The 144,179-nt window shown below is 47.4% G+C and overlaps 1 pseudogene; it reads right to left on the bottom strand.

Annotated features, from left to right (window-relative positions):
• Positions 1 to 35,431: 35,431 nt before the first annotated feature.
• Positions 35,432 to 133,582, bottom strand: LOC142575027 (uncharacterized; annotated as a pseudogene).
• Between the last annotated feature and the right edge of the window lie 10,597 nt (positions 133,583 to 144,179).

The raw sequence follows: 144,179 nt of genomic DNA, 5'->3' as shown, positions 1-144,179 counted from the left end.
AGGTATATCTTTTTTAATCAGGAATCCTACTCCTAGTTCTCGTCTCTCCGCTAAGCCACGGTAGCACAGGACGTGCCCGCTCTTTAGCAATTTATATGCTTCTTTTGTCCTCCTAACCTCACTGAGCCATATTATAGCCCATTAGTACCCGCTAATTCCTACAATAGCACCGCTAGACTCGCCTCACTAGATAACATTCGAGCGTTAAACGTTGCCCGGTGCAGATTCCAATGGCGGCCCGTCCGGACCCAGAGAAGCTTGTGTTGGTATCCAATTATGACCGATGGCAATATCATCCAATTTGTAACACACCACGGATACCTCGCCGTTTTCACTGACCGCGGTGTTTCATCGTCGACAAATATGGGTTCAAGTTAAAGAAAAGTTAACTGGGATTGCTCAAGTTTTTCGGTTTCTGGCCCGGTATGGAAGTGGGGTCCATGTGAGCGTTCGCTACTCCGGTTGTATCAGGCTCCCTACGTTGGCTACATTCGGTATAACCTGCCACTTTTATCAATTATGAGCCGGTCATGTTTGCGTACGCTGGAAAGTGCCCAGGCACAGATGCTGAAAACATGTCTCGGTGTTCCACGTTGCATCTCAACCTACGGAACAATTGAGGAGGCTCGCGTCACCCCCTTTCCTGTCTATCTACGATGCGAACCTCTCCGAGTATTCCTTCGACTGCTGTGCCGTCATGGACACTGCCCCTTATCGACACTTCCCGACATACGCCCGGACTCCACTTTTTCAAGAGCCATGAAATGCCGAGAATCTGCCATACCATCATACTTTGCCCCTGCTGAGCTTCCACGTATACCCCCACGGGTAATGTCCAAAATACGGGTACGTCTATCTATTCCCGGAATTTCCCGTCGGCCTCAGACATTTAACGTCTGGTCAGACGCTTGGTCAGACCCCTTGGTCAGACGCTCAATCGAGTTTCAAGGCCATCCAGGCGTTACTGAAGTTTTGAAAAAGTACGGACCTGGACTGTAGGCTTTGAGCACGCCAAATTGCTTGACATATGTGTTACATCCTCCTTCTATCGCCATCGTCACCCATCATGCGCCTCTTATTTCCCTCTTCTCCGTTCCCCAACGCCGAGTAGCTGGCTAGAGGAATATACCTCCGGCCGACCTCTCTGCATATCGTATCATTAAACGTCTCTCTCTCTCTAATATATACATACGTCAGCCGATAGTCTGCTGCATTCTCTATTGTCTGCTTTGTTGCTATTGCTAGGGCTTGCAGCACACCAATATCATCGCCTCAATCATCGCCAGAATCATCAGTCATCGCCCCGATGACTGAGAGACTGGATTGTGCTTGTGCTCTCCGACACCACAGCAATAAGAACAATACGACTTTGACAGGGCAGACACAAGCAGCGGGGACACAAAACCTCGCACATGTAACAATAAAGGATCCTATAGCATTTAATGCTACTAAGCAGATTATATCGCCGATAGTCTGCTGCATTCTCTATTGTCTGCTATTGTTGCATTTGCTAGGCCTGGCCGCACACCAGAATCATCGCCTAGTTTTCCCGATGACTGACTGACACGCTGGATTCTGCTTGCGCGCTCACTGACACCAGAGCAGTAAGAACGAGATGATATTGACAGGGCAGACACAAGCAGGGAGTGACAAGAAATCACACACGTGTAACAAAGAACACTATTATAAGCTTTAATACTAATAAGCAGACTAAATCGCCGATAGCCTGCCGGGTTCCCTATTGTCTATTATTGTTGCATTTGCTAGGCGTGGCTGCACACCAGAATCATCGCCTCATTCGCCCGATGCCTGACAGTCTGGATTGTTCCTGCGCGCTCTACTGACACCGCAGCTATAAGAAGAAGACGCCTTTGCAACGGAAGACACAAGAAGCGAGTGAAACGAAACCATAGGCGTGTAACAAAGAAGACTGCTATAAGCTTTAGTACTACTAACCGGATTATATCACCCATAGCTCGCCGGGTTCCCTATTGTGTCGTATTGATGCAATTCCCGATTCAAACACCCTTGCGACGAAAGCCACCTTATTGCAGATAAACTAAATTTTCTTCATGTTAACATAGGTTAACATGAAGCTATGTGTGATATAATCCGGTTAGTAGTACTAAAGCTTATGGCAGTCTTCTTTGTTACACGCCTATGGTTAACATGGTTTTGCTATAAGCTTTAGTACTACTAACCGGATTATATCACCCATAGCTTGCCGGGTTCCCTATTGTGTCGTATTGATGCTATTCCCGATTCAAACACCCTTCCGAGGAAAGCCACCTTATTGAAGAAAAACTAAATTTTCTTCATGTTAACATAGGTTAACATGAAGCTATGGGTGATATAATCCGGTTAGTAGTACTAAAGCTTATAGCAGTCTTCTTTGTTACACGCCTATGGTTAACATGGTTTTGCTTGACACCAGAATCATCGTCTGATTTGCCCCATCACTGACAGACTGGATTATGTCTGCGCACTCACCGATACGACAACTGTAAGAAGAACATGCCTTTGCCCCGGAAGGCACACGCAGCGAGTGACACGAAACCATCCGCATGTAACAAAGAAAACTGGTATAAGCTTTAATACTACTAAGCTGATTATATCGCCGATGGCCTGCCGGATTCCGTATTGTCTTCTATTGTTGCGATTGCTAGGCCTTGCTGCACACCAGAATCATCACCTCATTTGCCCGATGACTGAGCGACTCGATTGTGCTTGTGAGCTCGCAGAAACCGCGGCAATAAGAAGATGACATTGACAGGGCAGATGCAAGGCAGCGAATGACACGAAGCCAGACGCGTGACACATAAGAAGACTGGTTTAAGCTTTAATACTACTAAGCAGATTATATCGCCGATAGCCTGTCGGATTCGCTATTGTCTGCTATTGTTGCCATTGCTAGGCCTTGCTGCACACCAGAATCATCGCCTCATTTGCCCGATGGTTGACAGAACGGATTGTGCTTGTGCGCTCGCCCACACCGCAGCAATAAGAACCAGATAATTTTCACAGGGCAGACACAAGCCACGATTGACAGAAAACCATATTCATGTAACAAGGACCGCTCCTATAAACTTTAATACTACGAAGCAGATTATATCGCCGATAGTCTGCTGGATTCTCTTTTGTTTGCGATTGTTGCTATTGGTAGGCCTGGCTGCACACGAGAATCATCGCTGTATTTGCCCAATGACTGACAGACCGGATTGTGCTTGTGCGCCCGCTGAACCCACAGCAATAAGAACAATATATCATTGAAAAGGTAGACACAAGCACCGAGTGACACGAAACGATACGCGTGTAACAAAGAACACGGCTACAAGCTTTAATACTACAAAGCAGCTTATATCACCGATAGTCTGCTGGAGTCCGTATTGTCTGCTATTTTCGCTATTGCTAGGCCTTGATGCACACCAGAAACATCGCCTCATCTGCCTGATACCCGCCGTGGTTGCTCAGTGGCTATGGTGTTGGGCTGCTGAACACGAAGTCGGGGGATCGAATCCCGGCCACGGCGGCCGCATTTCGATGGGGGCGAAATGCGAAAACACCCGTGTACTTAGATTTAGGTGCACGTTAAAGAACCCCAGGTGGTCGAAATTTCCGGAGTCCTCCACTACGGTGTGTCTCATAATCAGAAAGTGGTTTTGGCCCGTGAAATCCCACAATTTAATTTTATCATTTGCCTGATGACATACAGACACAGACGGATTGTGTTTGTGCGCTCGCCGAAACCGGAGCAACAAAAAAGAAAGATGCCTTTGACAGGGCAGACACAGGTAGTGAGTGACACGAAACCATACGCGTGTAGTAAAGAACACTGCTATAAGTTCAATGCTACTAAGCAGATTAGATCGCCGATAGCCTGCCGGATTCCCTATTGTTGCATTTGCTAGGCCTGGCTGCAAACCAGAATCATCGCCTCATTTGCTCGATGCCTGACAGCCGGATTGTGTTTGTGCGCTCGCCGACACCGCAGCAATAAGAACCAGATGATTTTCACAGGGCAGATACAATGATAAAGCGACACGAAAACATACAAGAGTAAGAAAGAACAATGCCACAAGCTTTAATACTACTAAGCAGATTATATCGCTGATAGATGCCCGCTTTCCTATTGTGTGCTATTGTTGCTATTGCGAGGACTTGCTGCACACCAGTATCATCGCCTCATATGGCTGATGACTGACACTGACTTGTGCCTGCGCGCTCACCAACACCGCAGTTATAAGAAGAAGGCGCCTTTGCCACGGAAGACACAATCAGCGAGCGAGGTGAAACAATCCGCGTGTAACAAAGAAAACTTCCATAAGTTTTAATACTGCTAAGCAGATTATATCGCGGATGGCCTGCTGGATTCCGTATTAGCTGGTATTATTGCTATTGCTAGGCCTTGCTGCACACCAGAATCATCGCCTCATTTGTCCGATGACTCAGAGACTGGATTGTGCCTGCGCGCTCAACGACACCGCCGCTGTAAGAAAAAGAGGCCTTTGCCACGGAATACACAAGCAGCGAATGACACGAAACCATACGCGGCTATCAAAGACCACTGCTATAAGTGTTAATACTACTAAGCAGATTATATCGCTGATTGTCTTTGCCTGCTTTATTCCCTATTTTCTGCTTTCGTTGATATTGTTAGGCCTTGCTGCACACCATAATCATCGCCTTATTTGCCCGATGACTAACAGACTGGATTGTGTCTGCGCGCTCACCGACACCGCAACTATAAAAAAAAGACGCCTTTGCCACGGAAGACACAAGCAGCGAGTGACACGAAACCATACGCGTGTAACAAAGAGCACTGCATGCTACAAGCTTGAATGCTACTAAGCAGACTATATCGCCGATAGTCTACCGTATTCTCTATCGTCTGTTATTGTTGCTATTCCTAGGCTTTGCTGCACAGCAGAGTTGTAGCCTCATTTGTCCGTTGACTGGCAGACTGGATTGTGCCTGCGCGCGCACCGACACCGCCGCTATAAGACGCCTTTGCCACGGAAGACACACGCAGTGAGTGACACGATACCATACGCGTGTAATAAAGAACACTGCTACGAGGTTTAATACTACTATGCAGATTATATCGCCGATAGCATGCCGGATTACCTATTGTCTGCTTTTGTTGATATTGCTAGGCATTGCTGCACACATGAATCATCGCCTCATTTGTCCGATGACTGAGACTGTATTGTGCTTGTGCGCTCGCCCACACCGCAGCAATAAGCATAAGATGACATTGACAGGGCAGACAGAAGAGCACCGAGTGACACGAAACTATATCCGTGTAACAAAGAACACTGCTACAACTTGAATACTACTGACTAGATTATATCGCCGATAGTCTGCTGGAGTCCTTATTTTTCTGCTATTGTTGCTATTGCTAGGCCTTGCTGCACACCAGAAGCATCGCCTCATTTGCCCGTTGACTGACGGACCTGATTGCGCTTGTGCGCTCGTCGACATTGCAGCTATAAGAAGACGCATTTGCCACGGAAGACACAAGGAGCGAGTTTCAAGAAACTATTCGCGTGTAACCAAGAACACTGCTAAAGACAATAATACTACCAAGCAGATTATATCGGCGATAGTCTGCCTTATTCCCTATTATTTGCTATTATTGGTACTTCTCCCAGACTGATCCCTCAGGACCTAAATAAAGTTCTTCATACCATAGGCCTGGCTGCATACCAGATTGATCGCCTCAGTTGCCACATCACCAAGAGACCGAATTTTGCCTGCACGCTCGTCGACACCGAAGTTATTCCTTATGAAAATGAACAGTTAGTTTCTGTAGAGAACGTTATGTGTTCCTAATGTGACATGAGACATTCATAAGAAATGCATCTTCTAATGCCTTTTGGCATCCCAAATACATCAGAGACTCTAATGGCAACGCACCTTATGATTTCTGATGAGAGGACTATACAGCTTTTTTTTGTTATTGCTAATGCCAAAGTGCGTCATATATGAATGTGTACGATGACAAGTGAAAAATTATTCGTAACGCGATAACATTAAATGGCTCATGAGGCGGCACATCCGGCTCTTTCGGCGTGACACACGATGTACAAAGAGGTCACAGACTCTCAACCTTTCATGGGAGTCGAACCCACTACATATGGTGGTAATTAAAGCTACGAACATACGGCCTTTGCTCTTGATTAAGGCACAGTTAATTAAGATACAGTTATTAAAAGCACTGGAACACACGACCTTTGGTGGGAGGCGAGCCCACGACCTTTGATGTCAATGAAGGCAATGCTAATTAATACACAGTTATTTAAGATATAGTTAATTAATGCACACGAACCAACCACCCTAAGTGGTAGTCGAACCCTTGATCTTTGGTGTTAATGGAGGCAATGTTAATAATTGCGCAGTTAATTATTATGTAACTAATTAGAGCACCTGCACCCACGACCATTGGTGTTAATGAAGGCCATGGTAATTAAGGCATTCGTACCCATGCCTCACAATAAAGGCGATGCAAATAAGTCACAGGTAATTAGAATATAGTAATTAAAGCACTCGAACCCATGACCACGGTTGGGAATCGAACCCACAACCTCTGTTCTGAAGACGATGTTAATTAAGGCACATTTATTATATATGTAACTAAAGCACTCGCACTGATGATCGTGTGTGGGAGTCGTGCCCACGAGCTTTGGTGTTAATGAAGTTGATGTTAATGTAGAGGTAAATAAGATCTAGTTAATTAAGGCACTCGGACCCATGACTATTGATGGGAGTCGAACCAATGGCCATTCGTGTTAATGAAGACGATGTTACCTAAAGTACCGTAAACTAAGATATACGTAATTGAGGTAAAGTTAATTGACATACAGTTAAATAAACCACTCGAACCACGACATTGAGTGGGCGTCGAACCTACGAACTTTGGTGTTAATGAAGGCAATGTTATTGCATTCATAGTTAAGTAACATATAGTTAATTAAGGCACTCGGACCCATGACTATTGGTGGGAGTCAAACCCATGACCATTGGTGCAAATGAAGACGGTGTTAATTAAGGGGCCATTAATTAGGATTAATTATTTAAGGCACTCGGACCTTTGGTGGGAATCAAACCCTTGGCCTTTGGTGGGAGTAGTTAAGATTCATCGTTGATGGCAGACTAAGAGACAAAAATGAAGAAAACGATATAACACAGCGTGAGCTCCGAGTACTCCAGAAACGATTCCGATTTATTAGGGCTAGGCACAAAACAGCGACGTCATTTTCTTGTCGTTTTAAAAAGCGCTGTGAGTTCGTATTACCCCGTTATCATTTTTGGTAAATAATGCAAACCTATAGCATATGCCTTGTTCGACGTAGTTTGGTTTCTCGGCTGTGTTACTTGTCTTTTAGTGGCAACCGACAATTTTGTGGATTGACTTGATGATGACAAAGAAAACTGCGCGTAAGCGGCAGCGTCTATTTGCTGGAACGCACTGTAGTACATGTTTGCAAGCACATGGTACGCCAGCGCACATTGCTGGCACACCCCATAGGACAAATGCACGCTGCCGAGACATGTGGTTTTTTTTCTTATGTATCTTCGTGGGTCGCACGATCAACGAGAGGTGCCTTCTGCAACCCCCGCACATTTAACACACAGGGGATGACATACGGACGACAGGGATGCAAGCTACACCACACGGGCAGATTTGACGCTTTCCGTCTGACACTGTTGCAACGGGCACTGAAACATCGCAGACTGCAATTATGTCCCTCGCAGATCGCGTCAAAGATGTCTGAGGCTATAGGTTTGATGTTAAAAACAGCAGGAAGTTATTTAAAATGAAGTGATCGCGCAGGTAGCACGGGGAGGAGCGAAATGCGTAATTCACGGGCTTTAAGAGAGGTGACCGAAGTGCAAGTCGTAGCAATAACGAAATCGTTGCCGACATAGCCCGTGGCCATGGTTGCAGCAGCATGGCATGTAATCTGGATGGACATGTCAGGTATGCATAAAGTGTACGTGTTCACAAAAGTAGGATCTCAGCGTCATTAGTGGTTAAGTATATCAACATATTACTTAATGCAGCTTTGATAAATAGGCTAAATATTTATGCAGCTTTATTCCACTTTCTGCTTATTTATGTTTGTAGACATTATACACACATTATTTTGTTCTGTATAAAACTACACCTCATATTTCCTGACTTGGAAAGCATATTTAGCACCAGCAAACAAGGACAGAAGGGAGACGACACCAGAATGCCCATTGTGGTGTCGTCGCCTTTCTATCTTTGTTTGCTGGCGCTCAATGTGCTTTCCAAGTCAGTTTGCCAAAACACCCAACAAATGGCAATGTCCTGACGTTTAGTATTTTTCTCGCATCAATTGCTTGCCTGCATGTTTGATTTTATTTTTGCCTATTACACAGTACATTTCTTCTTTATTTTGATTTTATTTGTTTCGAACTGTTTACTATGCTGTAGCATAGATTTCCATTTTTTCCGTTCTGCTTATGCCACACATGTGCAGTTTTTGTCCATGTAAGAATTTGAAGTCTAATGTACCATATATGTCACAGGTCTCAGCACGCCGTGTGCATACCATTGTTTAACATTGATACTTACAATTATTTCTGTCTTGTTCTCAGAATAACTGCCACTGGCAAATACACATTTGATGAGGTTGAATTTCATGAAATGAAATAGTAAATTCATTGTGCTGCAGTTACCTAAGTAGTGAGGTGTTTTCTGGTAAGCTTCCTGTGTTTTCTCTCACTTTCTTCATATTCATTTCTTTGCAAGCTGCCCCCCTTCATGCTGGTAGTAGGCATTGTAGCAGTTGTGAGTGTGTCCACTGCAGCAATGTCACAGCTAGTTTGCACACACTACAGGATGCCAACAGATACCCATCAGTGCTTTTCTGCATTTCTGAGAACCAGTCGTGTCCAATCGGTGAAACTTGTAGTGACCATTTGAATTTGCCGGCGAGTTCATGTAACTTTTCAGGACAAAATTTGCGCAGCGAGGGAAAGGAGGCCGTACAACATGACCTCGGCTAACAAATGACTGTTTAAGTTGATGGAAGGATTAACAAAAAGCACTGGATGTGCACTTGTGTTGTGCACAAGTTAAATTCAGAGGGAAGGCAGAAGTTGTAATACAAAGGCATAAAATCACGATAAACGGTGTTTGCATAAAAAGTAAGTAAATAGGCACAGACTGATTTCTATGCCTTGTAACCTAGAAAGGATGCCTTTCTTCTTGCGTTCATAATGGGGGCTGGCTGACACCTATTGTTATTTATGTCGTGTGCCTGACTGATTACTCTTACCAATTTTCAACCAGGGGTGAAAACAGATAATCAATCCTAATCTGGCCTAAAGCCCCATTGCGGAGATGTGCGGCCAAGTTGGACGAGCATACTGGTCTTTTGAGTGAAATATGGTGATCCCATAGGTACTACATATTTAGGCACCAGCCAGGCTGCCATATGTAGATTTGACCACATGTGAAAGGAATACAATACACTGCCAGGTTCATATTCCAATGCCGGACAGGCCGCCATTGGAATATGAACCTGTCAACGTTTAACGCTAGAACACTGTCTAGTGAGGCGAGTCTAGCAATGCTACTGGAGGAATTAGAGGGCAGTAAATGGGATATAATAGGGCTCAGTGAAGTTAGAAGGCCAAAAGAAGCATATACAGCGCTAAAAAGCGGGCACGTCCTGTGCTACCGGGGCTTAGCGGAGAGACGAGAACTATGAGTCGGATTCCTGATTAATAAGGATATAGCTCGTAACATACAGGAATTCAGGGTGGCAGGTCTTGTTGTGAAACTTAATAAGAGGTACAAACTGATGGCTGTACAGGTCTGCGCCCCTACATCGAGTCATGATTTCCAGGAAGTCGAAAGCTTCTATGAAGACGTGGAATCGGCGATGGGTAGAGTGAAAACAAAATACACTATACTGATGGGCGACTTCAATGCCAAGGTAGGAGAGAAGCAGGCTGGAGACAAGGCAGTGGGGGAATATGGCATAGGTGCTAGAAAGAGCAGGGGGGAGTTATTAGTAGAGATTGCGGAACAGAATAATATGCGGATAATGAATACCTTCTTCCGCAAGCGGGATAGCCGAAAGTGGACGTGGAGGAGTCCAGACAGCGAGACTAGAAATGAAATAGACTACATACTCTGCGCTAACCCTGGCATCGTACAAGATGTGGACGTGCTCAGCAAGGTGCGCTGCAGTAACCATAGGATGGTATGAACTCGAATTAGCCTAGACCTGAGGAGGGAACGGAAGAAACTGGTACATAAGAAGCCGATCAATGAGTTAGCGCTAAGAGGGAAAATAGAGGAATTCCAGATCGAGCTACAGAAGAGGTATTCGGCTTTCACTCAGGAGGAGGACCTTAGTGTTGAAGCAATGAACGACAATCTTGTGCGCATCATTAAGGGGTGTGCAAGAGAAGTCGGGGGTAACTTGTTAGACAGGATACCAGTAAGCTATCACAGGAGACGAAAGATCTGATCAAAAAACGCCAATGTATGAAAGCCTCTAACCCTACAGCTGGCATAGAACTGGCAGAACTTTCGAAGTTAATCGGCAAGCGTGAGACAGCTGACATAAGGAAGTATAATATGGACAGAATTGAATAGGCTCTCAGGAACGGAGGAAGCGTAAAAGCAGTCAAGAAGAAACTAGGAGTTCGCAAGAATCAGATGTATGCGTTATGAGACCAAAGCCGGCAATATTATTACTAATATGGATTAGATAATTCAAGTGGCTGAGGAGTTCTATAGAGGTTTATACAGTACCAGTGGCACCCGCGACGATAATGGAAGAGAGAATAGTCTAGAGGAATTCGAAATCCCACTGGTAACGCCGGAAAAGTAAAGAAAGCCTTTGGAGCTATGCAAAGGGGGAAGGCATCTGGGGAAGATCAGGTAACAGAAAATTTGTTGAAGGATGGTGGGCAGATTGTTCTGGAGAAAATGGCCACCCTGTATACGCCATGCATCATGACCTCGAGCGCACCGGAATCTTGAAAGAACGCTAACATAATCCTAATCCACAAGAAAGGGGACGCAAAAGACTTGAAAAATTAGGGACCGATCAGCTTACTGTCAGTTGCCTACAAACTACTTACTAAGGTAATCGCAAATAGAATCAGGACACCTTAGACTTCTGACAAGCAACGGACCAGGCAGGATTTCGTAAAGGCTACTCAACAATAGACCATATTCACACTATTAATCAGGTGATAGAGAAATGTGATGAATATAACCAACCCTTATATATAGCTTTCGTTGATTACGAGAAAGCGTTAGATTCTGACGAAACCTCAGCAATTATGGAGGCATTACGGAATCAGGGTGTAGACGAGCCGTATGTAAAAATAATGAAAGATATATATAGCGGCTCCACAGCCAGCGTAGTCCTCCATAAAGAAAGCAACAAAATCCCAATAAAGAAAGGCGTCAGGCAGGGAGATACAATCCCTCCAATGCTATTTACAGCGTGCTTACAGGAGGTATTCAGAGACATGGATCGGGAAGGATTGGGGATAAAAATTAATGGAGAATACCTTTGTAACTTGCGATTCGCTGGTGATATTGCCTTGCTTAGTAACTCAGGGGACCAATTGCAATTCATGCTCACTGACCTGGAGAGGCAAAGCAGAAGGGTGGGTTTGAAAATTAATCTGCATAAAACCGATGCAGAAAAGTAATGGTTAACAGTCTCGGAAGAGAACAGCAGTTTACGATAGGTAGCGAGGCACTGGAAGTGGTAAGGGAATACATATACTTAGGGCAGGTAGTGACCGCGGATCGGGATCATGAGACTGAAATAACCAGAAGAATAAGAATTGGATGGGGTGCGTTTGGCAGGCGTTCTCAAATCATAAAAAGCAGGTTGCCATTATCCCTCAAGAGAAAAGTGTATAACAGCTGTGTCTTACCAGTACTCACGTATGGGGCAGAAACCTGGAGGCTTACCAAAAGGGTTCTGCTGAAATTGACGATGAAGCAACCAGCTATGGAAAGAAGAATGATGGGTGTAACGTTAAGAGATAAGAAAAGAGCAGATTGCGTGAGGGAACAAACGCGGGTAAATGACATCTTAGTTGAAATCAAGAAAAAGAAATGGGCATGGGCAGGACATGTAATGAGGAGGGAAGGTAACCGATGGTCATTAAGGGTTACGGACTGGATCCCAAGGGAAGGGAAGCGTAGCAGCGGGCGGCAGAAAGTTAGGTGGGCGGATCACATTGAGCCGTTTACAGGGACAACATGGCCACAATTAGTACATGACCGGGGTAGTTGGAGAGGTATGGGAGAGGCCTTTGCCCTGCAGTGGGCTTAACCAGGCTGATGATCATGATGATGATGATGAGGATAAACTACTGGGAGTAAGTTAATGGGCCTATAATTTTTCATTTCTTTGAGGTCTCCGTTTTTGAGTATTAGTATAATGTTTGCAGTCTTCCAGTTTTCTGGGACCTTCGCAGAAGATACACTTCGTATAAGGAGTCGCCACTTTTCTAAGCATAATGTCTCCTCCATCTTTGATGAAATCGACTTTTATTCCATCTTCTCTCGCCGCTCTTCCTCCTTTCATTTCTTGCAAGACCCTTCTGACCTCATCGCTAGATATAGGAGGGGTTTTTGTATCCTCTTCATTACTGTTTCCAATTGAGGTATCCTGACTCCTCTGGGTACTGTACAGGTCCGTATAGAATGCTTAGACTGCTTTAACTATATCTTCGAGATTGCTGATGATATTACCCTAGTTATATTTTAGTGCATGCATCTTGGTTTTTCCTACGCCAAGTTGCTTTCTCACTGTTTTCAGGCTGCGTCCATTTTTTACAGCTTCTTTTTATTTATTTATTTATTTATTTATTTATTTATTTATTTATTTATTTATTTATTTATTTATTCATTTATACACATAGCTCAAGGGTCCAACTGGAGTATTGCGCGAGTGGGGTAAGAGAAGCAACATGTAGCGAAAACAGAACATAGCTAAGAATAAATCAAACAATTGAAAAAAAGACGCCTTTTACCATGAAGCAAACGAAGAACTCAAATAACACTGTGGGACAATCGGAAACGTGCAGGGCTCATCGAAATCCTGGCAAAGAACTGCGGAGGACGCATGTGTACCTTTAAACTGCTTGCAAGGAGCGGAAATGACGTCAGTTAAGTCACATGGTACAAATGAAACAACGTGTGCGCATAACTACGGAATCATTTTTTAAAAGTTTCTCTAAATGATTCCAGATTATTCATTTCAACAATGTGGCTCGGAACACTGTTCCAAGCTGCTATTGCCAGAGGCAATGCGTAATTGGTAAATGCATTTGTGCGGCCGAACACACATGTGAAACTATGTGCGTTATATAAGCGGCGAGATGTGCGAAATGGGGCGAGAAAGGGGTAGTGTATATGTGTGTTGACGTTGAGTGATTTTGTGCAGTAAGCAAAGCAGAGCTATTGTCCTTCTAGATTCAAGAGAGGGGAGTTATAGTGATTTCTTTGTAGCAGTAACGCTCGAATGCCAACTGTAATGTTTCGAGATTAAACGTGCGGCCCGGTTTTGACAAAATTCGAGAGAATTTATTAAATGTTTCTGATGTGGGGTGCTGATGGCGGAAGCGAATTCGAGCTGAGGACGAACAAAGGTTTTGCGCACTATTTCATGAGTAGCTGAAGGGGTTTCACGTAGGTTTAGTTTTAGGTAACCAAGTGTGCTAGATGCTTTTACTATAACATGTTTTATATGCGCCTTCCATGCTAAGTTTGTTGTAGTAATGGATACCGAGATCTTTGTACAAGGGGGTGACAGTGACAGCACTCTTATTAAGCGATTAAGTGTAAGAGAGTTAGTTTTCTTTCGGCTGATAGTCATTATTTTGCATTTTTCTGTACTTAGTGATATTTTCCATAGCGTGCACCTGTTTGTAATTTTATTTAGATCTTTTTGAAGAGCGATGTGGTCGTCGGGTGTCTTAATTTGGCAATAAACTACGCAATCGTCAGCAAATAATATGGTTGCTGATGTTATGTTGGATGGCAAATCATTTATGTAGGTGAGAAACAACAGCGGACCCAGCACACTACCTTGAGGTTCACCAGATGACTCATCGGCCAAGGAAGATGAATGATTGTCAGTAAACGTCAACTGTTTACGGGATGTTAGGAAGTTCCTTACCCATGATATTGTAACGCTCTCTAATGTAATGATGATAATTTGGCAATCAATTTAGAGTGGGGAACGCGATCGAACGCTTTGGCAAAGTCAATAAAGATACTATCAATCTGGAAACCATTGTCTATGTATATGAATAGGTAGATAGTGAATTCGATTAGTTGAGTCTCAGAGGAAAGTCCTTTCCTAAAATCGTGTTGATCTGGATAGAAGAAATTGCTAGCTTCTAAGTGCTGCACAATATTAAATGCTATGACATGCTCTAGTAATTTACATGGAATGCTTGCTAATGATATGGGTCGGTACCAGTCTCAGGTTATTCCTTATTCGAATTCAGTCTTTCTCACGTTATTGCTTCGAATATCACTTATTTTCGCCTTGTTGATCACTTCTCACAGTTCCGCGAATACTGTCTTATCTCTTGAGTTGGACACTTTCATTTTTTGTCGTTTATTTATTAGGTCCTTTGTTACTTGGGAGAGCTTGCCTACTGGTTGACTTGGTGCCTTGCCTCTCACTTCAATTGCTGCCTCTGATGCCAACCTAGTTAAGGTTTCATTGATTAACTCTATGGCACCATCATCTATTTGTTGTAAGGCTGCATATTTGTTTGCAAGTACCAGCCTGAGGAGGGAAGATAACTGATGGTCATTAAAGGTTATGGACTGGATTACAAAAGAAGGGAAGCGTAGCAGGGGGCGGGAGAAAGTTACAGTAAAACTTCATTTGGGCCTAGTTCCTATATAATTCTGAACTTAACGTTACAGCGCAAACACCCAAGACGATCCAGAAAACTAAAGGCACGACACAGACTGGCGCTGACTAACAACTCCTTTTTCCCCTTCGTCGTCGATGCATATATATACCTAGGCCACACAACCACGCAGGCGCAGAGAATACATTACTGACATCTGCCAACTTATCGCATACGCAAACGTAGCAATTCAAATTCTGATGGGTGCAGGGACAAAGATGTACCACTGATGCAATTATTGCCTTGTTTTTTAATGTGGTAGGCCTCTAAGGCAAGCCGCGCATGCTCATTCTTGCTTTTGCCAAGAATTAGGTGGGCGGAGGAGATTAACAAATTTGTAGGGACAACATGTCCACAATTAGCACATGAATGGGGTAGTTGGAGAAGTATGGGAGATTCCTTTGCCCTGGAGTGAGCGTAGCCAGCATGATGATGATGATGGTGATGATGACCAGCCTGAATTTGTCAGCTTTTACCCTTGCTGGCTCTTGGTTGACGGGTTTCTTGTTCACCAATTTTGCTCTTTCTCTCTACAAATTTATGTGAATATTAGCCCTCACTAATCTATGATCACTGCACATTACCTATCACTTCTACATCGTGCACTATGCTGGGGTCAGCACAAAGGTTGAAGTAAATTTCATTTCTTTTTTCATCATTAGGGCCCTCCCAGGTCCATTTTCTGTTGCTACGCTTCCTGAAAAATGCGTTCATTATTTGAAGCTTATTCCTTTCTGCAAATTCTACCAGCATTTCTCCTCTAGCGTTCCTAGAATCGACGCCATAGATGCCAATTTCTTGTTCACCAGCCTGCTTCTTCCCTACTTTTGCATTGAAGTCGCCCATTACTACAGTATACTGAGTTTGCAATCTTCTCATCACTGATTGAACATCTTCATAAAGCTCATCTCCATCCTCATCATCGTGACTGGACGTTGGAGCGCTGGCTTGTACTACCTTTAATCTATACCTCTTATTAAGTTTGATTACGACTACAGCTACCATCTCATTATATCTGTAGAATTCGTCAATGTTGCCCACTATGTCCTTATTGATTAGGAGTCCTACTTAGTATTGCTTCTTATCTAGGAGAACTCTATATCAGAAGACATGTCCGTTATTCAGAAATGTAGAAGCCTCACCAGTTCTTCTAATCTCACTAAGGCCGATGATATCCCAAATATTGTATGATAGTTCCTCAAAGAGTCGTGCTAAGCTATCCTCACTCGAGAGGGTTCGCATGTTAAACACTGCAAGGGTCAGTTCCCATCGGCGGCCTGTCCTGACCCGGAGATTCTTAGCACTCTCTGCTGCGTTACAGGTCTGACCGCCGCCTTGGTCAGATGCTCCGCAGCTGCTGGAGACTAAGGGGCATGGGTTAATCTTTTGGAATCATTAGGAAGGTAGGGCCCGAATATTGCACCAAGGAGGCCAATTCCTGTTCTGGTGAGGGAGTGTCTTCGTAGAAGCTTAGTGGGCCTTCCTAATTCGGTTCACCTCAATTAGTATAGCCCCACTCACTCTCGGCATCTTTTGCCGGTGACAGGCGTCACTCCAAGCCTGCAGATGTTGTGCACTGGAGGAGGTGAATTTCAACCTCACCGTCGTAGAAACAAATTGAAATCTCCTATAGCGGGATTGGAACTTCCGACTATAGCTCAGTCAGACAATCCCATAGCCGGTGAGGTTATATTATCGCCGACAAGTACAGACCAGAGGGCCCTACGTGCCTAAAAAATTCATTGATTTTTCCGCTATATATGTCTTTAGCTGATCGCGATGGGTAACTCAACATAGAACGTTTTCCAAACGGTTATGGCCTCGTAGGTCCGGAATCGCACGTGCATAGCCGGACAAGGACAGATATACAGAGGGACAAGAGAGACACAAACGACTGGCATACTGAATAGACTTACATACACATGGACAAATAGCAGTACAGATAGATGGATCGAAGAGAAACACAGAAAAACGGAGAGACTTTCAAAAAAGACGTATAGATTGACAGACTGAAACAAAGATCGACATGACAGACAGACCTACGGACAAACAAAAAACATACATTAACGGAGACCAATAGACAGGCGGATGGTGGACAGATAGAGGGACTGACAGGCGGACAAAGCCAAATAGACGGACAGACACAAACTGACCGATGGATGAATGGATCGACCGACACAGATGGACAGACGGATAGGCAGACATACAGAGTGACATAGGAAGACTTAAAGATATAACAGACTGAAAAACACACTGATAAGACAAACAGACTGAATCCAGAATGTAAATAATGAATGATGGAATATCGATGATGGATGATAAATAAAGAATATAAATAAAGAATGAATGAATCAACCCTAAAAAACACACAGAACACTGTATGGGACGGAAATACGGACAGGCGGACCGACGAATGAAACAACAGACCACCAGACAGACAGACACGCAGAAGGACATGACAAACAAGCACAGAGACAGAGAGATGCACAACTGAACAGATGGACAAACGGACAGAAAGACAGACAGACGGAAAGACAGACGAAATGATGGTCAGACAGATATACAGACAGAACGACAACACCAACAGAACAGCCAGACTGAAGGAGAGACAGGCGGACAAGATGAACAGACACTGACAGACGGACAGGACAGGCGGATATACGGAGAGACGGAGAGAAAGACGGACAGCCTAGACATGAATATAGACGGACGGACGGACGGGCGGATAGACGGTCAGACAGGTGAGACAGAAGGACCGACACACGGACAAAGAGACGCATAAACAGATGGACAGACCGACAAACATACGGACAGAGGACCGAAACATACGGCGGACGAACATTGGTACAGACAGACAGAAAGACGGGCACAGTGCTAAAAAGATGGAAAGACGGACGGGCATAATAATACTTCATAATACTTGATAATACTAGTTATAATAATAATAATACTTAATAATACTAAGCAGATTATATTGCCTATAATCTGGTGGATTCCCTGTTGCCGCTATTGTTGCAATGCTTGGCCCTGCTGCGCACCAGAATCATCGCCTCATTTGCGCGAAGACTGAGAGTCTGGATTTTGCCGGCACACTCAGTGACACAGCCTTTCGCACGCAAGAAGACGCCTTTCGCACGCAAGACACAAACAGCGAGTGACATGAAACCATACGCATGAAACAAGGAACACTTCTATAACTACTAAGCATATTATATCGCCGATTGTCTGCATTATTCCCTATTGTCTACTAATATTTCTACTGCTAGGCTTTGCTGCAAAGCAGAATCATCGCCTCCTTTGCCAGATGACTGACAGACTGGATTGTGCCTGCGGGCACACCGACACCGCAGCTATAAAAACACTCGTTTGACAGGGCAGACACAAGCAGCCAGTTACACAAAACCATACGCATGTAATAAGGAACGCTGCTATAAGCTTTAAGACCACGAAGTAAATTTTATCGGCGATAGTCTTCTGGATTCCTTATTTTCTGTTATTGTTGCTATTGCTAGGCGTCCCTGCACACCAGAATGATCGCTCTAGTTGCACGATGACTTACAGGCTGGATTGTGCCTGCGCGCTCAAGGACACAGCAGTTACAAGAAGATGCCTATGGCACGGAAGACACAAGCAGCGAGTGACACGAAACCATACGCACGTAACAAGGCATTCTTCTATAAGCTTTAAGACTCCTAAGTAGGATATATGGCCGATAGTCTGCTGGATTGCCTATTCTCCGCTATTGTTCGTATTGCTAGGCCTTGCTGCTCAACCAGAATCATTGCTTCATTTGCCTGGTGAGTAGCAGACTGGATTATGCCGGCGCGATCAGCCACACCGCAGGTATAAGAAGAGGAAGACGCCTTTGCCACGGAAGACACAAGCATCGAGTGACATGAAACCATAGGCATGCAACAAGGAACGCTCCTATAAGCTTTATTACAACTAATACTACTATTGGTTTGATGCCGTCCTCCAGTCATCCGCTAGGGAACCATCGCGTAAAGGTCTGGTGTATACGACATACAGGTACTTACCATACCATTCCCCATAATGCTTCAGAAACGTGTTTGGGATATTGTCTAGTCCTGGTGAATGTTTAATATGAGCGTGCAAGGGCAAATTAGAAACAACAATATCAGAAATAACCTTAGATGTGCCATGAAGCAGTATAGAAAAGTTGGGATGGCAACCACTGTCCTTTATAAAAACTGACTGGAAGAATTTGTCGAAACAAAAACAAACGACAGTCTCATCATTTGCACATTTGCCGTCTATCTTCAACTCACTGGTGGAAGATAATTTAGGTGTGATTTGGGGCCAGGATCTCTCGGCAGCCGTTTTAATAAATGACGTCAGGGGCCTTCAATAATATTTTTTGTCGCAAGTCATTTTCTGTGTTAGTTATTCTGCAGTTTATCCCACAATAAATTTCAGGGTTATCTTTGTACAGGATTTCATTTTTAACCTTTTAAGCCTGCGCTGCAAGCGCAACACCTAACGGGCAATTCATGGGTTGCGGTGAAAATGTGTTTTTTTTTTTGCAAATTTAGAAAAAATATCGGTGGATACATTCGAAGATTTCTTTGAAGCAAAGAAATAAGTCATGTACATTACAAGTACTGTTCCTGAAATCATCGAAGTAGAAATCATAAATACCGAGAATATGTATTCCTGATTTGCACGACAAAAGTAGGAAATAAATGAACACTGTTTTGGCGGTCTAGGAATATGTTTGACAAGGTCAGCATGAGAGTTTTCATTCATTCATTCATTCAGAATTTATTTAAGACAACGAAAAGGTTGTCCAGGGTGACGTGGCAAAAGGCATACTTTGCCGTTTGTGACTTCACAGGTTATCCCGTTTGTGACTTCACAGGTTATCGAATTTCGGATGGCGCTACATACAAAAATTAAGTCAGAAGTCCATCGTCCTGCGCCTTCTGCTCTCCCGAAATTATTTACCATTTGCGCGCGAACGCGCACACAATATCAGACGTCGTATTATCAGTTCTGTGGGCAGAATGCAGGGGAAATATCGGCCATTCCATTTTTGGTAAAGTCCCCTGCCGGTAGTATTCTGCCAGCAGACCTTAAATGACACTGTATATTGCCGCGTCTCTTGTATGTTGACGAGAAAGGAAACGATGGGAGCTTTAGTAGGCATCGTCCTCTACATCGGCCAAGCGGAGATTAGAAGACGAAGAAGTAATCTCTAGGCTCGGCTACGAAAACAAGCTGAATTTGTTCTAGGTGTCCTCGTCTCCTATCTTCGTTGCACTGCGACAATCTAATCTTTTGAGTTTTCAAAGACCACTACAGAAGAGCTTGGAGGCTTGTAAGAAAGGCCATGTATAAAGCGAACTTTGTTGATGTATGTTTTCCAAAAGACAGCTTCAATGTTTGCGCGTCACGCATTCTACAAAAATTTGCATTGATGATGCAAACGGTATGGGCGCTCCTCCACCTCTTCCATCGCAGTCACCGCGAAATACCTGATAGATCTAAGAAACCAACTCACTATCAAATATTTCGCAGCCAAACCACCTCTCTGTGAGCATGTAAACGTCCGCACAGTGCGAGAAAAGCATGCCCTGAAGTTCTACAACTTTGTTGGCAACGCTACAACAGTTTAAGTATGGGATCTTAAATGCTGGACTGGTCTCTTCTTGGAGCAAATTTTGGTTCTTCGGGACTTCAAGTTGTTTGCTTTTTGCACCATCGAAGCAATACATATCACCATTAAGGCCTAACTTATCGAAAACCAACTGATCTTCAGCATTACACTTTTCCTGTGGTGCGCTGTCCTTTAACTTTTTGCTGACGTCACGAATCCTCCTCGTGTAGTCCTCACTGACTGAAACTTGTGAACCTTTCAATTTCGTGGATGCCTTCATTTTAAACGTCTTGTCTCCGTAGTCAAGTAAATTTAGGATGACAGAGCGATTCTTGTATGATTACCTATCTATTCGGTGGCATATTTGTGCATTCTTTATGTGACTCCTAACTTTTCCCTAAAAGAGTCCTTTATTATTTTGTCGGTAAGTTCTGCCTCTTTTTTCATTTCTACTCCTTTTATGCCGTAATAAAGTAGGTTCTTCCTACGGCTTCTATAATCCAAGTCGTCGGTTTTGCTTTATAAGTGTCGAATAGTGGCTTCAAGATTATTATTATTTGTCTTCATCAGCCCTACTTCCGTTTTTTAAGGTGTCGAGAGTTGCAAACTCGTCTCCTAAACTGCCAATCCTTTCTGTCGAACCATCTATCTTCTCATCAAAAGAACCGTGTATTGCAAGAATGTCACTGACAGGCGACGTCAGGGCATTTTGACCGTTGAAGATTTGCTGGAGAACTCCTTTTTCAGTCATACCTTGGCATGGAGTTCATTCAATATCATCACATTTTAAAAAGCAAAAGAAAAACATGCTTGAACACTCCTTACACATAGTGGGCGGGGCAGCAGCAACAGAAAGCGGTTGTCCGTACGATAGCAGTAGGCAGATAAGTAGTCACTAATCTGCGCATTGAAGCGAAGCGGATTCCTGAGCATGGTGCCTGAGATGGTGCTGCCGAGCCCACTGGTTGCAAGCGGCGATGGGAAGTTTCTTCTGTACTCGACGGTGTCCCCGTGATGTCACGTTGCCGTTAATGGTGCTACCGCAGGCGTGGTGAGAGACATCATGATAAAGTCCTTGATCAAGAAAAGATCAGCCAGTGGAGGAAGCTCGACGCCAACGTCATTTGTTTGGTACAATAGCACGCTCGGGTGAATTCCTCACCGACATACCACGGTTGTGCGGGCAGGAAGATGGTAAAAACATGCGCAATGAAGCAAAATTGGCTTTTCAGCATGGTGCCTGAGGTGCTGCTGTCAAGCCCAGTCAATGGTACTTCTTGGTCCAATGGCTGAGTGGTTAGACTGCAACTGCGCGCTCACGCACACCAAGGCTAAAAAATCTAATACAACGCAAAAAGTAGCGTCTTAATTTTTACGCACTCAGCGTGCTGGTGCAATGCAATATCGCCCTCATCGGACAAAGGAGAAATTTATTTGGTTATCAGCAAGGCTTGCTTGCAACGTTCCTGTTATTCAGTAGGCTATCGGGGATATAAGCCACATAGCAGATGCAAAGCGTACGCAGCGTTACTTGTTGCATACGTATGGCTTTGAATCAGTGGCTGCATGTGGCAGCCGTGCAAAAAGCGTCTTCGTATAGATGGGTTTGGGAGCGCTAAAGCGCAATCAAAGCTATCAATTGCGGGACAAAGAAGGCAACACTTTCAGTGCTTAGGACTGTCGGTAGGCTTTAAAATATTCAATAGGGGCAAGCACTCAGCGCAGGCAAAGACGGTAGTCTTCCGCCTTTTTATGTCAGATGGCCTAATCATCACCGAAGCCGTAGACAAATATCGCGCATGGTGCCCGTTCTCATTCGTTGTGAACAAGGCGCAAGAAGGGAGCAAGAAGGGCAAAATCACTTCTGGATAAACTTTTATTGCGCAGGTGTATACGTCTATCCTGCCATAGATTTTAAATACGTAAGCATTTCTACGCACACCCAACGAGAAAACCGTCCCTCCGTCCATATGTCCCCTAAGACGGCCGCTTTTGAGAGGGCGCCCGCAGAAGCGAGCGGATTCACCTTCATGCTTCAACGCCAACGAAGCGGCGAGAACACAGCACTCACGGAGCTCTCTGCACACGTCTCACTCTGCAACTTTCGCAGATCCGTTCCAACAAGCGGGCCCGCACGTGGCTCTTCAACTCTCAATAAGCGACGAGAATACAGTGCGGGAAGCTATCAGCAGTCAGTAGTCTTTGTCGGCATCGCAGATCGCTTTCAAGGTGCGACCGGCGGGGCGGTGTCATGCTAAGCGGCCACCCGAGTACGTTCGGTGTATGCTTCGACGACGATGGATAAGGCGCTAACTAACGATTACTGCTTATGATATTCGGAACGGCATCAGCGCACCTGGCGCCGCCGTCCGCACCCGTTCGTGTTCCAACAGCGCGGTCGTTTGTACAGGTCTGACCAAATTTCATAGCATCAATAATGACACCGCGCTGCGTAGAGATGAGCAAGTTGCAGAATGCTTACGCATGCTTAGGCAACTCCCGGAGGAGTTTCTGCGGGATTCCTTTTAATGTGCGGGCCCCATAACTCCCGCACCGCTAAAGAGAAGGCAAAACAAACCAGTACCGCATGTTCCGACACCTGATGCAGCAAGAAGAAAGCTAAATAACTACCAATGATAACAATGATGATGATAATAATAATGATGATGACTTAATGGCATCCCCCTTGATATTGAATGGTGACAAATAGTCCCCTAGCCTTCTTTATTTAATCGGATTTGCTATACATGTTTTTTTTCTAGCATTTTCGTATACACCTTCTTAATGATCTTTTTTATCTACCTAGTACCTCTAGCTAAGACTGTCAGAGATCCGGCCGTACCAGCCACTTGCCTGCTTTTTTTCCCACCAATACTCTAAAGATATCTCGCTTATCTCGACTACTGAACGGTTGCCGCTTCCGTTCATTTAAAACCGCAGCGCATCTGCAAGGTGTACGCTACCAACAGTGGGCCTCTTCGATTTTCAGAGTTCTGGCAGCCCGCTGGGAGTCAGACGGCAGCCAGCTAGTTCCGGTTCTGACAGGAAGTCACGTGGGCTGGGATTCCAAGACAACCCGAACCTGCCCGAAGTTTGCAAAATCGAACACCGGTACAGCTGGCCAAATGTAGACGTGCTACCAGCATGGCAGCGCCCGTCGAGGCCGACGCGCGCTCGGTGTAGTCGGCCCATTTATGCTTTGCCAGCTTGAAAATGTATAGTTGCATTCAGGAATACGATCACTTTCGCGCGACTCGGCGCAGGACGCGTACTCGGCCAACCTCGCCTTGCGCAGCGCAACAGATGGCCTCCGACTAGGCGGATGACAAGACGCGAAATCGTGATTGTATACTCGAAAGCGATAGCTGGAGGATCCCTGCTTGCAGCGATCACGTCGACCACCGGCGACATTGATGAGTTGGCGTTGTGTCATCACAAGACATGAAAAAGCAGGTTATCGGGTACATCTCATACGCATAAAATTTCGCGCCGACCTGCTTGGGCTTCGATTTCAGAAAGTTTGTTGTGGCTGATGGTGCTTCTCATTTAAGGAGCTGGGGACGCGGCTGGCGCGTGAAAATGCACGTCGCCCCAGACCAGCGAAACGTTTCACACGAAAAACAACATTGGTCGCAATCATGAGAGCAATAATTAAGCCAATGTACGTGTGTCTATATGTACAGAGTGCAATTAGTGTATTCTTAGATCAACGGCCTGCAGTTCGAACACATATCGGTTTCGAGCTGCCACCTAAGCATACGACGGAGAGACGGAGCGAACACGGGCTCACTGCAAAGCCTTCGCTAACTGCAGAGAAAGGAGAGATATACATACGCGAAATATGTGAAAAGGAACGCCACCAGAGAAAGACGAACCCAAAATGTACCGCAATGTGTGAATGAGCGTCTACAACTTGCGTGAAACACGATGCAGATAACATGCACGCATGAGAGCGCGGCGCGCTGTTCATCGCCGCGAAGGAGCAATCAGGGGACACATACACACACGCACACAAAAGCTTCAAACGGTTCACCACGGCTCGTATGACACCGCTTCGCGATGCGGAACGGAGCGTTAGCACCTAAAAAGATAACGCTAGAAGTAAGGAAATCCGAAGATGACCGTAGACAGTTGGCTGAGCGAGGTAAATTTAAGTCCTCAAGCGCTCGCGTTGCAATCCGTGAAGTCTCCGTAAAGATGGCGGCGAGCGCCCATCGCCTCATTTAGTCGTCTGCTAGCCAGAGAACTTCCAGAGAGCAGCCAGACCAAAATCGTCCTGGCAGGTTCTGGCAGCCCGTGGGTAGCTAGAACCGTCCAGCGCGAGCAAAACGAACGCCCGGCGGAAGTGCGTAGCGCGGTGGGCGTAGCAACCCGAGAAAAACGAAGACGCTCTGGCTGGCTCTGGCAGCCCGCGGGTAGCCAGAAGTGGAAAATTGAAGAAGCCGAGTTCTGACTGGCTGAATTACTTCGCATTCCAATAGGGTGCACTGGTTGGTGTCCCGATTTTCGCTGCCGAATACACATGTCACATCTCGTTCCGAATATTTGCTCCAGCCCGTTTTTGTCCTTGGGCAACCGTCACCAGCCTCAAATAGCCCAATACTTAAGTCCCTCGATACTTTGCAAACACCACCACTCTTTGAACTGTGCCGGTGCTACACGACCTCCTCGCCCCCTACTCGCCCCTTGGGCGTCACACCGCGGGAATCACTTTTGCCCCCGTTTTTCTGCACGACGATTGGTCTCCTTGTGCTTGCCCTTAAAATGCGCAGATCTTGCGTATCGCTTGTGTTTTTCTTTTTTATTGGTGCCATCTTTACCCTTAGCTCGCGGCTGGCTCCGTGCAGCGTACGTTGCACGGTGTGTTTCCTGCGATGCTGTGCTAGAGCTACGCCATACTGTAGCGAATGTAACGGTAGCAAGAAGCTTGAAGACAGTTATGCAGTCTTTATAATATCACAAGGAAAGCGTGACGGCTTGCGCAAGAATCAGCGGCTGCACAACGTTGGGTGAAAGACATGTGTTTTGACAAACAACCAACAGTGTTTGCGAGGCAAGGCGTCTTTCTTGTTGCTCCTGTCAGATCATCCCCTTATGCTTGATTTTTTACTTCCTCGGGCCGGCTCATGAGCGTTTCTGCTGCAACAATTTGTGCATTACATAAAAATGGGGGTGCCCTCAGTATGCTAAGTATTCTGCTTCACCATCTCGCACGTCGTAAACTGTTATTCAGTTGGAAATGCAACACTATAGGTTCTGCTTTCCGCTGTGAAAAGTTTTGTGCGAAGGTACAGCTTCTCGATCGCACTTTTATTGATTGTAAAGATCCACTGCCTGTTTTACTGAAAATCGAAATTGTCGCTTGTAGAGGAGCCTTCTTTCCAGCTTAAGGCTGTATCACATGCTGCGACTGCAACGATGGAAATCGGTGCTGTCGCACGCGTCGCAATGCGATTTTTCAAGGGCTCATTTCACATGATTGCGATTTCAACAGTGCGACTGGTGCGACGCCCAGGGTTGTTTACTGGCAGGTTTCGTGGCACACGCTGCATAATTCTTTATTGTAGTGAATAAAATGTTTACACTATAATATTATTGAGATCTCTTGATTAGAAGCAAATAATATGTACGTTTACTAATTTAAAAATGTTAGCTAAAAATTTGTCTTGGGGTGCGCGACGGCGGTTTCTGTAGTTCAGTGCGACATCGCGCACGTAAACAGCTGTTCGCAGGTGGTTCAGCGATTCTCTATTCTATGGTTCATCGCTGTGTGTTGTCTTATCTACCTTCTATGACCGTTTCGTTCTGCCTGCGCTACAACAATCTACAAGATGACTTATCGACAAGTTCATATAGCTACCCTCACCCTATATGCAGTATTCGGAATTCGGCTGCCACGAAGTTGTCGTGTCAGCCCAACAAGATCGTCGCGCTACCCCTGCTCGGCGTCAGCTTCTGGAGAAATGATGCGTGTATATTGCCCGTTATTGCGCATATGTGGTGCCTGCTCCTAGCCATATTCTTACGCCAAACGCAACAAGAAGCACCAGCCCGAACGCCCGCGTGTGCCCCTGAACGAAGCCTCAAACGATCTGTGTGATTACGACGTGGAATGAAAATTGTGTTGTGAAATTCAACCTTAGCGCTAGCCTGGTTCGTCCATCGCCGTGCTTGCGCTGCGAATATATATATGGGAGCCCGCTCTAAATATTTCTAAAGGCGCAAAAGCCGACGCATCAAATGTTTCGAGCAGTTACCGTCACTTTTGTAAAAACCTGTACGTTGTAACATAGCATTCTAAAAGACACGCTTCTCGCCCACTTTGTTGTCCCGTGTCTCGCGCTGGTAGTATACTCAGAACTTCTAACAAGAAGACCGTATCAATACGCGCTATTCATAATGCAGGATCGTAGGCCCACGGAAGGCGCACTTGCCGTAGAATTTTTCAGCTTTCTGCTCAGCCTCGCACGCCTCTCACGGTTAGCCTGTTTTGTGGAAATAAATAATATTATTATATTATTAATGTTATTAGATATTATAGCTTCTTCACTGTAATTTATAGCAATCATCTAGATTTCTTAAGCTAGTCATGCATTTAACCTGCATTAGATCAACATTGTCACGACATGCTTACGGGAGTCATTTCAAGCTACATTGCTCAGCCAGAGAAAGAACAAATGCAAGCCTCAATGTTTATTCCAATTTGGTATTCCTAAACAGATTATATTGGCAGAATTTTATGCCTGCTTGCATTTCCTGCAATTCAATGTTCAGAGCTGGAAAAACTTATTCCTTTTCTTGCTGTCGAAAGGCTGCTTCAATGTCGATAGCAAGCTATAATTATTCAGTTCGAAAGTGTTAAGCAATGACTATATGTCTAAGCTTATCAATGCATCTTTGTTCCACGAACACAATTAAGTTTTCTCTCTCCCTCTTATTGACAGCCATGGAATGAAGCCGTTCACTTTCATGAGTATCAGGATGCAAACATTCTGGAGTTTGTCCTGAATATTTGTCTGCATCCTATAGTGTGCATGTTTGTATCAAGTTCTCGTGTTGCAATCGCAGTGATCTAGACATATTGTTATATTGCAACAAACAAAATTATTTCACTTTGTTTTCAAATCTACAATGTGGCCATGCAGTAACGACTGTATAATTAAGCAAAAAAGAAAACTGCAGATTCAGTGTACGTGTTGGAATCTATGCGAAGGGAAGTTTTTGTCAAGTGGTTAATTAAATGCTGGTAAAGTAACTGCGATATATACAACTTGTCTTATTTTCAACAATCCAATATGTCATCTGTTGCAAGGTTTGCTTATGCACCGCATAGGTCACAACCTTAATGTCATGTAATCTTTATGCATTACACTGTTCGCAAACCATGCCGAAACGCAAACGACATTTAATGTAGATGCACGCTGTGAGACATCAACGCAGTGACTTCTGTTGAGCAAGGAATGGTGCGAGGTTTATGCAGATGAATGAATGACGTGCTTATGTACTTATTTATTTATATACCTCGCAGGCTGCAAGGTTGGAGTATTATGCAAGGGGGAATAAAAAAGATGTTACAAAAGGAAGAAGGGCACAACCATTAAGAAAAGAAACCAGCAAAAAAAGCAGTACCAATACATTGTACCAACTAGCCCAACGTGTTTTGCTGGCACAACATTATACAATACTTAACAAACAATAACAGAAAAAGTTACTGCCCATGCACCCTGTACAGACGGTAAACCAGCGAAGCTGCAATGTGTGGCCCCGGTATTTATCACTGGGTTAATTCCAATGGATTATTCAAGTCTTTCTATATTATTGGTTATGTCTGTGCTTCCTAATGAGGTTATGTACATGTTTGGCTTGGGTTTATCACATTGTTTATTTGGAATGCCACACATTACGCTTTGCAAGATCACCATCATGGAAAGTGCAATGAGTGGTTCATTGTGTTAATCCAGCGAGTCCATCAAAGTCTTTCTGAATTATGTTACGCACTTGTGTTTTTTAATGCGTTAATCATAATGTTTATGACTCAGTTATGCGCTGTAGTTAGGGAGTGACAGACCGGGGCTGCATATTTCATTTAATTAAATACAAGGACACATTTTCGAGCCTATTGGGAAGTCAGAGAGAGACTGCTGGACGCGCACTCTGCTGCTAGAGAGAAACGACGTCACTATCGGTCTAGCCAATGGCCTACCACACCTTTGCTGTGAGATAATAATGACATGATGATCTTGTCTTAGCCCCATCACCCTCTGTGTCCCTTCCATGCAATAATACGTAGATAAATGTATGTTTGAATGCATAAGCATTTCTATGTCTACCCAACAAGACATTTCTCCGTCCATCATGCAAGATGAATGCAATGGCTCACACCCCCCTAAACGATGGCTCATACCCCTACACTAGGGTTTTTGGGATCGGACTATGTGTGTTTTGCCTAGGCATATACCGCTTCACTATAAAAAGAACGAACACCTTTCTGCTAGAGACCAAGGCGTACTGACAAATGAAAGTTTATTGAACAAGCCGAGTAAATGCTGGTTGACAAGCAATAAATCAAAGTTACACAAAAAGCAGAAGCAAAAACTGATGTGTGTCCATACAGATCCCAATAGAAAGCACATCCATCTCTGAAAGTGTAACAGAGGCCATGCTGACAAGATTCTCCCAGTGCCTTTGCATCTACAGCATCCATAATTTCTCTAGGCAGCCGATCTCCACAGAATGCTAGGTTCTTCCTCTACAATGCACTTTCCACATCTGAGCGTGCATTGTAGAGGAAGAAGCTAGCATTCTGTGTTGTAGAGGTAGAACACCCGCCTCGCGTGCAAGAGGTGCGTGGTTCAAATCCCAGTGCCGCGCAATTTTCCAGGGGATTAGAAAAAAGAAATCCGCGTGTTGATAAAATTGCATAAACAGGCCTGGAGTGTGGCCTGATCCCGGTGACCAGAACCGGTAACGCGCACTCCCTCACAAGAGCAGGATTGGCCACCCTGGTGCAGTACTTGGCCACAACCTCCTATATGCACACAACAATCAAATGACCGGGGTTGTTGGAGAAGTATGGGAGAGGCCTTTCCCTGCAGTGGGCGTAACCAGGCTGATGATGATGGTGTGTGTGTGCAAGCGTGGATTTGGATGTGAAATCGGGCCCTTGGGCAGAGGTATCATTCTTCTCCTGTGCAGCTTTTGAATTCATTACCTATAGTGCAATAGAAATACGATGGACAGGAACGAAGTGAACACACAGAGCGCTTCGTTTTTGTCTGTTGTCTATCTGTTGCACTTTAGTTAATAATGAATACACACAAACTCATCTAGTTTTCAGTTATTACGTCGAGCTTATAATTATAAGCCCGCTTGTGTCCTAGAGTATCTACATGGCTATGTATCCTGTAATTTAATTTCTGGCCATGTGCTTGCAAGTCGCGTGTCAACCTCCTCATTTTCCTGACAATCTTGTGTGATGTGTAGGCCCAGGCAGTTTCTGGTGATTCCATGCAGGGTGTTGTGCAGGGTGTAAACCGCACTGCAAGTGCTGCTTTGATAGCTTTCAGTTGAGCTTTTCTAGGTATAGGATGACCTGGAATGGTACTCGCTTATATGGGGTTTAGTTTTATGTAGTGTCATACTACTGTTACACTGCTATTGCCAGATCAGTGTACTATATGTGCCTTATGTTTTCTTGCATCTTCATGATTAGCAACCTCCTCTGTGTGTTTGGCAGTTGCATATGGTCTCCTGGCCTAATTGTTTGCCCCCATATTCCACGGTATGGGCCTGTTGTGTTTCAAGTTCAGGTACTCCCGAAGTTGTGTTTCTGAAGGGAGGGGTAGTCGTCTTTGCATCTCATATGCTAGCTGGCATAGTATCTTGGGACGGGGTTCAGAGCTCTTGACACAAAGAATTTGCGCTGCAGGCTGCAACTCTACTCTGTCTAGGTGCTTGTTCGTTAGCTCTTTCTCATAGAGGTCTTCAAGCATGGTACAGTTGGAAAGACCTGTTATTACTACCCGATGCCTGTATTCAATGAGTTGTCTTTTTTGTGTGCTGCTGGTAATTCATACCGTACCATACCTTGGACACAAGCACAGCATCTGCGATTTTCTATAGTATGCACTTGTCCACCCACATTATTTCGAGATTCTTTTCACTAGGTGTGGAAGTTGCGTCCAGGCATTGCATAATTGTTTCACCCAAGTGCTGCCTCTGCCGTCATGGTCTTACACTAGCTGAGGATTTGTGGATGTTGACTTGCGGGCATATTTGACCAGCTATGTGGATCACAATGTGCAATCTGGGTAGTTCTTGATTCTAGTCTTTCTTTTTTTCCGACGTCGATATTAGCTGACTTATAAGAAAGCGAGAGGCCAGACTGGCCAAGAAAGTCTGCAGTGTTGTCGAGGGCTTGTTGCATCATTCTTGATTTCTGTATAAGATAGCTTTCCCATAGTCTGTAATACACCATAGGCTGTAGTGTTTCTTGTAGTATGCCCGTGTTGTTGGTGTGTGTGGGCCAAATGTACCACCAACTCTCACCTGGAATTTTCTGTCTTTCAGAAAGTTACTGTTTAAGTACTCAAACAGAAATGTTTTTGCTCATCGTTCCTCTTACTAGAGCAGCATGAGGTACTGCTGTCAAAAGCCTCTTCACTCTCTTCATTCTTTCATAAGCGGTATTACACATTGTCCTGCAATAAAGTTTCTGCTGCTTATGGCCCACTCATATCTGCCAGAAGGGACAACTCTTGAAAACGGTTTTCTTTGTGCTATGTGTGCGACGTAGTGTGAGCATTCATGCCTTGACATTTATACATCTGTAGAACCAGCTTCCTGACAGAGTACTTGCTATACCTGATCATGCTTATTTGTGCAGTGCTGTTGAACAATACATATTGATGCAATGTATATTTACACACTCGAATTATCACGAAAGATGGTTGTTTTACAATTCTGCCCTTTGCTTTCTATTGGTGTTAGATTTTTCATAAGCATGCCCCCCCCCCCCTATGCAATAGTATTTTGAAGTGTAAGGGTTCAATAAAAGGTTATGAACTAAATCTAAGTGCAAGAGCTTTTTTTCTGACCCATGACTCCCATCGAAATGCGACTTCCATGGCTGGCAAATCAATTCCTCGCGTTTTGTTAGCAGCAGAATGCTATAGCCACAGTGGCAGGTGAAGAAATTGAAGAACAATATTTCTGTCTATAATTTTTTTTCTTGCCTGTATGTGAGTAATGTTTGGAATAAGTTTGTCATTGCAAAAAAGCCCAGTTTGTTGTCTTTTATTGAATAAACCACATATTGTGTATACTTGAAATGCAGAAATTCGTTCTAAAATCCTCGGGTGATATATGTTCTTGCAAGTAGCATGGTAATTCATTACTTATAAAGATAGTAATCGCAGCGGATATCGTTATATGGGTTTACACACTAATATATGTGATCACAAACTTATTAGAAACTTTCTAGAAACATGTAAGGCATGAATGTTTCTGCACACTTGATCAGCTGTGAACGTGCAAGAAGTGCGTGTACTGGCTGACTTCACTGCACAGTTTTGATTTACTTTTCTTCAGCGTGTCGTTTTATACTGTTTTATCCCCACAAGAACAGGCCGTTTGCCTGCTTTTCGCATTGTTGCACGAGTTCTACATAATTGTGCAGGAGGGTACGTTGTCACTGTGCCACTATAGCAAGTGATTTACTTAATCTACTAGCTGTACAGTGAATTACCTTGCAGAGCAAGTGTTCATACAGATGCAGTAAGGATACAAAGTCCGCAACATAGTCAATGTTTATTGGTTTCTGTGCAAGAAAAAAAATTCTCCAGAGAAGAGGTGCAACTTAACGTGCATGTAATATTTTATTCAAGCCACGGATTTCATGATATCGTAGAAAATTCATCACGATAGCCTACACTTTTGCTCTGTCAAATTTAATAAGAGGCAAGTTGAGTTTTCCAGATGCATCGGGAAATTCATGCTTGAAAACCGACAAGAAAATGCAACAGAACGGTACCACGTTCAGCGCAACGTTGAAACTTTGGGTGCTTTAGTGTCTTGTCATTTGCCCTTGCCGAAGTTGAAATAATTCAAGCTGCCCCGTAAGCGCAGTTTCTGCATGCTACTGAAAAGAAAATTGTGACGACCTCGTCGTCTGCTGGGGATCGAACACCTCCTAGCACTGACAACTCGCAAAGGAGTACGAAGCAAACGTGAAAATGCACTTCATTTGCTGTGTAGCCTGTCAACAAACGCATAGCAATCGGAGAATGCAATCTGCGGTACAAGTTTTTTATTCTGCCTTCGTGTACGTACCGAATTCGACGATCCACGTCTCCGCGCATTGCACTTGTGCGAGACGCCATTTTGCAAAACAAACCGGCGAAATAGCTCCGTTGACAGCTCTCCGCGCAATTTAGACGGAAAATCGCAGCGATCGGTGCGACGGTGCGACTGTGCGACCAACCGGTTGGTCGCAGCCGAAAATCGGAGGGTCGGCACTGCGACTGCGATTTTCATCGCAAACGACGGAAATCGCACTTCCGGTGCGACAAAAATAGCATCATGTGAAACAGGGTCACTTAGATACAATTAAGGCAGGCCCTGAAAAAATATAGGCAAGTATACCGGTGTCATTGCGGGTGGTGAGCGTTCGCTTGTCTAGATTGCCTTTTTAACACGCGGCTGTTGCTTAGTGGCTATGGTGGTGGCGGCCAGACACGAGGGATTCATTTCATTCCCAGCCATGGTGGCCGTATTTTGTAGCGCGCGAAATGCGAAAATACCCGTGTAGGTAAATTTATATGCACATTAATGAACCACACGTGATCAAAATTTCCGATGGCCTCTTCCACGGTATGCCTCATATTCACATGACGAGCAAATCAAGAACAAGGTAAAAGCAGGAGCCAACGTTTCTACAAGTGGACTTGCCTTTTTCCAGATTACATATGCTTTGGTCGCCACAATATATTGTCACGTGACAGTGACGATGAAGGCAGCAAAACTTTCATTAACGAAATTTATTGGGCGAACTTGTGCCCTCAGAAGCAGGCTACACTCAACGGACGATAGCGGCGATCGAATACACTCGGCGATCGTCGAAAATCTGATGAGCGGATCGAGCACGTCAGCTTTTAAACATCAGTCGTCGAATGCCCCAAAGTAATCGCTGGGACCCACGGGCCTTCCACAAAATTCTACATTATTCGCGTCGCGCCCACATGCAATCAGATTACACAAGGTTCAGTCACAGACAGCGGATGGAACCATTGATAACATTCCAGAAACTTCCAATATATGCAGGCGCGTCCTGCGCTGTGCCATAACATTTGTTAGGCGGTGAAACGTGTCGCCCGATAAAGAACAGTACACGTGTCAATATATAGGTGGGGTTTTTCTAAAGGGGAGAGGGCCCTGCATCCCACCTATATATACTGTGGCGAGGAAAGCATATGTCGCCTTGAAGAAGCCCACATGCAGAAACGTTGGCTCCTGCTTTGACCCTGTTCTAGTTTTGCTCATCTTCTTGAATGGCCTTCTCCCGCTTTTTTCCCTCACAATCGCATGGTAGGTTCGGCACGTGCAACCCCATAAATTAGAAATAATCGCCTTTTTTAAAGCGTAAGCATTCTCTCGCGAGCACCCCAGCCCCGTCACGCGAAAAACAGAAGAATGCGTAATTCTCAAACTTATGACACTTAATCATTGTAATGTGTAAATGTAGATGATTGGTAACCTTATAAACCATAGGGAACAATTCTTACACCCAAAAATTTAATAGAAGAAGATTACCCACAGAGAGACATGCAGTTCTTTAGAATATGCATGGGGTAGCTTATAGTAGGGATGGGTCAACTTGAAATTAGGACTTCATTCAACTTTAATTTCTTTTAGGCCAACAGAAATTTGGGGGCATGCTTACGGATACTTAGACAACTCCAGCGGAGTTCCTTCATTATCTTTCCGTTCGTGCATTTGGTTTGAATTGGGCTGCAACGAACGCATGAGTGGCTGACGATTATTTTGTCACAGATACAGGAAACGTGGAAGGGTGTTTTCGTGTATGCGCACGCTTGCTCGCACTGAAATTGCACAGCCGTTCTATTCACTTTCTCATTGAACTACACAGCTACTTACACATAGCTACTTTCACACTGATACAACAAACACCTGGACGGACGATGCGCTCGCCACTAGTTCATTGTACGAAGGCGCGCTGAATATCATACCTGCAGTGCTGATGCGTGCAGAGGCAAGAAAATAAATCAAATATAGAGGGATGTGCCACAAGCAATACTAGATCAGATGCACAAAGTAAATCATATATTTAAAAAATGTGCGGATTCGCCTAAAAGTTGCTTTTACATCAGTATGCCCTGTTCACATGGCTTTAAGAAAAAAACCAACCTCCTCATCAACGCTGCCTTCAGCATTTCATAAAATTTTCTACACAACTGGAGCGTGCAACTGGTCCAAAACTATGCGTCTCCACAGAATACTGAGGCCCGTCCGCAGGAGCCAAGGAGAAAGAGTGTGCCGTGCGCAGCGCGCGCAGCAGGCGGGCTAGCAGGATTGAGCAAGAAAGCGCTGCGGGTACGTGAATGCAGCTTTTTGCGCATAAGACGAAGAAGAGGCCCAGACCCATGAGCGCAGGCACATGCGCAAGAAGGTGCATTCATGTCCTAGCAACATGCCCAAAGAGTCACCTTAGTGAGCCACGGGGAGGAGAGTGTCGCTACTTTCAAATTACCAAGGGCTTTACCCCAATACTAAATCCCTCCACCCTCTATGAAGAGGCGAAGCAAGCGAATAAGGCATGTGCTGACATCTGGCGTAGCAAGACGAAGGCTAGGAAACAGGGGGCGAGTAGCAGCGAAGATTGTGCCTGAGAGCCTGCCCGTACAGGAAGACGGGTTCCGCGAAGCTGAGAATGTGGCGAAGCGACGCAGGTACCACGGCAGTGAATTGGACAAGCACAACTGTGCGCAAGCGAAATTTCATAAGAACTTTCTGCAAAGACATTTCGGATTCAGTTGTGCGGTGTCCGACAGACTCTGGTTGGAGAAGAATTTGATGTTGATTGGTAACGTTAGACATGTCTCGAAGCGTGAACAGAAACCCCAGCTCCTGGCTTAACGAGCTGCTCGGTTTGGATACGCCGAGGGAACACTAATAGCCGCAGTGCTCATAGATTATTTGATGTCACAGGTGGTTGCTAAGAAGCCGTCAGCTGCATTTCCGTGCCTACGCAAAGAACAGAATAGTTAGTAGGTTGCGTGCGCTGGTATGGGGATGCCTGTTGTAGTGCGTACTGCCGAAGAACGACATCGGGACCGTGAGTGAGAGCGGTGAGCGGCGCGGACCAGCGAGGACCGTGCCCAGGAGGCTGCCCGCAAGTGACGGGCTCGAGGGGAGAGCTCGCAATATCGCGAAGCGATCGAATGCTTGTGTTCTTTGGTGAGAAATTTGAGCGACAGCTAGCGAAAGCGTGGCGAATACCCTCGAAACCGACTTACAGCGATGCGCGGATGGCAGTCTAGAAAACCGAGGGAGAAGGGGGCGCTCTTCCGCTAATTGTTGTATTCATATAGGAATGTATATATATATATATATATATATATATATATATATATATATATTCCGCTAATTGTTAACAGTCCCACCGCGCCTGCGTTTGTCGAAAAGGGCCGTTTATACGGCATTTCGCTGGACACCGACAGCCACAGTCACAGTGACCTACAGGGAGTCATCTTTCTTCCTCTTTTGCTTTTGCCATTTTTTGGTTTTTACAGAAACCATTTGACGGACCTTTGCGTCTTGAGTGAGTCAGATAACTTTATCTAGAAGCCTGCAATTTTGAGGCGCCGACCGGGGGCTGTCTAGATGGCGACTGGGGGCTATTGCCCCCGTACGGCTTCCGTGGCTTGCTGGATGGACCATAGTTGGTGTTGTCATTCTGAGCTCAGCAGCACGGCCGACCACCACGCCCTTAGATTTTCCTGGGAGACTGTCATTTTATGTTCATATATTTTACATATCCACAACATATGTTGAAGGGTGGCTCTAGCAGACTAGCATTGCTTGCATATATCGCTCTCGTATATCTCGGGGTAGATATTCTTTAATAGGATCGGACTTGTATAGGTTTCTGTTTGTGATCGACTCCAAGCAACCAACTCTGTTCTTAGAACGACAGAAAGCTGAGCTAGGAAGTGAGGATTCATTACGCAAAATAGAAGTGAGGCGTGCAGACAGGACACAAGAGTAGAGAAGCGGCGTTCATGTTGTCCACTTCTCTACTCTTGTGTCCTGTCTGCACGGCTCACTTCTATTTTGCATAACGACTCTGTTCTGTTTAGTACATTAACACCTCACACTAAACTATTTATTTATTTATTTTATTTATTTCCAATACTGTTAGCCCTTGCGGCCTGTTACAGGGGTTGGGGGAAAAGAATTTTCCACAAGCACGCAACACCAGTTCCGCAATAAAGAAACAATGCATTCAGCAAACACATGAGAGTTTACGCTCAAATGATTCAGTTGTGTGCGTTTCAATAAATACATCTGCGTCAAGGTTGTTCCAAACGACTATAGTTTTCACAAGAAAGGAAAATTTGAAGGCATCAACGCGCGGCACATAGGGCATTACAGCATGAGGGTGGCCTGTACGTGGGGCCACTCGTCCAGGGGGACGCAAGTATAGCCTGGAGTCCAAGTTCAATTTATTGTTATACAGCTGGCACAAGAATTTAAACCTGGCTATTTTTCTGCGCGTCGCGAGTTCGGGCAAACTGACACGAGATAACGCCGTCACAGACTGCGTCCTTTGATAAGCATTAAAGGTAAACCGTCCGGCTAGTCTTTGAATTAGTTCCAGTTTATTTATCAAGCCCATTTGGTGCGGATCCCAGACTATACATGCGTATTCCAGTGTGGGCCGTACAACTGTTTTGTACGCCTTGAGCTTTACCTCGGGTGTAGCATCTTTCAACCTTTGCCTTAGCAGACCGAGTATGCGTTGAGCAGAACCACAAATGTTTTTAATGTGTGCGTTCCAATTCAAATTGTGCGCGATTGTGACTTAAGCTTACTAACATGTTGAAGTGGGCTATAATTTATTCTGTAAGAGAAAAGCAACGGGGTTTTCTTGTTAGATACAGTCATGTAAGCTGATTTATCGAAATTAATTTTCAAGTCCCACGTAACACACCAGTCATAAATTCTTTGCAAGCATTCGTTCAACAACATTTGATCGTGGACATTCTTAACGCCACAATAAATAAGGCAATCATCCGCAAATAGACGCAGTTCAATGTTAGGATGCAAGTCATTAGCAATGTCATTTACACATAACAGAAACAAAATTGGTCCTAAAACCGAGCCCTGTGGCACACGAGATAAAACAGGTATGGAGGATGGTCTTTCGCCTGCTATTTGAACATATTGCTTTCTATTTGTAAGGTACGCATGGATCCATTTCACAATTTGCGTATTAACACCAAGTTTATACAATTTCTCAATAGGTTTTGTGTGACAGACCCAGTCAAAAGCTTTCGAAAAATCAATTGCTATAACATCAACTTGTTCGTTGTTGTTAATTTCGACGCCGAAAGCATGAGACACCTCAAAAAGCTGCGTCACTGTTGACAGACGTTGGCGAAAGCCATGCTGCTTACTGTGGAATAAGTTGTTATTTTCTAGCCGCCGTGGTTGCTCCGTGGCTATGGTGTTGGGCTGTTGAGCACGAGTTCGCGAGATCGTATCCCGGCCACGGCGGCCGCATTTCGATGGGGGCGAAATGCGAAGTACTTTGCACGATAAAGAACCCCAGGTGGTCGAAATTTCCGGAGTCCTACACTACGGCGTGCCTCATAATCAGAAAGTTGTTTTGGCACGTAAAACCCCATAATTTAATTAAGTTGTTATTTTCTATATATTCAACCAGATGTTTCGATATTATGTGTTCCAATATTTTGCACGCGGATCATGTAATAGAAATTGGCGGATAGTTTTCCGCCAATAACTTATTGCCCGCTTTAAAGATAGGTACGATGCGTGCAAGGAGCCAATCTTCTGGCACCCCTCTGATACGACATAATATTGCAAAAATTCTAGACAAAAATGCGATATCTATTCACAGTAACACCTTCAAAACGCATTGGGTATCTTATCGGGGCCACAAGATTTTTTGGTATCCAGTTTTAGAAACAGTGCTAGAATGCCTTCTCGAGGAAGTACAGTATCATTTCTGTCTTCATACAGCAACAAAACATCGCTCGCATTTATTTATTGATTTATTTATTTACAGAGTACCTACATCGCCATAAAGGCATTACGTAGGGGGGAACAAAATATAACCAGTGATACAGAAAAGCTTTTGGACAGATATACTCACAAACAGAAGCACTACAGTAGCTTTTAGAGAAAGGCATACAAGTAACGTGAAACAAGCAGGTTCCAAGATATATAACACATACATTTGTTTTACAAGAGTGCCGTCACAGCATTGAATAAAATAGTTCGTTATTTGACACATTTCCTATATCATTTGATAAACTGTTCCATTGTCTAATTGATTTGGGGAAAAAAGAGTAGTAAAAAGTGTTGTTCTGCAGTTATAGGCTGAGATCTTTTTGTTGTTATCACAGCGAGTCGATATATAATCTTGTTCCAGGAGATAGTTATAGCGATTAATACCTGTCTGATTATTATATATTTGGTGCAATAGTTTAAGCCTTAACTTCTGCCTAGGCATATGTAGTAGATCCCATCCTACAGTGGCCATCATTTCGGAAACGCTAGAGTACAGGCTGTAATTGTTGCAAACAAACCTTACTGCTTGGTTCTGTAGTTTTTCCAGTCTATTAATGAGGTAATCTTGATAGGGATCCCATATTACACAAGCATAATCAAGTATTGTTCTACCATGTAAGAAGTATAAAGTTTCTTTAACTTCGCGTGTTGCCTGTTTAAAATTTCTGTGAATAAAATGTAACATCCTACTAGCTTTTGCTATGACAGTGTCGATCTGTTTATGCCAAGTGAGTGATTCGGTAAAATAGACTCCTAAATACTTATATTCTGATTGTATGTCGATAATTGATGTTATATTATTGATGTTATATCAGTGCTGAAATTTGGATAATTTTCTAAAAAACTTACGCTACTGCACTTTTTTACATTTAAATTCATGGTCCATTTTTTACACCAGATCGTTACCTTATCTAAATCTGTTTGCAATAAATCTACGTCATCTTCAGTGGTAATGTATCTGTAAATCACACAGTCATCAGCAAATAGTTTTATGGGTGATGTAGTTAGTTCGACAATGTCATTTATGTAGATCAAAAATAACAAGGGGCCCAGTACGCTTCCCTGAGGACCGCCCGAACAAACAGTTATTGGTGAAGATGCAGCGTTGTTTAGGACAGCAGACTGGGTTCTTCCGTTTAGGTAGTTTCGTATCAAACTTTGAACGTTTTCGTTTATATGTAATGCAGCAAGCTTTACATCTAGGAGCTTATAGGACACAATATCGAAAGCTTTTTGAAAATCAATAAAAACCGCGTCTACCTGGCTATTGTTATCAATGGTTTTAGATAAGAAGTGCTGGAATTCTATTAGTTGTGTGTTGCAGGAATAACCTTTTCGGAATCCGTGCTGGGAAGGTTTTAAAAAAGCATTTGAGTCAAGGAATGCAGATATGTTACTATATAAAATGTGTTCGAATATTTTGCAACATATTGACGTTAGTGAAATCGGCCTATAGTTTTCTCTTAGTTTTCTATCGCCCGATTTAAAAACGGGTGTCACGCTTGCCGTTTTCCAATCTTGGGGAATGAGGCCTCTTTCAAGGGAAAGCTTACAAATTATCGTTAAATACGCAGAAATGATGCTATGACACTCTTTAAGGACCACTGGGGATATTCAATCAGGTCCAATTGCTTTCGTGTCATCTAAATGCCGTAATAAAGAGTCGACGCCACTAACGTCAAATTCAATGTCTGGCATCATATCGCCTTGATTGGCGTTGTTCAAAAGCGAAGTCTCCCCAGCAGGTAATAGCGAAAACACAGATTGGAAGTATTGGTTGAAGCGTTCCGCCCTCTGATAGTCCGACGTCATGGTTTTACCGTCAACAGTTAAAGATGGTATTGATATGACTTCTTTTCTATTTTGTTTTACATATTTGCATAAAGATTTTGGGTTTTCTCTCAAGTCCTTCTTTAATTTAACAATGAAGGTATCTCTGGCAGATTTAATTGTTGCGTTCAATAGCTTATTTATCTCTTGCAAGCGTTTCTGATTTGCCAGACTGGTGTCGGCAGAAAATGTTTTATACGTTAGTCTTACTTTCCTTATAAGTTTACGTATTTCTACGTTAAACCAAGGTTTTTGTTTTTTTCGTTGGCGCAGGTACGTGCATGGAACATGAATTTCGACTAGTTTAAGTATTTTGTCCCGAAATGCTGACCACAAAGTTAACGGACAGCGTGCATTTGACATATATTGGAAAGTTTGGTCCTGATAGCAGCACAGTCTCCTCTGCCGTAGCTGTACACTTTTCTTTGCGGAATTTGCGCCATCGGTACTCGCTGTACGTTCAGTTCTATGACAACTGCCCTGTGGACACAAATACCTGGGCAAACAGTAACTTTTGATATTATGTTCGGCTCATTGCAAAGTACTAAGTCTAGAATTGCATTTTCTCGCGTAGGTTCCAGTACGTACTGCTGCAATCCATTTAATCTGAACAGTTCTTCGAACTCTGTGTAAATACGGGACCTATTACCAGCCACACATCCGGCATTCCAGTTGAAGTCTAGCAAATTGAAATCCAATCCTAGAAATACGCTATTAGGCAGAAGGGATAGCATCTCAGACAGCAATCCGAATGAGTCGCTGCTGCCGGGTGGGCGGTAGAATGTCCCGTACACTACATTGTTTCCGTTAGGCAATTTCACAAGGCCTCAGACAGACTCAGAATTGTTTTCAAATAAAATTTGTGTACTTTGCAATGCATTTGATATCAAAATGAATACTCCCTCGCCATGTCCATGCCTATCTTTCCGATAGACAGTAAAACAAGGCGGAAAGATTTCTACATTAGGTATAGCCTTGTCTAACCATGATTCGGTGCCCATCACAATCTGAAGTTTAACAGTGGCTACTAAAGACATGAAGTTATCGACTTTGTTCGTTATGCTGCGACAATTTACAAGCAGGAAAGAGAGCCGTTCAGGCTGCGAGCAACGTGCTGAGTTATCCTTCGGAGGAACGGAATTCGGAGGAACGGAATTCGGAGGAACGGAATTCGGAGGAACGGAACAGAACGGGGTGCCTATTACTGCCAGGTGTAAATACAGAGTTAAACATGCTGTTAAAAGCCTGTGCGATGAAAGCTGGTTTAGTTCAGACATTTCCGTCTACCTTAATTTCATTAATGTTGCACGTAGAACGAGATAAGTAATTCCAGAATTTCTGAGGAGAGTTTTGCAAGTAATCCACCAGTGTTGTTGAAAAAAATGCCTCTTTCGCGTCTTTTAATTATTTTCTAACTTGCGTACTGAGACTGCTAGTTCTGCACATCGCCTTGGTATCCTTCTACGTGCACGATTCAGTCACCGATTCAAATGAATAATGTTTCTAGTTGCCCATGGACTGTGTTTTCCTATGCGCTTGATTTTCTTGGGCACATATTTTTCTAAACATGCGCGAACAACTGATACAAGGTATCTCCAAACCCTATTTATGTCATTATCAACCGGCATATTATCTAGAGCGCGTTCTAAGTAGTCGATGACCGACGTGTCGTCAGCCCGATTAAAATTATGCATATATACAGAGGGATTTTTTTTCTAATTGCGTGTTTCCTATACTTAAAATTGCTACTACTGTTTTATGATCCGATATGCCTTCCTCAATGTCGACACTATAATGAAATGGTCCGTTAGTCAAAAATAACAAATCCAGCGTAGATTGACTTTGCCCCTGTGTCCTCGTCGGCTCATGAACTACATGAATCAAGTTATGCTTAAGCATAATCTCGAACATTATATCAGCGCAAGGCTCTTCTACTGGCCCCGTAATTCTCGCATCTCAATCGACACCTGGTAAACTAAAATCCCCTGTTAAAATAATTCTACTTCTGGCATTCGTTATGTTATTTAAATGCTGGTCAAGCGCATACAAAAATTCAACGGGGCTTCCGGGGGCTCTACAGATAACACCAACTAGGAAAATCGTATTGCCAATAAATAGTTTGCACCACACACTTTCATGCCCATTTATGGATGGCACAGTTTCATATCTGAGTGGTTTCTTCACTAGAAGAGCCACGCCACCGCCTCGTGTTGCTCTATCATTGCTGATTTCATTGTAAGTGCTTGGAAATACCTCATCGTCCTTCACGTCACTGTGCAACCACGTTTCTGTTATGGCTATGAGCTCTGCGTCGTGAAGCGATGACAAGTATTCAAGCTGTTCTGCCTTATTCACTATGCTCCGTGCGTTAATGTTGAGTAAACTTATTTCGGGGTGCCTTGCGCGTCAGTCAACTTTTTCGGTAGCAGGTGGTCGTTCATTGCGCAGTCTCATGCGCACATCCTGCTCAAAGTCCCATGTGTAAATAATGCTATTGATGAAAAGCTTATCGTGAACAAGACCGACCTTTGCGCTATCGCGTTTATCAGTCTGAGCAGATTTCCAAAGTAGTCTTCTTTTTGCGACTGTTTCCGGCGAACAGTCGTTAGGAACACTAATTTTCGTTCCTTTGAGTTCTTTGCAGTTCCTAAAGATTGCCACCTTTTCATTGTAATCGTACAATCTAAAGGATAACAGGTCTATTGCGTGATGGTTTCTTTTGACCAAGCCTATGTATTATTTCAACTGATGAAATCGCGATGCTAAGTTTGTCGGAAAAATATTTTGTACAACTCGCTGCTCGATGTCTTCACGCGTTTCGTTTTCAGTCTCGGAAACGCCAAATACAATAACATTATCCGGTCGCGCCCGGTCTTCTAAATCAGTTGTCGCTGTTGTTGATACTGAACTGTTCGTTTAACGTCTTCCATCGTTCTTTCTAGAATTTCCACCCAAGCACATTGACTCGTAATTTTAACCAGGCTCTCTTCCAAGCTAGCAAGCCTGTTGTCCATTTGAATTTGCTGATCCAAAATTTGTTTCAGCATTTCTTCCACAGTTGGGCCAGGTTTTGTTCCCACGTCCCCGGAAAGCAAGAGCTTTAGATCTAACCACCACATGCTCAAAACTTCAAAACACTTCACAGGGAGGGGCAGCACCAATAGACATAGGCAATTTTACCGTAGTCTTGATACATGAGAGTAATAACCAACCTCTAAAACAAGCCATGCGTGGTTATGCGCCATTGCCGCTGCCTCGCTGCCGCCCCCACTGAAGGTAGCCGAGTGCAGTGTTGGCTTTATATGCCCGCTGTCCGTTGCCAATGTCACTGCTGCTTGACGATCCAATTGGCCCATCCAGGTAACGTCCACCGTTGCTGAACTGGGCTTCGCACTACTTACGATAAGCGGCAGAATCTGTAAAACAAGCCATGCGTGGTTATGCGCCATTGCCGCTTCCGTGCTGCTGCCCCCACTGAAGGTAGCCGAGTGCAGTGTTGGCTTCATATGCCTGCTGTCCGTTGCCGATGTCACTGCTGCTTGACGATCCAATTGGCCCATCCAGGTAACGTCCACCGTTGCTGAACTGGGCTTCGCACTACTTACGATAAGCGGCAGAATCCCTAAAACAAGCCATGCGTGGTTATGCGCCAATGCCGCTGCCGTGCTGCCTCCCCTGAAGGTAGCCGAGTGCATTGCTGGCTTTATATGCCCGCTGTCAGTTGCCGATGTCACTACTGCTTGACGATCCAATTAGCCCATTCAGGCGACGTCCACCATTGCTGAACTGGGCTTCGCACTGCTGACGATAAGCGGCAGAACATGTAAAACAAGCCATGCGTGGTTATGCGCCATTGCCGCTGCCGTGCTGCCCCCACTGAAGGTAGCCGAGTGCATTGCTGGCTTTATATGCCCGCTGTCCGTTGCCGATGTCACTGCTGCTTGACGATCCGATTGGCCCATTCAGGCGACGTCCACCGTTGCTGAACTGGGCTCCGCACTACTTACGATAAGCGGTAGCACCTGTAAAACAAGCCATGCGTGGTTATGCGCCAATGCCGCTGCCGTGCTGCCTCCCCTGAAGGTAGCCGAGTGCATTGCTGGCTTTATATGCCCGCTGTCAGTTGCCGATGTCGCTGCTGCTTGACGATCCAATTAGCCCATTCAGGCGACGTCCACCGTTGCTGAACTGGGCTTCGCACTGCTGACGATAAGCGGCAGAACATGTAAAACAAGCCATGCGTGGTTACGCGCCACCGCCGCTGCCGTGCTGCCGCCCCCACTGAAGGTAGCCGAGTGCAGTGCTGGCTTTATATGCCCGCGGTCGGTTGCCGATGTCACTGCTGCTTGACGATCCAATTGGCTCATACAGGTGACGTCCACCGTTGCTGAACTGGCCTCTGCACTGCTGACGATAAGCGGCAGAATCCCTAAAACAAGCCATGCGTGGTTATGCGCCACTGCCGCTGCCGTGCTGCCACCCCCACTTCATCTTGGCTCGTAATTCAAAACAACCGTTTATATTCATCGACTTGATGACTAGTCAGTTGAAACTTTACTGCTGTGTGGTTACGTTCGAACCAATGTAGACGGATGAATAGAAGAAAATGAAGACAATGATGGCAAACTCGTTTGTGTGAATTTATTTAGTCCATCCATGATAGTCTAAGCTTTTTTGGAAGCACTTGCGGAGAACGCTACAGGGACCAACATACAATAGCCAACTGTGAACCTAACTTTCTGCCGCCCCCTGCTACGCTTCCCTTCCCTTGGCATCCAGTCCGTAACCCTTAATGACCATCGGTTATCTTGCCTCCTCACAACATGTCCTGCCCATGCCCATTTCTTTTTCTTCATTTCAACTAAGATGTCATTAACTCGCGTTTGTTCCCTCACCCAATCTGCTCTTTTCTTATCCCTTAACGTTACACATATCATTCTTCTTTCCATAGCTCGTTGCGTCGTCCTCAATTTGAATAGAACCGTTTTCGTAAGCGTCCAGGTTTCTGCCCCGTAGGTGAGTACTGGTAAGACACAGCTATTATATACTTTTCTCTTGAGGGATAATGGCAACCTGCTGTTCATGATCTGAGAATGCCTGCCAAACGCACCCCAGCCCATTGTTATTCTTCTGATTATTTCCGTTTCATGATCCGGATCCGCCGTCACTACCTGCCCTAAGTAGATGTATTCCCTTACGACTTCCAGTGCCTCGCTGCCTATTGTACATTGCTGTTCTCTTCCGAGACTGTTAAGCATTACTTTAGTTTTCTGCAGATAAATTTTTAGACCCACTCTTCTGCTTTGCCTCTCCAGGTCAGTGAGCATGCATTGCAATTGGTCCCCTGAGTTCCTAAGCAAGGCAATATCATCAGCGAATCGCAAGTTACTAAGGTATCATACAAGATATCATACAAATGCCTAAAAAGGCTTTCGCGAAACGCAATATTGCTCTGCTGACAAGCCATCTTTTCAAGACCGTCAGTAGTATTGTCTAGACTCACTGAGGCCAAATGAATTATAAACGATGCGCCGCATCAGACGACATCGATCACCTTCGAATGGCCAAGATCTTTGCACTGTTGCTGCAGTGAACGACGAGCAATTTGATACTACAAAATTTGTGCGAAGTCCTCTTGGATAATATGAGTGATATAACAGTACGGCGAAGACTCAGGAAATCGGGGGCGCGAAGTCGCATCACCGCTCAGAATCCTCTTGTCACAGCAGCCAACAAAGCATCTGGCCTGAGGTTCCCTAATGAACACCGTAGCTGGAGCGAGGAGGAGTTCAAGTATGTGGATTTCTCAGATAAGTCTACATTTTCATGTCACTGGGACGAACAAAAGAGAGTGTTATGGCGTACAGAACGTACACGCATTAGTCCGCAGTATTTCCAGTATGTGGCCGGCAGTGGACGGACGTCTGCCAACGTGTGTGGGAGACGATTTCACAGGATGGCCTAGGTCTACTGGTCAGAAATGATGAGAGCTTTACTTGTGTTGCCTTCTGCACATTTATTTATTTATTTATTTATTTATTTATTTATTTATTTATTTATTCATTTATTTATTTATTTATTTCAGTACTCTCAGGGCCAGAGGCATTACAGAAAGGAGGGGCATACAAAGACGGCGGCAGTTTTCTTAAATTTGTTGACGTCGGTGATGGCAGCGATGAAGGCAGGGGGTGGTTCCAGTCATTTCCAGTTCCAGGAATAAATGAATTAATACAAATGCTAGTTTGGCACTGCGGTATTCCTACCATGAAGTTGTGGTCGGTGCGTGAAGATATGTAAGATGGAGAGAGAATATCTTTCAGAATAGGGTTGGTATCATAAATTCTTTGAAAAAGACATAAGTGAAAATATTTACGGCCAAAGGACCAACGGGAAGACCAAGTGCAGATTTCATTGCAGATACGCTTGCTGTTTGAGAATAATTTGAAACAATAAAACGGGCGACGTGGTTTTGAACAGACTCTAAAGTGGTAATTAAAGGTATCGGATTAGGATCCCAAATGGAGTGAGCATATTCTAGTTTAGATTTTATTAACGTCCTATACAGATGAAGCTTAACGGTGCTGTTAGAAGCTATGAAATGGCGCCGTAAGAATCCGCGCGTGCGGTTAGCCTCGTTAGACATGTGGTTCACGTGCATTTTCGAGGACAGATTGTGTGTTAAGTGAATACCCAGATATTTGTATGATGAGACAGATAACGGATTCTTATTAAGGGGATAGCGAGGGGTGTAATCAGGAGTACGGCTGGAAATACGAAGGTGTTTGCACTTAGTGATGTTAAGTGTCATGAGCCATTTGCTGCACCATGAAGAAATTGCGTTCAAGCCCGATCGCAAACATGCGTCATCAGAGGGATTAGTAATTGAACGATAAAGCACACAAACTTCTGTGAAAAGACTTATATGGGAGATAACGTTATCAGGAAGATCATTAATGTAAATGAAAAAGAGGAGAGGACCCAACACAGAACCTTGAGGTACGCCAGAAGTTACGGAAACAAGAGATGAGTCATAATGATTAAATGAGGCATATTGACTACGGTTGGAAAGAAAACCTTTATTCCAGCCTAATATCTGATCGTTAGTATTAACAGAACCGAGTTTAATTAGTAATAGATCATGAGAAACAGTGTCAAGCGCCTTAGCAAAGTCTAAAAACATTGCTTGAGCACTAGATAATTCCCTACTTGTACCGTACCAAAACTTCCAGGTTACACTGCGAATGCCTCGCCGATTCCCGTTGATCGCGGACTTGCAATTTTAATTCGGAAAGGAATAGTGGTGCAAGAACACAGCGTAAGCGGCACACATGCGGAAAACATGCTTGTAGAGCTCCTTCCCAATAGAACACGCAACCACAGTTTATTTCTCCTCAACGTATATAGTAATCCGGCTCACTCACGGGCTCGTTTCCTCTCTCTGTTCCGAGGGGCGCTTGCCTTGGCGGGCGCAAACCCGTTTCTGGTGGGGGGAGATTTTAACGCCCCGAACGAAGCCTGGGGCTATGGCTACACTACCGCCAAAGGTCGACGCCTGTGGCAGGACCTACATGATGCCGAATTAACTCTTATTACCGATCCCACGGCGCCAACCCGCACGGGCACCTCTACGGCACGGGACACGACACCAGACCTCACGGCGGTCCGTAACATCCCTCAAGCAATGTGGCGCAATACCTTTGAAGATCTCGGTAGTGACCACATGATCATAGAAACACGAATTCCTCAGGCGGGTACACCCCCTTTTCCTAAGCTATTCAAATGGACGGACTGGGACAAATTCCGAAAGCAGCGAGCTGAACAGAGAGGTGAGGAGAACATCGATGACATCGAGGCATGGATGGAGACGCTCAACGACGACATGAACAAGGCGACGCAGACGCTCGCACCCGAATTCCAGGTTGACAAGATCGACAGCCGACTAGCCCACCTCTGGGAAGCCAAGACGTCACTAAACGCAAGATGGAAGCAGCAAAGGCACAACCGAAAGCTTCGTAAGAAGATCGCACATATCAATCGCCAGCTGGAAGACCATTGCCGGACCTTAAGCCGCCAACAGTGGTATGACATCTGCAACGCAGTCGATGGGCAGCTCCACAATGGCAGCACGTGGCGTCTCCTTCGTCACCTCTTGGGGGAAACGCAGAGCAAGTCTGCTCAGCAAGCAAACCTGCAACGCCTTTTGCACAAGGAACAGGCTACCACGAGTGATCACCAGCTCGTGACACGCCTGCTAGCCAAGTACTTCCCTCGACGGCCCGATGTTCAACACGGGGATTACACTGGAGAGACAAATGTGACACTCGATGAAGAATTTCACGAGTCAGAGATCCGCGCAGCTCTCCACGACCTTAATGGCAAATCAGCACCTGGTCCCGACAAGGTTACGAACAAGACTCTAAGGACTTGTCTCCCGTTCACACTGCAAAAGACGTGGCACACCTTTTGGATGAGCTTCAATGGTGCGCGAAGGGTGCTGATATGCAAATTAGCGGGCATGTTCGGGGCTGTATTCAAGTGAAACTTTGGTAGTTCTCCCTGCACTGTACACAAAAGTAAGGCGAAATGGGAGTAAATCGCTTGTCCCTTAACGCATTCCCGTTTCTGGTTTTTATTATACTACGTACCAGTCGGGTTAAAAATTTACTCCCCTGTTGACCGTGTTTTTGCAGGTAAAAACGTGAGTATTCAGTCCTTCGGCGTGGAGGTTGTTGGGGAGGATAGTCGCAATGCTTTTTTTACTTCCTTCACAAAGTTTTTGCAGCTATTCCAGAGAGCTATTCCTGGCGGTTATGGCGCCAAGTTCCGTGTTTTTGAGAATATGTCACCTCAACTTGTATTACTGGAACCAAATTTTCTCGTAGTGTACGAGACAAAGACGACACAACGTCACGATGGCTGGCTTGATGCAGGAGCTGGAGCTTCGGCAGAAGTGGAACAGCCGTACTGCTTGCATGCACGCGTAAACAAACAAATACGGCCATGCTCCATATAGCGCTCTCGCAACTCAGCCAACTGACAGTTATAAATTGTTCAGTTCTGCGCCCAAGCAAACATTTACGCGATCCGCGCCATCTTACGTACTTTTCTTCGACGCTCGCTGAAGTCAACACAGCAATAGAGAATTTTAGTGCCTCCGGTATTCCGGCAAGCGCGGGCGGTTTGCCGGTTTAGCGGGGGCGTAAACGTGAGCGGCCAGATTGGTGGCGCCAGCTACTGGCGCAAAGCTCAAGCAAAAAAACACAAAGCTAATTACTATATTCTGTCTAGCTGCTGTTGTGAATTTGCGACAGCGGGGTAATCGTGTTCAAAATTACGCCGCTGCCAAAAATTTGCACCAGCAGCGAAGGAGGATATAGTGGGTTACTGCAGTTTTAGCTCTGTGTTTGCCTGGTTAAACTCTACGCCACCAGGCGGATGCGCCACTCCAGCCGCTCACGTCTACGCCCCGCAAATCCGGCAATCCGCCCAAACCGCTCCCGTTTGCTACAATAGCGGACAGGCTAAATGTCTCCAATATTTTGGTCGAAGCACTGCCACGGCATGTCTTGCAATAGCGTGGCCGTGCCTGTTGCCGAGTGTATGCATAACTGGAAGGAACGGATCTTGTGAGGGCTTCTGGAGTATCATGGTAGTATTTATTCCCGAGATTTTGAGCAAGGTTCTAGATGACGCGGTTTTAAACTCCTTTGGGTGGTTTCTGTTCATGTGTTCTCAAACTACCTACGTCGTAAAGTCAGCTAATGACGTCGTTTGACTACGTTTCTTAGAGGAGGCACTTAAGCGATGTAATGTAGCGCATTTCACTCCAGCATGCGTTATTCACTTTTAGGTACAAAGGAGTTTTCAAAGCATATGAGCGGCAAAAACCCCAATTACGGTTCATTTTCGCTACCGGCTTGCACTTGGCAACCTCCGATCAAGTGTGGCAAGCAAAAAAAGAAGAGTGAAAGCGCCTTGATAGAAGCTCACTACAGGTCTCTGCCTCAGAGAATGTAGACGTTCATTCAATCCGGATTTTGTATGACGCGTTATTAGGGCACCAACAGCACAAAGGAGAAAACGAGCATACGCTGGAGCGATGCTACCACCCTATTTTCTGTTATATATACCCTATTTCCTGTTATATATATATATGTAACAGGAAATGGGGTGGTCGCATCGCTCAAGCGTATGCTCGTTTTCTCCTTTGTGCTGTTGGTGCCCTAATAACGCGTCATACAAAATCCGGATTGAATGAACGTCTACATTCTCTGAGGCAGAGACCTGTAGCGAGCTTCTATGAAGGCGCTTTATATACGCTTTTTATGCAGGCGCTTTTTATTATTTGTTACGCTATATATATATATATATATATATATATATCATTCGGTACGCGCCAATACATTAGTTTTAGACTCACCCTTACGGAATACTTGCCTGCTTTACAAGTTTTGAAATACGGCAAAATAGAAGTAATAGAAGCCAACTGGGACTTGTTACATAATACGTAAGCTTTATTTCCAGCCGCGCATCTTGCACCTACGAAACGAATGATTGATCGCATGGCTGAGTTACGCACAGCGCGCCTCACGGTGTCAAGGAGGACGTTATGCGCTGCAAGTATTGCAATGACCTGTTGAGGTTATCTAAATAGTCGCAAGTAACCTGATTTCGAGATATTAATGCAATCGTAATTACCCTGATAATAATGCTTGCGTTGTAATAATTACTTTTAATTATACCGGGCAGAACATAATAAATTTAATTTATGCAATCAAAATTTGGCTGAAATAGTCCTAAGTGCCCTTGATTCCTGTTGTTGATTTCTCGATCATGCTTTAATTATCATTACACCTAATTAGACTGATTACATTGAGAAGAGGTTTATTGGCGGCTCCTAAGGCAAAAGCGCGGCGACCGGGAACGGCGAGACAGCCCGAAGCACTGTCCAAAAAAGGCGACAGTAATCAACAGCGCGAGCGGGGCCGAGCCGCGCGTTGGCGATGTGTCTGTGCCGCGAGGCGCGTCTTCTTCTTCACAATCTTCCCCCGGACAAAAAGAGCCATCCTGGCGCCTTAAGAATCAGGAGGCAGAGGGTCGTGGTAGGGCTTGAGACGCGAGACGTGGACAATGTCACGTCCACGCCGGCGCAAGTCTTCAGGTGGTGACAGTGGCTCGTTTAGAAAATTCACCGGAGATGTTTGCTCCAAGACTCGGTAAGGCCCTTCGAATTTTGGGACGAGTTTCGAGGAAAGCCCCGGAGTCTGGAAAGGCACAGGCAACCACACAAGAACGCCTGGAGCGTAGGTGGTTTACGGAAGCGTGTCGGTGCGGTTTTCTTTCTGGCGCTGCTGTTGCTCGGCCGTAAAGGAGCGCGCTAGCTGGCGGCATTCTTCGGCCTGTCGGGCGACGTCGGACACAGGTAGACACTCGGAGGCGTCAGAACGGTATGGAAGGAGCGTGTCGATGGTATGCGTAGGCTGGCGGCCATACAGGAGGAAGAAAGATGAAAATCCCGTAGTGGCCTGGATCGCGGTGTTGTACGCGAACGTGATGAATGGAAGGATGCGGTCCCAGTTACCATGATCAGATGCCACGTACACCGACAGCTTGTCACCAAGTGTGCGGTTAAATCGCTCTGTGAGTCCGTTAGTCTGGGGATGGTATGCCGTGCTTGTCCGATGAATAATACGGCATTCCGAGAGCAAACTTTTGACGACTTCGGAGAGGAAGGCGCGACCTCGATCGCTGAGGAGTTCTCGAGGTACGCCGTGTCGAAGCACGAAGCGATGTAGAACGAAAAAGGCTACATCCCGGGCCGTAGCACTTGGTAAAGCAGCAGTTTCGGCGTAGCGTGTCAAGTGGTCAACAGCAACTACGATCCACCGATTGCCGTCTGGAGTCATAGGAAGCGGGCCGTATAGGTCGATGCCGACGCGATCGAAGGGTGTGGTAGGGCACGGGAGCGGCTGCAAGGCACCAGACGGGCGTAAAGGCGGCGATTTGCGGCGTTGACAGTCAAGACAGCACCGAACAAACTTTTGTACAAAATTGTACATGCCGCGCCAGTAGTAGCGGTGGCGAATTCGTTCGTACGTCTTGAAGACTCCGGCGTGGCCACACTGTGGATCGTTGTGGAAAGCGGCACATATTTGTGACCTTAAGCTGCGGGGAATCACCAGAAGCCACCGACGGCCTTCAGGAGAGTAATTGCGTCGGGGGAGCAGCTGGTCACGAATGGCAAAATGAACTGCTTGGCGTCGGAGGGTTCGGGATACAGGGATAGTCGAAGATCCAGAAAGATAGTCGAAAAGAGAAGCGATCCACGGGTCACGACGTTGTGCGGTGGCAAAGGAGTCCATGTCGAGAGATGAGATGGAGTGTGCGGAAGTTGATCCGTAGGCCGAGTCTGGAGGTAAAGGTGAACGAGACAGGGCGTCGGCGTCGGAGTGTGTTCGCCCATTGCGGTATACGACGCGAATATCGTACTCCTGGATGCGTGATGCCCGACGGGCTAGGCGGCCAGTGGGATCTTTCAAGTTGGCAAGCCAACAAAGCGCGTGGTGATCTGTGACCAAGTCGAATGGGCGCCCGTACAGGTATGCTCGGAACTTGCCAAGTGCCCATACTAAGGCCAAGCACTCTTTTTCCGTCACGCTGTAATTGGCCTCAGGCTTCGTCAGCGTGCGACTCGCATAGGCGACTACGTACTCGGGGTAGCCTGGCTTTCGTTGGGCGAGGACGGCGCCGAGACCGACCCCGCTGGCATCTGTGTGTACCTCAGTTGCAGCCGACGGGTCGAAATGGCGAAGAATAGGTGGGGAGGTGAGAAGACGACGCAGCGTAGCGAAGGCGGAGTCACATGCAGGGGACCAGGAGGAGAGGGTGGTCTCACCGCGCAGAAGCTGAGTCAATGGCGCCATGATCGAAGCGAAATTCCGAACAAAGCGCCGGAAATATGAGCATAGGCCCACAAAGCTCCGAAGTTCTTTGATGGTCTGAGGCTTCGGAAACTCAGCGACAGCTCGAAGTTTTGCAGGATCGGGTAGAACGCCGTGCTTGGACACAACGTGGCCTAAAATGGTGAGCTCTCGCGCGGCGAAGCGGCACTTCTTGAGGTTGAGTTGGAGGCCAGCGTTCGTTAGACAGGTCAAAACAAGTCTGAGGCGGAGCAGGTGAGTCGGAAAATCAGGCGAGAAAACCACGACATCGTCGAGGTAACACAGACATATGGACCACTTGAGGCCACGCAGCGTGTTGTCCATGAGTCGTTCAAAGGTGGCAGGGGCGTTACAAAGCCCGAACGGCATTACGTTAAATTCATATAAGCCGTCAGGCGTAATGAATGCGGTTTTCTGGCGATCGGCTGCAGCCACCGGTACCTGCCAGTACCCCGAACGCAAGTCAAGGGACGAGAAGAATTCTGCTCCCTGAAGACTGTCGAGGGCGTCGTCGATGCGCGGCAAAGGATAGACGTCTTTGCGCGTTACCTTATTTAGCCGACGGTAGTCGACGCAAAAGCGAATAGACCCGTCCTTCTTGCGAACTAGAACGACAGGCGATGCCCAGGGACTGTGCGAAGGTTGAATAACGTCACGGCGCAGCATATCTTCGACGTGGGTGGTAATCACACGACGCTCTTCGGCCGAGACGCGGTAGGGTCGTTGACGTAACGGCTGATGTGAACCGGTGTCAATGTAGTGCTGCACTTCCGACGTGCGGCCCAAGTGAGGTTGTGAAACGTCGAATGAACTTCTAAAGTGGTGTAGGAGATCAAGAAGGTCGGCGCGTTCGGCAGGTGTGAGGGTATCGGCGATGGCACTCGAGAAAGCATCCTTGGACGTCTCTTCAAGCGCGGAAATCGAAGACGACTGGCCGGAGTCGACATCAAAAGAGTCTCCGGGGACGTCAACCAAAGACGAAGAGTCGAGGAGTTCCACGATGCCAAGGCATTCACCAACGAGCAATGTAATAGGCGCACAGAGGGGATTGCAAAAGTATATATTGCTACAGCCGCCAGCCACGTCAAGTGTTGCGAAGGGTAGTCGGAGAGATTTACGGCTCATGAAGACGTCGGAAGGTGTGAAGAGCACCGTTGCATCAGTGATGGCATCGCAAGAGACGGGTACGAGAGCGAAGGAGCCAGGTGGAATATCTGTGTCCTCGCGCACGGTAAGTTTAGAAGGGCGGTCACAATCTTCGTGCAAGGGTGCGTCACAAGGGGAAAATTCAACTTCGGCGCATGCGCAGTCGATCACGGCTTTATGACGGGATAAGAAGTCCCATCCGAGGATGACGTCATGCGAGCAGGTGGGAAGAACAATGCACTCGACTATGTAAACAATGCCGTGAAGAAGCACACGTACAGTACAGGCTGCGTGCGGAGTGACGTGCTGAGCGCTTGCCGTACGAAGCGACAGTCCAGAAAGCGGCGTGGTCACCTTGCGCAGCGAACGGCACAGTTTGGCGGCTATCACAGAAATGGCTGCGCCGGTATCCACAAGAGCGAATGCAGGAACACCTTCTACACTAATTTCGACCACGTTAGCAGGACAGGCACGAGGACTTAGACAGTTCGAATGGGGCGCAGTTCTTGCCTCGTGAACTGCGACGTTCAGTTTTCCTGATCAGGTGGTGTGGGTCGCCGACGCATTGGGGAGAGCGAGCGTCGGCGAGGGGATGGCGAGCGACGCGAAGGAAATTCTGGAAGGTCAGCACGAGCATACGGTTGGTGGGAAGGAGTGGCGTATTGGCGAAAGGGCTGGCCGCCGTACTGGAAGGGCCGAGAGGCGTCGCCGAACGCTTGAGGCCGACGTCGGCAATATCGGGCGACGTGTCCAGGAGTGCAGCAAGAATAGCAGATGGGACGATTATCAGGCGTCCTCCAAGAATTAGCTCTCGGTGCGGTCCAAGATGCAGCATGGGCTTCCGGTGGCACCGGTCGGGAATGGGTCGCGAAAGACGCAGGCGGAGGCCTGCGTACTGCCTGCGCGTACGTAAGAGGCGCAGCCACAGGCAGGACTGGCTGCGCATAGGTGGGAGGAGTCGCGACAGGCTGCACTGCCAGAGCAGAGTTGAGATTCGTGGCTGCAGGCGGCTGATGATGTGCGGAAGGGACAACTTGAGCGACCTCTTCGGAGATGAGAGTGCGGAGCGTGTTTGGAAGACGGGAGGTGGGCTCCTGAGTGAAGGGGACTAAAGAAAGTTGGCGGGCAACTTCCTCACGCACGAAGTCCTTGACCCGTTGAAGTAATGAGCATGGGTCGTACATGCTGTCAAGGCTTGCCACCAAGTCGTCGCTGCCCAGAGCACGCCGAGTCGAAGCGCGTTGCTTCCGTAACTCATCATAACTTTGGCATAGGCTGACGACTTCGGACACAGTGCGCGGATTCCTGGCGAGAAGCATCTGGAAAGCGCCGTCATCGATGCCCTTCAGGATATGGTGAATTCGCTCAGCTTCGGGCATTGCCGCGTTGACTCGTTTACACAGGTCCACGACGTCTTCAATGTAGCTCGTGAATGTTTCTGCCGACTGCTGTGCTCGGGCGCGCAAGCGTTGTTCAGCGCGCAGTTTGCGAACAGCGGGTCGGCCGAACACTTCTGTAAAGGTTGTCTTGAAGATTGACCATGTGGGTAAGTCACTTTCGTGGTTGTGAAACCAGAGTTGCGCAACACCAGCCAGATAAAAGATGACGTGGGTTAACTTCGCTGGATCATCCCACTTGTTGTGCGCGCTCACCCGTTCATATGACGCCAACCAGTCTTCTACGTCTTCGTCGTCTGCACCGCTGAAGATCTTGGGGTCGCGTTGTCGTGCAACGCCGGTGCAAGTGACGGACTGTGGCGTCGGCGCCGTTCGGGATGAGCTGTCGGTCATGGCGGGCGATAGCGTTCTTGATCGCAGCTCCAGGGTTACAAGCGACGGGGTTTGAGTCCCAGCCCCTCCACCAATTGAGAAGAAGTTTATTGGCGGCTCCTAAGGCAAAAGCGCGGCGACCGGGAACGGCGAGACAGCCCGAAGCACTGTCCAAAAAAGGCGACAGTAATCAACAGCGCGAGCGGGGCCGAGCCGCGCGTTGGCGATGTGTCTGTGCCGCGAGGCACGTCTTCTTCTTCACAACATTATTAATTACTAATCTTCGCTGGGCTTTCTTACCCTTAATTAGTTTCAGAGAGTCTGATGTAGGCTTAATATTGTCATCGTAATTAGCCTTGCTATGCTTTCTTAGCGTTAATTACTCATAATCATAATCACCCGCCGTGGTCGCTTAGTGGTTATGGTGTTGGGCCGCCAAGCACGAGGTCGCGGGATCGAATCGCGGCCACGGCGGCCGCATTTCGATGGGTGCGAAATGCGAAAACACCCATGTACTTGGATTTAGGTGCACGTTAAAGAACCCCAGGTGGTCCAAATTTCCGGAGTCCCCCTCTACGGCGTGCCTGATAATGAGATCGTAGTTTTAGCATGTAAAACCCCATAAATTTTTAAACATAATCATAAACCTCCGTGGTCATACATAATCACAAGGCGTGCTCATATATACCCCTTATGACCCCATGTATTCCCTATGGAGAGCATCGTGCCACGCGTTACCGACAGATTCCCGCCCTCAATGTTTACGCCTTAAAAGAGTGGAACTTTGGGCCACGCTTCGGCGCACTATCTTACCAGTAACCGCACCATCAGTAAGTGTTATCCCTGTGCGCTGGCGATGTGAAATTCCGCATGTTAGATAAACAGACGCATGGTGCCAGCGGTTATTAGAATAGCGACCGGCTTAAACTTTGTTTCCGGTGGCGGCCGCCGCGTATCACCCATAGCAGGCTTCGAGGCTATCGCGCTCCTGTGTCCCTCTCATACCGCGTACGATGGTACATAGATTTGGCGTTATGAGAAAATGTGTCTGCAATTGTGAGTGTGCCGATCAGTGTATATCGTAACGACCACAAAGACTTTGTGACCGTCATTACTAAGTGATGGTGGGTGATGCGAACAACGCCGTCACCACAAGTTGCCTTAGCACGAAGTTTGCAGCTCCGCTGGGCACCCACCCTCGCAGAGCGGAATAGCCTCGAATTATTTCAGTAGGTGTCCTCGCCTTTTCGAATAATAAATGCCCTTCTGATCCGCCTATATTTTCTGTTATCTGCCTCTAATGTTCGAGGAGTTCGTCTCTAATCCTGTCGCAGTGAACAATACTGTGATGGATGTGCACTGCAAGTGAATCTCTGCTAAGAGATAAGCGCAGAAGAATACCTCATGCTGTTGTGTAACCGCACAAAATGTATAAATATTCCACGCTTACATGCTCTGTATTGTACGTCATATAGCACTCATGTTTTCTTCAGACAAAAACCTCGCAAACGATCTTTTCTTAAATTTGGTGTAAGCCTACAGTTTGTATGTTTTATGAATTTCAAGACAACGCACCATGGCGTAAGCGACAAAAAATATCTGGTCCTGGGTGTACGTTTCCATGCCTTGGATAACGATGAGCTTGTACAGCTCCTCGTACCTTGTCATGAAGACCCGGTAAGCCTGCCAAATAAAGCAAAGCATGAGTGGTCGTGACAGTTACACTTGTTTCATAGTTGTCTGATTTTATTCATACCGTCTTTAGAAATGAAGCGAACATATATATGCTGTCATAAAATCTAGCGATTTCGCCGTGATGCAGGAGCATAAAAAGTTACGACCAAGCAAAAGTCGGTTGCAAAAAGAGCAAGGAAGATGTACTACGGGGACAGGCTGGTGAGAAAAAGAACAGTAACCACTAGCGCTCGGACCCTGTTTACAATTTTATTATCAGAAAGCAACTACGTTCGATCATTCATGACGCACTCGTGAAACGTGTTCATTTCAATGAAAGAAAGCTTGCAGATGAAACCCAATGATCTCTTAGCCAGCGTTGGGGCATATGCTCAAACCAGTAGCATGGAAAATAAACGTGTAAATGGCAGCAGACACTCTAGGTTTACCAATCTTTTCCCACATGCGGTCAAGCAAATAATGCTACCTTTACAGTATGATGTTGGTGCAGGGAACGATGACAATTAGTCTCTATTGCCTTAAGGACCCCCTCACAGGGCTATTGCACAAGGGGTGGGAGTATATCAGTACATAACCTGTATAATACATAATTACCTAAATCTTGAGAGCTCTATGGCAATTTCTAAATCGCCAAGGTACCACCTGCATACAAAGGAGCTTAAATATTCGCACTCAGGTAAACTTGGCTGAGCTCTGTAATTACGCATTGCGAAGTTCTATCCGGTTCTGATGATTTCCCTATCTGTCACAGAGATAGGGACGACAGCAGAAGAGGGGGGGCGGCGGTTTACCTGACCATAAAGAAACATAGAACGCCATTGCTTGTTCCGATGCCTTCGAATCTCGAAATTCTGTGGGTATGCATATCATTGCTCAAATCGAATGCGATGTATGGTGAATGCTAGAAACTACGCGCTAGCTCCAACGGTTCCATTTCCCTATCACACGGTAAAATTACCTTTAGTCGATCGAAATTTACCAAAACCTTAAATGATTTTAATTTTCCGGGCATTGACTGGCAAAACTCGCGAGACCAGTCAAGTGCATCTTGTGAGTTTGTTGATATAACACTTGATTTTCACTTGTGCAACTAACCGCCCAACCAACTTGTATGAAAAACACTTTGGATCTTGTTGTAACGTCCGCCCCCGAAAGCGTTAAGTCTATCACTTTTTCCGATGCGTTGAGTGATAACCGGCTATTACAGTTAACAGTTCCAATGCCTTCATAATCGCATCACCTGAAAACTAGACCAGTATTTAATTATAAAACAGCAAACGTGAGCATTATTAACAACGGTTTGAAAGCTTCGCGTTATCATTCCTGGGAACATTTTCTGAGCAGACAGTCAACAAGACATGGTGCCCGTAAAGAACTGTTTATGAAATTAGCACAAGTACATATAGCAAATTTCATTTTGCGTAAACGCATAAAAACAATGAATCAGGAAAATCTGAGTACTCTAAAGAATGTGAAAAAGCGTCTCTACAGGACTCCGAAAGTTGACGGCACAACTGTATCTTAAATTCAATCCTGATAAAGCCTACTGCAATAGCCTGCGTCAAGCTAAGCATAAGTACTTCTCTTGGGATCTGCATTCCCTGCTTCAAAATAACCTACCCCCCCCCCCCCCAAAAAAAAAAAAATTGGAAAGCGATATCTCCTGCCGAACATTTCGACATTTCTCCTCTGCTTGATCGTTCTGGCTTGCAATTGCAACAGAGCTTAGAACAGAAAGCTTGGCTAGTTCGTAAGATTTCATAATGCAAAGACGGGGTAAGGTGTGCAGACACGGACACAAGAGAAGTGGACAACACGAACACCGACTATAAACTGAAGGAAGCACTGAGGCGAAAAAAGAAGGCAGACACAAAACTCATCTGCGCATGCTCTCAAATGGTAGTACCATGTGTTAATTAGGTACTTGTGCCGGTCTGCGTGAGAGGTAACTGTTAAGGCATTTGATCTCTTCCCTATGTAAGGTAGTCGAAGGCTGACTCACGCACGCTTTCTGCATCTGTCTGTAACAATTACTGGACGACCGCATTTACAAAGAAAGACCGTTCGCACATACCAGCACCAATAAAATTCTACTATCCCTACGTTGGCCCTATAAATATAAAAACCACTGGGGTTGCAGAGTTGATTAGCAATGCCAAGATGGGAACTTCTTCCGCTATGGATGTAATCAACACAGAAGTCTTTAAGATATACATAAGTTCGCTCTAGCGCAATTCTTTCTCGCTTGATTCAACAGTCCCTCTTTGCAGGGGAACTTCCATGGGGCTGGAAGGCCGGCAAAGCTACACCTTTTTTTAAGTCCAGTGATGAGGGCGCTGTTAACAATTACCGTACAATAACACTAACGCGTGTTCCCAGTAAACTGCCAGAAAACATAACCTTTTCAAATGTAGCACATCACTTGAAAATTACCTTCCTTAAGCATCATCATCGTTTTAGAAGACTAATATATGAAACACAGGTAATGGAATTTACTAAGCTGGAAAAGTACGGGAGAGGCCTTTGCACTGCAGTGAGCATAGCCAGGCTGCTGCTGATGATGATGATGATATTCTTAAGTAAGGATACGGGCCAAAAGACAGATTCCATTTTCATTGATTTCACTAAGACTTTCGATCGCATTGCCAAATGCCCTTTCATAGCTAAACTTGAATGCGGAAACATCGATTCCCTCACAATACCTTGTATAAGAAATGTTTGTCATTCCTCAAGCAATCCACTGTCGTCGATAACTACATCTCCAATATTAGCGATGTAACATCTTGTGTACCACAAGGAAGTGGACTCGGACTACTACTTTTTCTCATATATATAAAAGACCTGCAAACGAGAAATAACGTCATGCTTTGGAATGTTCGCAAGTGACTGCGTGATCTGTCGTCAAATCTACTCACCATTCTATCACACCGGTATTCTACGGAATCTTGACGATATTACTAACACGTGCTCTTCTTGGCAAATGAGCCTAAACACTGGTAAATGAAAACTAATAACATTCATCCGCAGAAATACACTTTCCGCTTTCGATTACTCACTGGATAGGATCCCCGTCACACGCACGAACTTATACACGTACCTCGGCATCCTTCTTACGCCTAGCTTGCCATGGTCCGCGCACACCCAAAAAATAACTGCTAAACCTTGCCGTACAATCCGTTATCTTAAATGTAACCTTCATGTCTACTGCTTTCACAAGACAAATCGCCTATCAGACATTCGTAAGACCTCCCAAATTTGCGGCCCCTATTTGGTCACCTCATCAATCTTACTTAATCGCGACTATCCAGTTAGTTCACAAGCGCGCCGCCCGCTTCATTGTCAGAGAATAACAGCGCGACTTCAGCGTAACAGGTATTAGGTTATTTTCTGAATCGCGAGGAACCATAGCTTTGCTTTGCCTGTTTTGCAGAATAATGGATAGCACGTGCCAGTCAACTCCGCCGCTCAGCCTGTCTCGTACATCTTGACGTCTGCATAATCATCGAAGATCACAGCGTGTCTTTGGCCGAATGAATGCTTTCAATTTATCTGCATTGTCACATGTCCTTTAGCCTAAGAATGAACGACGAAATGACATAGTTGGCATTCTTGAAACTGTATCCTTCAAAGAACGCGTGCACAAATTATTACGACACAGGCGTAGCTGACTGGTGCAGGCCCAGGACTTTTTGGTGGAGCTCAGGCAAAGCCTCATTGATATCGTGCTCAGTGGCGCGGCAGAGCGGGGGCACAAAACGCGAGGGCGGCTGCTGTATATGCTGTGGCTGCGCAAAGGCCAGCAATGATAGCTGGTCGGCAATCTCCTCTCAGTCGAACGCCTTCATTTTCTCGAGCAAAGAAGAATGGTCTGAAATTGTAGTCAAACCAGCGATGAGTTCGTAGCACGATCAAGAGCGACGGGTCAACCACCGATGCCGGTGTAACTCTTCATGCCTTTGACACAGTGCGATGTTTTTGGCCACGGAGCGAGGATTCTTGACAAGCGAGATGTTGGCGAGCAAGATACCTTTCAGAACATGACTGATCCGATCAAACTCCGCCATGGTCGAGTTCGCTCTTGCATAACTCCAGAAGGTCTTAAATGTAACTGGTGAATGATTCACCTGGCGGCTGAGAATGCGCCCGCAAACGCTGCTCGGCAGGCAGCTTACGCAGAACGGGGCGACCCTATACGTACATGGACAATCTTGAAGGTGGCCCAAGACGAGAAATCTGCTTCGTGGTTGTTATATTGTAGGCGTTCGACACCAGCCAGGTAGAAAAGAATGTTCAACAAGACTGGCTCGTCCCACTTGTTTTGTACGCTTGCCTTCTCGTATGTGGTGGGCCAGTCCTCCACATCAGGGTCAGCCGTGTCAGTGAAGAAGGCAGGGCCGCGTTAACGAAGTACACCAGGACACGTGGTCGGTGCAGGAAGAACTCTCCGTTGGGAGGTGTCCTGGGGTATGGTAGATGGAAGGGTATGGGACCGAAATTCTAGGGTAGGAAGTTTGAGGGCGCAGTGCCTGCACCCGACGTTAAAGATTTTATTTCATCGGACTAGGCGCGGCGCAGCGGCGAAAGTCTGGGCAGAGCACGGACTTTGAGCGCGAACAGCATTCACGAGCAAAAAGAGCACGACTCACTCTAAAGCACCGGAGAAGACGACCCACCCAATCGTTCCAATCCTTCTATACAATTTGCATATTCATCACAGCTAGCACTCTAATGCGCACCTAAGCTATATCTAGCGAAATTGTGTTGTATATACAGAGAGCAGCTCTTAGGCGCCCGTTCCTGTGGCGAACGTCAGCGTTCCCGCCTAACGGAGCGAACAAACACAGTGAATACAGAAAAAGTTTGCGCGGAGACACGACGACAAGCCGAGAAAAAACAAAGACGAGCGCTAACTCACAACTGAAGTTTATTCCAAACGCATGCACGAATAAATAGAAAAAAATCGACAGAGAACAAAAACAAGGCTATCGTCTTGAACATCAACTAGGCCAACTTCCTGCTCTTATAAACACAACGAAATATGAGAGCCGACGCGACGCGCAGCGGGGGATGACAAAAGTGACGAGAGAGGAGGCGCGAGGAGGAAAGCAGAGAACAGGGTGTAGAGGAACCACGAGGCAGAATTCAGACGGCCTGTGAAGAAGAAGCGCCTCCGTCCAGCAGCATCGCCAACGCTCCGTTCGCTCTGTTAGCCCTGCTGGCCGCTGGTGTCTTTTGAGACAGTGCTTCACGCTGCCTCGCTGTTCCTTGAGCTCGTAGAATCTTTGAAGGACGCTGCTAATAAACGTCTTATGAATTGGTAGCGATTGCTGGAATTCGCGCATCGCTTGCACCTCGGATCTTCGAACCCGAATTCATTGGCCCATAACGACCAAGAGCACAAACCAACCGCCGCCTTCGCCCCAGTACGTCATCTGCACAGGGGTTCTTGCACCGGCCACCGGGATTCGAAGGACTTCAGAGGTACAGATGATACCGACGTGGAGGGCTGCTTTACATGGTACGAACGAGTGAGCGAACTTAATAAGTGCGACGACAACGCGAAGTTGACCAACCGCCTATTTTATCTTTGGCGTTGACCAACTCTGGTTCCATAACCATGAAAACGACATCACCTCATGGTTCACTCTCAAAACATCATTCACTCAAATGTTTGGTCGACCAACCACGCGGTGAAGCTGAGCCGCGCTTACAGGCCGGTGAAAACAATCTGGTGAAACTTCCACGAGCTATATATAAGAAGTCCTCGATCTTTGTAAACGTGTGAGCCATGCCCGAAGCTGATAAATTCAACAAATTCTCAAAGGCATCCATGGCGACGCATTCGAGATGCTCCTAGCCTGGATACCATGCATCGCTTCTCAAGTCATCCCCTTATGTCAGCTACGATGAGTTGCAGAAGCAACGCACCCCAACTCGGCAGCCTCGGTCGATCGCCGACTTGCTATCGAGCCTTGTTGCCATTTCCGAACACTGCACTCCTTCAGCAGATTAAAGACCTCGTGCGCGACGAAGTTGCCCGTCAACTTTGATTGGTTGACGTTCGAACGCTCCGCCCTGTCATTGCCGAAAAGTTTGCTCAACCTGTTCTCGTGTCGTACAACACCTGCACCCTTTGGACGGTCCTCTTACGTATGAGCCAGCAGTTCATCCCGTAGCCGCGCCTTCTTCCTGTGCGCAAGTAGGGCGTAAGCCTCCCCAGCCGCATTTCTCGAACCCGCAACAATATGCTACACTGGCCGCTCCTGCTGCATCTTGGGCCGGGCCGAGAGTAAGCAATCCTTGGGGGACACCTGACAATCGTTCCCGTTTGTTACGCCTGCCGTACTCCAGAGCCCGCCGCTCACTATTGCCGTCGTAGCCAGATAACTTTCAGCGGCGCTGCCTGGCCGTACCAGTAGCAAGCCCATGCGCCTATCAGCCCTGGGTCCCTCCCAGTGGTATGTATGTGCTGACTTTACTGAATTTCCGTCGTGCCGCTCACTATCTCTTCGTCCACGATCGCTTCCCCCAATGCTTCTTTCGCCCGCACCCTCCGAGCAGGAGCACTAAGCGCCGCAGTTCAAGAAGCAAGAACTGTCCCATCTTCGAACTGCCCATGTCATCGCTCCTCTCCTGCTAACATGGTCGAAATAGCTGTCCAAGGTGGTTCAACTATTACGCTTGAGGACACCAGCGCCGCCGTTCCTGTTACAACCGCCGTTCTCAACCGTTTGCTGCGTATGGTGACCACGCTGTTCTCTGGATTGTCGCTTCACGTGGAAAGCGCGCAGCACGTTGCACCTCTCGCAGGCTGTTCTGTCCGTATGCTTAAAAAAAGCGTTGTGTATATTGTCAAGTTTATTCTTTCTGCCTGCTCACGTGACGTCATCCTTAGGTAGGAGTTCATATCCCGTTATATTGCCATATTGGATTGCGCACCAGCAGAAGTTAAATTCTCACCTCTGTTTGAGACACCATTCTACGAAGCTCTTCATCAGCCGCCTAAACTGGTCCTGTGTGAGGACCCCAACATTCCAGATGGCTCTTTGTCACTTGTCCTAGTCTTGTGCGTTGGCGTCACCGATGCTACGGTCTTCTTTGTACTTTATGAGTCCCAAAGCTGTTCCACTGTCTTTTGCAACTCTTGACATCACCATCGGCCTCAGCAATGTTTATTTGTACGATCCCCTTGCTGGCGTCTCTTACGTTGCTTTTCCGCGAATGTCTCGGCTGCGTGCAAATCGTTGACTCTGTTCTTTTTTCCATGCTAGATATATTTGCTCCAATGACCTGCATGCCTTCTAAGCACATAAAGAGTCGTCGAGTGCTCTGTTCTCGAATTTCCTTACCACTACACTAACTCCTGCCGAACACTCCGAGGTTCTTCAGCTTTTACACCACTTCTGAAATTCTGTCGATGTTTGTCATCCACAACTGGGCCGAACGTCAAAAGTGCAGCAGTATAATGATACTTATTTACACCAGCCTTTGGGTCAAAGTCTGTACAGCGTGTTGGCCGGAGAGTGTAGCGTCATTAACGACCGACTTGAGGATATGCTAAGCTGGCGCTAACCTTCGCTTACCTTCGCTTACCTTCGTTACCTTCGTTACCTGCTTACCTTCGTTAATCAACCATTACACAGTTCCTTGGCGTCTTTTATCGTTTTCGTTCGCAAGAAGGGCGGGTCTATTCACTTTTGGGTTGACTACGTAGATTAAATGAGGTAACGTGCAAAGGCGTCTATCTTTCGTCACGCGTCGACGGCGCCCACTACATCCTCCAAGGAGCGAAATTCTTTTTGTCCCTAGACGCGTTCTATCTACAGAGAGGTTCCGATGGCTGAAGCCAATTGCCAGAGAACTTCATTTATTACACCTGACTGCCTATACAAATTCAGCGTGATGCCCTTTGGATTTTGCAACGCACCTGCCACGTTTGAACGACTCATGGACACTACGCTGCGTGGTCTCAAGTGTCCCAAGTGTTATGTGTCTATGTTACCTCGACTATGTTGCAGTTTGTGTCTCCTGATTTTCAGACCAACGAACAGCGTCTTAGACATGTCTTGACGTTTCGAATGAACGCTGGCCTGCAACTGAACCTGAAAAAGTGCCTCTTCTGCGCGAGGGAGCTAACCATTTTAGGCCACACTGTATCAAGCACGGCGTTGCACCCGATCATGCGAAACTTCGTGCAGTCGCTAAGTTCCCGAAACCTAATAACATCAAAAAACTTCACACCGACGTGTGTGTAGGGTAGTTAGGGGCCCTGTAACGTAAAACTATTCCAATATGCTGATGTCAAATTTGCGTAGCGGCCGATGCCAGCATCGGGCGGTCACCCGCAGGGTTGTCTAACAGACCAATCAAATGCTTTCCTCGTTCATATGAGGTCACTTTTGCTTGCTTGAACAACAAATAACAATGCCTACACTGAGTCACTTGTCTTATCTAATTGGTTCACATGAGGCGAGGAGCACGCTCAAATGGAGAGGGATTCGATGGGGCCGAGTCACCGCACTGAAAATCGATAACCGGATGAAGAGGTTAGTGCCGGAGTGGGCGATTGGTCCGCTTTCCTTTACATAACTTGCGGTGGCACGTCGACAGTCGCGGCGGCATGCAACGGAAGCTTAACGATGGTGCTAAAACTAACCCTCAGCAAAGAAGAGTTGGCAGAACGAGGTGGTAAACGTGCCGAAAGTTCTGGAAAACGTTACACGGCTACGCAAAAGTTCTTACACGCAAATAAACCCATGCTCTCCGGCAGGGACGAGTAGCCAGTACCGGAGCGATCGGCGGCAGCCATCTTGTATTCCTTTCGGAACGGAGCAGCCTGCGGCTATTCAGAAGAAAATTCAGGTTTGTTCGGCATATTAATGCATCTTTAACGCGTGCACGTCACTTTAACGCGGTGAGTTTTTGCGGTTTTGTGACGTCGCGTGATAGGCAGGTGAAAGTGGGTGTAGCGCGAAAGCTTTTGACCAATAGCCGAAGGCTAATGGCAGAAAAGCGTCGAATCAGAAATAACTAGTTTTGTTTTGTTCGATCAAATTGTGCATAATCAGTGTGTACACGTCATATCAAACGGGGAGCTATCGCGGTTTTCATGACGTCGGGTGACGGACAGGTGAAGTGGGGGTGGTCCAAAAAAGTTTTTGACCAATCGCGGTGGGCTGATCGCAGAAGTGGAATAGAAAAGTTTGGAATAGGGGCGCTATAACGTAAAACTATTCCAAACTTTTCTATTCCAATTCTGCTATCAGCCTTCCGCGATTGGTCAAAAACTTTTTTCAACCAACCCCCCACTTCACCTGTCCGTCACGCGACGTCATGAAAACCGCAATACCTCCCCATCTGATATGATGTGTACACACTGATTATGCATGATATGACCGAAAAAAGAAAAACAGTTATTTCTGATTCGACCCCTTTTCGCCATTAGCCCTCGGCTATTGGTAAAAAGTTTTCGGGCTGCCCCCACTTCACCTGCCTGTCACGCGACGTCACAACCGCACAATCTCACCACGTCAAAGTGACGTGTACGCGATAAAGACGCATTAATATGCCCAACAAAACTGAATTTTTTTCGGAATAGCCATAGGCTGCCCCGTTCCGAAAGGAATAAAAGATGGCTGCCGCCGATCGCTGAAACGCTGGCTACTCGCACCAGCCGGAGAGCATAGGTGTATTTGCGTATAATAAGTCTTCTTGCGTGACCGTGTAACGTTTTCAAGCACTTTCGGCACGCTTACTACCTCATTCTGCCGACTCTTTTTTGCTGAGGGTCATTTTGCTGAGTTTTAGCGTCATTATTAAGCTTCTGCAGCATGCCGCCGCGATTTTCAACCAGCCACCACAAGCTAAGTAAGGGAAAGCCGACCAATCGCAGACGCCGGCACCACCCTCTTCATCCGGTTATCGATTTTCAGTGCACTGGCTCTGCCCCAATGAATCCCTCTCCAATTGAGCGTTCTCCTCGCCTCTTATCAGCCAATTAGATACGACAAGCCGCTCAGTGTAGGCAATGTTATTCGTTTCTCAAGCAAACAAAACAGACCTCCTATGAACGAGGAGAGCGTTTGATTTGTCTGTTAAGACAACCCTGCGGGTGACCGCCCGGTGCTTGCGTCGGTGGTTACGCAAATTTGACGGCAGGAAATTGGAATAGAAACATATTGGAATAGTTTTACGTTACAGGGCCCCAGGTCTTTTCAAGCAGTTTGAACAAATATTTTTCCAGGTGCCCCGCAACATTGCTGAAAAGAAAGTCAATTCGCATCAATTCAGTTCCAAATTTTTCAAAAGAGAGAATCATGAGCTACATCCAAAATGTTCTGCTTCTGATTACATCCCGTAGTCATGGTCGACCCCGTAGTCATGGTCGCTGGATGCAAAGGGTAATATCGCATTTTGGTCGGGATCGCTTTGTCACCACGTCTCGTGTTCATGCGCTATACATAGACGAGGTTTTCAACTTCCCATCCCTCGAGGACTTCGCACTCGCTCAGGTCACGGGAGTCTGCTTCACATATCACGCATCGCGCGTTATTCACGGATCCGTGTGCTGCAACAGCCACCGGGATATACCCAAATGTCACCGAACCGGTTACGTTTTGGTATTGTTCGTACATCTAGCAAGAGGTCTTTGCTGGCCATATTTCTGACACTATTGCCCGTACTTAGAGCGTCCTTCAAATATTTTGCAACAGTGTGAGAGATGGCGCAGGGTGATTTTACAACGGAACTGTATATGACAAAGTTCTGGAAAAAATGGCGTGCGTCTTCGAGCCCTGTAGATCGAGAATTTCTCTCCATAAGTGGACTGATTCCAAAAATAGTAAAATAGTGGGCCGACCCGCGGCGGTGGAGGGAAGCATCCTTTAAGCACTCCGCCACTTTGCGAAAAATATGTTCAATATTTTTACGATGGGGTGCATTTATTTAAAGATGAATTGATGAAGAGGGGCCGGGCCGTCACCGAGCCGATGCAAAGACAAGCGCACTTCGTTTTCCTCTTCTTCCTTTCTCCTTGTAGCTTTAGCGTAACACTCCTCCCTTCACAGACGAAGCGCGCTCGGCGTGTAACTGTTACGTCCACTCAGCGTCACGGGGATGACAGCATTTCAGGCGGGCGACGTGAACTAGCTGCGTCTTCTGAGACCGGTGGCCATTGGAAACGAGACGAGCAATTGGATAGGTCACAACACTTAAGCGATGGTGATGATGAAAGGCCCGGTGTAACGAGCCGGAACCTTCTGGCACCGGCCGCGCTTGCGAAGTGGCGTACAAATTCATACTATGTCCCCTTTGTCGTAGGACACATTCTTATGGGGAGAATCGTAGCTGATTTTGGAGCGGTCCTGGGATGCCAGCGTACGGAGCTGAGCAATGCGACGTGCTTCCTCAGCGCGGCAGAGTCTGCGCAATATAAGAGTCCGCATGAGGAGTAAAAGGCACAATGGTGTCAAGGAAGCTGCGGGGTGGTCTGACATAAAGAAGATAGAAAGGACTGTAGCCGGTAGTTTCATGCTTTGCGGTGTTGTAGGCGCCCGTGATAAAAGGCAAGATATCATCTGAATTTTTGTGCCTGGAATCGACGTGCATCGAAGGCATGTTGGTCAAAGTTCTGCTAGTGCGCTTGACGAGACTATTTGTTTGCAGGTGAGACGGGGTCGCGTGGCGCAACTGGCAAACACAGATACGCAACAGCTCTTCGACTACGTCGGCCACGAACTCACAATAACACGAGGGGGTCCATGACGCAGTAAAACGGAGGACAGTAGGAAGCTCGAAACATCAAGAGCCGTGGCCGTTGGTATCGCTGCGGTTTCAGCATAACGCGTCAGATGGTCGACGCACATTAAAATAAAGGAGGTGATGGTTGCGCCACAGGGTGAAAAAGGCCGACCAGAGAAGTATTAGGGCGCTTGAATTGCTGGCACTTGTTACGACTGGCCGCATACTTTTCTATATCCCGTCGAATACAAGTCCAGTAAAGTCTGCACTGAATGCGGTGGTATGTTCTCGTGCAACCTAGGTGCCCAGTGGTCGAGTAGTCGTACATAGCACGGATCACGTGGGTTCTAAATTTTTTAAGGACCACTAAGAGAAGTCGGGCGCCATCAGCCGCATAATTGGGCTTTCAGAGCAGGCCACCTTGGATGACAAAGTCATTTTGACCTGTTGGTTGAGCAGCTGAGGCGAAGAGCGCTTCCAGGCTGCGGTCGTCACGCCACTGTTCCCGGAAAGTGGCCAGGTCGGGAAAAAGAATGTCGTCGATGGCGGCCAGAAAGTCATCGAAATTGTCAGCGTCACATGCACTTGGTGGTAGAGGGAGCCTCGAACGACAGTCGGCGTCCGTATGATGTCGGCCACTGTTGTAACGGACTGCAAAGTCAAATTCCCGCAAACGTGGCCCCCATCGAGCAATGAGGCCAGACGGGTCGCGGAGACAAACCAAACAACATAGTGAATGGTGATCAGTAACGATCGTGAATCGGCGCCCATAGAGATATGGGCGGAATTTCTGGACTGCAAAGACGACAGCGAGACACTCTTGCTCAGTGACGGTGTAATTCTGTTCGGCTTCGCTCAACGAACGGCTGGCATAGGCAATGGCATGCTCGGCGTCACCAAAACGCTGTATGAGGACGGCGCCGACGCCGATTCCACTCGCGTCGGTGTGCGATTCTGTTGTGGCAGAGGGATCAAACTGTCGAAGTTATTTACGTTGGCCAGACGGCCGAACTTCGGTGTGATACGCCGAGCTTTCCAGGCTTCAAATGTACGGCAGTGCCGAATGACGTCACTTACGGTGTGAAGACTGTCTTTTCCGATAAGGAACTGGTACACGACATCGGCGATCCTTTATAAAGATGACAAACTTTGTCCTGCTCTGTCATCTGAGGGTCCAGGACCTTGCACAACTTCAGCACTTCCTCGATGTACGTCGTGTAGGTTTCGCCGAGAACTTGGGCTCGCTGCATTAAGGTTTGCTCTGCACGATTCTTTTTAGCTGCTGGATCTCCGAAGCACTTCCTGATTTCGTCTACGAACTTTTCCCACGTCGTCATGCGTTCTTCGTGGTCTTCAAGCCATACAGGTGCGGTTCCCTCGAGGAAGAAGACAACGTTGTTAAGCTGGGCAGTGGCATTCCAGCCATTGAACCGACTTGCGCATTGGTAAAAGCTGAGCCATGCATCCACGTCTTCCCCGACTTTTCCGCGAAGGTTCGTGGTTCGATGTAGGGCTGCCATGGGTAGCTGGAAGAAGGTGGCCGGATGTCGCCGTCGAAAGCCATCTGTAGTGGTAAACCGGCAATTCGTCGACTTCGGCGAAGCTCCACGAATCGCGCTTCTGCAGCCGGTACGGCGTTATTCTCCGGGGGCGCCGTTGTTTTGCCCAGCACGTCCACCAAATTCGTTACGATGGAATGGATTTATTTAAAGATGAATTGATGAAAAGGGACCGCGCCGACACCGAGCCGCTGCAATGACAAGCGCACTTCATTCTCCTCTTTTCCGTTCTCCGTGTAGCTTCAGCGTAACAATATCTTAGGTCCAAAAGCAACGCGTATCAGATATTAAACTCACATGAACAGATGGTAAACTTTGACCCTCATCGGCCATGCCTACGTTCGCACCGCCTTCTGTTTGTCGGTTTTGCATACACTTGCGTATCCTCGTTCTTTTCCTTCCGCTCTCCCGTGGTGGCAGTCCTATAAGCATGCTGCCCTCTAGGGCCAGGAGGTGGAAATAAATGTGAACCGTCCACGTGGCCCCGATCCCGCAGTCTTGGGAGGTCTCACCTGAACAACAGCCATATTTAATGTCGAGTATGTGCAGAACCAGTGTTAACGCCATACCGTTAAGGGCCCCGTGTCGCAGACTACCGGCGTCAGCGTCCAGTGTCCAGCGTCCAACGGTGTTTCGAGAAAAATTTTTTCGTGTCACCCATACCTAAGGCCACCATTTGCTGCAAGAAATTTATTGAACTAATTGTGTTTCTCAGGCTCAAAAAAGTAGAAAAATTACAAAGTTCGACTTACACAGAAGCTACAGATATGAAAGCGTCGAATTGTAATTTGAATATACGAGAAAGCATTATTCTGAAACGCGAAATATCGAACTAACCGCTTTAATAGCGTTTCTTCAATCTATAGACCGGCCACGGCGTCCGCCATTTACGCGGGCCGGCACGTGAATATTTCAAACTCCATCAGTGCTTAGGAATGGGCACCCCTATTCCATTCGAATTGCATTCCAGGGAATTGGAACTTGCCGCAATTCCATTCCTTTAAGTTCCCCCGAATGAAAAAAACCCTCCCCATTCCCACTCCAGGAATGGCCGGGCAGTTCAGTTCCATTCCTGTAATTCCTCAACATAGGAAAGGTATCTTGGCAGTTTTATGGAGTTACCTATGAACGCTACACAAAAGTGATATCGTCAGACGCGTTAAGAACTGCAAAAATATGGAAAACACGTTACCAAGGTCGAGGGATAGTAGCTTGGTGACATATCTCGTGCAGTACAACTACGCTACTAATTCCCATAGGGGCAGTGCTGCCACTACCTATAGTATTTGAAATGGTCAGCATGTTCTAACGGCTTGCGATGATTTAATATTGCTAGGCTTAAATGTCGTAATGCTAAAATGATCTCGCGGTTTTTAAATGCTGCAATAAAGGTCGCGAGCAGTGGAAGCTGCAAAAAGAAGCTTTATTTTGGTTTTCTTCATCAAAATTTTGCAACAAACTGTGATGAGCTAAACGAGCGTTTCGCCATTAAGTTTTGAAAACAGAAGTGTTAATAACGGCAACTTCAAGGGCTGGTTCAAAGGGCAAAAAAGCGAGACAAAACAATTGTTTTCTCCCTAGGTGTCGTGCTTAACATACTTGAGCTGCTCTACAGAGATGCTTCACAGCCGATTTCGCTTCGCTGTCACTATCTGGGGTGCCATATAATACACGCGGCATGCTGACGTTGCATTCACAGCGAAAACTGCCCTTACGATGCGGGAGAGGAAGGGAAAGCGTCTAGCGTTGCCTTTCCAATACTTCAGGGCCTCACCGTGTCTGCGCGAGTTCCCTTTTTAAAATAGAGAAATTTCCCCTGCATTGATTCCAGGCATACTGTCTTGGTGGGCATCTTCATTTTGCCTGATGTTTTTCAACATCACTCTGTTTGGCCCTGCTCTAGAGTCTGCATTCGCGACTGTGCTGGCGCCGTCCTGCCCCAACAGAAGAGGCCCCCTCTCTAGCCCAGGAGAACCCATCTGCTCGGCTGTTGCATCTGAACACCGAGAATACTTAAGCGGTAAGTCTAAGAGGGCACCCATAAAAAAAACTGAGTCAGTTCCCGTGCTTGCGAACAGCTTGTCCGCGCTACGCTGTAGGCCTTTAGCCGCCTCTTTGCAAACAAGTGCGCCTTTGCTTAAGATTTCTGCTCGGGAAACTTCGATATTTCGTACCGCGGGAAGCAAAAGCCCGGCTACCTCGTGCCTTTTCTGCAGCGATTCCGTGGCTTCCTCTACAGGGAAGAGATGCTCAATAAAGTCTGCCGCCCGCGATCGCTGCGGGTTAATTTCCACGTCAGAAAATCGCAATGCGTGCGCTTTCATACATCTGCACCCTTTATTGCCTCTTGCATTTGCGTGGACTACATGCGGCTATCAACAACGACCATATAAGGACCCACAAAGCGGTGCCAACTCAATTTTCCAGCAGCATTTCCGGCGCCAATCACCCCTTCTAAGACAACATAGTCACTAGGTTGGTCAGTTGCCTGGGTTCCTGATCATCCTTGGTTCCTGCATCGTCAGCGGCCACCGTGGATTAACTTCCACATCAGGTAGCACTCATTGCGTGTGGCTTCAAGCCTGTCCACCATTCATTACCTCATGAATTTGCGTGGACTGCACGCTGCTATCAACAAGGACCGTGTAAGGACACACACAGCGGCATCGACTCAATCTTTTAGCAACATTTGCGACGGCAACTTCTCCTTCTAAGAAAATGTTGTCGCCTGGTTGATCAGTCGCCTAAGTTACTGATCATCCTTGGTTCCTGCGTCGTCAGCGGCCACCGTGAGTTAACTTCCACATCAGGTAGCACTCTTTGCGTGTGGCTTCAAGCCTCTGCACCCTTTATTCCCTCTTGCGTTTGCGTGCACTCCACACGGCTGTCAACGAGATTCGTATAAAGACACACGTAGCAGCACCGACTATGTTTTCCAGCAGCATTTCCGGCAGCAAGTGCCCCTTCTAAGAAAATATTGTCAGCAGTATGATCAGTTGCCTGGGTTCCTGAACGTCGTTGGTTCCTGCGTCGTCACCAGCCACCGTGGGTTAATTTGCACGTCGGGTAGCGTCAATGCGTGTGCCTTCAAGCCTCTGCACCCTATTGGCGGCGAGGAGTTACGGAGTCGCCATCTATCGGAAGCGCCTCGGTGGCGTAGTATGAGGGATCACGGGGCGCGCTCCTTATAGGTTTTGCTGTCATTGCTCACTGAAAACACCACGCACGAGCTCTTCCGGACATTTCTGTACGTACTTTCGAAACGAGATTAGTTTTTTACTGTCTAAATAATAATCTTGGGCAAGCTGAAAGCGCAGAATCGTTTACAGACGCTATCTCTTTGCCGAATACGTACAGTGAACTCCACTGCGCGCGGTCGCCGCGATAGAGTCTCCCGAACCTCCTCCTTGCGTGAAAGGTAGGTAAACGCTGAGAGCAAACTATGTGAAATACATTATTACAGTGTTTGTACAACTAAATGGAGCGTAATAGAATGAAGCCTCAATGCAGCGGTCGCACAGATTCGCATCGACCGACTGCGCGTCTGCATGCTTGTCCGCGCACTGTTTCGCTTTGGCCGCGTGCGCGTTTTCGCACCGTGTCATGAGCTTTAGGCCGCAGAATATGAGCATTTGACAGTATACAAGCAAGCATTGTTGCGTGGGCGCTATCAGAGCTGTTCAAAAATAATTTCGTTGTAGAGACTTCGACGCCTACGGGGACTGTGATGTGCCGTCGCGACGATTCAATATTTTCTTTTTCTTCTAAATTCTTGGACGTTTCAATATTATTTTTCGAGTTGCGTCGTACTCTACGTTTATCGGTGTTCTCAGCGTGCGATTTCGCGCTGCTGCTTTTTTGTAATCCAGTGCATTAGTTCGTAACACAAACATGACCATATGCCATGCTTTATTTTAATGTGCTTCTTACCGCTCCCTTTCCCCTCCAGTGAACTTGCAGGTATCTATAGCAGCGACAAGTTCATAGACCAACCTGTCATGACATTAGTCGGGCAGTGGACTCGAGCGAGCGTCTCAATGCTCGTTTTCCGAACATCGCAGACCCGGCGCCGTAGCAGAAATCTTCCTCGCGTCTGTGCTTGCTGCATACCCGAGTTGTAGCCGACGACTGTTTGTCGGTTTTATGTTTCGCGAGCCAAGCTTCACGCAGCTTGTCCTGCGGCTACGTGCGAATAAGTCTGACACCGGGCTCCGTTGCGTACGTCCGGCACTGCGGCACCGAGCAGTAGTCTACCATGTTGCGCGCCTTCAAAGGCAGCCAGTACCTATTGTAGTGCTTTCAAGCGTTGTAAAGGAGACACTCGAAGCGGGAAAATCTCGCCACTAAATGAGGACCGCAGCGTACGAGGGAATTTAAACTCTCGTTTTCAGCTCGCTTCGGCGCTCCCGAAGCAGCCGACGCGGCCGCTATGTCCACGTGGTCCCTAATAGCACGTCACGCCGACGGTGGCGCCACCTTTTCCAGTGGTGGAGCTCGAGGCCAATATTGCCTCTTGCATTTGCGCAGACTGCATGGGGGTATCAACAAGGACCATATAAGCACGCACAAAGCGGAACCGACTCAATATTCCAGAAGCACTTGCGGCGGCAAGTGCCCCTTCTAAGAAAATAGTCACCTGGTTGATCAGTTGCCTGGGTTCCTGAACGTCGTTGGTTCCTGCGTCGTCACCGGCCACCGTGGGCTAATTTCCATGTCGGTAGCCTCAATGCATGTGCCTTCAAGCCTCTGCACCCTATATTGTCTATTGCATTTGCGTGGACTGCACGGGGCTATCAATAAGGACCATATAAGGACACACACAGCGGAACCGACTCAATATTCTAGAAACATTTCCAGCGGCAAGTGCCCCTTCTAAGAAAATATTGTCACCTGGTCGATAAGTTGCCTGCGTTCCTGATGTTCCATGGTTCCTGCGTCGTCACCGGCCACCATGCACTAAATTCCACGTCAGGTAGCTGTCAATGCGTGTGCCTTCAAGCCTCTGCACCCTTTATCGCCGCTTTCTTTTCTGCGGACAGCGCGCGGTTATCAACGAGGACCATATAAGGACACACACAGAGGCACTGACTCAACGTCTCCCTTTTTGTGGATTAGTAGGATGTTGGCATTTTTTCAGTTCTCTGGGACCTTTGAAGTGGAGAGACAGTTCGTATGAAGGGCCGCCAGTTTTTCAATCATTGGATCTCCTCCATCTTTGAATAAATCGACTGGTATTCCATCTTCTCCTCCCACTTTTCTCCGTTACATGTCTTGCAACGTCTTTCTAACTTCACTGCGCGTTATCGAAAGAGCCTCTGTAACCTGTTCATTACAACTTCGAAGTGAGGTATAATGGCTGCTTTTGGTACTATTCTGGTCAGTATAGGATTCTTACGCTGCATTTGCTATGTCATCGAGATTGCTTATGATAATACATTGTTTATCTTTCAGTGCATACATCTTCGTTTATGCGATGCCAAGTTTTTTCCTCAAATTCATGCTACGTTCATTTTTCACTGCTTCCTGAGTCTTTCCCATGTTATAATTTTGCATGTCGCTGATCTTCGTGTTCATCAGTTTCGACAATTCCCGAAAAATTATGATCTGTTCAGTTGGACACTTTCATTCATTGTCGTTTCTTTATTAGGTCCTTTATTACTTGGCAGTGTTTACCTACTGGTTGCCGCAGTGCCTACCTCTCACTTCAATTGCTGCTTCTGAAGCCAGCCTTGTTACCGTTTCATTCATCGCATTTATGCCATTTCCATCTCCCGCTTCTTAGCCGCACATTTGTTTGCAAGTGCGAATCTGAATTGGTCTGTTTTTACCCTTACTGCGTCTAGGTTGGCGTGTTTCTTCTTGGACAATTTTATTCTTTCTCTCTTCAAATCCTAATCCTAATCCTCAGTAACTTATGATCAATGCACTTTACCCTACCTAAAACTTCTACGTCATGGGCTATGGTGGAATCGTAACAAAATATGAAATCCATTTTGTTTATTGTTTCCCGAATAGGGATTTTCCAGCTCTAATTTCGTTCCAACGCTTGTTAAAGAAGGTGTTCATTATTCGCAGCTTATTACTCTCCACGAATTTTACGAACATCTCTCCCCGAGTGTTCGTAGAATCCTTGCCGTTGCTGCCAATTGCTTGTTCACCAGCCTGCTCTTTCCTCACTTTTGCATTGAAGTCGCCCATGACTACAGTCCACTAAGTTTGTACTTTTCGCATCGCTAATTCAACAACTTCAAAAAAGTGTTCTATTTCTTCGTCATCATAACAGTAGCCTGGAGCTTAGGTTCGTGCTACGTTTATTCAATGCCTCCTCTTCAGCTTTATTACGACTACTGCTAGGCTATTAATAATGTTGTAGAATTTGCCCATGTTGCCCGGTATATCCTTATTGATTAGCAATACTACACCAAACTGCTTCTTATCAGGTAGGCCTGTATTGCAGAGCATGTGGCTATTGTCAGCAATGTATAAGTCTCACCAGTTGACCTCACTAAAGACAATGATATCCAAAACAATGTGGGATATTTGCTCAAAAGGTCCCGCTAGGCTAGCTTCACTCGAGAAGGTTCGGGTTTTAAACATTGCAAGGGTCAGTTTACATTGGCGGCCTGTCCGACTGCGGAGATATTTAGCGCCCTTTGCTGCATTGCAGGCCTCACCTCTACCTTGATCAGGTGCTCCGCAGCTGCTGGGGACTGGGGGCCATAGGTAGTTCAAATGAGTCATTCGGGAAGGAGTGGCTGAGTACTGCACCAGGGAGGCCAATTCTTGTTCTGGTGAGGGAGTGTCTTAACAAGCTTGTACCTGGATTAGTGAAGCAGCACTTGTTCGCGCCTTTTTGCCGGTGTCAGGCGCCACTCCAAGCCTAGAGATGTAGTTTACTGAGGGAGGTGAAGTCGAGCTTTTCACCTTCCGAAAGAGAAAACACGAGGATTCGTAATTCTGACTGGCAAGCGAGCATACAAGCTCGCTCAGTGAAATAACCCTGCGGGCTGTCAGGCCAGCTTGAATTATCCACGATATACGGGTTTCGGTGATCACGAGAGGTGGGACAACATATTATTTCTGAATGGTTGTAACATCATGCTTTCGGAGCCTCCCGTACGCATGCGACCATAAACACTAGGTAAGTTATATACTTTCGGCGAACTTGAATAGCACTAAAGAAGAGTGAGGAAACAAAGATAAAAAAGTAAAAAAGGAACTTTCAGCGCTTACCGGGAATTCAAGAGTCGCGTATGCATGGAGGTACACCCATCAGCTTACGGTTGCGTCTGCCTGCCTCATGCCGTGGTTTTAATGTTTGCTTGACTTGAAATGGATTGTGCAATAATATATTTATTCTGTTGACGTTATTCGGTACTATAGTTCATCTTCTATGGGTAGATGTCACGATCAGTGTTGTAATGGCAACCTAGGGTCTCACTACAGTTCTTCACATTGGAACTCTCGTCTGTACATTTGTGATATTGAACGATGAATCAGAATTTCTATGAGTCGTCATCCCTATGGCGTCGGTATTCCTTCGTCATTAGGTCGTCGTCAGTGCGTCACGCTTTCGTGCCTCCTTATACTCTCGTCGTCATTCCATAGTCACGTTGCACTGCGGTAGATGCGTGGCTATCGCGTTAAGCTGCTGAGCTTAAGGTTGTGGATTCAGTCCCGGTCGTGGCAGCCGTATTGCGATCTTAGAGTTGCGAAACACTCGTGTACTTAAACTTAGCTGCACCTTAAGGAACCCCAAGTGGTGGAAATTTGTTTCCCATTATGGCATGCCTCCTAATCAGATCGTAGTTCTATCATGATAAACTCTCAGTACTTTTTAACTCTTCGTTACCAAGCCTCCGCCATCGTTCTCTCGTCGTCAATGCATCCATTGGCTTTATTATTCTGCTGTGATGGTTATTCTATCACCGTCATTTAGAGGATATCCCGAGACGGTCCTCATTGTATCATGATCAACAGTTGTCGTAATATCACTGTCATTATGCCATCGTTATGGTGTTGTCATCATTCACTTGTCAATCTGGCGTAATAATTCCTTCATCGTCATCTCAATGTCATCATGCAGTCACTCCCAAGAAATCCTAGTCATCAAGCCATCATCGTACTACAGTTATTATTTTAGCAGTTCCTTGAAGATCCAAAAAGTACCACCTGTGATCAGTGATTCGTTCTACCAGTGAACCAGATATAATCCGTGGAAGCAGGAAGATCCGGGAAGGATGGCCACAATAAGCACTGAACTTGTCGAATACCTCCAACTTTGGGACTGCCCAGCTTCAAGATTTATGTGGAGCAAAAAAAAAAGATTTCAGAGCGCCTCCTCTGCCAACTGTGACAGCTGGAACAAATTGCACTTACAAAAGGTTCAGGCAGCTGGAGAAAACGCTCGCTGTGCCGCCAGTTCCAGACTATTTGCCAGCCAAAGCAGTAGCCTCGCATGATTTTGCTCTGATAGTAACCTGTCTAGCTCCATCAGTACATACATAAGAAAACAGAATACTTTTCGGGCCCGTACGCTAACGCTGTCCTGTAGGACAGCCCCCGACTGTATATGCGGATGCCTAGTGGTGGCCTACTTACAACAATCGTCCACTATGCTAAAATGGCGGTGAGGCATGGCACAAAACCTGCGAGTACCGACAGCTGGGTAATCCAGGGTTTCGCTTCGATGAACATTATCCCGCGATGAAAAGTAGCCCAGAGCTGAGTTGCTTAGTGGCCACCAATCCTTAAATCTTCAGCAGCATTAGTCCGGATGTCGCCTTACAAAAGCTGTACCGAGCTGATTCAATAATTGAATACCAATTGGTTCCTCGAACTTCCGCCTAATTTCATAGGAGGGCTTCATGTAGCTTCTGCAGTGGGCGCACCGCGGCGCTGGCGCAAATAGACGGTGAACTGGCGCAGACGCCGAACGGATGCCACAAGCATCCTGTGCGTGCGCTAGGCATTGCTCCTAGGGTTGGGCACTGCAAACCGGACGAAGGACAAAAGGAAGTGGATGATACGAGCGCAGACTAACAATTGGTTAATTGTTAGTTAATTGGTCATCTGTTCCTCGAACTTCCGCCTAATTTCATAGGAGGGCTTCATGTAGCGTCTGCAGTGGGCGCACCGCGGCGCTGGCGCAAATAGAAGGTGAACTGGCGCAGACGCCGAACTGATGCCACAAGCATCCTGTGCGTGCGCTAGCCATTGCTCCTAGGGTTGGGCACTGCAAACCGGACGAAGGACAAAAGGAAGTGGATGATACGAGCGCAGACTAACAATTGGTTAATTTTTTTCCAACCAAGTGATTATATATGCAGAGAAAGAGATCTTGTGATGACGACATGCCTACAAGTGGTGAAAGGGTGTCAGCTCGCCTTGCCATTCAAAAACTTCGTTTCTTATCAAATAGAGAGAGAGAAGGCTCGCTGATACATTCGCTCGAGATGACACGCATGCAGTAGGCTTCCACAGTCTAGAAGTTGGTGTGGTTACCATTTTATATAATATGTCGGTTTCTTTTTTTCAAACGAAGGTTGGCATTGGGGGGGGGGGGTGAGAATATTGACAATGCGCGGCCAGATTCGAGCCGGTTGAATTCCTGATCGTATTTTGGTGCTCCCTAAGCCGAATGTTAAGGCAGCGTCCCGTCTGCCCAAAGTACTTTTTAGTGATATTGTCGCGGCTATAAAACTATTTACACGGTGTACTTACAAAGCGTATCTACACAGCTGTCGAGAATCCCTGAGAGGCTCTTGCCACTTCGTCCTCTTCACAGTCGGCGACGTTGTTCTCTTTTCCCACCGTAACATGACCGCCGGCCGAAAAGCACCGTCCCGGTGCTTCAGACGGGGCCGTCGGGAAGGATATAGCAAGGCTTAAGCCGAGAGACGTGTACGACGTCAGGTAATTTGGAACCGGGTGGCATGGCGGACGTCTCGGTGATTATCTCGTAAGTGACATTGGTCACTTGACGAAGAACACGCTAAGGGCATATGTAGCACGGAAGAAGTTTCTCGGAGAGCCCCACTCGGCGACAAGGGGATTAAATTAGCACGAGAGAGCCTGTTGAAAAATGTTTCACAATGGCGGCGATTGTAAGCATGCCTTTGAGATTTATGCGACGCCAAAAGAAGAGTACGGGCAAGCTTGTGGGCATGGTCAGCGTGGGCGATGGCGTCGCGGGCATTCTCAGTCCTCAAATCCTGTATCAAAGGGAGTGAAGTGTACAACGTTAATACGGGGTCACGACCGAAGAGCAAGTAAAAGGGGGAATACTCAGCAGTATCGTGGAGTGATGAATTATAGGCGAACGTGACATAAGGGAGCGCCACATCTCAGTCCTTGTGCTCGGGTGAAACGTTTTTCGGTAGCATGTCAGTAATGGTTCGATTAAGCTGCTCACTAAGGCCGTTTGTCCGGGGATGATAGGAGGTAGACAGCTTGTGCTTGGTAGAACGTAACGTAAGCGTAGGATATTGGCGACAACTTGGGTGAGGAAAGTGCGGCCGCGGTGACGAAGGAGCTGTCGCGGCGCGCCATGTACTAAAATGATATCACGGAGTGGGAAATCTGCAATGTCAGTTGCGCAGCTCGTGGGTAGTGGCCGAGTGATAGCATAGCGGGTCGCGTAGTGAGTAGCGACGGCGATCGACCTGATGCCGGAGCTGGACACGGGGAAAGGGCCAAGGAGATCCAAGCCGACGTGAAAGAACAGCTCAGGTGGAATGTCGATCGGCTGTAAGTACCCGGCGGGAAGCGTAGTTGGTTTTTTGCGATGTTGACAGGGCTTGCAAGCAGCTACATAGCGCCGTACGGAGCGTGCGAGGCCGGACCAGTAGAAGAGGCGGCGCACGCGGTCGTAAGTGCGAGCAAACCCAAGGTGTCCGGCAGTTGGGGCATCATTGAGCTCTTGAAGCATGGTTATGCGGAGGTGTTGAGGAACGACAAAAGAGTAGGGGAGGACCGACCGTCAGAATGAAAACTACGTCGGTACAATATGCCGTCGTTGAGAACGAACCACCGTAAGGATGGATCAGTAGGAGTAGATTCCATTCAGTCAATGAGGGTCCTCAGAGTAGCGTCATGGCGTCGCTCATTGGTCATCTCCAAAAGCTGGTAAATGGAAAGAACACTTGTGGAAGCATCCATGTCGGCATTGGGGTGCGTGTGTACATGGTAACGGGACAAGCAGTCGGAATCCTTGTGTAGGCGACCAGACTTATACACCACTGAATAGGAATACTCTTGTAGCCGCAAAGCCGATCGTCCAAGCCTCCCTGGGGGATCTTTTAAGGACGAAAGCCAGCAGAGAGCGTGGTGGTCGGTTACAATAGAAATATGCCTGCCGTATAAATAGGGGCGGAATTTCGGCACTGCCCACACAACGGCCAAGCATTCGCGCTGGGTAATAGCGTAGTTGCACTCCGCAGGTGACAAAAGACGGCTAACGTACGCGATGACACGTTCGTGGCCGTGTTGAACTTCTGCCAAGACGGCACCGATTCCGTGGCCACTGGCATCGGTACGCACCTCTGTAGCGGCTGAACTAGCGAAGTGTGCTAGAATCGGTGGGGTGGCGAGCATGGTGGTAAGGCGTGAAAAGGCGGCGGCCTGAGAGGCTCCCAATGAATACGGCACACTTTTCTTCAGGAGATCTGTGAGAGGGCGTGCTATGGTGGCAAAATTTTTAAGAAAGCGCCGGGAGTAAGAGCAGAGGCCCACGAAACTTCGGACATCTTTTGCGGACCGTGCAACAAGGAACTCTCTAACTGCGCGAATTTTCTCCGGGGTCCGGTTGGATACCAGTCGCATTGACGGCATGTCCAGAACAGGTATCTCACGATGGCCGAAATTCCATTTCTTGGAGTTGACCTGTAGACCAGCCTTGCGAAAAACAGCAAGTACAGCTGAAAGGTGCTCAATGTGTGCGCTGAATGAGGGCGAGAACACAATAACATAATCTAGGTAGCAGAGACAAGTCGACCACTTGAATCTTTGGAGTTATGAGTCCATCATATGCTCAAAGGTAGCCGGAGCGTTGCATAGCCTAAAAGGCATAACTTTGAAGTGGTATCTCCATGAGCGGTCCTTCTTTTTGACAAGCATGACAGAAGACGCCCAGGAATTCGACGATGGTTCAATGATGCCTTTCGCTAGCATCTTGCCTACGTCCATTTTGATGACGTGTCGCTCTGAAGCTGGAACTTGGTAGGGTCGCCGATGGATGGGTAGATAATCGCCAGTATGTATACGATGTTTTACAAGTGACGTCTGGCCGAAGGGTCGGTTGTTCAGGTCGAATATATCCTTGTAGGAAAGCAATACACTATATTGCTGTTCACTCTCCGCAGGAGTGAGATTCGGGGCGATCATTTTCCTAATGTCGTTGTCAGTACATTTGGCACACCGGAAAGGCTCACAGGAAGCGTCGAGGGCAAAAGTCTCAACGCGACTAACTTCTAAAGTAGTGATTGTAGCCAGGGTGATATGTTTAGGTAGAATCTGGTTGGCGATGCCGAAATTCACTACAGGGAGGTACGTGCGATTGCCTTCGACCCTAAGCATTGTATGCTGGACAGTAACGCTGTACGTGAGAACAATGGCAGCTATGGGAGCGGAAATGTAATCACCATCAGGAACTGGCGTAGAAGGCGACATTTTAACATATGTGAAGACCTGCGGTGAAACGTGAACAAAATCAGTCGGTCTTAGGCGAATTTCGTGTCGTGTTGGAGGAACGTCCAGTAGAGTTAGGTAAAGACGCACAGTACTTGAAGAACAATCGATGAGCGCTGAATGGGCTGAGACGAAGTCGAGGCCTAGGATGAGGTCATGGGGGCATTGGTCAAGCACAGTGAAAAGAACGACAATATGGCGGCCGTAAATGCTCATACGGGCAAAACACATTCCGACCACGGTCACCGTGCTACTGTCGGCGATTCGTACGAACCGAATAACGGCGGGCGCAACAACTTTCTTTAAACGGCGGCGTAGGCGGCTGGTCATAATCGATATGTCTGCTGCGGTATTTATAAGGGCTATGACGGGTGTGCCATCAACTTGGACGTCAAGAACGTTATGTCGCGTAAGCAGCGTCAAAGGAGGATTTTGCGGCGAATCCCACATTGCAGCACCCCCTTGAGGTGCTACATTGCCTTGTTTTCCTGCTGCGACGGTCCTGGGTAGGCCGGCGACGGCGAGCGGTGAAGCTGGGACGGATGTGGCTGGCGACGTTGAGGCAAAGGCGAGCGAGCATAGCGGCGACTCGAGGTAGTGGCGTCGGAAGCATCGTAGGAACGACGGGGTGAGGACCTTCGGGACGAACACGAATTCCGGAAGGTGTTTCGAGGGAAGGACGGCCAACGGCTCCGGCAGTGATGGGAAACGTGACCGATTCGGCCTCAGCAGAAACAGATCGGCCTATCGTCAGGTGTACGGCAGTCCGAGGGATTCATGGTAGCGTAGGGATAACGGAAACTGTGAGGTTGACTGCGATAGGACCGAGGCATAGAAGCAGGGCGGGTGTCAGGGCGACTCAAGAAGCATGCGCTTGGAAGACCCATATTAGCGATTTCCAGACGAACCACGGACTGGATCAGCGATAGTCTCAGCAGTGCTGTTCCAAGACATCTGTTGAGGCGAGGCAGGAAACGCTGCTTCAAGTTTGCGGCGTAGAATTCGGATCACATTTTCGCTTCGTGGTGGCGAGCTAGATTGGCCGGTACAGGAAGAGGTCGCTGCAGTATTTGGAAGCCGTGTAAGCTGATTGTATATACGGTGACTCTTCGCCTGCTCGAAACGGCGGCATTCTATCATGATGGCGTCGACAGTCGATATGTTCCTGAAGACCGGAAGGTTGAATGCGTCGTCCGCGATTCCTTTGGTAATGTGTCCAACCTTGTCCACCTCTGGCACAGAGGTGTCGATTTTATGACAGAGGTCTAGAGCCGCCTGGATGTAGGAGACATACGACTCGGTAGCAGTTTGGGCACGCATGGCGTGCCCAAACTGCTACAACTAAACTTTGTAGTAATGCATTCATCCCTAGCACAAGCAAAGATTGGAACCACCTTCCCGCCACCGTTGCAGCTATCCTGGAAACCGATACCTTCAAAACCAGCATTCATGAAATGCCACGTTGAATATGTCTTTGTATCTTGCATATTGTTTTTGTTATGTTCACCCACTCCTTTCTGTAATGCTTTCGGACCTTGAAAGTATCTTAAATAAAAAATAAATAGTTGTCGACCGGTCGGATTACCAAAAACTTCGGACAGCTTTTCTCTAAACAAGCCTCAGCTGGTTAGCTCTTCCTTGTGTGTATAAAACCACGTTCGCGGTGCTCCGTCGAGGTAGAACACGACAACGGCCAGCATTAAGGTCGAATCCCACCTGCTCAACTTGCTGACGCGCTCATACATTTTCAACCATTCTTCCACGTCAACACCGTCGAGGCCGGTGAACTTTCCGGGGTCTTGCGGCTGAGGTAGAGCAACGTACTGGGTATGCGTAGTCAGCATTGCAGCTGCAGATGCGTTGCCTTGCGCTGGAAGCATGGTCCCAGGCTGGGTGAGACGTCCGCTGCGGAGCTCCGTGGCGAAGATGCTTGCCCCGCACGTCCACCAAAATGCCACGGGTATAGAAATATTTACACGGTGCATTTACAAAGCGTATCTACACAGCTGCCAAGAATCCCTGAGAGGCTCTGGCCATTTCATCCTCTTCACCGTCGAGGCCCTTGTTCTCTTTTCCCACCGTAACAATATCATGAGAAGCCAACAAACAAATACACCAAGGACAACATAGGGGAAATAACTTGTACTTACTAATTGCATTAAAGAAAGGATAAATTAATGGCAATGAAAATGGATGAAAAAGAACTCGCCGCAGGTGGGGAACGATCCCACGTATTTGCATTGAGCTACTGCGCCGCCTCTTCCACATCTACTTTCAGAGGAATTTATGTGTTACTACTAGAACTCACCCTCGAGTGTGCTAGCCAGCGCCACCACTCAAAAACCTTGGCGGGGGATGTTGAACATCCCTTCTGCCGCAAGCGTCACGAGTGCGCAATCATTCTAGGTGGAGGCAACTGGTCAATAAACCCGCGCATGCTACCTGCAGGCATCAATGTTGCCGGATTCGACACCATCGTTATGTAAAACCGAGAAGAAAGGGGGTTAATCGAGGGACCCAATTGTTATCAATCGTATTAACACGTGTACTTATCTCTATCGGGCGACCACGTTTCGCCGCCTAAAAATGTTATCGCACAGCGCGGGACGCGCCTGCATGTATCCGAAGTTTCTGGAAAGGTATTGATGCTTCCATTCGCTGTCTGTTGTCGCCGAACCTTATGTTATCTGATTTCATCACCTGACGTGAATGGTGTAGAACTTTGTGGAAGGCACGCGGGTCACAACGATTAGTCTGGAACATTCGACGATTGATGTATAAAAGCCGACGCGATTGAGCAGTTGATCAGATTTCGACGATCGCCGACCGTGTTCGCCCCTATCGTTGTGCTATAAGTGTAGCCTGTTTTGTGGGCACAGGTTCGCCTAATAAAATTTAGTTTTGCCGTTCACAGTATTGCTACTGTGTTCTTCAACGGCACCATCACGTGACATCTGGTGGAGGTGCTTTACGTTCATGTACCGGACGCCCCCGAGAAGCCGTAATTCAAGCCCGGACCTCAAAGTCAACAGCAACGTCGTCCCGGGACATCGAGCAAGCCGCCGGCTACAGCAGCTTCCCCCGGAAGACGGAATTCTACCAGAGACGACCAAGAAGATCGTCCGAGAAGATCGTCCAGAGACGACCAAGAAGACAGCCCCAATGGCAGCCTCAGCGGCTCAATAGTTCTGCAGCAGCCCAGGGAGCCGCCGACGCTCCGCGGTTCCACACTTGAGGACCCGGAAAGTTGGCTGGAGACGTATGAGAGGGTCTCTACGTTTAACAGTTGGGATGGCGACGACAAGCTGCGACACGTGTATTTCGCATTGGAAGACGCCGCCAGGACCTGGCTCCAGAATCGAGAATCAACCTTAACGACGTGGGACCTGTTCCGAAGCAGCTTCTTGCAAACATTTACAAGCGTCGTGCGAAAAGAGCGAGCCCAAGCTCTACTAGAAACCAGAGCGCAGCTGCCCAATGAGACGATTGCGATCTAAACGGAGGAGATAGCCCGTCTTTTCCGGCACGCCGACCCGGAAATGTCGGAGGGGAAAAAGCTCCGCTTCCTGATGTGGGGCGTCAAGCAAGAACTTTTCGCCGGACTTATTCGCAACCCGCCGAAGACCGTAGCTGAGTTTTCTGCAGAGGCATCGACGATCGAGAAAAATCTGGAGATGCGCACCCGCCAATATAACCGCCAGGGGCGCACGCCGCTGTACGCCATCCAAGGACTGGGTTCCGAAGGCCTTCACGAGACCATCAGGGACATTGTGCGCGAAGAACTGCGCAAGGTCCTGCCTTCGTCGCAGCCTCAAGTGGCCTCTATCGCCGACAGCGTGAAAAATGAGGTTCAGCGATCACTTGGGGTTCCTGAGGTAGAACCTCAATTACCGCAGCCCCAGCCCGAAGCGATGACCTACGCCGCCGTCGCACGCCATCAAGGCGCCCCTCCGCGACCGCGCCAGGGCCCTCTGACGCCGCAATTCCGTCGTCCGCCATTGCAGCCGCCAGCACGCCCACCCGTCGCCCAGGGGACCTACGCGAGGAAGACGGACATTTGGCGAGCCCCCGACCACCGCCCGCTCTGCTATCACTGCGGAGAAGCCGGCCATGAGTACCACCGATGCCCATACCGCGACATAGGACTCAGAGGGTTCGCCGTCAACGCGCCGCGTCAGCAGCTTGGGGAGTGCCCACGTGACATCGCCGATTACCTAGCTGCCACACAGTGGAACTTTTGACGACCGTCCCGTTCGCCGTCACGAGGCCGCTACCTGTCGCCGCCGCGCCGACCATACACCGGCCCAGCGCGGGGCCGCTCTGCGAGCCCATATCCGGAAAACTAAAAGCAGCATCCGATGGAGGTGGGGTTGCGTTCATCGAACTGACGAAGATCCTCCGCCGCCGACGAAGACGACGAAGAGACCATCTCGGCGACATAATAACGACACGCCGCCGTCCCAACGAAGTCAGGAAGCCAAGACTACACCGACGAAAGACGACTTGACGACGCGACGTTGCAGCTTCAGTTCAACACGGCGCAGCCGTGATCCGACGCCAAGGCCTAACTGCAACGCCAGACAAGAAACCACCGATCTCGACGTGCTCCTCGACGGCCACGCAGTTACCGCCTTAGTGGACAAAGGGGCCGATAACTCCGTCATGAGGGGACACATCACCGCCCAGTTGAAAAAGGTTAAGACTGCATGTGAGGGCCCTCAAATTCGGACCGCTGGAGGACACCTCATCACGCCGACTGGAATCTGCACGGCAAGAGTAACCATTCTTGACAGGACTTACCCTGCCGCCTTCGTTATCCTCCAACAGTGTTCACGAGAAGCCATTCTCGGTATGGACTTCCTGAACCAACACGGCGCAATCATCGACCTGAAGTCGAAGTCAATAACGCTGTCGGCCGATAAAGCGATACTGCCGGAGAGCCCTCGTAGTCACCACGCCTTGATTGTGCTCGAAGATCAAGTGAGCATCCCGCCTAGCTCCAGCATTGTTATTTCGGTCAGCACCGAAACACCCGCTGACGTAGAAGGCGTCATTGAAGGCGACCAATGTCTACTGCTAGACCGTGAAATTTGCGTCGCAAGAAGGATTGCTCGAATGCATGGAGGGAAAACGGAAGTGTTGCTGACAAACTTCAGCCAGGCGTTCAAGCACATCAACAAGGGCACGACGATTGCGTACATCGACGACATTCTGGAAACCAGTAATGCGTTTGTCCTCTCGGATTCCGCCGCATCTATCCCGACGACCATGGTTCACGAACCAGACTACGACATTAATCCAAGTCTCCCCGTGATTAAGCAACAGCAGCTCAGAAGTCTGCTCCGACGATACAAAGACTGCATTTCGACGTCATCGAGGATTCGACAAACGCCAGTCGCAAAGCATCGCCTAATAATCGAAGAGTGCACTCGACCACTTCGCCAGAGCCCTTGCCGAGTTTCGACGCGAGAACGTGACGCTATTACGCAACAAGTCGACGAAATGCTCCGCGAGGACATCATCCAGCCGTCGAAAAGCCCGTGGGCGTCTCCAGTTGTTTTAGTGAAGAAAAAGGACGGAACGCTACGTTTATGCGTTCATTATCGTCGCCTGAACAAGACCCTCGCCGACATGCTAGCAATGTACGTCGACGTCGAGCACAAGACATGGGATGCGGTCCTGCCGTACGTTACATTCGCTTACAACACGGCGGTGCAAGAAACAAACAGCTCACGCCATTTAAGCTGGTTTATGGCAGGAATCCGACGACGACGCTCGACGCAATGCTGCCACACGTCACTGAGGAGGAAGATCTTGATGTCGCTACCTATCTCCAGCGCGCCGAAGAAGCCCGACAGGTCGCCCGCCTACGGATAAAAAACCAGTAGGGGACCGACAGCCGACACTACAACCTCCGTCGACGCTTCGTCGAGTACCAGCCCGGCAACCATGTTTGGCTATGGACCCCGATACGCCGACGAGGACTCAGTGAGAAACTACTGCGACGCTATTTCGGACCCTACAAGGTCATCCGACGTATTGGCGCACTGGACTATGAGGTCGTGCCAGACGGCATTTCGCATTCACGGCGGCGCCGCGCACGATCTGAAGTGGTCCACGTGGTGCGCCTTAAACACTTTTACGGACGCTGACGAACTTCCTTATTTTGTTGTTTTCTTTGGTACGAGTGCTTTTCATTGTTACTTTCGTTTGTTTGCAGCATCGGGTCGATGCTTTTTAAGAGGGGGGTAATGACACGTGCATTTATCTTTATCGGGCGACCACGTTTCGCCGCCTAACAAATGTTATCGCACTGTGCGGGACGCGCCTGGATGTATCCGAAGTTTCTGGAAAGTTATCGATGCCTCTATTCGCGGTCTGTTGTCGCCGAAGCTTATGTTATCGGATTTCATCACCTGACGTGAATGTTGTTGAGCTTTGTGGAAGGCACGCGGGTCCCAACGATTAGTCTGGAACATTCGACGATTGATGCATAAAAGCCGACGCGCTTGAGCAGTTGATCAGATTTCGACGATCGCCGACCGTGTTCGCCGCTATCGTTGTGCTATAAGTGTAGCCTGTTTTGTGGGCACAGGTTCGCCCAATAAAAGTTACTTTTGTCGTTCACAGTAATGCTACTGTGTTCTTCAACGTCACCATCACGTGACAATATCATGAGAAGCCAACAAACAAAAACACCAACGACAACATTGGGGACATTACTTGCACTTATTAATAAAAGTAAGGAAATGATAAATTAATGGCAATGAAAGTAGATGAATAAACAACTGGCCGATGGTGGGGAACGATCTCACGTCTTCGCAGCTCAAGTGGTTAGGGCATCGCACGCGTAATGCGAAGGCGTCGGATCATTCCCCACCTGCGGTAAAGAGTTTTTTCATCCACTTTCATTGTCATTAATTTAGCATTTCTTTAATTCAACTAGTAAGTACAAGTAATTCCATTATCTTGCCCTTGTTTATTGTTTGTTGGCTTCTCGACATAGGACTAATAACAATCAGCCGCGTCGGTTAACCCCGTTTCTTCAGAGTACTTTTTTGCCAAAGGAAAGTGGAATAACATACACAACTCCCACAGAGCAAGCCCCGAGCTGCCCCGTGTGTTTATGTTACAAATGACCTTGGACGCCTACTTAAGTCTACTGACGCTATTGTAAATCTTCTTTAATAAGTTTTAGCTGGAAAGACGACTGGAACACCATATTTCATGGGTGTATTTTTTTAACCATGCTCCATCTGATGTACATAAGGGATGCCTGCAAACTTTTTTACCGTTTTGATCTGTTTCTGGGGTGTTTACCCTTTTTTGTATTTTCTTCACTAGCTCTTCACATATTCATAAGACAATGGATTTTCTAAAACTGGCCTTCTCTAGACGATTGCGAAAAGCTGACATTGGCGAGGTGGTGGCATGACTTTCAAAGTGTGGAACCTAAACATGTCATAGCATGTTTAGGGTGTATCCAGCGTGCACAGCCTTCAGCGTTGACGTCACAGATTTATATTATTTCCTTCCGAGAAATCAGCTCATGAAGAAAATCAAAGAGTTGCGTTATGGATAACGATGAGTCCAAGTATAGGAATGAGAGTGGCGACACGGTACAGTCATTTCCATAACTCTTTTCTTTTTTATTTAAATTCCACGTTCCTTATCTCGAATAATGAATTTATGATTCAGAAGCAGGGGTCTGCATCGGCTCTTAGGTCGCATCAATTCTTAGCAAGATGTTACTCCGCCGTCAGTGTTGACAAAGAGCGGTCTAGAGCGTCTTGGCGAGAATAATTAAGCGCTTCGGATTTGTTGATGACTAATTGATAGTTAACCGCTGGCAAACAAGTTCCAAAGATATTGGCGTTATTCTCGCAGCCTTTGATAAAAAAGAATGGTTCTCGGATTCAGCTGCGACTGATAATAAAATTCAATTTTCGGATTTAGTTAGAATTAACAGCACAACACATTTGTCGGCAATGTAACCCAAGGAAAAGCAAACCGATCTTAAGCTATGCGTCGGCACACTCAAAACTAGCAAAAAGAGGCATTGCTACGACGTGTTTAGATTCTGCATTAGAATGTCATCTCACTACCTCGCCAATCTCAGCTTTTCGCAGCAGCTTAATAGTCTAGATATGGCCGGTTTTCCAAAATTCATTGTCGTATCATTATGTGAAGGGCTAGTGAAGAAAATAAAAAGGAAAGCACCCTATAAACAGACCGAAACGGTAAAAAAGTTTCCAATCATCCCTTATGTATATCTGATGGGGCATGGTTCAAAAAAGACAGCTATGAAATCTGGTGTTCAAGTCGTCTTTTCTGCTAAAATCTCATTAAACAAGACTTCAAAGATCGTCAGTAGACCTAAGCAGTCACACAAAGGAATTTGCCAAATCAAACACACGGGGCAGTTCGGGTATTACTCGGTTCGAGTGGTGTCGATTATTGCACTTTCATGTGGCAAAATGTACTTTGGGCAGACGGGACACTGCTTTAACATTCGCCTTAGGGAGCACCAGAGTGCGATCAGGAATTCAACAGGCTCTACTTTGGCCGCGCATTGTCGAAATTGTCCATGCAGCCTCTGTTCGAAAAAACCGAAACACTGTATAAAAACTGAAATAAAACCAACCGCGAAATTGTGGAAGCCCACTTCATGCATGTCAAATCAAACGTATGCGTCAGCCGGACTTCAATCTCTCTGTATGATTAAGAAACGAAGTTTTTAAATGGCAAGATAGGCTGACACCCTTTCACCACTTGTGCGCGTCTCTTCATCACATGATCCCATTCTCTGCGTATTTAATGAGTTGTTTGCAAAAAAAAAAGCAGTTGGTTTGCGCTCGTATCGTTCTCTTCCTTTTGTTCTTCGCCCGGCTTGCGCTGCCCACCCCCGGGAACACGTTCAGCCACCCACTCACCCAGCTTGCTGTGTTAGCTCGCTATCGCTCAAGGGTCGACTGCCTGTACCGGCGTGTAAATAGTGTCAACACAATGTGCAAATCTCCGTCCTGTTTTTGTACAGTGTTCACAACCTTAAATGGAAAGAATTTTGATACAAGTATAACGCCTTGTTTCATTCCCAGGTTCAACTGCCTTCGCAACCGCGGCTTTATTCCGAATTAAAATTGTACGCTTCGACTACTCCATGGTTAGAAAGCGCCTACGGAGGAAGTTGACGTCGTACTTCTATGTATTTCGGCGGAAAATGCCTGCGTTCAAACTAAAAAAGCTAAGCTCAATTACGGCCTAATTTAACAACTAATTAACGGTTTAATGCAATTATAAGTAACGTAACAAACTACAGTAAGAAAACCAACTCAACCAATAAACTAATTGCACAATAATGACGAATAACACCCAAACGAAAGTATATAAATTAAAGACCCAACAAAACTAATCGAACTAACATAGCTAACAAACTCATTAACTCCGTTATCTAATGAACGAACAAACTTAACTAATAACCTACCTAGATGTAATAACTAAGAAAATATAATTAACTTCCTAGCTAATGAACAAACAACACACAGAACTAGCTACCGAAATATATCTGACTTATCCAACTGACTAGACAAAGCGCTAATAAGACAGCCGAACGAAACAGTTTCTGCAACGAAAGCTAGGCGGTGGAGGAGGCGATGTCAATCATAAAACAGTGCCGTTCATAATTTGAACACAAACGGATCGCACATTAAATTATTTTGCCAGCAGTTTCCGTTGCATGCTCATTTACAAGCGTGCCGAAGTAACTGTGGGGCAGGCGCCTTTCCTCGTGAAAGATTTGCACGATCGCGCAGGCCGGCCATCTGGCGCGGCAGATTGTTCACCTTCTAGTTACGCCAGCGCTTCTGATACCACGTTCGGTCCCCATGTGAAACTGTCAGGGAAGTTTCATGACCACACGAGTAGTATTGAAGGACGCTGCCTATATATTAGCCGACGTCTTTGCGGCCCGAGGAATTAGGTTCTGAAGCCCCTGACAGTGAAGCTAGGAGCAGTATCCATCACTATCGGTCAACCCAAAAACTCATCCACCACCACGTGCTTCCCTTCCATGACTGAACTTCACAAACGTCAACATAAGTGTTTCTCTTGGCAGTCATGTGAATACCTACCTGGCACAGTCCTCTGGAAGTCATGCACCAAATATCCTGTTATTAGTGGCCAACAAGTTCATGAACGGAGAAATGTCGCGACGCGAAGACGCCAAAGCACGAACAAAGGCTCTTGATGTCGATGCGCCACAAGCCTCCACAGGCGTGGGCAACCGTAGCTACCCGAGTACTCCTGAGTATGAAACCTATGGAAAGATAGCGAATATGAAAATTTATTCGATGTTTGTTTGCCCATCAGTGTTGCCCGGCAAGTATATGCCCGGGAAAAGGCTGTTTGACATGGCGTGATTTTCAGTCAGCACACGGCGAAGTCATTCGCTCAGCGACCGCCGCGACGTCATGGGCTCTTCCCGACTGGATTCCAAATAGTTGGTCGCGCCGTCGCTGACTCGCAGCGATCGGCACGATGTGGGAGGGGCAATGTGTGTGATGAAACAAAGCGCCGTCAAAATAAGCGCTTTCCTGTTTTAACGCGCTGTGGTAGCTCTGTGGAGCAATGTCGCGCGCCAGTTTTAGTTATGTTTTAATAGGGCGTACTCACCAGGCGTTTGCGGCTTAGAAGCTTCATAAAAATTTTTCTTCTCTTCTGCTTACAAAATTAGTTTAAAAGGAGAAAATGCGCGCTAACCACTTCGGGAGAAGGACGCCGCTTCAACATAAGGCCCGTACCCACTTGATCGCCGCCGTCGTCAACCTCTTCATTGCTACAAATTGCGCCAGCTGATCAAAGCAAATATTCATCCAGGAAACAACGTCGTGGCTTCCATAGTAACAAAGAAACTAGACTGTACTAAACGGAACCACGCCACCAACGCCGCACAAGCCGCGCGCTATACTTGCGTTGTTGTGAAGCGCCTCACTCACCGCATCTGCAAGCTGTCGTAAAGTCTCAACTCTTTCAAACGTTAAAAAATGGTGTACCGGTTATATTATCGAATAATAGGAAAATTCGAATATCTGACTAGTTTCCACGTTGTTTTTATTGCACTATGCAGGCATGGATACTTCGTGAGCAGGAGGCAACCTTGCGCATCGCTGCGACGGAAATCCCGCCGCCGCAGACGCATATGAAAGTTGTCAGCGAAAATAGTCCTGCGACGTGCGCGGCAGGACGATTTTTCTCGCCCCAATAGCGCCATGTGAAAGAGCCTAAAGGAAAGACATTACCACGCGACACTGAATATGCTGTTGATCCACTTGACACTATTGTGAGAAAGCTTTATTGCATACGGATCATAATGCATGTAAAAGTTGAAGATTGATAGCGTAGGTGACGTTGAGTCTTGAATGTTTTCACAGAGCACACATACTTAAGAAAAAGAAGAGGCAGAGTGAAATTCTGTCTGTCTCTTGTCTAAGTATGTGAGTGTTGTGTACATATTTAAGATAGTATATCGGAAGCTCAGGACCGCGCAATATTTCCAAACTTGAGTCTTATCGGGTTCTGTGTAGATTTGGCGATGCTGTTGCTGTTGGCGGCACATCTCGTTGTTGTTGTTGACTCAACAAATGGCTCCCACCCACTAGCGATCCTCTTATTCCTCGCATTGTGCTGCTGGTCCTTTTATAAAGCGAGCCCCTTCTCTCGACATTCCAATCGCTGCTGTGATGGTCTTAACCTGCGCTTGACTTCTTGAAACATGGCCTCTGCGCATATCGGCCGGCACCGCCGCGTATGGCACGTGCTCTGCTTGCTTTCCTATGCGACCGACAAAAATGCAGCTGCTGGACTGAAGAGGTTTCGTGCAGAGCCGTGATAGTGTAAACGTTGCAGTCGTCCATAGCCAGAAGAGAGCGCTTGGAGCTGGCGTCTCAACAGCATGCTGATCACATATGCAGAAAGGGCATGTAAACACGCGCCACCGAAATGGCTCAGAAGCGTTCACTCAGCGTTGAGGACACCAAGGCCAACAGGAAGCGCCGGGCGAAGCAGGATCATCTTCGCTACACAGTGAAACGTGATGCAGACCGCGAGTGTTTGTATACAACGTATACACACAATTTTATAATGATTAATGGACTTACGTAAAGCCCCATAATTAAATAAATGTTTAACTCTCGTGCCACGAGGCGATGCGCCGTGTGAGGCAGTAATAATGGTCAACTCTCAGATATTATAAATGACGCACAACAACGCTTTAAGTAAACACGTCTCCCTGCATGTTCTGTTGACTACGCTGACAAACAGCAATGGTGCACGCAAGATAACGTTTAATATCAACTCACCATTCTTGTATTGGACTAAACGTTGAAGAAATTACACAATGGCCTCTAACATCACGGCTTATTGTCGTCAATCAAAGCAAGCAACATACAAAGCTTCGCTTACATGGACTCCCACAGTTCGTGTCATGTGCACATTTCTTTACATGCATGTATGCTGGCCCTCCTGCTTGGGCCCTGCTTTTTTGCCAGCAGTATTGTTATACAGGTAAATAATCGTTTTAAAACGCAGCGCATAGGTGCCCGTTCCTGCGTTCAGCCTCGGCGTGCCTGAGTGTCCCTCTTAACTGGCCGAATGAGCACAGCGAAGCATAAAAAAATCGAAAGCGGAGCGCAGTGGGTGATGTAAAACGGCGATAGCGAAGAGAGAACGAGCCGGAAAGCGGAGGTGGATGCTTTGGAGGTAGCGTGAGAAGTAAAGTGTAGTTGCGCGCAAGACGGGCTTTGCGACGACGATGGCTACGAGATGGCGCCAGCGTAATCCGTGGTAGACATATGGAAACAATGCGCCGCATGAGGGGAGGTATGTGTGAAAATAAATTGTGTCCACGCGTCATCCACGTGCAGCATCTCGCGATCTCCCAGTTAGGCGTACATCCGCGCGCACTTCGCCCCGTTTCCAACGTGCCGCACAAGAGAGATTGTCCGCCTAAGATATCGCGGTACGAAAGCACGCATAGAGCTTCGCTGAAATTTCGCATGGGAGATCGATCCCCAGTGAATTTTATTTCATTGAACATCATCATCATCAGCCTGTTTTCCTGCCGATGTAGGATGAAGGCCTGCCCCAGCGTTCTCCAATCACTTCCGCGTTGTTCTAGCTGATTCCAACCTTTGGCTGCAAATTTCATAATTTCATCATTCCACCTAATTTTCTACCGCCCATGACGGCGCTTGCCCTCCCTTGGCACCCCTTCAATATATCTATTGGGCCACCGGTTATCTGTCCCATGCATTTAGTTTCCATTACTTGTGCGTTAATCAAGCGACGCAGCTCACCTTAAATGCCTCCTTGACTGCTGCGCTGTCAGCAACGACCACGTCTTCATTCACGGTAGTATTGACCTGCAAAATATAGCAAACAGAGTGGCAAGGCGCTGTGAATGGTTAAAATTCACCGGCAACGTGATACAAGACCGCCTAGTAGACCCCGTTTCATATAGTTTAGGCGTAGAGAAGACGCTATGGAAATTTTCACTATCGAAACGGGAGCTTGTGCTTCACAAAACGCTCGCAAAGAGAAATGTTTTTCGTAAAAATCTTCACGATTATCCCGCACTGGAAGTGACATGTCATTTATACTGCAGTGAACTAGCGCACGGTTTGTCTGCTTCCCTTGATTTCATACCATTACCGTTTATTAGGCAACAGGTCCCGCACGTCTGCTAGCCACAGAGCTAGTTAATATATTCTGTTAGCTGCTTCATGTACCGTGCCCACGCCACTGTGCGGTCGTGGTAATCTTTCAATGCGAAGTGTTCTCAGAATCACGCCGGTTTTCGGTGTCTCATTGTCAGCGCTTAACAAGCAAAGCCCCGTTGCGTTCTGTCCCCGCTCATAGAAGAAGCGGATTGGGGATACCCAGCTAAAGGCACAGATATAAAATTTGGAGGACGCTTAAGCTTTGCCTTTAAGAGTTGAATGGCAGAGCATTCGAAGACATCTGACTGATTTTCATGCTTCCCGGCAACTGCAGCTTATGTAACCATGGGCCCTATAACGTAAAACTATTCCAATATGTTTCTATTCCAAACTCCTGACGTCAAATTTCCGTAACCACCGACGCAAGCACCGGGCGGTCACCCACAGGGTTATCTGTACAGACCAATCAAACACTATCCTCGTTCATAGGAGGTCACTTTTGTTTGCTTGAAAAACGAATAACATTGCCTACATTGAGCGGCTTGTCGTATCTAATTGGCTTACAAGAGGCGAAGGGAACGCTCAAGTGGAGAGGGATCCGCTGGGGCAGAGCCTGTGCACTGAAAATCGATAACTGGATAAATAGGGTGGTGCCGGTGTCTGCGATTGGTCGGCTTTCCCTTACTTAGCTTGTGGTGGCGGGTCGAAAATCGTGGCGGCATGCAACGGAAGGTTATAAGAATGACGCTAAAACTGACCCTCAGCAAAGAAGAGTTGGCAGAATGAGGCGGTAAACGTGCCGAAAGTGCTCGAAAACGTTACACGGCCACGCAAAAAGTTTTATTATACGCAAATACACGCATGCTCTCCGGCACGTGCGAGTAGCCAGCGTCTCCGCGATCGGCGGTAGCGATCTTTTATTCCTTTCGGAACGGGGCAGCCTGCGGCTATTCCGAACAAAATTCAGTTTTGTTCGGCATATTAATGCATCTTTATCGCGTACACGTCACTCTGACGCGGTGTGTTTGTGCGGTTTTGTGACGTCGCGTGACAGGCAGGTGAAGTGGGTGGAGCCCGAAAACGTTTTACCAATAGTCGAGGGCTAATGGCGAAAAGGGGTCGAATCAAAAATAACTGTTTTTCTTTTTTCTGTGAAATCGTGCATAATCAGTGTGTACAAATCATATCAGATGGGGAGCTATTGCGGTTTTCGTGAGGTCGCGTGACAGACAGGTGAAGTGGGGGTGGTCGAAAAACGTTTTCGACCAATCGTGGAGGGCTGATAGCAGAATTGGAATAGAAAAGTTTGGAATAGTTTTACGTTATAGCGCCCCATAACGTTTCCCGCGAAACACTGGAGGCAAAAGCTATGCATGAAGGCGAGCTTTCGGGCAGATATGGGACATCCTACATCGCTCGATCTCCTGTTATTGTTTCATAATTTTAATATTTTTGTATGCGAATAGCTAACATAAAAGATATGCGCTGTCGGTGTTTCTATTCATTACGTTTGTTTTTGGACTGGTGCCCTCAAATATCCCAGGAATATGTTGTAAAGAATGAAAGACAAGGTATGAGCAACATCGGCGGTAGAAGAGAGATTGGCCATGCATCTTTCGGAATTTGGTTCGGAATTGCTTTTGCCGAAGCGACTTCCGTCAGCGGAGGCCGGACGCGGGACGCCGGACGCCATGTTTTCTGCAACACGGGGCCTTTAACGCCATCGCGTAAATACGGCGTCATGCGGGAGAGATCCACGCATGGCCCAGTCGCACTACGTGGGAGAAAAACACTCTTTAAACCTGGAATAAATAAATAAATAAACAAATCTTGTATTCAACGCACCGGAAGCGCCATTTCGGACGAGTGCTGCGGAAATAGCGTTTCTAACTGTAGACCCCTCCCTACCTCAGCGGCTGCGACCAACCGCTTCATAGCACGTTACGCAGAAGCAGCGACTACTGCAATTTTTCGTCGAAATTGCGCCAAGAACAACTGCAAGAGCGATTTCGCGGTTTGTTTTCAAAAATGGCTTCGGTCGCTCAAGAACGCGTTTATACTATACGTACTTTTTTTTATAAACATTGGCACATCAAGCCTTGAACAGTGCTACTAATTGGGTGGAGCCGTGCTGTGGGAACGCGGTACGTACCATCAGCAAAAACACGCAAACACCCACAGACAAATGACTATACAAATGTTTTTAGCAGACGATGAGGAATTGTTGGCTCAGTACTCTTTCAGTATTGTCTCAACCAATATGGAACTTACCCAAATAAAGCTAAACAATAGTATTTTGAGCCTCTAACAATATAAAGTTATTGACTAAATGCTATTTAGTTATTGTCAAATAATACAGAATAGTATTGAGCATTATTTAGCAGCAATTACAATAAATATAGAAGTGAAAATCCCGCGCACGTATATGTGTGCGTGTAGTGCACATATATATTGTTTTATTGAACACTTAATAAACATACATATATATATATATATATATATATATATATATATATATATATATATAGTCCTTGGTGCAGTGTATGTTGGTATCTCAGTACGATCTTTTAGGGTGAAAGCAACCAGTCAACCGGCAGAAAGGACGTTCCGCATCCCCCGCAAAGGGCTCTACGAGTGGTGGCGCTGGCTAACACTCCCAGGGTTCTACTAGGAAACATAAATACCCAAGAAAGTGGATGGCGAAACGGAGACACGGTAGGTCAATTGGCTGAGCAGCATGCGCGAATTGCGAAGCTTGTGGGATCGTGCCCCTCCTGGGGCAAGTTGTTTTTTCATTCACATTTATTTCCATTTATTTATTATGTCTTTATTTCATTTACGAACCATAAGTACCCTATGTTGTCCTTAATGTCTGTATTCGTTGGCTTCTTATGCTATGACTGATAAAAATCGGGCCCCTAGGTTAACCCACTTTCCTCTCGTTTATATGTTTATATAAATATATATATATATATATATATATATATATATATATATATATATATATATATATATATATATTGTAAGCAAGAAGACGTGCGCCGTGCAGGGCTCCGCAGCCGCATGGCCAATGCTACTGAAGTGGGGCTCGGGCTAGACGCTGTTCCTGGTGTGACTGGCTAAGACAACGCTGTTGCGTCTTCTTGTCCGTGTCCATCGTGCCGTCCACAGCTGTGTCGGGCTTCTTTGCCATAATTGGTGGAGGTGTGCTGGGTCTCCTGTCATCCTGGAATTGCGCAGCCGGACTCTCCCTGCCATCATGACCACCGCAAGCGCCACGAGCTTACCACCACCTGCTCCCCAGTCCTCCGTAAGCCTCGGCACACTCCGTTAGCGGGAGCATCCCATCTACAGCGGCACTGACGACCACGACGTTGATGACTGGCTACCATCATACGAATTCGTCAGTCTGAACAACAAACGGGATGACATCACGAAATTGGCCACCGTTCCTTTTTACCTCACCGGAATTGCCCACTTGTGGTTTCGGAACCACGAAAGCGAAGTCCCAAGCTGGACGATGTTCAAGACAAAGTTCAGCGAGGTCATCGGCCGCCCTGCTGTTCAAAAGCTTCGTGCCGAGCAGCGTCTGCAGTCGCGCTCTCAGCAGCATGGCGAGACCTTTACCAGCTACATCGAAGATGTCATCGATCTCTGTAAACGCGTCGAGGCATCCATGACTGAGGGCCACAATATCAAGCATATAATGAAGGGTATCGACGAGGACGCATTTCAGATGCTCATTTCAAAGCGGCCCTCTACTGTCGCACTAGTTATTGAACTGTGCCAAAGCTATGACGAGCTCCGCAGTCAAAGCATCCTCACTCGCCGTCCTGTTCCCCATCAGGAATCGTTGTCCGGCTTGACCTTCCTTATTGAAGATTCCACCCTCCTCTCGCAGATCAATGCTTTCGTCCAGGAAGAAGTAGTTCGCCAGCTCTCCCTCATCTCCAACCAGCCGGAGTCAAGTTCGTCCCTTAGTCCGACCCTACGACATGTTATAGAAGAGCAAGTGTCCGAGGTCCTTCCTCTGGAACGGGCGCCTCAACTCACCGCCCCATTGACTCACGCCGACGCCGTCGCACGACCACGACCACCGACCTTCCGGGCTCCGCATCCGATGCCCAGCCCTGTTTTTACCCCCGCGCCGCCACGATCTTCAGCCCATCGAGTAATTAATCCCTGGCGCACGCCGGACAATCGGCCCATCTGCTATTCGTGCGGTATTCCCGGTCGCATTGCACGCCTGTGCCGCCGCCGTCCACTTCATCCACGTGACGACCCACGCACAGCCGCGTACGACAATCCGTTGCCTTACGCTCCTGATCGCGATTTACCCCTTCCCGCCCAAGCTTTCGCCAAGTTTCTGACCGCCGTTCTCCTTCTCGTCGTTGCTCGCCCTCCCCGATGCGTTGACGTCCCTCTCCTGCTGACACGGACAACTAAATGGCGCAGTTCCTGAGGCAAGAACTGCGTCATCGCCGCAACGCTTAAGCCCTCTTCTTTCGCCGCCTAACGTTATTGATGTCGCTGTTGAAGGTGTCTCTGTGCTTGCCCTTATTGACACAGGTGCCGCCACATCTGTAATTGCCGAAAAACTTTGCCGCTCAATACGAGAAGCCACGACGCCTTTCTTCGGTCCTTTACTCCGCACAGCCACAGCACAGCACGTCCAGCCGGTGGCTGCGTGCACCGCCAGACTTGAAATTCAAGGAGTGCTCTACACAGTCGAGTTCGTCGTTGTGCCCCACTGTTCCCACGATATTATTTTAGGTTGGGACTTTTTCTCCCGTCACCAAGCTGTTACTGATTGCTCCCGTGCAGAAGTCGCCTTCTCTTCGCTTGTCAATGCCATATCTGATGACGTTTCGCTTTCCTGCACCAAGTTGTCCCTCACTGACGACATCCATATACCTCCGCACGCATTCGTTCTGGCACCTGTATCCTGTTCCTTTGCCTCTGACTCTACCGTAATCCTCACGCCTTGTACTGCTTTCGTTCACCGCCACCTCTCACAACTCCCAACTGCGCTGCTTAGCTTTCAAGCTGGTGCTACTCACCTTCCTATACACAGCCACTTCCCATACCCGATTGCGTTGCTTCGCGGTGAATCTCGCGGCACTGTGGAGCCTTACCACACTATTACCACGTCGGAACTTCCTGTTGGATCATCAGAGGTCAACACCCTCTACTGTAGTCCCGTACCTGCCACATCGCCTGAAGGAGTTTTCAGCCACGTCATCGACAACGCCTTAAGCCCCACGCAACGCCATGACCTTCTCCGCTTCCTCGAGAAATTTGGCCCTGCTTTTGACAGCCGTAGCATTTATGTGGGCCGAACGACGACTGTATGTCACCGTTTTGACACCGGTTCTCCTTCACCGCTACGGCAGCGACCCTACCGCGTCTCTTCGACAGAACAACGCGTCATTGATGAGCAAGTAGGTGACATGCTAAAGCGTGGTGTCATTAAACCGTCCGACTGCCCATGGGCATCGCCAGTTGTTTTAGTTAAAAAGAAGGATGGCTCGATCCGCTTTTGCGTGGATTACCGTCGCTAAAACAAAATAACCCGAAAGGATGTTTATCCATTGCCGCGGATCGACGATGCTCTCGACAGCTTACAAGGTGCAGAGTTCTTTTCCTCCCTCGATCTACGCTCTGGTTATTGGCAGGTGCTTATGGCTGCAGAAGATAAGACTAAAGCTGCTTTCATCAGACCAAATGGCTTATACAAATTTCATGTGATGCCATTCGGACTTTGCAGCGCGCCCGCGAATTTTGAGCGGATAATGGACCCTATTCTTCAGGGCCTCAAATGGAACGCGTGCTTGTGTTATTTGGATGATGTAGTAGTGTTCGCACAAGATTTTCCTGCTCACCTTCATCGCTTGGAGCAGGTATTGCGCTGTCTCAGTGACGCTGGCCTCCAACTAACACTGAAAAAAATGTCCCTTTGGGGCTCGCAAGCTGACAATTCTCGGACATGTCGTGTCTAAGGACGGCGTTCTCTCTGATGCCGCTATGCTCCGTGCTGTTAAATAATTCCCGAGGCCAACCTCTCTAAAAGACTTGCGCCGTTTCATTGGCCTCTGCTCGTACTTCCGCCGGTTTATTTGAAATTTCGCTTCGATTATGGCACCTCCGACAGAGCTTTTTCGGGGAGACCACAATCGTTCCGCGTGATCCCCGACTTGCGATGATGCCTTCGCGGCGCTAAGCCGCCTGCTCACAACACCATCGATACTGCGCCATTTCGATCCAACTGCTCCCACGGCAATCCATACGGATGCTAGCGGTGTTGGTCTTGGCGCTGTGCTCGGCCAGCGAAAGCCCGGCTGCCAAGAATATGTTGTTGCTTACGCGAGCCGCACTATGACGAAATCTGAACCGAACTATTCCGTCAGGGAAAAAGAATGTCCTGTGATCATCTGGGCCATCACAAAATTTCGCCCATACCTGTACGGTCGGTCCTTCGATGTCGTTACCAATCACCACGCGCTTTGCTGGTTGTCGTCTCTCAAGGATCCCTGCGGCCGCCTAGCCTGGTGGGCACTGAGGCTCCAAGAGTACGTTATCCGGGTTGTCTACCGCTCAGGCAAGAAGCACGCCGATGTCGATGCTCTTTCGCGCTCGCCTGACCACGCCGACATTGTCAGTGTGTCCGTCCTAGACGACCCACTTCTCCCATTCGCTTCTGTCGACATGGCTTTGGAGCAGCGCAAGGACTCCTGGATTTCACCTTTGATAGATTACATCTCTAATTCACCTACACGCCCACCATCCCGAGCGTTACTTCGCACCGAGAAGCTTCGCACTTCGCCATCCGCGACGGAATTGTCTATAGCCGTAACTACAGTTCCGACGGCCGCAAATGGCTGCTTGTAATACCTCGGCAGCTCCGCATTGATGTATGCGCCGCTTTCCACGCCGACCCTCAGTGCGCGCACACTCGTCTCTTCAAGACCTACACCAGACTACGTCATAGGTTTTATAGGCGTCGTATGTACAGATTTGTGCAAAAGTACATTCGCTCTTGCACAGAATGTCAACGCCGGATGCCTGATCATTGCCGCCCTTCTGGACCAATGCAACCTTTGCCGTGCCCTTCGCGACCCTTTGATCAGGTTATGATAGACCTCTACTGGCCTCTGCCATACACAGCTGCTGACAATTGCTGGGTCATTGTAGCTGTAGACCATCTCACGAGGTAAGCAGAAACGGCCGCTCTGCCAGCCGCGACGGCTCGTGACGCTGCCTCCTTCCTCCGTCAACGCTTCGTTCTACGTCACGGCGCTCCCCGCGAACTCCTGAGCGACCGTGGCCGCGTCTTTCTCGCCGATGTCATTCAAGAACTACTCGCTGAATGCCGCATTATTCATCGCTGTACCACCGCATATCAACCGCAGACAAACGAATTGACAGAACGCTTTAACCGACCTCTTGGCGACATGCTTTCGATATATGTCGCCTACACCCACACCAACTGGGACCTCATCCTTCGTTATGTCACGTGGGCCTACAATACGGCACCCCAGTCAACGACGGGCTTTTCTCTCTTCTTTCTTCTATATGGTCGTGAACCATCCTTTCCTATTGACACTATTCTTCCTTACCGTCCGGACTTATCAGAAGGTACACCTATTTCCGAAGCCGCCCAGTATGCAGATGATTGCCGGCAACTAGCTCGCTCCCTTACAACGCAAGAACAAGCCCTACAGCAATTTCGTCATGACGACGGGCGACCCCACCACCAGTTTTCGCCTGACGCGCTCGTTTGGTTGTGGGTTCCTCCTACTTCGACACCAGGCGTCTCCTCCAAATTTGTATCCTGATACCATGGGCCCTACCGGGTTATACAGCAAACTTCTGCGGTGAACTACGTCATCGAACCTCTGACGCCCCCTACGGACCTGCGTCGCCGAGGCCGCGAAACTGTGCACGTAGATCGGCTCCAGCCGTATCACGAGCCCTTCGCCCTCACGACGCCTTAGGCCTCCTGTGCGGCTCCGTCTTCAGCGAGGGGGGAAGTTGCAAGGAAGAAGAAGTGCGCCATGCAGATCTCCGCAGCCGGATCGGCAATGCTAGTGAAGTGGGGCTCGGGCTAGACGCTGCTACTGGTGTGACTGGCTAAGCCTTCGCTGTTGCTTCTTCTTGTCCGCGTCCATCGTGCCGTCCGCAGCCGTGTCTGACTTCCTTGCCATAATATATATATATATATATGTGTGTGTGTGTGTGTGTGTGTGTGTGTGTGGGTGGGTCTGGAGTATTTTGTGGGAAAACGCTCATAGAGGATGAGAACTTAGAGAAACAGACTAAACGGCTCTGAGCAATACGAAACCTCCCCGTCATCTTGTTCACCTTGTTCAACCGCGTCGAGTAATCGAGTGCCACTCCATGCTACGTTGCTGCGCGTGATCTATAGCACGACGTAAACAGTCGTCGGTGTTGCCTGCTGCCTGCAGGCCTTGTGCAGCCTATTGACATACCGTTGGGCCGATTCCACCGCATCGATCGTGACCCCTTCGGTCCATTGCCTACGTCTATCTAAGGCAATAATTGGGTCGCGGTTGCGACTGAGTACACCACTTTCCCGACTCATCGCGCCACTGAGTGGGCCAATTTTCTACTTGATGACGTTTTCTCCATCGTGGTGCCTACACACAACTGCTCACAGAACGAGTCCACCAATTCCTAGCCGCAAATCAAGGTGCTCACCGAGAGGCTCAACCAGGAATTTACCGATATACTGACGATGTACAATTATGACCGTCTTCTTGACTGGGCGGCACATTGTCATGCACAATATTCGCGTACGACGTCTCCCGTCACGACACCACCGGTTTTTCAATATTTTTACCTACTACTTCGCCACCACCCAGCATGGCCTTTCAGAACGCTACTACCTTCTGTTATCCAGGGAAAACACGGAGAAAGGGGAAGACGGAAATGCAAGACGACGAGCAGAACCAGAAGAAGGTGAAAGCGGGAGCCGACGTTTCCACAAGTGGACTTGTCTTTTTAAGGTCTTTTTTCAAGCCTTGAAAAACACAAGTCCCTTGGTCAAAACGTTGGCTACCGCTTTTACCTTGCTCTCGTTTTTGTCATCAGCTGCAGGTACGCATCATAGCACATACTTTTTTTTACTTTATTCATTTCAACATACTGCCGCCCCGAAGGGCAATCGCAGGACTGCAGAAATACAATACATGGAAACGCATACAAAAGCACTGAATATCAATGATTAGTAATAAACAATAGAAATTTATCTAGTGGTAAAAATCTTGCATAACCAGGCAGAGCATTCAAGAATTCTATAGAACGGACAAAAAAAAAAGACAGTATTTGAGCGCAAGCTATAGCTGGCGCACATCTCCGACGCGGCTTACTCATATACATGTAAAACGCAAAAACGCTTTTCTAAGATAACCATTGGACCGATTTCAATGAAAAAAAAGTTTGTTATATTTTATAGAGAAAGTTATATTCCAGTTACTGTTGCAAGCGGAATTTCCATTCAGGGCCTGAAGATTGTTAAAAAGCTTTTCAAAAATTTGATAGTCTGAAAAAAATAAAAGGAAGAAGTTTACAAATTCAGAGCTCTGCATCAAGAACAGATATCGCCGTGCTGCAAACAGAATCCATTAGATCATTGAATACAGACAAATCCGACACGTCATTTTATACCTTATGAGAAGTTGCTCCTTTGTTTACAAGAAACAAAAACTGCAAAAGCTGTATTTCCTACTTGTGACGGGGATGTCGCAAGTATAGAAAGACTGTATTTACAATATATATACAGGATGAGTCAGAGTAGTTAAGATGGCTGACCACCAACAAAAGCAGCCGCCTGCGTCTCCGAACTTCTTCCTCTCCCTTTGTTCATCCTTCCATATCAGGGCCCCCGGGTGGCGAAGCGCCGTCTCGGCGCATGGTAGGCGAAGAACTGCGAGCGAAGTATGGCTTGAGCCGCGAAACGTGCACGACGTCAACAGGCGTCTGACTTCAGGATGCATCAAAATGTAGCAGCGAAATTTCGTAATTTACGTCGTTAACTTGGCGTACGACTTCATAAGGCCCTGTGTAGCGAGAGAGATGCTTCTGGGAGAGGCCAACGCGACTATATGGCGACCAGAGGAGCACCCAAGCACCTAGCGCGAACTAAACATGGCGATGGCAGCGGTCGTAATACTCGTTTCACATATGTTGCGAGGCTAATAAACGAGATCGGGCGACTTGACGCGCCATGTGAGCGCGATCGACGACTTCACGAGCGTACTCAGTTGCAACACACGGAACAGAAGGCAGGATGGTGTAAAACGGCAATGTGGGGTCGCGACCATACAAGAGATAGAAGGGTGAATATCCTGCGCTGTCATGTCGGCCCGAGTTATGCGCGATGGTCACGTAAGCTAGCGTGGCGTCCTATTCGCGATGATCGTTGGAGACGTACATCGACAGCATCCCTGTGATTGTTCGATTGAGACTTTCCGTAAGACCGGCCGCTTGTGAGTTGTAGGTAGTGGACAGCTTGTGCTCAGTGGCACAAGAGCGGAGCAGGTCGTCGAAACTCGACATAAGAACCGGCGGTCGTGGTTTTTGAGTAACTGACGAGGTGCACCGTGGTGGTGAATGACGTCGTAGGGCAGAAACTCGGTGACTTCTGTTGCGCAACTAGTCCACAACGCCTTTGTTATCGCGCAGCGTGTCGTGTAATCACTAGCGACGGCGATCCACTTATTCTCTCTAGTCGTCGTCGAAAAAGGACCAACCAGGTCAAGGCCTACGTGAAAGTCAAAGAACAGTTCCGAGGGAACTTCAATTGGATGGAGTCGTTCGACAGGTGCCAGGGGAGGTTTCTTCCGGCGCTGATAATATTCGCACATTACGACATAACGACGCACAGAGCGGTAGAGACCCGGCCAGGAGAACTGGGTTGTACGCGGTCATATGTACAAAAAACCCCAAGGTGTCCCACCGTCGCTGCATCGGGAAGTTGTTCGAGAACGACGCATCGCAGATGACAGGAAGGACAAGGAGCAACTTGGGGCCGTTAGGGTGGATATTGTGGCAGTAGAGGGTGCCGTCGTGCAGCACGAACATGCGAACCGTGCTGCCGGTGCTGCCAGATTGCACTCCGGCGATGATGGACTGCAAGGATGCGTCGCGTTGTTGTTCAGCGCGCATGTCGGTCATGTCAGCCAAAGCCATCACGCAGGTCACCAGATCATGCGCAAAGGATCAGGGGGATCGACAGGGTGAGGCGAGAGGCAGTCAGCGTCCTTGTGCAGACGTCCAGACTTATAGCTCACAACAAATAAAAAATCCTGGCGCTGCAAAGCCCAACGACCGAGCCGTCCTTTGGTGTCCCGAAAGGAAGACAGCCAGCAGAGGGCGTGGTGAGCTGTGACGACCAAGAACGTGCGGCCGTACAAATATGGCCGGAACTTGGCGACAGCCCAAATTAAAGCGAAGCACTCCCGCTCGCTGAGGAGTAATTTCTGTCGGCAGATGACAGCAGGCAGCTGGCATAAGCTATCGCGCACTCGGTACCATTCTGCTGTTAGACGAGAAAAGCGTCGATGCTGTGGCCGCTTGCGTCTGTGTGGACTTCGGTTGGTGCAGATGGATCAAAGTGGGCAAGTATGGGAGGGGTGGTCAGAAACGTGATGAGAGCGGCGAATGCGTGAGCATGCTCCGGGCCCAATGAAAATGGGGTGTTCTTCTTTAGAACATCTGTCAAAGGCCGAGCAACGTAGGCGAATTTTTTGACGAGACGGTGAAAGTAAGAACACCAGCCGACGAAGCAGTCCAAGTCAGAAGCAGAACTTTGCACAGGGAAACTGCGTAGGGCGCGAACTTTTTCCGCAACTGGTGCGACACCGGATGCGTCAATCTGACGGCGCCCGAATTGACACTTCGTGGAGTTCAGTTGAAGGCCGGCTTTTCGGAAGACCGCAAGAATGGCAACGAGTCGAGTAAGGTGGCTGCCGAACGTGGAAGAAAAAACAATAACGTCGTCAAGGTAACAGAGACAGGTGGTGCATTTCTAGCCTCGCAAAAGAGAGTCCATCATATGTTCAAATGTCGAAGGAACATTGCATAGGCCAAATGGGATCACTTTTAACTAATATAAGCCATGCGGCGTGATGAAGGCCACCTCGTGGTCCATTTCATCAGCTGAAATCTGCCAGTACCCGGATCGAAGATTGATGGACGGGAAGTATTTAGCTCCATGAAAGTCCAAGGCGTTATCGATGCGGGGTAGTGGGTAGACGTGTTTTCGCATGATCTTGTTTAAGCGGCGATAATCGACGCAAAAACTCCAGGTACCATCTTTCTTTTCCACAAGGACGACAGGCGAAGCCCAAGGCCTGGCTGATGGCCCGATGACCTCATTGCGGAGCAGTTGGTCTACTTCTGATTGGATTACTCGAGGTTTGGCATGCGATGCCCGATAGGGACGCCGACGAATAGGATTCGTGTCTCCAGTGTTTATACGGTGGTGAACAACTGATGTTTGGCCTAAAGGCCTGTCGTCAAAATCAAGGATGTCACTGCAGGATTCAAGCAGGAAACGTATGTCCGTGGCCTGTGCAGAGGTGAGGTCAGGTGCAATCATTTTCGAGAAGTCATCCCTTAAGAAACTACTAGAGCTGTGAGCTGCAATTGGCGCTAATAAGCCACTCCCGGCATTGAGACTCGCAATGTCAAATTCGGAACCACAAAAAACGCTGGCCAAGAGCATGCCGGCCGGAAAATCTTGAAGGTAGTGGCTGAAATTCAGAAGAGGTGAAAAACCTTGAAGGTAGTGGCTGAAACTCAAAAGAGGTAGAACTACGTCGTTATTAGTAACCGTGACCTACGTATGCGCAACAACAATGTTCCGGTTCAAAAGCACGTCGATGATTGGGCGAAGCACATATTCACGGTCAGGAACATGTGGCTGGGCGGTCAAAGTGACGTAACTCTCTCGGGTGACAGACGCCCATCGTGAAGCGAGCACAAGTGCAGTGGGGCGGTGCTCAGAGCATCGGTGAGTTGGGGCAGTTCTAACTGAAGAACGCCGGTCGCGCAGTCGATGAGAGCCCAATGAGTGGATAAAAAGTCCAATGCAAGGGTAACGTCGTGAGGGCAGTTGTCGATCACAGCAAAGACAGCAGAAGTAGAGCCGCCGGCTATAATTATATGCTCAGTATACATTCCCAGAACAACCAGCACGCCACCATCGCCCACGCGAAGAACTCGGGCTGCTGCTGGGTTGAGGACCTTCTTGAAACATTTACGTAGGCTAGCACTTATCACAAAACGTAGGCTCCAGTGTCGACGAGTGCTTGAACAGGTACGCCGTCTATTTTAACGTCTATTACACTTCTCCTTCTGGACACAGGCAGAGGATTTGTTGTGGTAGTAGGCAATGGAGCACCACTTCCGGAGGCTGTATTTCTTAGTTTTCGGAAAGGCTGCGGCCAAACTCCACTGGGGACGAAATGGAACGTGGCTCCGGCGAACGGGAAGATGGACGACGTATGTGTGGTGAACGAGATTGGTGTCCGCACGGCGATGGTGAGCGGCTGTAGCATGTGTTTCTAGCAGAGTTATCGGCGCTGCTAGACTCGGTGGCGGTCGAAACATTCTGGACGTTTGTGTAAAAACAGCTCAGGTTGGTCGACGTGCGAGGAGTTGAGGGCTATGAGTTGCGACAGTATCGGGCGACATGACCGATGCGGCAACAAGTGAAACAGATCGGCTGGTAGTCCACAGTTGTCCACCCAGTCGGGTTGCGATAACGACGAGAGAAGCGTCGGGGTGGAGCGAAAATAGAAGAAGGGCGTTCGTTGGCTCTGGGGTTGGCGACAGCACTTGCAGAATGTAATCCAATGTTTTCAAGTTCCTGGTGAACGATGGCTTGTGCGAGAGGAACGGAAAAAAGTGGCAGCATTTGGGCTAAGCGAATAGAAAGGTGCAGGCGCCATCGCATCCAGTTCACGTCGAATGATTCGCACCACGTCCTCTGATGGCGATGCATGCTGCTGTACGGGTTGATCATCACACGTCGACGTTGCCGCAGTATTGGGAAGTCTGGCGAATGGGTGCAAGATGCGTCGGCTTTTGGCCTGTTCGAATTGTCGGCACTCTTTAATGATAGTATCATCCGTAATGCAGCTTTCGCACATGAGTAGATTAAAGACGTCGTGAGCAATGCCCTTAAGCCCGTGCCCGACTTTATCAGCTTCTGTCATGTCGTGATCGGTTTTACGACAAAGAGCCAGCACGTCCTGGATGTACGAGACATAGCACGGCGTGGGGGATGGGCACGGGAGGCTAGTTCCTGCTTTGCGCAATTTTACGGCCGGCTGGTTTGTCAAACAACTCTGTCAACTTCTGTTTGCATTGGTCCGAGCTGGTTAGCTCCTCTTCGTGGTTTTCGTACGACACTTTTGCCGTGCCTCAGAGGTATAACAACAGGTTAACTAGCATTAGCGTTGGGTCCCATCTGTTGATTCCGAACCCGCGTTCGTGCATAGCCACCCACTCTTTGACGTCGGCGCCATCGGTCCCGCAGAAAGTTCCAGGATCCTTGGGTTCCACAACCACAACCGAAGGTTACAGCGAGGTAGCTGGCGACGGTGACGTTGGAGGCGGCAACGATGTTGATCCCGCGTGCTCACCTTCATTCATGGTGGGGACGCTGATGCGACGTCCACTGCGGAGCTCCGTTTCCAGCCGTGGTACCTCGCACCTCGCACCAATATGTTACGGGGATGTTGCGAGTATAGAAAGACTATGTTTACAATAAATATACAGGATGAGTCAGAGTAGTTAAGCTGGCTGACCACCAACAACACGCAGTAGCCAGCGTCTCCGATCTTCTTCTTCCCCTTTCTTCTGTCATCCTTCCGTAATAATATTACTAATTCCTTTAGATTGATGTGTAACCTATCAATTTTGACCGCTTTAAACGTACTATTAGATGAAATTCACTGAATTGTGACACCATTTTTGTTGATGAGTTACAGAGTTGCAAACTTCATAGTTTCGTTTTTGAACAGCTTCCATTTTGCAAATGTTTAAGCAAATATTGACAAACTAAATAAAAAAAATTGAATCAAGCGGTCACTAGAATTTAAGTATTTTTGAAACAAAGCTCGGAAAATTTAGTGGAGTGGTTGCCGGGAAGAACGAATTCTCCTTTTACATGTATTTAGATAGGACCACCCGAGCTAAAGCTTACTCTTAAACACCGCTTAGGATGATTGTGAAAAGTGGGCATATCGAGCTTGTGGTGATGTCTGGTAGTTGTGGGTCTAACGGGTGCGATGTATTTGATAAGTAGGGAAAATAATGGGGAGTTAGAGTACACAGAAACTTGAAAGATTTGATTGGACGACGAGAAGAGAGACTGGTAAGTTGAAGATTAAGAAGACGGCAACATGGTGAAAAATACATGTTACGACGATAAATGAAGCGTACGGCTTTCTTCTGGACAGATTCCAATTTTTTAATGTGAGATATTTTGTGTGGGTTCCAGACGACAAAAGCCGTACTCCAGTATTATACGAAGCAGTGTTTTATAAGAGAGGAGTCGTGTGCTATGTGGGGCTGAACGTAATTTGCGCCGCAAGTAGCCAACCCTTCTAAGTACATGGTTGCACCTGAGTTCGATGTGACGCGACCAAAATGAGTCCTGAATGAATAGAAGACCTAGAGATTTATACCGTGAAACATCTCCTAGACGTTGGCCATTATACCAATAGGTAAACGGGGAAGGAGACGAACGTTTGGTAAATGACATAGATACAGTTTTGCGGAAGTTTATTTGGATCTGCCAAGCCTCCCACCATAATTGAAATGATGCAAATGAGTCATTGGGGATTACGTGATAATGAGGACTTTATTCATATGGCACAAAACACAATCATCAGCGTACGTAGGGATTTTAACAGGAGAAATACTTGGTAGATCATTTACGAAATCAGAAATAGAAACGGACCTAATATTGAATCTAGAGGCGCGCCAGTCCTTTCACTTTAAGTGGATGATTGAGAAGACCAAACGAGTTCGTACTGAGACCAATTGAATAAAAAAGAATTATTCCCGCGATGCTGCCGCTCGATCCACTCTGTCGCATCATATCGCTCATGCGCGACTCTCCGACTCGCAATTATCCAAAAAGAACCGTTATGACCGCAGCCACCGATTTTCTTCGTGACCTCTTCTACATCTATGGAATCCATTTCGTCATGCAAGTCTTTCCGTAAAGTTTTCGTGACGTTATTCTGCACCCTAGAAAGTTTTAGGGCAACTTCAGTATGAGATCGTGCCAATAGAGCCGGCACGTGGGCAACGGCGACAACATGGCTGACCTGCCTCGCCTTTGTCTTTCGCAGGTTTACGTGATGCTTGCCCTGTTCGGCGTCCAACTCCCACTGGACTCGCCAGCAAGTTCACAACGCTTGCTTGAGCCTTGGATGCCACAAGAATCTGGACAGAACAAGGATGAAGGCATTTCCTTGGATTTATCGCCCTTGGTGCGTCAGGGCTTCAATCATCAAACTGGATCGTCAAGTCATGAATTCTTCAAAGCAGTATAAACTGGCGGCGGCAACCAGCCACTGTCAGTGGGCACGCGGGCAACGCCGACAACATAGCTCATCTGTCTAGCCTTTGCGTTTCGCAGATGCGTTGGCCGTGTTCTTTATGTGCTAAAAAAACGACGACCCTTTTCTTTTGCTCCGGTGCCCGCGAGTGCTTACTTATGTTGTCTGCGAGTGCTTTTCAATGACTGTCTTGCTCTTAACCTCTGCTGATGTTAAAACAAACCTGGGGACCTGGTACTAAACAGTCTGCATTGTTAAAACCTGATAAGCTGCCTGATGATCCTGCTGAGCAGATGACCGTCCTCTTTCACTTACTGAAACATTACAAATGCGTGGAACATAGTCGGCAAAAGGCCAAACTAAACTTTTTGCCGACATTAAAGCCATCAAGGCAAGCGAAAAAATTATTTAAACAAAGATAGTTTTCATTGAAAAAGATTGGACGCCCTCAAAGACAAAACTATATCACTCGGTAACGCACAAAGCAAGGTGACGGACTCGATGAGCACCTTAACCACTCAGAACAACTCACTAAATCTTCTGCTTGGTGAATTCGAGGATGGATCACGGCGCCAAAACCTACTGTTCGAGCCTTCCCTGATTCGCGCGAAGCATGGGCAGAGTCTGAGGCACGTGTAATTGACTCGCTTACTGGCGTGCTCGAAAGGCCATTAGATAACGTGGTCCAACGTGCTCATCGCTTAGGGCACTTTGAACCTAACAAAACGCGTCCTATAATGGTAAAATTTTAAATGACCAAGTAATAGAAACGGTGCTTTTCAGGCGTAGTAAGCTCTAAGACAAAGGCATCACGTCAGTGAGGATTTCTCGCCTTCCACTCGTATTAGGAGTAGTAAATAATTCAATACGCTAAAAAGTAACCTGGTGCCCCGCCTTTTCAGATCCGTTACAATAAGTTTCTGGTACATAACCGTCATGCCAGTAACACGCCACGCACAAATGAATAAGAAATTGAGAGGGGTGGTAGGCGCGATTTTTGTCCGCTTCATGTCTTCTTTTGCAATATACAGAGCATTCATCACAAACATGACCTTCTGGATTCAGGTATTGATCCCTGCAATGCTGAAATAATACTACGCACTGAAACATGGTTGCACACACTAATAAACGAGAGTGAACTATTCTTGGAAAACTTCTCTCTTTTTCGTTGTGACCGCGCCACGCAGAAGTGGCGGCGGTGTTCTCTTTGCAATATCGAACACACATCCGTGTCAGCGGATTCAAGTTTGCAGTGAAGCTGACACAATTTGTTCTCTTGTTGAAGTTTAAAAAAATCTGTTTTTGGAGCTTGTTATTGCCCACACGCATTTTTCTCCTGCTTTGTAAACGAATTACACGAGGTCACTAACATGGTTTTGTCACAATATCCCACACTGCCTCACTGATCTCACATGGGTGTGCGATCCGCCCATCATGAATTGTTCGTCGATGCTAGCGAAAGAGTTTCTTCACATGTGTCATGCTTTTTTCTTTACATAGCTTGTCAAAGAACCCACCAGGATGACAATTTCTTCCGCCAATACACTTGATTTAATACTCGCCACTCGTCCCGATCTTGCTTCCGATATGGCTTTACGGCCGGGTTTGAGCGATCATTCCATCTCAACGTTTGAAATAAATTTATCGCAGCATAAGTTCAAAAACAAAAGCAAAAGTATTTGTGATTTCAAACATGCAAACTTTGACAGAATCAATAGAGAATTGTGTAGGTTTATGAATTCTTTTTTGATTGACTTTGACAGCCGTAGCGTTCAAAGCAACTGGGATTGATTTATGAACGAAGGTATAGCCGCACTTGAGAACTATGTACCTCTCGCCATAGTACAACAGCCAGATAAAACGTCTGTCAAACAAAATGAACGGTATCCTCAGATAAGGGAAACGTTATCCTTGTGACTATCATTGGAATGCTTATGAACTCGCTTCTGATGAATATGTATCAGTACTCCGTTGCCTAAAACAGCCCTTCTTGGAAAGCACTCTCCTATCTATGCTCGCTTCCAACAATAAAAAGTTCTGGCGCTTCATAAATCCAAGAGACGATGACGCCATAAGCCTTGTGGATAATGCGGGAGGCCGTATATCTTCTAAACAGTGCGCATCTACCCTTGACGATACTTTTGTTTCCAACTTTTCCTCAGCGCCAAGTGTTCCACCAACGCTTTTGCGCTTCAATGTGTCCGATGGCAGCCGACCCGCGTGGCGTAGAACATATAATACATTGACAATTTCTTTTTTTCCTGGTTGCAACGCAATCAGCCCGAAGGTTTTGAAAAGCACAAGCGAGTGTAGCTCCATCATAGTAACCAAAATTTTTCAACTTTCACTTGACACGGGTTCCATCCCTGCGGAATGGAAGACAGGAAAGGTGATTCCACTTCGTAAAACGGGTGGTGGGCACTCTCCTTTTAACTATCGTCCCATTGCGCTCAATAGTATCCCACGCAAATTTTTTGAGCATATCTTATTTTCTAATCATGCTAACTTTCTCGAATCTAATCACTGCATCACGCATCCACTGCATGGCTTTCGCGAAACTTATTCATGCGAAAGGCAGCTAATATCGTTTACACATAAGCTGCACGCCATTCTAGATCATTCTTTTGCGGATTGTATATTTCTAGATTTTTAGAGAGCATTTGATAAAGTATGTCATAATCTACTAATGTATAAATTGCATACGCTTAAGCTTGACCCCCAATTACTTAGTTGGCTTGAGTGTTTTTTGTCAAGTACTTCTCAGTTCGTTTCTAGCGTTAACCATCCCTCTAATGTGGTTTCCCCGAGTGTGCCGCAAAGCTCTGTCCTTGGACCGCTGCTATTTGTAATTTATATTAATGACTTACCTTCTTGTATAACAACTCACGTTCATCTGTTTGATGACGGCTGCGTAATATTTCGAGAAGTAACTACTAACCATGATACAGCCACTCTTCAATCTGATCTTGATGCTATCAGTGCGTGGTGCAAAACATGGCGCATGGAATTAAACATAAGCAAATATCTTGCAGGGGCAGCGCGAAAACACCATGACAGTAGGGAGGTACACACAGGACAGCGTGGTCCTGTGTGTTTCTGCATTCTGTCATCGTGTTTTCGCGCTGCTCCTTCAAGATGTTCAACCAGTACCAACTAGCCCAAATGTCGATCCTTCTATAAGTAATATGTAAGTCAGTGCGAGTATCCATATCTAGTAACACTCCACCAGCCTATTACATCGACAACATCCCACTCGATTACGTTTCATCCTATGAATACCTACGTGTTCACGTCTCATCTGACCTTACCTGGAAGACACACATTGCGCACGTAATAAGCAACGCTAATAGATAATTACATTACCTCCGGCGCAATTTTTCATGTGCGTCACAGTCTCTCAAACTGATGCACTTATCCCGACTAAACTCAAATACGGCGCCTCAGTTTCGGATCCTAGTCAATATAATTTAATTTATTCATTTGGAAAGGTGCAGAACAATTCAATACGATATATATTATCCAACTATAACAGGACGGCTAGCATCACCACAGTGACGTCTAACCTACAAATAGCACTCTTAGCACTGCGGCGTCAACACTTGCGACTCTCTATCTTTCATAAGCTATATCATCACCAGGTAATACGAAACCAGCTTCTTTCGGCACCACATTACATGTAATCTCGGCATGATCACCAACACAAAGTTTGGATTCCATCGTGTAGGTCCTGCTCCTTCTTACACTCATTTTTCTCGCAGACAGCTGATGAGTGGAATCACCTTCATTTAACTGTTGCCTCCAGAAGTGATGCTAACCGTTTTAAACAAACATTATGCGACATTTCGTTTTGCGTATTCTTGTTTTCCTTAGGTTTATAACTATGGTTTGAATGCTCTTCTCAAATTGAATTGTGCACTCTGCTTATTATTGCCCCTTAGGCACTTTGGTTTTTGTAATCTATGTACGTTGGCATATGTGGTTTGAATATTTATAAATAATATTTATGTACTTTGGTTTGTTATCCGCTAATATTCTGCAAGTATACAAGTACATTTTCGTTGTTTGCTCATGCTGTTGTCCGTAAACTATGTTGAATTTATTCCCCACTCCCCTTTGTAATGCCATTGGCCCTGAGGGTACAATAAATAAATAAACCACATCACCATCTACGCTGTCACCTCGTGACGTGGTGCACGTAACACGGTTGAAGCCGTCCTTTCCGGCCGCTTCCTCCACGTATAAATAATCTGTGGCGAGACGGCGCTCCGGCCGCCGTGAAGCTTCTTTGTTACGAGGGCGGGTCGTTCAGGCGACGATCACCGGGACAGTGCGCGTGCCTTCTTTTTTTCTGTCTGACGCCACGTCACAATATATATATACTGTTGCAAAGGAAATGTGGTAAAATTGGCAGAATAATTAGGGTGACGCAAATTGTATACGCTACGCTCCCCAAACAGCCCCTGTAATCGACAATGAATGAAGTCTTAATTTTAATACAATGTTTATTCAGGAATTTCAGTTACGTGGCTCATCGGCGACTCCGTAGGCCTCCGCTCTCAGCTACACCGCAACATTTCGCTGTTGCCCGTAACAGCAAACCTCCCGGTAGAAATGTAAACATGAAACCACGCAGCCGGCGTCACCTCCCAATTTGGAAAGCACGCTAAATAAAACATCAGGTGAACCTCAGCCCTTACGCGGTACTCACGTTAAATCCGTCGTTCGACTGCTCGATTCTTTCTATAGCGCACGAGTTACTCGCCCCCTATAGCTTAGTGATCAGGATGGTTATTATGGAGACCTGCACGTCGACGGATAGCACAGCAGCAACCGATACCCCAATCGACAATGCCAGTTCTGGTGCCCGCCGGCAGGAACGACACGGGCGGAGTGGTAAATGTGCAGGCCTGGAGGCCACAATTTTGGCCCAAGAACGCCACCATATTGCCACAGGGATGAGCGTAGCCAAAAGGGATAGGAAATTGTATTTACAAAATATATACAGAGAGAGACGGCTGCATTCTAGATGGCAGAACAACAACACGAGCGCTACTCTGATCATCGTCTTCACCGTCTTTCTGGCGCATTCTTCCATGCTCGGCAGGATGCGTGCTTCAGTGCGCTGAAATAGCCCGTAACAGTATGGTTCACACAAGTCGAGGCTCTCTTCGATTTGCACCGCATCACATCCCAAAGAGTGATGTACCTCCATGCGCTACCTGTACGCGACCTACCGAAGAGACTGACGAGTTAGATGACGTGATGAGAGCTCCGCATCCAACCATAGCCTACAACCACTTGAATGCCCCGGTGCTATCGGGCAAAGCCGTTTCCGAGAGCTGTCGCCTCAGGGGGCTACTCAACGCGGAAGTTTCATCAACGAGCGACCACCTCCGCAATTTCATCTCATGCACCAGGTCTTAGAGGACCGCGTGCAAGACAGCGATAGACTACTTCGTCGAGAGCTGTTCTTTAGCCTCTTCCGCAGAACATGGTGACCATCTTCGCTGCTGTAAACGATATGTCCTCGGAGAGAGTAAGCAAGCTTGTCCAACCGTATTGCATGATACTGCGGCACCGGCCACGAAGTTGCGTCACTGAAGGCAGTGCCATCGGATCTCGAGGTTCAGCAGTCACGGCTCGAAGGAAGCTAGACCGGCTCGCAAAGTCTATCACCGCTACTTCGGCACCTCAGCACTGCCACGACACTGTTCACCCTCCATTTCTGACCAAGAAACAACAATGACGGCTGCTGCTTCTACCGCAGTAGATTTGGAGCCAACGAATACAAGTGCCAGAAGCTCTGTACATGGCGGAGAAACATGACTGCCATTCACTTTCGGCGGCGCCTGACTCTCCTGCTATGCCGAGATGCCTCTTTTATGTAACAGATACATTCGCAGACCATCGTGTTTTGGTTCATACAGAAGCTGACGTGAGCGTCATTCCTGCTTCACGCATAGACCGAGCATGCTCACCGGCGAATACGGCGAATACAATAGCGACGTGGGGACAGCGCTCGCTCACAGTTGACTTGGACCTTTGTCAAACATTTCTATGGATATCTATTATCGCTGATGGGTGCTTCGCCATTGTTCAAGCGGAGGTTCTGACAAACTTCGACCTGAACGTGAATCTCCACTCGTGTGAACTCGTCAATCGTACGGATATATGTCCTTCCCTGAACAAGCAGCTCCGTACTTGTCAACTTTCACATTTTCCTCGATTCTATCAGTTCTCCTGCACTAAGAAAACCTCACCTGTAACTGCCAGTGTGACGCACTGTTACAGACAGCATCGTCACCACAGAACTTCCAGTGCTCTGCAAGAAGCGACGCCTTGCTGGCTCCGGCCTCGCTACAGCAAGCCGTCGACCATATTGTTCGAACATATTGTTACGGGGAGAGAAGACGTTTGACAATATATTTACAATACATTTACAACGGGCAGAAGACAGGCATACAAGATGGAGCCCGTGCGCACGACTATGGGCGATCGTCGTCTTCGCCAGTCCTATCATCATCGTTCGCTCCTGCTTCGCCTCGTAGCATGACCCCGGTGGCGAAGGTGCTGTCCCGGCGCTTGGTAGGTTTGAGTGATATCCATTCAGTCGAGCGCCGTGAATTACACCAGATGAGCATGTTGGTGTGGAGGTTTCGAGAGGTTGTAATACGTCGGTCACGTCTGTCACTTGACGCAAGACACGGCATGGGCCTGAGCAGAACAACGACCAACTCGTCTTGCTGGTTTCCAAAGAAGCACGATGTCACTAGGGCTAAAGTGGGCATCGCGATGACAAACGTCGTATAGGCGTAGTTACTTTTCTTGGGAAGTGGTCAGACACAGGCGTGCAATCTCACATGCCTCGGTCACTCTAGATATGGCATCTCGGGCATATTCTGACGTTGTATGGAGGACGGCTGGAAGGATCATGTCAAACGAAAGTATATGGTATCGTCCATACAAGAGGAAAAATGGAGGGGAACAAGCTGAATCATGGCACGGTATATTGTAGGCGAATATGACCAACGGCTGAGCGGCATCCTAGTCACGGTGGTCGGTGCAGACGGTGACCATTTATCGAGCCGCTCTGTGAGGCCGTTGGTTCGAGCGTGATACGCCGTTGTAAACTTGTGCTTTGTAGTGCAGATGTGCAAGATGTCCTGAAGAACCTGTAAGAGAAAGTAGGGCCCCAGTAGGCAAGGAGTTGTCGGGGAGCTCCGCGGTGAAGTATGACTGCGTCGAGAAGGAAGTCAGCGATGTCGGTTGCACAAGTGGTAGGGAGAGCCCGCGTGATTGTGTACCGGTGGTGTAAAAAAGTGCCAAAGAGATCAAGAGCAACTCGAAAGAGTGGCGAAGATATTTCATTGGGCTGAAGACGGCCAGGTGCTAGGGCTGCTGGCTCTTTGAGGTGCTGACAATATTTACAAGATGCAACGTAATGGCAAACGAAACGGTAAATACCGGGCCAGAAGAAAGGAAGCCGAACACGGTCATATATGCTTTGAGACTCCCAGAGGACCAGCGACTCGGACATCATTCAATTGTGCGAGCACAGTCACGCCCATATGCTTGAGAACGACCAGTAGCAGTTTGAGTCATCAAGGTGCATGTTTTAACGGTACAACATGCCATCTTGCAGCACAAACATACGCAAAGAGGGTGAAGTTGGCAGGTCAGTGAGGCTGAGAATGATGTCTCTCAGTTCGGCGACGTCACCAAAGGTGGTAAGCGCGATGACGCAATTTGACTCACCGGTATCAGGCTAATCCTGAGGGTCTACTGGAAGATGGGATAAGCAATGAGCGCGCTCATTGAGTCGGCCTGTCGTATACATCACTGTGTAAGAGTACTCTTGAAGCCGTAGAGGCCACCGACCGACGAAAAGACGAAAGCCAGCATAGGGCGTGGTGATTGGTGATAACCGTGAAAGGCCGCCCGCAGAGGTAGGGACGAAATTTACCTACCGCCCAAACTAGGACGAGGCGTTCATGTTCGGTGATCGAATGTTTGCGTTCGGCAGGTGACAGAAAACGGCTAGCGTACGCAATGACACGGTCGCAACCGTGCTGTCGTTGTGCCAAAAGAGCACTGGATACCGCGGCCGTTAGCGTCGGTGCGAACCTTCGTTGGGGCGGACACATTAAAGTGGCCGAAAATCGGTGGTGACGTGAGTACGGTTGTCACCTGAGCAAATGCACTAGCTCCATCGGGAGCCCAGTCAAAAGCCCGTCTTTTTCAAAAAGTGCCTCAGAGGGCGGGCAATATCAGCAAAATTTCCCACGAATCTGCGGAAGTAGGAGCAGCAGCCTCCAAAGCTTCGAACGTTGGTTGCGCAGGTGGACGCAGGAAAATCCCTGACTGCCCGAACTTTGTCCGGATCAGGATGAACACCGGAAGAGTCGACGAGCTGTCCGAGCGCAGTATGTTGCCGGCGGCCGAAGTGACATTTCATCGAAATGAGCGGAAGTCTCGCCTTGTGGAACACTGCAAGAACTGTCGAGAGACGCTCGGGCAGTGTGTCAAAAGTAGGCGAAAAGAGAATGACATCATCACTTTAAGCCGCGAAAGAGGGCGTCCATCATTCGTTTGAATGTGGCTGCAGCTTTGGAAAGTCAGTGGCATCACCCTAAACTGATAGAGCACATCAGGTGAAATAAATGGCGTCTTTTTACTGTCCATGCAGTCAACTGCAATCTGCCAATACCCGGAACGAAGATCTTTCGAAGAAAAATACTTGGAACCACTGAGGCAGTCAAGGGTGACATCTATCTGAGGTAAGGGGTACACGTCTTTTTTGTTACTTCGCTAAGATTCCGGACGTAGATATAGAAGCACCACCCATTGTCCTTATTTCTAACAAGTACGGCAGGAGATGCACATTGGCTTGAAGAATGTTCCCTAAAATGACGGGCCAGTTTTAGCTTCCTTGTGTATAACTTGGCGCTCAGCGAATGAGACTACGCTATAGTGACATCGGTGTATGGGTTTGGCATTGCCTGTGTGAATGCGATGTTGACATCTCTTGTTTGGCCCAGTGGTCGGTCACCGAGATAAGAAATGTCCTGCTACGACCTGAGCACGCCCCGAAGCACGTATACATGTTCGGCTGGTAGGTCAGTGGTGATAATCTTCGTTATGTCATGTAAAATCGTGGACATCGAATCAATAACAGCAGCAGGCTGTGCGGCAGGCTCAGTTAAGATGGAAGCATGAGGAGGCACGAGCTAGGGTTGTAAGAGATACCCTGCGTATTCCACCAGGGCACAGTTAGAAATTCACAATAGGGAGACAGGCAGCATAGCTCTTTATACAGATGACCGAGTGCAGGAACATGACATACTGCGAGCAGAGCACGGTAGCATTGGGCGACACAATGCGATCGCTGCCTTCCACAGGGGATCAGGAGAGACGTCGATGTACGTCACGGCTAGATCTGGTAGACGAATGTACTCGGCGGAACACAGCCGACTCGACACAGGATCCGAAGGCTCAACGGCATGAGGTAAGGCAAGCTGAGTAACCCCTCCGGAGCACTCAATAAGAGCCGAATGTGGCGAGAGAAAGTCAGGCCCTAAGACCATTAAATCTTAGCATTGATCCAAGACGTAAAACGAAACTGGTGTGGTGCCCGCTAAGAATGAGACGGGAGGTACGCAACCCGGCAGCAGCCGGAGCCGCACCATCGGCTTCGCGTACTACAGCGATCGGAGCAGTGTAAGAACTTTCTCCAGAAGAATACGGAGGTTTGAGTTCATGACCGATATGTGGGCGCCGGTGTCAGAGAGCGATGACAGGTATACCGCGCACGTCCACGTTGATGAGGTTGTGATGTCCAGGTAGTGTGGGCAGAGGAATGTCGGGTCGGATTGTTGTGGCAGGCTCAGCTCTCAGAGCTGCGCCCGTGAGTTTTCCGATGAGCGGCGAGAGTATGAGGAATAAGGAGAGCGACGACGCAGAGGTGAGCTGGGCAGATGTCGGGATGGCGAAGAGAGTGGTCTGATCGTTCTGACGATGATGGTGCTGGCTGTCGTCGTCATTGTGTACCGGCAGTTGGGACCTACCACCTGGACGTCGAATGTTTCGTTAGCTCTGCGAAGGCTGCGAGTTCGAAGCAATGCTACGATGGCGGGAAATGTGTCCACCGCGTCCAAAACAGGAGCAGATGGGCCTGTCATCGGAAGTGCGCCATTCTGCGGAATTATGATAGCTATGAAGCATGGTTGGGCGTCTGTATAACTCACATGCGGCGGGCGGGTAATAGTCAGGTCCACTGACTGGGCAAAGCGTCTGTAGTCCAGCGTTTGCTAGTTCTTTACTCACAACGGTTTGGATTAGGGAATTGGTTGCATGCGACTCGTCGGGGTTACGCACCTGAAGGGGAACTCGGGAGGCAGCTTCAATCTCGCGGCGGATTATGCGCACAATATTGTCGAACGCAGCATGAACGCATGGAAGTCGGAGATCCTCGCAGATAAGTATCACAGCCGTGTTCTGAAGACATGTGAAGTTCGGAGTAACGCGGCGACGTTTTGCTTCTTTATAGCATCGCTATTATTTGATTACGTCTTACACTGGTGGATGAGTTCTTAAAAAACCCGATGTGTAAACGCGTGATATTCGATGCCTTTAAGGATACGGGCTAACTTTCCCGTTTCCAGCATCGTGTCATCGACTTGGTGACGAAGCGCGAGCACGCCTTGGATGTACGTCACATAGGACTCGGTGGAAGTCTGAGCTCGGCGTGTAAGTTCCTTCTGGGTAGCACGACGGCATCCGATGGGCTTGCTAAACAGATTGATGAGCCACCCCCCCCCTTTTTGCTTACATACCTCCCAACTCGTAAGTTCCTGTTCGTATTCAGAAACCACACTTGTGCCATTCCTGCCAAGTAAACTATTGACACGTGTACATGTTTATCTTTATCGCTTGGCCACGCTTCCCCACCTAACAAATGTTATCCCACAGCGCAGGACGCGCCTGCATGTATAGGAAGTTTCTGGAATGTTATTGATGGTTCCATTCGCCATCTGTCACCGAACCTTGTGTAATTGGATTGCACCTATGCTCGACGCGAATAGTGTAGAACTTTGAGGAAGACACGCGAGACCCAGCGATTACTCTGGAATATTCGACGACTGATGTATAAAAGCCGACGCGCTTTACCCGTCGATCAGACTTTGACGATCGCCGAGTGTGCTCGCCGTTGTCGCCGTTCTTTAAGTGTAGCCTGTTTTTGTGGGCGCAGGTTCGCCCAATAAAAGTTAGTTTCTTCTTTCGCAGCATTGCTGCTTTGTTCTTTATACGTGACTAGCACGAGAAAAATAATGTTTGCTAGCACTCTCGACCAAAATGTGACGGGGAGAAATGACGCATGACAATATGTTTACAAGATATATACAACGGGCGGAAGACAGGAACACAAGATGGAGCCCATGCGCACGACTATCGGCGGTAGTAGTCTTCATCAGTCCTCTCATCATCGGTCACTCCTGCAGCGCCTTGTAGCAATATATTTTTAATTAGGTATCATTCGCGCACCGTCGAGCAGCAGGTCATAAGCCCTGAACCTGGTTTCCAAGAGAGATCCCGTAGGCATGCCCTCGTGCGCGGACTCTTGTGCACAGAACGTTGGCATTGTACCCGATCGATATTTGCCTCCGCAAATTCATGACTCCACCACCTTATTAGTTGATATCTCTATGTTTAGATAGATCGGCTTAGTCAAGGCGAACCACCACATATATGCTGGTCCATCGGACATTCCAGTGACGTTTATCGTCATACCTTTTAATCTCTTTGAGTATGTATATATGCCTTTGACCTGAGGACCGTCGCACAAACTTCTTAGCGCTTCACAAGTGAGGTAAGCCACGGCTTCACTTCGTTGTCACCTACCAAGATTGGTTGCTAGTGGCCGGTTCGACACCAGTAGCCCGGTAACCTAAAACGATTCCAATTTGTATCTATTCTAATCTGCTGACGACAAATTCGCATTACCGCTGACGTATGAATTCGGCAGTGACCGATATGATTGCTTGACCGCGCCATAAAATGCGCTCCTCCTTTCTAGGAGGTCACGTTTTGTTTGATTTAAAAGGAAATAATATTGTGTACTTTGACAGGGTCCTTTATCGAATCGGCTAATAAGAGGCGAGGAGGACGCTGAATTGAAGAGGATTTCGGTGGTACTGAGCTAGAACAGTGACAATAGATAACTGACTGAAAGGGGTGGAGCCAGAGTGTGGCTTTAGACCGCCTTCCCTAGGTTACCTTGGTCAAAAATTGCGGCCATGTGCAACGGATGATCACATCCGTCGCAAAACGCATCCTCAGTGAGTGAGTGAAGACTCTACTGAGCTCTTGTAATTGTTTCTTTTTTTTGCGGCTGGGGCGGTTTCTTTAAGGTAGTCTTCCTCCTTGTGTTTGCTCCGGAGGTCTTCACCCGCTGCTTCGTCCGTCCTCTATCCCAATGGTAGGCTGCCCTCAGTCCAGGGCTCGGCTGGCCACTGCTATCCGTCGTGCACGCAGCACTAGACCTATCTGGTCTTCGTAGTGGCCGCTGGACAGCAGTTCCTCCCATTTCTCCGCACTTGGGTGAGATGACTGGGAATACGTTAGTTTGTTGACATGCCCATGGTATGTGTTATAATGTGGGTTTCTCATTGCACCATGGACAGTTGCCCTTATATAAAGTGGGGTGCATTTTACTTAGCAAGAGGAGGATAGAGTACGACCCCGTTTGTAGTTGTCTCCATGCGAGAGCTTCATCCCTGCTAAGAGACTTGTGCAGTGGGGGTACCGCTTCCTGTTGCCTCTGTAATTGAATAAAACGGACGAACACTCTCGGGGTACAGGCACTCCGCATACTCATTTCAGTAGACTGTGAAACACAATAACAGACAGGCACGGAACCACATGAAGTCATCACACACAAGCTGGTATGGGTACAGGGGCACACGGGGGTGGCAGCGAAGCAAGAGTCGGACAGGATAGCTCAAGAATACACTAATTACCGAGTGTCCAACGTCGTCAGCCTAAAGGAACCAAGGTCTATACTCCGAAAGTACTCAGCGAAGAATAGTTCGAAAAGCGATGTCTCATACGTGCGAACAGGGCTCGACAACGTTATACTGCCGCATAAAGATTTTAATTATACGCTAATAAATCCGTTCTCTCCGGCAGCTGCGAGCAGCCAGTGCCACAAGCATAAGGAGACACACCTCTTCTAGTTCTTTCGGAACGGAGCTGTCTCCGGTTATTTTCATTAATAAGTTAAGTCTGTCAGGCATTGTCAGAGTTGTAGGACGATCGCTCCGCTGGCATCCAATTCTAAGGGTTGGAGGTCGTAGGGAGGAACTAGGGAGGAACTGGGCGCACAGGATTTATTTACAGATATTTACATTAAAACAAGGGATACATTCGACAGTCTAGCGTGGCTCCCAAATGGAGCGCGCAAGACGAAGCATACAGCAAACAGCTCCAAGCACCCCGCTTGTCGAGCACGAGCACGCAGCTCACGAGCACACTCTAGCAGCCGACAACAGCTGCTTATAAACACTCTGTCCTCCCTAGATCCCTAGGTGAAGGAAAAACGGCAGTTCACCGCCGATCCTTAGCGTCCAACGTCAACGTAGTCGACGCACCTTTTTGGAGGAAGAGGGTTCACACACGTACGCACAGCTTTCACTGCCCCCACCAAGGCCAGACGAGCTTCGCAGAACTCGGGGCTTACGTCTTGAAGGGCGCGTGGGAAGGTGCCGCCAAATACCTTCCCTCGGGAACTCCCCCGCTCACGGCAGACCAGGTCGGTGGTGGCGAGTTCAGTAACAAAGAAACAAAGCCTGATTCGTCGACCTCATGTCACATTCCCGCGACGCAGAGTCGCTGACGCGGCGTATTGTCCTCCTTACACAGCAGACATCGTGACGCCAAGATGCTGGAGAAGGACGGTCGGTTCCTAGAAAACGACAACCCCTGCTGCTGCAGCTGGCTGAGAAACTTTGCATGTCGGCACCTCGGCAGGCCATTCCTAACAGCATGTTGATGCATTTTTAATTCGCACACTTCACTTTCACGTGGTGATTTTCGCGCTTTTGTGACATCGCATAATAGAAAGGCAAAGTGGGCACAGCTCGAAAACATTTGACCAACAGAGGGCTAATAGCGAAAAAGGTGTGAAATTCGAAAAAATGTTATTTTTGTTCGGTTTATACATGCATAGTGCGTGTAAACGCATCATGCCAGTTTGCAAGATTTCCCGATTTTCATGACATCACTTGATAGACAGGCAAAAAGGAGGAAATCCAAAAGTTTTTCGACAAATTGTGGAGGGCTGATTGCAAAAATTTATTAGAAACAGTTTCGAATAGCTCTACGTTATAGAGCTTCACAATAGCACAGATAACGCATATTGCATCAGAACGGCAAGACGGGCTAGTTGATTGGGATTTATGGTAAGGGTTGTAACAACGCACCGAAGACAAGGGCAACAGAAGGAATAAAACAACGACACGGCGCTGACTCTCCCCAGCGTCCTCAGAGTCAGAATCCTCCTCAGAGTCAGCGCCGTGTCCTCGTTTTATTCCTTCTGTAGTCTTCGTCTTGGGTGCGCTGTTACAACCCTCACCATGAAACACAGAGAACACCTGCGATTGCTCTTCTTTCGACTTCGGAACGTGGCTTGAGAACCAACACAGCTAAATACATCTTGAACGAGCAGACCATCAAATTTTTTGTACTCTGGTCACGTATGAAGAAGCGCGACCTTTCGACTTTTGGTCATTTGGACGAAGCTCTTGGCAATTTTTTTCAAGAGACATCGCTCCGGAAATTGCGTGAGTTCCTTGGATTTATTAACGGTTATCATCGCTTTCTGCCTAATTTGGTTCGCATTAATGATACCCCTGACCCCAACGGTGAAGTCGCCCAAGAAAGCACCTGCTTCTCTGAAATGGAGAAGTGAAGCTAAGCACATCTTTGCAAGAACGCAAACGCCACGTGCACCGCCCACCCGACGCCCCAATGCGGCTGATCAGCGATGCCGTCTTGTAACAGCTTCGACAAAAGCGCCCGCTCAGTTTCTTTCGCGCGACTTAAAACCGACAGAAACGTGTCAAGCCCGTTCGAATGCACGCTCCTCACTGCCTACCTTCGACCCATTCCCCACAAACTGGAATACGACGACGCGCTCTCCGCAGCCTCCGCCACCTCCACCCCTACGAAACATGGCTGCACTGCGTGGCCGATAAGGAACACTGCCACCGCCTACTGCAGGTGATAGGGAAGATGCAACGATACAAAAAAGCAGGATGCGTGGCTTGAAAAACTTACTTGCGAAACGGACCTGCGAAGTGCCGGTACGATCACCTGATACTGCTGCTGAGGCGATAAACCACCGTACTTTTTCTAGGTTGGGATTCATTCCTCACTCAGCGCAACATCCCACATCGTGTGTTATACGCGTTTACCGATCCCAGAACACTGTCATGTGCTTTACACTGCGACTCTGAATTTCATGTCCCATTCACCGCTGACCCTAGACACATTGAAGGCCATTTCAAAACGACAGCCGATGCCCTTTCGCGTCTGAGCGTCCTTTCCTCTGGTGCCGTATACTTCGAGAAAATCATAGAGATACAACGTCATGACAGTAAGTTTCGCGATCTGAGTATCCCTTTACTCCAGACTTGCATTCCTGATTACATGGCAGAGGAGACGAGAAAAAAAAAGTCACTAAATCGCAACTTGGCAGTGCTCCCTGCCCGCGTGTGCACATCGGTGCAGCGGTGGGTACAAAAACAGACAGCACAGGGCAACTTTGTTTACAAGGAAGACTCAAAAACAAAACGCGGTGCAGCATAGAATGAACCATACAACAAACACAATAACATCTCATTGTAGACAATTAATACAAATAAGAGGTAAATACTGGCAGGGAAATGCACAAAATGAAAGATTAATGAAATATGTCTGGAAGAAAATTATAAAAAATTGCACGGAGCGAGGTGTATGATGAGTCAAACCTATTTAGTAAAGAACGCAAAGTATACTTTAAAGTTTGAAAACCGTAGTTCGTACGTAGATAAGACACGGAGCAGTATGAATGGTGCCGTGTAGGGTAGTAGTTAATGTCGGTGTGCAAGTTAGCAACTTGGAATAAAAAGTACCACGGCCTTTCTGCGTGCCGGCTCCACGTCCCCTTTGCTGTCTGAAGTACCACTGCCTTTCTACTCGGGTAACAGGTGTATAACGTGTCCACTAACAGTGCGCGCCTGTTTGTGCCACCCCCCTACCGTCAACAGACCTTCGCCACACTGACTCAAGCCATCCTAGCGTCCGCGCCACTCAGGGCCTCATTGCATACTCGTTTTGTGTGGTTCAGCATGACCAATGACGTTCGGAGATGGGCACGTAAGCTTGTTGTGAGCGCGCGAAGACGCCCTGCCACACAAATTCACCACTTTAGGAATTCTGCGCGCTTGACTACCGCTTTGACTATGTTCACATATACATTGTCGGCCCATTAAGTCCATCATGCGGCAAAAGCTACATCCTCACCTGTATGGACCGCTATACCCGGTGGCCTGAAGCGTATCCGGTACGCCCACGTCACGTTCACACGACTGCATTACGCACCTCCGCGAAAGGAATGGTTGAGTGTCTGTGCCCGCTGCAAAAGACAGCGCTCTTTACCCAGGACACCTCAGCTTTGGGGATTCAAGAGTGTCCCATCGTACTGCTTGGCGTTCGCTCGGACATCAAGAAGCACCTCGCGTGCACTATGGCGGAAATGGTTTAAGGAGCTCCTCTTCACCTTCCCCGTGTCGCAACTTACAGTTGTGACCACATCGACCAGCTACGATTACTATTCCAAGGTTTACGGCCAACTCCAGCCTGCCAACCATCCTCTTACGACGCTTCCGCAAGACCTTGCTTCATCGGGCCATGTTTCCGCGCGCCGAGAAGGCATCCGGCCATGACTAACGTCGCCGTACGAAGGACTTGAAGTGATCAACCGCCGAAACAATCTTTATATGCGAAGGGCAGTGAGGATAACGTGGCATCGAGCGTGTTAACGGAGCCTACGACAGCGAAGGCATGTCCTACGGTTCTCCTTCCTGCAAGTCAAACAGTCATGTGCACGTCGTCCGCAGCACGTAAACTTGTGCCGTGGGAACCAAATAAAGCACACCACCGTTGGATGGATGAGCGTCACCTTTGGAACGGGACGGTGGGTTGCGCCGCCAAGCTCTTGCTATTATATTGCCTGATGTCTTACCTAGCTAAAAGAAATAAAAGAAAGAAAAAAAGAAAGATAAATTCCCATAAAATTTTCTGACCCCTATTGTGAACTTTGCTTTTGTACGTCTCCGTTTTTTGTCGTTTCCTTACTTCCCTCCCACCAATCTTCCAATCGCTTCTTACTAATCTCTACTGCGAACATGTTTACGTTCCTCCCTGCTATCGCTGAACCCAAGGCCTTCGAGTAGTCCAGTGGGGCCTAAATCGACCGCTGGGCAGATATTTCTCATTCTAATACAACATGCTCCATTGTTTCGCTAGCTTCACTGCAGCGAGCACGTACTTCTTCTTCCTTCTTATATACCGCTTGATAGATGCGTGTTCTGAGACATCCTTATCTCACTTCGAAAAGTAATGAGCTTCCCTTTGAGCTATCATAAATTGTTTCTTCCCTGATTTCGTTGTTTTTTCCTCTTAAGTAGTTACTCATGGCAGGTTTTTTTTTTCCATTTCCACCGCCCATGAGATTATTTCAGCCTCTCTGACTTTCCGCTTGACGTTCTTTGTTGCTGTGTTGCTCACCCTACAGGCCACATAATTGCTGGTGACCTTCCTAGTTCTTTTCCTCCACTGTGAATCATTTTTTTTCTGTACAGATACATCGACACTCTCTCAGAGCATTTACTTTCTTACATATTGCTCAGCAGTTCTTCGTATACATATCATATCGTTCTTGTCTACAGCCCTCTAGCGGCATTGCGCATCAGACCGCCGCTCTCATCAGGGCCTCTGCAGCCATCCGCTGTCTGCAACCTCACAACGCCTGCTGCCACCCTCAGGCCCGGGCCTCCGTGTAGCAATGTAAACGTGGAAGCGCACCACCGGTGCCTGCTCCCGGTTTGAAAGGCAAGCAAAATAAAGCATTAGACTCACCTGAGCGTGGGAGTGACAATACCTCCGCCGCTGTACTGCACGTTTTGGTGTGTAAGCCACGAATCCTATAGAAAGACTCTTTAACGTAATGAAATCGTTGCGATTATCCTTCGCCGGGGACGACGACGCGCAGATTATTCAGGAACTTGTTGTTAATGTCGGCGTGTGTATAACTGTATGTGTGCTTTAGAAAGCAGTGAGTTGTTGCGAATTCTTGTTAATTCGTGAACAGAAACACCGAGTGGTGTGTTGGTGAGGTGTGGGCGGAGAAGGAAATCCAGTGGCGTTAGTTGGAGGAAACATACGTCCGATTCTCCACCAGTGCACTGCGCAAAATGCATTGAATGCGTCCTGATTGGCTAAACCGTTGAAGAATAATTCGAACTCATGGACTTATTTTTGTGGTTATTTCTGTAAATCTGTACTAATTTCACAAACACTTACCAACGTAAAAAACGTGGACGAATGCGCAAGCACAAATGGCGGAATTCTCTGTGCGTGTAGGTTTCTTGAAGGGAATTGAGCTGTGTGTTATTAGCCAGGTTTCACTTGCGATCATTACCATTTTATTGCTGTTGTTATGCAAAGACAAAAATAGCATGTAGGCGAGAAAAGACTGCACCCACCGCTTCGCCCGTAGCCGGGTTCACAAACCAGTCGGCTTGATTGCGGAAACACACGGCACCGGCCGCGTAGCCGCGCCGCATCTTTGGCGTCCACCACTCGTCGAGGTTGCCCTTGTAGTCGTAGTAGGCGCCTGCAAGGTGCCGCTGCGTCAGTGAAACACGCTCCAAGCGAGCGCTCAATTCCCGACACCGATTCATGTTACGGTAGTTTTACGTGTACCATGATCAGAACAGCGGTAAAGCGCATATAGACTTGGAACACGCAAGTACAGAAAGTATATGAAAAATAAGTTAGGTCAATTCAAAAATGAAATCTCGGGGAACCTGTCGACCCGCTCCGGTGGCTGAGCGGCTGTAAGGGCTGAGCCGCGGTGGGGACGCTGCCGAAGAAGAGAAACACTTTTGTGTTGGCCAGGGACGACCCGATCTATGGGCGTCCCCTTTTAAACGGGGCGGTGGCACATAGTCGCCTGGCCTGCTTAAGTTAACCAGGCTTGCAATACATGCTATTCATTCTAGCAGCTTTGCATGCAACAGCTTAATCTTTTTCTCCTCGATACTTCTCTATCTACCTTGTAGCGCTACCTACACCTGTAACGCACCTAGTCATAATGATTTATTGAGTTCGCGTAGCAATAACAATCCCTTCCCTGCTTAAATTTTTGCCACCAGTACTGTAAACGTCTTCTGCTTATCTCAACTGATGACCTCTCGATGCTTCCGTCCACTTTTAATACTAGAGCTTTTCGAAGGTGTACGTTACCTACGGGTCTCACTAAGGGAGTAACTCGGCATTAAATTATGATGTACTGAGTGGTCTCCGAATTTTTGCTGCAGCAGACATATGCCTTACCTTGTTGTGCATATTTGCTCCGGCATATTTTTGTCCTTAAGCAAGGGGCTGGGGCCTCAAGTAGAAAGGCACTGCCTTTAGCATTACCGCGCAGATTTTCTCTTCTGATCTCTTTCTTCCCATTCTTGCATGTATCTCCATGGTATATTGTTGTTTAAAATTTTTGAGTTCAATTCACTGTCTCTGTTTCTGTCACTTTCTTCTTGATCACTCCTGGTTGCTTATCTACACATTTAATTACCCTGTCCTTGGCTGTCAACATTCTCGACCTTTTCTTTTATTCTCTGTCTCCGCTGTTCAGATAGAGCTGGCCGGCGAGAAGAAAACGCTGGCTGCGTGTTCGAGCAGACACTCTATGTGAAGGGCAGTGCACAAGCGAATTTCATGTCGTGTCCTGCAAAGTACCGCAGTGCGCGCGTTGCTTGCCATACACGCTAGCGAACTTCAAGCGCAAGTTGAGCTAGTATAGCTTCTTTATGTTAGGCCCATGTCACGGCTTGTCACCCGTTCGCTGAAGGCGCGAAGTCTTCGACAGGGTCTACAAGCCGGTTGGTCGCTCTGTACTCAAGCGAACACAGCGAAGAAGTCAGAGTCGGGAGAAAGACAGAAAAACAATATTTATCGACTTACAATGACACAAAAATTAAATGAAACACGAAAAACCAACGCTAACGCATGCACTAAATCTAGATCAATTATAAATATAAAAGAAATACAACGAACAGTTACCAGTATACATGGGAATGAACACTACAAAAAGACACTTAACGTGGTCAACAAAACAGAGTTCAAAGAAAACAAATGATGGCGTTCGCATCGCCGGGAAGCTGCAGCAAGTCCATAAAACGTGGAGTCGACCTCAGAGCGTTACCGAAGGAGGCTGGCAAGCCGATCTCGTTGCGGTGGATGCGATTGCTGGGCAGGGTTTCCCAGGAGTCTAGGTCCAACGCCTTCCCTCCAGCAGGTCGAGCTAACTGGAGGGGAACTACCGTGAGCTTCGTTGCATACGTTGGTTTGTCGTCTCTTACGCCAACAAGTATATCGCAGTTCAGACGCGGTTAGGCAGCCCAGGTGATACTGGACTGCACTAGCTGCTTGACGCTTTTCAGCAGAGTGTAGGTTCCGCTTCTAGACTCTAGACTCTAGACTCGGTCTAAAACCTGCGCGTAAACAACTTCTCCTTTCTCTAGTGTCCCGGGTGAGAGGATGGTAGATATTGGTAAGGATCCAATCAAGTTCACCCAATTGTATACTGGCTCCTCCCAAGGTCTTGGCCGCCACCCTTTTAATTAGGGGCGAGGGAACGGGTACTTGTTCCCTGCTGATAGAGTTCTCGCACTCGTATTGCAACACGCACGCACACCCTTGCGTCCGTGCCGGACCTCCATTGTCCGTTCATGAACATGGGAGAGACTACGGCAGCTGGCCATACGGCGCTGTCGGCATACATACACAGGCAGCAATTCGTGGACGCGGCATTGCACAGAAATACCACATACACTGTCAACACATCGTGGACATAGGCTTGCACAGATACACCAGATATTTTGGAGTATTCGCAATCCCGCCTTTTAAGTAAGCCTGCACGCGCGGGGCAGAGAATGCACAGGGGTCCTACAAAAGGCGGTCTGGTCGCCTCGGTTGCGCCGATGACAAAAAAAAAAACAATAATCCCCCAAACCTGCTAATAATCCCCCAAACCCCAAACTTAGTACGACAGAAAGCTGAGCTAGTTGGTAAGGATTCGTTATGCAAAAATGGCGTTCGTCCTGTCGACTTCTCTTGTGTCCTGTCTGCACGCCTCACGTTTTTTGCATAACGACAACTTAGTACATACGAAACTGCCGGCATACCACGCAAGGCGTCCCCGTAGCCCCCTGCAAGCTGTCGTTACGTGTGTTAGCGCCGAACAATAATCTAGAAAAAGCGTACGCGTTTATTATTCGTGATATGACGCAGAAAAAATGTATTTGACGGAATAACGTTTTTGCTAAATAAAGGCATTTCGTGAGACGTATTTGCAACTAACAAGCACTCCGTCAAAGGTGTGCATTTGTCCAATCCCATGCTGTCATAACGCAGGTCCCTTTAAGCTTCAATTGGGAACTATAGCAGGTCAGGCCTCCGGACAGCCCTCCATTGGAACATGAACGTGACAACGTTCAACGCTAGAACGTTATACAGTGAGACGGGTCTGGCAGTGCTATTGGAGGAATTAGAGGGCAGTAAATGGGATATAATAGGGCTTAGTGAAGTTAGGAGGCCAAAGAAGCATATACAGTGCTAAAGATCGGGCACGTCCTGTGCTACCGGAGCTTAGCGGAGAGACGAGAACTAGGACACGGGATCCTGATTAATAAGAATATAGCTGGTAACATACAGGAATTCTATAGCATTAACGAGAGGGTGGCAGGTCTTCTTGTCAAACTTAATAAGAGGTACAAAATAAAGGCTGTACAGGTCTGCGCCCCTACATCCAGTCATGATGACCAGGAAGTCGAAAGCTTCTATGAAGACGTGGAATCGGCGATGGGTAGAGTGAAAACAAAATGCACTATACTGATGGTCGACTTCAATGCCAAGGTAGGCAAGAAGCAGGCTGGAGACAAGGCAGTGGGGGAATATGGCATAGGCACTAGGAATAGCAGAGGAGAGTTATTAGTAGAGTTTGCGGAACAGAATAATATGCGGATAATGAATACCTTCTTCCGCGAGCGGGATAGCCGAAAGTGGACGTGGAGGAGCCCGAACGACGAGACTAGAAATGAAATAGACTTCACACTCTGCGCTAACCCTGGCATCATACAAGATGTGGACGTGCTCGGCAAGGTGCGCTGCAGTGACCACAGGATGGTAAGAACTCGAATTAGCCTTGACCTGAGGAGGGAACGGAAGAAACTGGTACATAAGAAGCCGATTAATGAGTTAGCGGTAAGAGGGAAAATAGAGGAATCCCAGATAAAGCTACAGAACAAGTATTCGGCTTTAACTCCGGAAGAGGACCTTAGTGTTGAAGCAATGAACGACAATCTTGTGGGCATCATTAAGGAGTGTGCAATGAAAGTCGGTGGTAACTCCGTTAGGCCGGATACCAGCAAACTATCGCAGGAGACGAAAGATCTGATCAAGAAACACCAATGTATGAAAGCATCTAACCCTACAGCTAGAATAGAACTGGCAGAACTTTCGAAGCTAATCAACAAGCGTAAGACAGTTGACATAAGGAAGTATAATTTGCATAGAATTGAACATTCTCTCAAGAACGGAGGAAGCCTAAAAGCAGTGAAGAAGAAACTAGGAATCGGCAAGAATCAGATGTATGCGTTAAGAGACAAAGCCTGTAATATCATTACTAATATAGATGAGATATTTCAAGTGGCTGAGCAGTTCTATAGACATTTATACAGTACCTGTGGCACCCACGACGATAATGGAAGAGAAAATATTCTAGAGGAATTCGAAATCCCACAAGTAACGCCGGAAAAAGTAAAAAAAGCCTTGGGAGCTACGCAAAGGGGGAAGGCAGCTGGAGAGGATCAGGTAACAGCCGATTTGTTGAAGGATGGTGGCAGATTGTTCTAGAGAAACTGGCCACCCAGTACACGCAATGCATCATGACTTCGAGCGAACCGGACTCTAGGAAGAACTCTAACATAATCTTAATCCATAAGAAAGGGGACGCCAAAGAGTTGAAAAATTAGGGACCGATCAGCTTACTGTCAGTTGCCTACAAACTATTTACTAAGGTGATCGCAAATAGAATCAGAAACACCTTACACTTCTGTCAAGCAAAGGACCATGCAGGATTCTGTAAAGGCTACTCAACAATCGACCATATTCACACTAGGTGATAGAGAAATGTGCAGAATATAACCAACCCTTATATATAGCTTTCATTGATTACTAGAAAGCGTTAGATTCTCAGCAATAATGGAGGCATTACGCAATCAGGGTGTAGACGAGCCGTATGTAAAAATACTGAAGGATATCTATAGCGGCTCCACAGCCACCGTAGTCCTCCATAAAGAAAGCAACAAAATCCCAATAAAGAAAGGCGTCCGGCGGAGAGATACGATCTCTCCAATGCTATTCACAGTGTGTTTACATGAGGTATTCAGAGACCTGGATTGTGAAGAATTGGGGATAAAAGTTATTGGAGAATACCTTAGTAACTTGCGATTCGCTGATGATATTGCCTTGCTTAGTAACTCAGGAGACCAATTGCAATGCATGCTCGCTGATCTGGAGAGGCAAAGCAGAAGAGTGGGTCTAAAAATTAATCTGTAGAAAACTAAAGTAATGCTTAACAGTCTCGGAAGAGAACAGCAATTTACAATAGGGTGCGAGGCACTGGAAGTGGTAAAAGAATACAACTACTTAGGGCAGGTAGTGACGGCGGATCCGGATCATGAAACGGAAATGATCAGAAGAATATAAATGGGCGGGGGTGCGTTTGGCAGGCATTCTCAGATCATGAACAGCAGGTTGCCATTATCCCTCAAGAGAAAAGTGTATAATAGCTGTGTCTTACCAGTACTCACCCACGGGGCAGAAACCTGGAGGCTTACGAAAAGGGTTCTACTGAAATTGAGCACGGCGCAACGAGCTATGGAAAGAAGAATGTTGGGTGTAACGTTAAAGGATAAGAAAAGAGCAGATTCGGTGAGGGAACAAACGCGAGTTAATGACATCTTAGTTGAAATCAAGAAAAAGAAATGGGCATGGGCAGGACGTGTAAGGAGGAGGGTAAATGGTCATTAAGGGTTACGGACTGGATTCTAAGGGAAGGGAAGCGTAGCAGGGGGCTGCAGAAAATTAGGTTGGCGGATGAGATTAAGAAGTTTGCAGGGACGACATGGCCAAAATTAGTACATGACCGGGGTTGTCGGAGAAGTATGGGAGAGGCCTTTGCCCTGCAGTGGCCGTAACCAGGCTGATAATGATGATGGAGAAATATTGCATTCGTCTTCACGCAGGTCATATACTGCGTAAAACTGCATGCCATGTGGGTCTTTTGTCGACGGTATTTAGACCTGACCAAAGCACGTGCGAGTTCATAGCCGCCCATCTATGGTGATGGTGCAACACTCATCCATTAATGGGTTGCATTCGAGCGCTTCACGCACAGTCAATAATCTCCTTGCAGAGAGAGCCGAAAAAGACACTTGGGACCCTATAACGTAAAACTAGTCCAATATGTTTTATTCCAATCTCCTGACGTCAAATTTGCGTAACCGCCGACGCAAAGATCGGGCGGGGGGCAGCAGGGTTCTCTGAACAGACCAATCAAACACTCTCCTCAATCATAGGAGGTCCCTTTCGTTTCCTTGAAAAACGAATAATATTGCCTTCGCTGAGCGACTTGTCTTATCTTATTGGCTGGCAAGAGGCGAGAGCACACTCAAGTGGAGAGGGATTCCATGGGGCCGAGGCAGGGCATTGAAAATTGATTACCGGATGAAGAGGGTGGTGCCGGTCTGCGATTGGTCCGCTTTCCCTTACTTAGCTTGCGGTGGCTGGTGGAAAATCGTGGCGGCATGCAACGGAAGCTTAAGTATGACGCAAAAACAGATCCTCAGCAAAGGAGAGTTGGCAGAACGAGGTCATAAACGTGCCGAAAGTGCACGAAAACATTACACGGCCACGCAAAAAGCTTTAGTATACGCAAATAAACCCACGCAACCCAAGTAGCCAGTGTCTCAATGATCCGCGGCAGCCATATTTTATTCCTTTCGGAACGGGGAGCCTGCAGCTATTTAGAAGAAAATTCACTTTTGTTTGGCATATTAATGCAACTTTAACGCGTACACGTCAGTTTGACGCGGTGAGTTTTCGCGCGTGTGTAACATTGCGTGACAAGTGAAGTGGGTGCAGCTCGAAAACTCTTGACCAATAGACGAGGGCTGATGGGGAAAAGCCGTTGAATAATAAATAACTACTTTTCTTTTGTTCGGTCTAATCATGCATAATCAGTGTGTACAAGTCATATCAGTTGGGGAGCTATCGCGGTCTTCGTGACGTTGCGTGCCAGACAGACGAAGTGGGGGTGGTCCAAAAAAGTTTTGGCCAATCGCGGAGGGCTGATTGAAGAATTGGAATAAAAAATTTTGGAATAGCTTTAGGTTAAAGCGCCCTTGATTGAAAATCTACTTTAAAAATACAATTTCTTGAAAATAGACGAGGCCACTTGTCGCAGTGTTTGGTTCGCATTTCTACCTTGTTGTCATTTTACTCATCGTCTTAAATACTTAGTGCGTCACGCCGCCTGTTCTGCATGTTTGAGAAATGAGCGGCTGTATGAAATGAGTATGAAACGCACAACAGCGGTCATCTACCCAGAAGAAAATGGCACGCGAAATGACCTTGCTTTAGATGCCAGACTACCACTTTACGTGCAAGCACAACTGGCCAGCTAGTGAAATCGGCGAATATATGTTTGAAGCCACTAAGAAAGCAGGTGCCTGGAGTTGAAGAGGAGAGGCCTCACAGGAAAGTACGAAGCAGCGCTCTGAGCGCGTAGGAAAGTAACACCAGCTTGACGAAAGTGCAGGTCAGATTGTGCCATGTCCTCTGATGTCTTCTGGTAGTTGCTACGGGTTGCGTGAGCGCCGTGGAGGTAGAGGGTTCGTCTCATGAGCGAGTGGCCAAGCGCCGAGCGAGGAAGACGGAGCAGCAACACGAGCGGCGGCGGGGCGACCGCGACTCGACCGGGCCCGAAGTGGTCGCCAAGCGCCGGGCACAAGCTGAGCAAGCCCGGCAAAAGACGCGTGCCTAGCGTTCTTAGAATACTCTCTAGGAACGCGCTGGGTGCATTGTGACAACGCCGGTGTATCAGGCAAAACGAAGGAGCTTAGAATCTCCTCAGCAGCGTGAAGCCCATTTGGAACCGCCCAGCGCAGTGCCTCCCGCGCAGCACGGGAGCGCTACACCGAGCAGAATGTAGACAGTTGTACGAAGTGACGGTAGTAGTTCTATCTGCCGTATAAACTTCTAAACATTCGCATACTGACTAAACAGTTAACCACGATGTCAGTGCGCACAGGCCAGCTTGAAAACATCACAATCAATGACCGCGGATACTCGCAGTTAAAACACCGTCGAGAGAAAGCGCGGTAGCAGCAGCGAGCGAAATTACCTCGTTCCGTTGATCTCTTCAACGCGAACTCAGCGGCGAGAAGGTAGCACCCATGCAGCTATGAGTCGTCGGCACAGTCGGTACACCTACTGGCCCCGCACACTCTCAAGTTCAACAAATAGCCACAGAGGGCGAAAGAAATGACTGCGCGGCGCTGGTAATAAAACAAGCATATTACATCGATTAAAAAGGTGTCCCCGCCAGCGCAATAGTCTCATCATCATCATAATTTATTGGTCTTTAAGGACCCCTGGAAGGGGCATTACATAAGGGGGGGGGGGCGGAACATTCAACACAACAACGTAAGTCACTGTCAAACCTTGTCACAATCAGTGATCAGCAGGACATATACAGAAGAAAAAGTACAAAAACCCTTTAAATAAGGAATAAGGAGTATAAAAATAGCAACAGTAAGTAAACAGAGGCAAACAGAAGCAGGCAAGAATTTTCACATTATGTTTTCCAATAGGATGTCAGCAACTGCTGGAACTTATATGGATCACGAACATAGATGCAAGTATGAAACCTAGGTTTCCATCTTGAACAATGCGGAACACGTCTGCATCGATATCTTCCGCTAAAAGCGCTGTAGTGAGCGAAATTTAACCTGCAAGTTTTCTCCTACACTACTGAAAGTGTTTTACTACTTCACATAGAAAACAAAATTATCATTCTTAATTATGCATTGCACTCTACAGTACTGACTTTGGTTTTTTTTGCCTTTATAAACTCAAAATAACGGCCAGCATCATCGCCCCACACTTGAACACTGTGCTGCATTCGAATTTTTACTGTTGCATTCGCGTGCACGACAGGCACGGCTTCATTGGTTGGTACACTTAAGCTATTTGATTATTGTGTGCCCCAACCTACACATTCACTAAACTTTGTTATCTCGCGTTATTTAACATACGGTGGACTGACGTGTTTGCAACCATAGATGCAAGCCTGAAACCTAGGTTTCCATCGCGAACAATGCAGAACACGTCTGCATCGAAACGGGAGCTGCATTCTGCTGCGACTGAGGGCGGAAATATCGGTGATTCGTTTAACATTACTGCTTGAATCTTTATGTAATATTCGTCTTGTTAATTTACAGGCGGTGACAAGTTAACGCACTAGATTGTGCAGTACATACGGGGAGTTAGGACCCTCCACCGCAATTTCCGTAATAAAGCTTTAGTTGCGAGGCTGTCGTTATAAATACAATCACGAAAGAGGGAGCGACGTTTTCATCTGGTTGTAGCCATCGCCTTGGGCGACCGATTAGTTTTATCAATATATACTTTTTTAGTCCGCCGGCAACTTCTTGCACCCACAAAACCGCATAAACATTTGGTAAATTAAAGGGAAAGTACTGAATTTAATAGATTAGACACTTACATGCGTGGTAATTGAGCCATATTTCATACTGATTGTTTCCAATTGTTCTTGGTATTCAATTTGACTTACCTTAAGGTATTTATTTTGGCTCTAGGGATGCTGTGCATCGAGGCCATGCAGAAAAAGAACGCATCAGTTCTGACAGCTTCGTGTGTTTCATGCATTTGCTTGTGGAAACAACAGTGTGATCTCTTATAGCGCATAAATGAGCGCAAAATATTCTAATTTTAATCCTAACAATACTTTGTTGACACGCATCGCAGCTAGGTAGACACCAATTTTATGGAGTGTAGCAATATCTATACAATTAGCATGATGCTTAAGCACCCGACAGCAAACAGTGTACCTTTGCATGTGTTCTGATGTCACAAACCATTACAATATATGTGCCACAGCTTTCACATTATATGTGGCAAAATTGTGCTTTTTCAATATGTTATATAGAGAAATTTCAGTTCCAGACGCACAGTAAAGAAGACGACACCACTGCGAAACAACACTCCAAATACCTAAAGAGAAGGCCTTTGTGTGGACTTTTGATGCTACTATAAGGTAAACAACACCGCGCTCACAGATAAATATGTTTGATTTATCCTCTATTGGTATGCGAATCTTGAGATACATGTCGTTTGTTTGTATAAGATGATATTGTTACGGAGCAACAAACAGGGGTGCCAGTCAGAAAACGATTTGACGTGTGGAGGTTAAATCGGTCTTGACAGTCATCTTGTTTATGCATCATTGTCTCTCTTGTGGACATTGTAAATACATCTTTACATGTCCCGTCTGCTGTGTAACAAATCGTTGAGAGGCGCTGGGTACCCTCAAGAAACGACTGATCTTGCAGTCGTCGTCAGCTCGGACTGCACAACATGACGGAGGAAACAGGGCCCGACATGGCGTGTTCCACGTCAACGCCTGCAACGCCGGCGGTTGTGCTGCTTCAGCTGCGGGATAGAGGAACGTTGTGAGGCACCAACCACCTCTACGTGGAAGAGTGAATTACCACGTATGAGCGTGTAAATGCCCACAACAAATGGTATCCGGCGATTATGTTAGCTAACTTGGTCTTCTACCTACAAGGCCTGGCGAAGGTGTGGTGTAGCAACCACGAGGAAGAGTTTAACGACTGGGACACGTGCAAACAGAAACTGAGGAACCTTCTGGCCGTCCCAGCAGGTGGAAGAACACCGCCAAGAAAGAACTAGCGACCCGCGCCCAGAGGTCCGCACAATGATACGTCTCTTACATCCAGGACTTATTAATTGGCTCTGTGCCGTAAGGCCAACAGCGATATGGCTAAGCCGGGCAAGGTTGACCATGTACTGAAGGGTATCACTGACGATGCTTTCAACTTGCACATGTGCAAAAAAAAGACTCGACCGCGAAACCCTCTGATCACTTCCTCACACCCACAGCGTCAT

This window comes from Dermacentor variabilis, chromosome 3, assembly GCF_050947875.1.
Source record: "Dermacentor variabilis isolate Ectoservices chromosome 3, ASM5094787v1, whole genome shotgun sequence".
Classification (NCBI taxonomy): domain Eukaryota; kingdom Metazoa; phylum Arthropoda; class Arachnida; order Ixodida; family Ixodidae; genus Dermacentor; species Dermacentor variabilis.
Note: the sequence above shows the minus strand (reverse complement) of the source record. Positions and strands in the feature narration are given on the sequence as shown.